The sequence below is a fragment of the Chenopodium album genome, chromosome 15 (genome assembly GCF_948465745.1).
Source record: "Chenopodium album chromosome 15, dcCheAlbu1.1, whole genome shotgun sequence".
Classification (NCBI taxonomy): Eukaryota; Viridiplantae; Streptophyta; class Magnoliopsida; order Caryophyllales; family Amaranthaceae; genus Chenopodium; species Chenopodium album.
The window spans coordinates 51,698,445-51,825,990 of record NC_137848.1 but is presented as its reverse complement, the minus strand read 5'-3'; the positions used below and the strand labels follow the sequence as shown (position 1 = coordinate 51,825,990).

General features: G+C 35.3%; 12 protein-coding genes and 1 pseudogene across 15 annotated transcripts in view; 6 read left to right on the top strand and 7 right to left on the bottom strand.

Annotated features, from left to right (window-relative positions):
- Nucleotides 1–30,577: 30,577 nt before the first annotated feature.
- Nucleotides 30,578–38,819, top strand: LOC145582546 (putative U3 small nucleolar RNA-associated protein 7). Its single transcript, XM_081639526.1, has 9 exons — nt 30,578–30,762; nt 30,855–30,938; nt 31,783–31,845; nt 32,003–32,092; nt 33,603–33,735; nt 34,227–34,345; nt 34,468–34,535; nt 35,939–35,987; nt 37,648–38,819. Exons 2-9 carry the CDS (start codon nt 30,897–30,899, stop codon nt 38,677–38,679), a joined length of 1,596 nt encoding a protein of 531 aa, XP_081495652.1. The 5' UTR covers nt 30,578–30,762; nt 30,855–30,896; the 3' UTR covers nt 38,680–38,819.
- Nucleotides 38,820–42,618: 3,799 nt separating this feature from the next.
- Nucleotides 42,619–44,433, top strand: LOC145581407 (uncharacterized). The gene has a single exon (XM_081638417.1). The coding sequence runs from the start codon at nt 42,619–42,621 to the stop codon at nt 44,431–44,433; it is 1,815 nt and encodes a 604-aa protein (XP_081494543.1).
- Nucleotides 44,434–59,787: 15,354 nt separating this feature from the next.
- On the bottom strand, nt 59,788–61,308 carry LOC145581406 (uncharacterized). Its single transcript, XM_081638416.1, has one exon. It carries the CDS (start codon nt 61,306–61,308, stop codon nt 59,788–59,790), a length of 1,521 nt encoding a protein of 506 aa, XP_081494542.1.
- Nucleotides 61,309–62,578: 1,270 nt separating this feature from the next.
- Nucleotides 62,579–65,763, top strand: LOC145582545 (uncharacterized). 2 transcript variants are annotated; one of them, XM_081639525.1, is made up of 4 exons: nt 62,579–62,747; nt 63,511–64,576; nt 64,777–64,929; nt 65,030–65,763. In XM_081639525.1, exons 2-4 carry the CDS (start codon nt 64,409–64,411, stop codon nt 65,366–65,368), a joined length of 660 nt encoding a protein of 219 aa, XP_081495651.1. In that variant the 5' UTR covers nt 62,579–62,747; nt 63,511–64,408; the 3' UTR covers nt 65,369–65,763. The 2 variants fall into 2 exon arrangements, with proteins under 2 accessions (XP_081495651.1, XP_081495650.1); XM_081639524.1 differs by having other exon boundaries at nt 62,579–64,576.
- LOC145581405 (putative F-box/FBD/LRR-repeat protein At2g05300) lies at nt 63,523–64,339 on the top strand. The gene is made up of 3 exons (XM_081638415.1): nt 63,523–63,723; nt 63,819–64,279; nt 64,324–64,339. Exons 1-3 carry the CDS (start codon nt 63,523–63,525, stop codon nt 64,337–64,339), a joined length of 678 nt encoding a protein of 225 aa, XP_081494541.1.
- Nucleotides 65,764–66,038: 275 nt separating the features above from the next.
- Nucleotides 66,039–72,563, bottom strand: LOC145583351 (uncharacterized). Of its 2 annotated transcripts, XM_081640584.1 has the most exons (5): nt 72,265–72,563; nt 69,684–70,139; nt 67,562–69,182; nt 67,195–67,401; nt 66,039–66,789 (listed from the first exon to the last, which is right to left on the bottom strand). In XM_081640584.1, exons 2-5 carry the CDS (start codon nt 70,037–70,039, stop codon nt 66,478–66,480), a joined length of 2,496 nt encoding a protein of 831 aa, XP_081496710.1. In that variant the 5' UTR covers nt 70,040–70,139; nt 72,265–72,563; the 3' UTR covers nt 66,039–66,477. The 2 variants fall into 2 exon arrangements, with proteins under 2 accessions (XP_081496710.1, XP_081496711.1); XM_081640585.1 differs by lacking the exon at nt 72,265–72,563 and having other exon boundaries at nt 69,684–70,835.
- Nucleotides 72,564–75,686: 3,123 nt separating this feature from the next.
- Nucleotides 75,687–81,799, bottom strand: LOC145582544 (14 kDa zinc-binding protein-like). Its single transcript, XM_081639523.1, has 6 exons — nt 81,668–81,799; nt 81,180–81,418; nt 80,329–80,386; nt 79,423–79,512; nt 76,044–76,161; nt 75,687–75,958 (listed from the first exon to the last, which is right to left on the bottom strand). The coding sequence occupies exons 1-6, from the start codon at nt 81,764–81,766 to the stop codon at nt 75,891–75,893; spliced, it is 672 nt and encodes a 223-aa protein (XP_081495649.1). The 5' UTR covers nt 81,767–81,799; the 3' UTR covers nt 75,687–75,890.
- Nucleotides 81,800–82,669: 870 nt separating this feature from the next.
- On the bottom strand, nt 82,670–85,604 carry LOC145582543 (14 kDa zinc-binding protein-like). The gene is made up of 5 exons (XM_081639522.1): nt 85,411–85,604; nt 84,843–84,900; nt 84,171–84,260; nt 83,107–83,224; nt 82,670–83,026 (listed from the first exon to the last, which is right to left on the bottom strand). Exons 1-5 carry the CDS (start codon nt 85,578–85,580, stop codon nt 82,959–82,961), a joined length of 504 nt encoding a protein of 167 aa, XP_081495648.1. The 5' UTR covers nt 85,581–85,604; the 3' UTR covers nt 82,670–82,958.
- A 3,811-nt stretch (nt 85,605–89,415) lies between these two features.
- Nucleotides 89,416–92,425, top strand: LOC145583350 (UBP1-associated protein 2B-like). The gene is made up of 2 exons (XM_081640583.1): nt 89,416–91,015; nt 92,088–92,425. The coding sequence occupies exon 1, from the start codon at nt 89,516–89,518 to the stop codon at nt 90,992–90,994; it is 1,479 nt and encodes a 492-aa protein (XP_081496709.1). The 5' UTR covers nt 89,416–89,515; the 3' UTR covers nt 90,995–91,015; nt 92,088–92,425.
- A 10,000-nt stretch (nt 92,426–102,425) lies between these two features.
- LOC145582542 (ABSCISIC ACID-INSENSITIVE 5-like protein 2) lies at nt 102,426–107,412 on the top strand. The gene is made up of 4 exons (XM_081639521.1): nt 102,426–103,176; nt 103,496–104,614; nt 104,766–104,837; nt 106,978–107,412. Exons 2-4 carry the CDS (start codon nt 103,751–103,753, stop codon nt 107,056–107,058), a joined length of 1,017 nt encoding a protein of 338 aa, XP_081495647.1. The 5' UTR covers nt 102,426–103,176; nt 103,496–103,750; the 3' UTR covers nt 107,059–107,412.
- A 988-nt stretch (nt 107,413–108,400) lies between these two features.
- LOC145582540 (protein argonaute 4-like) lies at nt 108,401–113,517 on the bottom strand. Its single transcript, XM_081639520.1, has 22 exons — nt 113,413–113,517; nt 113,087–113,292; nt 112,766–112,987; nt 112,539–112,672; nt 112,347–112,444; nt 112,134–112,231; nt 111,877–112,048; nt 111,678–111,794; nt 111,479–111,586; nt 111,308–111,367; nt 111,117–111,230; nt 110,807–110,972; nt 110,603–110,715; nt 110,389–110,517; nt 110,159–110,286; nt 110,001–110,069; nt 109,828–109,891; nt 109,611–109,722; nt 109,443–109,516; nt 108,887–108,981; nt 108,742–108,773; nt 108,401–108,642 (listed from the first exon to the last, which is right to left on the bottom strand). The coding sequence occupies exons 1-22, from the start codon at nt 113,515–113,517 to the stop codon at nt 108,467–108,469; spliced, it is 2,592 nt and encodes an 863-aa protein (XP_081495646.1). The 3' UTR covers nt 108,401–108,466.
- Nucleotides 113,518–119,108: 5,591 nt separating this feature from the next.
- LOC145581404 (protein argonaute 4-like) lies at nt 119,109–122,734 on the bottom strand (annotated as a pseudogene). The gene is made up of 15 exons (XR_014099626.1): nt 122,591–122,734; nt 122,280–122,488; nt 121,932–122,171; nt 121,733–121,869; nt 121,535–121,632; nt 121,335–121,432; nt 121,086–121,256; nt 120,749–120,997; nt 120,398–120,631; nt 120,093–120,272; nt 119,877–119,992; nt 119,666–119,794; nt 119,442–119,569; nt 119,292–119,360; nt 119,109–119,199 (listed from the first exon to the last, which is right to left on the bottom strand). The product of XR_014099626.1 is annotated as a protein argonaute 4-like (transcript).
- A 2,334-nt stretch (nt 122,735–125,068) lies between these two features.
- The window catches only part of LOC145582539 (vacuolar protein sorting-associated protein 45 homolog), a 9,051-nt gene continuing 6,573 nt past the window's right edge, over nt 125,069–127,546 (bottom strand). The window contains exons 10-13 of the mRNA XM_081639519.1: nt 127,521–127,546; nt 127,325–127,446; nt 126,533–126,664; nt 125,069–125,621 (exon numbers count right to left, since the gene is read on the bottom strand). The exon at nt 127,521–127,546 is cut by the window's right edge and continues 82 nt beyond it. Of these exons, the coding sequence (XP_081495645.1) occupies nt 125,561–125,621; nt 126,533–126,664; nt 127,325–127,446; nt 127,521–127,546 (341 nt within the window). The 3' untranslated portion in view covers nt 125,069–125,560. The remainder of the gene's footprint in view (nt 125,622–126,532; nt 126,665–127,324; nt 127,447–127,520) is intronic.

Below are 127,546 nucleotides of genomic sequence, written 5' to 3'. Positions count from 1 at the left end.
TGATAGATGTAATAACTTCAAAATTAAATCGCAATATATACATGCATAGGAATAACACTGATTTATTTAATGTTTATGATATATTAAATGTTAATATACGTGTTTCCCATGAAGTGATGTAATTGATATAATAATAACATTATTCTTCATTTTTAACTTGAAACTGTGACTCGAGCGCTGTTTCGGGAGTTTCTTTGAGTGACTTGTTGATATTTAATTAACTTCAGTAGTACACAGCAAATAAATTATTGTGAATTATTTTTACTCCGTACTATATACTTATGCAGATAAATAAGACATGCATGATTTGTTTGCAACTAAGATAGTAATTACAAATAGTGTTAAGCCCGTATATATGTTTTGTATTTAGTTGGTTAAATACAAACTAAGCCTAGGGCCTAAACTTAGCCCGTTAACCAACTAAATACAAAACATATATACGAGCTGTTCGGGTCCAATTTAGTCCAATTGGGCCAAGTCATTAAATGATCCAATTAAAAGCCCAAGGTCAAGGTTCAACTCTCCAAATAATGCTAAAGTCAAGATCAGTCCACAAGGCAAGTCAATTGGGCCCAAGCCCACTTCTCCCATATATGCCAAGGTATAAAAGCCATCAATATTACATTTGTAAACACACACAAAGCCTCAAGCAATTAATTTTCTTGCATAGCTTTCTCTCTCTACGCACTGTACTAACTTTAGCATCGGAGGGGCCTTCCTCGGCAACACCCCCGAGGCTAGTTTACGTGTGTTCGCTGTGCAGGAAACCCTCGGTCCATTATCACTTGGATCGAGCCCAGTCTTCACCACCTCATTGGACCTTCGGCAAGGTCCCATTGTTTTTACCCGAAACAATTTGGCGCCGTCTATGGGGAAGACTTCTAAAAAAAAATCTTTAAGCCAACTCTAATCGTTCTACCTCAATCTTAGTTCCAATGGCTAAGAATCGCAAGAACAAAAACGACGGGGCTTCTCCTCCGAGAAAGCGCCGAAAGTCACTAGGAGGGGGTCCCTCGGAACGCCCCACTCCTAGTCTAACTCCTCCTCGGGATAGGAGCCCCTCCGCGGGACCCGACTCTCATGAGGAGCCAAGGGAGAGATCCGAATCTCCTATCATCCAGTCCAGTCATCCGCCGAGCCCGCCTCGGTTAAATGAGGACGACTGGTCCAGTCAAAGGACTCAATCTCGTGCCCGGAGCCAATCTCGGAGCATTCGCACCAACTCTCGCTCTCAGCCGAGGACACCCTTGACGGGACCCAACTCGGAAGAGGTAGTGAGAGCCCTAGCGGTCCTCATGGAAGCCATGAAGGCTCAAAACGTGCCACCTCCACGCGGCCGAACCCCCCCGCAAACCAGGAACCAGCGGAGGTGCCTCGGCCAGGAGGGGGGGAAACTCTCCTCTTTAAAGGAGCTTGGCGAATGGGAAGAGGATACTTGGAGAACCGAGAGGGAGAAAAACAGGAACTCTCATTTCTTCAGGGATTCCTCCCTTCAGCTCGCCACGAGCCGAACCCATAAAAGCAGCAGTTCTGCCTCTCGGCCAGAAACTGCTCGCCGAAGCATTCACGACCGGCTCGGCGATAGGGAGCGGAGTGTGCACAGTCGCCTCTCCTACCCTGCAGCCGAGGCCCAGACCTCCCAGCCCGGGACGAAAACCACTTCTACCTCTCTGAGAGGGCGGAGCGCGGTCCCTTCGGCTGGGAATAAGGGCAAAGCCGTGATGCTGCCCTCCAGTTCTCCATTCGAGCAATGGATATTGGAGTCCCATGTGCCGACGGTCAAAATCCCGTCGCACATTACCTATGATGGAACTTCGGATCCGAAGGACCATGTCGCCTCGTACGAGGCTCATATGCATCTTTGCCCCAGGTCCGAAGCAACTTGGTGCAAATATTTCCCAACCACTCTCAAGGGGGTCGCGCAAGCGTGGATCTCCAAGGGAGTAAAAGAGGGCTCAATTACCGGGTGGGACGATCTGTCCTCCAAGTTCAAGAGCAAGTTTTCCACGGCTAATCGCCGGGAAAAGACTACTGCCGAGCTCATGGGCCTGCAGCAAGGTGAGGCCGAGAGCCTCCGAGACTACCTGACCCGCTTCAGCAATGAGTCATCTAGCATTTCTCAACTGGACCAAGGGCTGGCAGTCTTCGCCCTTCAGCACGGTCTCAGAACTGGACCATTCTCAGACTTCATGGTCATGAATTCACCTCAAACCTTGGAGGAGGCATTGAGTGCCTCGGACAAGTTCATCCGAGCTGAGGAGTGGAACAAAGCAAAAACCCAACCCCAATCTGGGGGAGGGAAACAAAAACAAGCACCCTCGTCTGAAGGCCAAGGCCAGAAGGCAAAGGGAAAGGCGAAAGCCTCGGAACAATCTTCGGCCAACGAGTCGAAGAAGGAAAAATCTGCTCCTTTCCAGGGCAGATACGAATCTTACACTCCACTCTCCCTTCCGCGCGCTAAGATCTACAGTGTAACGAAGGAGGAGCAGAGTTACAGAAAGCCGAGACCGCTCCCAGAGTGGTATCAGCGCAAAAATAAAAACCAGTGGTGCGAGTTCCACGAATCACCGGGACACAACACTGAAGAATGTATCCAGCTGAAGGACCAAATCGAGGATATGGTCCGGAAAGGGTACTTGAAAAAATATATCGCGGATCACCGCGAGAAAAAAGAGGCCGAGAAGCTTGAGAAAGACTCTCGGCAAGAAATTGACTTCCCCCGAAAGAACAGCAAAACTGCGGAAGGAAAATTCCCTCCAATCCATGTTATCTCGGGAGGAACATGCTCTCGGAGGGAGCACAAACGTCATCTCAGGGCTCTGACCCATCAGGTGAATCATGCTGATATACAGCCGCCCCAGTCACCGGTGCCGAACATGACGTTCACAGCCGCTGACTGTCGGGGGGTGACGTACCCTCACGAGGACCCGTTGGTGATAATCGCCACGGTGGCCAACCACGACGTCAGCAAAGTCTTAATTGACGGTGGTAGCGGGGCAAATATTTTGTTCCGGAAGGCCTACAATCAAATCAAGCTGAAGCCCAAGCACCTCACGCCGGTATCCTACCCGGTATCCGGATTCAATGGGGCTTCAACTTATCCTGATGGGAAGGTCCTACTTCCTGTCACCATCGGCTGCGACGAAGCAGCTAGGAATGTCATGACCGAATTTTTGGTCATTGATACTCCTTCAGTGTACAACGCGATTTTGGGGAGACCCATAATTCACGAGATCCAAGGGGTTGTCTCAACTTATCATCAGCTGATGATATACGTTTCAGACACCGGCTTCCCCGAAAGGATCCAGGGCAGCCAAAAGGAGGCCCGAAGATGCAACTACCTCAAGCCATCCACTAGTCGCCCAGAGAACGACGACGAGGATGAGGAGGAGAAAGAAAAAGAAAAAGAGCCGAACACGAAGAAGCCAAAAGGCCTAAGTGCTTCAGCGCAAGGTTCTGTACCCAAAGAAAAAGGGTCAGAGAAAGAGAAGGCAAGCTCTTCATCTGAGCCGAAAGACTCAGGGAGCCAGCCGAAGAAAAAGAAGTTTGGGACGCCTGCTGATATAGACAGCAGGCCGGATTGTGAAGAATCCAGTCCATCAGCAATGGAAACGGATCATCAGACTGAAACGGTCGAACTGACCGAAGGAGATGCTGAGAAATGTGTAACAATCGGGATGGACCTTGATCCGAACACCCGTTGTGAACTTATTCAACTCCTTCGGGACAACAGAGATGTGTTTGCTTTCTCGGCAGCTGATATGCCCGGGATAAGTCCAGACCTCATCTCCCATAGGCTTAACGTCGACCCAACGTGTCGGCCAGTTAAGCAAAAGAAGCGGAATTACTCCGCAAGTAAGAACCGGGACATCGCAGCCGAGGTCAAAAAATTGCTGGACGCAGGTTTTATCGAACCTTGTCATTATCCAGAATGGCTGGCCAATGTGGTGATGGTTCAGAAGCCCAATGGTACCTGGAGAATGTGCGTTGACTTCACGGACCTAAATAAGGCTTGTCCGAAGGATTTCTATCCCTTGCCGAGAATCGATCAGCTAGTCGACTCGACGAGCGGTCACGCCTTGCTTAGTTTCATGGACGCGTTCTCGGGGTATCATCAGATCTTCATGAACCCCGACGACCGAGCAAAGACGGCATTCGTCACGAACGCCGGGGTGTACAATTACAAAATGATGCCCTTCGGATTGAAAAATGCGGGGGCAACATATCAAAGGCTGGTGGATCAGGTTTTTGCCGATCAAAAAGGCCGAAACATGGAAGTCTACGTTGACGATTCAATCGTCAAAAGCAAGAAATCTGAGGACCATGTTAGGGACCTGGCTGAAACCTTCGCCACCTTAAGAAAACACCAAATGAAGCTGAATCCGAAGAAGTGTTTCTTCGGGGTGAAGTCAGGGAAATTCCTTGGATTCATGGTCAGCAAGAGGGGGATTGATGCCAATCCCTCCAAAGTCAAGGCAGCTCTAGATCTTCCTGAGCCGAAAACAAAAAGGGACGTTCAGCGGCTCACCGGAAGAATGGCAGCCCTCTCGAGGTTCATTTCAAGAGCTTCGGACAAGGGGTTACCCTTCTTCAAAGCCCTGAAACTTCCAAAAACAAAGGAGCTCATTTGGAAAGAAGAGCAAAAAGAGGCCCTCAAGCAGCTTCGGGAGCACCTGGCTCAGCTCCCAACTCTGGCTAGTCCAGTGGAGGGGGAAACTTTATATCTGTACGTGGCTGTTAGCCCGGCCACCATCAGTGCAGTGCTGCTGAGGGAAGAAAATAAAATTCAGCAGCCGATCTATTTCGTCAGTCACACTCTGACAGATGCCGAGACTCGTTACCCTCTACTCGAGAAAATTGCCTTTGCAGTAGTGGTAGCCGCTCGGAAGTTGAGACCCTATTTTGATTGCCATCAGATAGTGGTTTTCACTGATCAGCCGCTGGAAAAAGTTCTCGGCAAAGTGGAAAAATCAGGTAGGCTGGCCAAGTGGGCCTTTGAGCTCACTGAATTCAGCATCAGCTACCAGCCGAGAGCAGCCATCAAGGCTCAAGCTCTAGCGGACTTCCTGGCCGAATGCTCGTACCAGGAGACGTTAGACGATGAAAGGAAAACCTGGACCATGTTTACGGATGGATCCTCCACCGTAAATGGTTCGGGGGCAGGGGTAGTGATAACCTCTCCAGAAGGCAAATCCTTCGAGTATGCACTAAAATTTTCTTTCAAGGCCTCGAACAACGAATCTGAATACGAGGCGGCAATTGCAGGCCTAGAATTGTGCATCTCTCTAGAAGCCGAGCATGTCTGTCTGAAAACAGACTCTCAGCTAGTTGCATATCAGATCGGTGGCAGTTACGAGGCCAAAGAGCCCTCCATGATAAATTATCTTGCCAAAATCAAATCAGTTATTGCAAAGCTGAGAACCTTTGAAGTGCAGCTGATCCCAAGGGGTCAGAATGCTCAAGCCGATGCACTCTCCAAACTTGCCAGTTCAACTCTAACCGAGCTGAACAGATCCGTATATGTGGAGGTGCGCCGAGAAAGAAGTGTCGACGAAGCACCCGAAGTGTGCTGCGCCGACCCAGAGCTCAGCTGGATGGACCCCATCCTAGCTTTCAAACTCCGGGGAGAAATTCCCGAAGACAAAATTCTGGCTTCCAAGCTGAAGAGAACCAGCTCAAGGTTCGTCGTCTTCAGAGGAGAGCTTTTGAAAAAATCTTTCTCAGCCCCATTGCTGAAATGCGTGGGACCAACAGATGCAGATTACATCCTTCGGGAAATTCACCTCGGCATCTGTGGAAACCACATTGGGGGAAGGACCCTAGCCCATAAGGCATTGAGGGCCGGATATTACTGGCCCACCATGGTCTCTGACGCCAAGGAGCTGGTCAGGAAGTGCGAGAAATGTCAAAAATTCGCACCAGTCATCCATCAGCCAGCTAGAAACCTTCAGCCGATCCTAAATCCGCTTCCATTTGCCCAATGGGGGCTGGATATTCTGGGGCCATTTCCAGATGCACCCTACCAAAAAAGGTGGTTAATAGTCGGCATCGACTATTTCAGCAAATGGATTGAGGCTGAAGCAGCCTCGAATATCACAGAGCAAACTGTCAGGAAATTTATCTGGCAGAATATTATTACTCGCTTTGGTATTCCGAGGGTTTTTGTCTTTGATCATGGAAGGCAATTTGATAATCTACCGCTGAGGCGGTACACAGATCAGTTCGGCATCAAACTGGCATATTCAGCAGTGTGTCATCCACAAAGTAATGGCCAAGCCGAAGCTGCAAATAAACAAATCCTCAACGCCTTGAAAAAAAGGATTGAAGACCAAAAGTCCAAGTGGATAGAGGAGCTTCCAGGAACCCTCTGGTCACTTCGGACAACTGAAAAAGAGGCAACGGGCCATTCACCTTTCGAATTGGTGTACGGTGCCGAAGCCGTCCTTCCAGTGGAAATCGGTTCTGAAAGTTTAAGAGTGCACCACTTCTCGGCTGAGAACGAGCAACTTATGAAGGAATCCCTTGATTTCCTCGACGAAGTGAGAGACTCAGCCCGAGACAGAATGGCTGCTTACAAGCAGAGAATCAGCAAATTTTACAACCGAAGGGTCCATGCAAGGCCTCTCAAAATCGGAGACCTTGTCCTTCGAAATGCTGCTGCAGTTCAGAAAGGCCGAATCCATGGGAAACTCTCAGCTGCATGGGAGGGACCTTACGAAATTCATGATGAGCTTCAGCCAGGGACATACAGACTGCGTCAGTTAGATGGAACTGAGCTGAAAAATCACTGGAATGCTGATGTACTAAAAAAGTACCATGTGTAAACCCTTCGGGGCAGAACAATCTTTGTAAGTACATTTTGAATTATTAATGAAAGGCCTCAGAGCCACCATTTCTATGAAATTTTGCAACTTTTTATTCTTTCAAGTTTTCTTCATTCTATCTACTCTTTAAGGGTTTTTATTCAGCCTCGTCTAAAACCTTCGCCTTCGGGTAACTGGGTTTCAGATTGCTGACAAACCCGTCTTTTCAAAGAACTCTGGTCTTTCAGCTGAAGCTAAAACTTCAGCAAGACTTGTTCTCCAAAGACATGAGTCCATGGACAAGTCTGGGATATTGCCTTAACTGAGCCTCGTATCCCAGAGAGCCATTATTTGAAACATTGCCTTCAGTTGGCCCTGTGTTTCAGATATCCATTTCTAAAGATAGAGAGAAAACCAAGGATTACGGCAACTATTATAAAATATCTATTCAGCCTCGTCTGAAACCTTCGCCTACGGGTAACTGGGTTTCAGATTGCTGACGAATTCGCTTTTCAAAGAGCTCAGGTCTTTCAGCTGAGGTTAAATTTCAGCAAGACTTGTTCTCCAAAGGCCTAAATCTGCGGACAAGTCTGGAATATTGCCTTAACTGAGCCTCGTATCCCAGAAAACCATTATCCGAAACATTGCCTTCAGTTGGCCTTGTGTTTCAGATACCCGTTTTAAAAGTTAGACAGAAATCCAATTCAGTAATCCAAAGGCCTGAGTCTTCAGATTACTGAGGGAGGCAGGAAGCACTGTCAGCGCAAGTTTATCTTCCAGCAGTATTCTTCAAGCTGAGAGCTATGTACTTAGCAAGTTTTTGAGAAAAAAGTAAAGCATTCAAAATAAGGCAAAGTAGTTGAAGAAAAATGCATCAGATAAAAATCAAAGGCTCAGAAAATGAGCTACAGAATTCAGGATTGTTTAGGACATAACGAAATATCGGCAGCCGCCCACAAGCGGAAAAATACAGCTGCCGAAGTACAATACAAAAACAAATAAAGCAGTTTGTACATCAAGGCAAGCTGAAGCAAAAAACAAGGCAAAACAATTTTTTCAGAAGCGGCAAGTCTAAAATTGAGCGCATGATGAACCGCAAGATTCTGAAGACGACTGCCCGAGTTCCTATGCTTCAGCCCGAGGATCAGACTGATCAGCAATGCTGGCTTCAGCGCCAGCAGCAGATGAAGCAGGCTGTGCACCCTGCTGAGCTTCCTTCCTCTCTTCCTCTTCCTCAGCTTCCTCAGCTGCGAGAATCTCAGCTTCGGCTTGGGTTGGGAACTTCATATGAGGATCTTCTGGATCCTGGCCCCATTCAGCACACTTGGACCAGTCCAGATTCGGCTCAGCATGGAGACAAAGTCTTCGACATACTCTGAACCCGTTCTTAAATCCCATTTCGTACTCCTCTTGAGTATAAATACGGGTCTTGAGCAGGGCTTCAGCATCTGCTAGCTTCTTTTGTACCTCCTCCAAGTTTTTCTTGGATTGATTTAGCTCCTCAGCGAGCTTGGAAGAGGCACCCTTCTGCTTGTTCAGCTCTTGCTGAACCTCTGAAGCTTCAGCCTTCAGTTGAGTCAGCTCGTCATTTTTTACCCTTAGCTGATCCTCAGCCTCTCTCAGCTTCGCTCTCTCAGCTTCGGCAGCAGCAACAGCCTCTGAGAGTTGGACGTTTTGGGCTTGGAGCTGTTCTTCAGCAGCCATCCTACTGGCTTCTGAAGCTTCCAATTTCTGCTGCACCTCAGCCTGTGCAGTAGCTCCATCCTTGATTCGGCTTTCGATGGCAGCCTTGAATTTGGTAACGTCCACTCCCATGTGATCTCGGAGAAAGTTCTCCCCTTCTATTAGTGGGGGGAAAACCTCCCTCTCCATAGCAGTGCAGAAGGTCTGGAGGGCTTCAGTAGCCTTCTTTTCGTATTCCTCCCCTTCCCTCTGCTTTTCTTCAGCTGCTGCCTGCCTCATCTGAGCAAGCTTTAGCTCTTCAACAGCCACCTTCTGGGCATGCTCGGCCTCGTCCACCCTATCTTGTAGGGTGTCTATCAGCTCTACAGTGAGAGTCTGATTGTGCACAAACTGAAAGCAGAGGCACAACTCAGTTAAAAAAAAAAAAACATAATAACTTGGAGCTGAAGAGCTAAACAGGAAAAATAGAAACAAGAGTAAGGATTTACCTGCATCATCAGCAGTTGATTCGTCCTTACAGGGTCTGGGACAGATCTGCTGGATTCACCCATCCCAGTAGTGGCCTTCAGCAACCAGGCCCTTGCCCTGTCTACTTCGGACATACCAGCAAAACTGCCGAAGTAGGCTTCTGCACCTTCTCGGTTCTGGCCCCATATGACGTCCCAGATATGATCTGGAATTGGAATTCGGGAGGCCGAGAACCCCATCTCTCCAGAGTGTAGCGTCTGGAAGGAGGGGAAGGAAGACTCAGGAGCTTCATGAACCCTTTGGGGTTCAACTTCTTCTTCTTCAGCAGTCTTCTCTTCCTCCTCAGCAGAGCCGATGACAATGACCTCTGCTTCCTCCTCGGGGTTGAGAACGAAAGCCTCAACCTCTCTAGCAATATCGGCTGAGAAACCCTCAGCAGCGGGCTTCTCAGCACTCTCAGCATTGTGCCCTTCGGCACCATCTGCCATTCCCTCGGCTGGGACCCCTCCCTTGGGATCGGGAGTCTTTTGGTCCACCTCCATCTCAGGAGGTGGGGAAGGGGTCTTCGGTGGAGATTGTGGTGGTGGTGGGGGAACCCTCGGCAATTCGCCGCCTTCTCCAGGCTCTCTGATGCTGATGTCGGCTGGCCTCGGCCCCATTTGGAAGTCATGAGGACCGATGATGGCCATCCGTCTCCTCCTTTTCTGAAGGGGCTGTTCGTCCATATCCGATTCTTCGGAGTCTTCCTGGATCTGATCTTCAGGACGAGCAGGGGATTTTCCTTCTCTATGTCTTTTGCTCCCTTCAGACTGCAAAAAACATGGGGGGCAGGAAGAGCGTGAGTAAAAAAAAAAAAAAAAAAAAAAAAAAAAAAAAAAGAAAAGAAGAAAAGAGATTTCAAAGCAAAAAAGTTAAGTGTAACTCACCGAGGTCTCCAGCAAAGCCTCGTCCTCTTCTTCAGCCGCCCTCGCTGCCGCTTTTTCTTCAGCAGCCCTGGAGGACCCTTCTCCTCCTTCACAAGCTTCAATAGCCCGTGCAACCTCCTCGGCTGTACGGGCGGCTTCAAGCTCCTCAGCTAGCAGTTGAAGCCAAGGATCTCTCTTCTTCCACCAAGGCTTCTGCCTCTGATAGAGGGCAACAGCCTCGATTTGGAGATGATGCGGATCTAGATGGACCTCCCTATGCTTTGAATCGGTGATAGCAGGGGCCCGATCGATAATAAGTCTCTCTTGGTTGACGCCGAGACGATTGTAGTCGATGCCGACGTTTGTCTCGTTCCGCTCTGAGCATAAGAAAAGAACAAAGGTCAGTTCAACAAAAGAAAAATGCTGGATCGGCTCAGCAGGAAAGTGCAAAAACAAAATTCTTGCTAAGAATAGATAATAAAGGCCTCGGCCCCAGCCGAAGAAACTTACCATCCCTGAACTTTCGGCTGAGGCCGACAGCTGCTAACATGTGCTCTTGGAAAATATAGTGGTTATCCGGGAGCCAAGTCTCCGGGATATACTTCATTCGGCCTCCAGCACCCCCAGGGTTCAGCATTCGGCCGAAGATATTTTGCTGGTTAAGGTGCAGATCTGGGCCTCTATCTTCGGGAGGACCCAGGCTTCCCATTTCAGGGTCAGGCTCAGATAGATACCTGGGAGCGCTGAAGACGTAAGGATGGGCAGGATCTGTGGGCGCCCTAACCCAGATCCATTGACCCCTCCATTCCTTATCTGAGGAATCATTCGGCCACATGGTTAAATACTGAGGCCGAGACTCAATTCGGTACCACCCAGAACCATGATTACCGTGCCCACTTTGAATGTTTGGCATTAGCCGATGAAGCTTTTTGAAGCAGTGGAGGTTCGGTACATATCTGAAAAACTTGCAGACCCACAAGTACGTCATCACCCTTCGGATGCTGACGGGAGTTAGCTGGCACAGGGAGACCCTGTAGTGGATCAGCAAGTCTCGGACAAATGTGTCCAGAGGAAACCTCAGCCCATACTGAAGCTGTCTTGTGTACACCCCCACATACCCCGGGGGTGGACGATGGATTCTATCAGACGCAACGGGCATTCTGCACCAATACCCATCAGCTTCCATTATACCGTAGTGCAGCTCTATTTGTTCAGCAAACCGATACACCTCGGCGTGCTGTACCCACCAATGGTAGGGACGGTTCTTTATCATGGCTGAAGCTACTTCGGCGTCCTGCCACTCCTGAAATCCAGGAAGGACATCCCAAAGTTGAGCGGGAACTACCTCGTCCTGCCCAGAGATGCTCGGCTCCTCCGTTCCTTCAGGAGGCGCCGACGAAATTGGGGTCGCCCTAATCCCTTCAGCAGGGTCAGACCCCACTCCCTGTCCGTTCCAGGTCCCAATCCTATTCCTGGGATCGGGGAACTGCCTTGCTCTTCTTGGAGCACGGGCTCTACCTCTAACTCCTCTCGCCATTGTCGGTTTTTCGAAGAAAAAGTCGAAAGAAAAGGGGGAAGGAGTTCAAATTCGAAAAAAATCAAACAAAAATCAGAGGAAATTACCTTTATCTGAAGCGGAATTCGCCGATCTACAAGTTCGGAATAATGAATTTCGGCTTCTAAGCTTATTTCTCGGGGATTCAGCGAAGTTTTGATACGGATTCAGGGATTCTTTTGCGGGGTTCAATCTCGTGTGGGTGAAGAAATGAGGAAAGAGTGCGTCCCTTTTTGGTTTTATTTCCAGAAAATGGGAATTTTAGGGGTTCACGCTTAAATTTGCTCTTAAATTCCCCATTAAGTAACCGTTAAACACGTTTGCCCTTAATTAATGGTTAACTACCCATTATCCGTCCAACTTCCACAAATTATCCACCCAGCAGCCGTTATCTCACTAATGGCAGTTTAAATTTAAATCTTTTTGGATTAATTAAATCATTTACTTCCCTCCTTTTTTCTGGTTAATTAAACCCGACCCGTCATTCTTCCAAATCGGGTCTGGGGGGCAAGTTGTTCGGGTCCAATTTAGTCCAATTGGGCCAAGTCATTAAATGATCCAATTAAAAGCCCAAGGTCAAGGTTCAACTCTCCAAATAATGCTAAAGTCAAGATCAGTCCACAAGGCAAGTCAATTGGGCCCAAGCCCACTTCTCCCATATATGCCAAGGTATAAAAGCCATCAATATTACATTTATAAACACACACAAAGCCTCAAGCAATTAATTTTCTTGCATAGCTTTCTCTCTCTACGCACTGTACTAACTTTAGCATCGGAGGGGCCTTCCTCGGCAACACCCCCGAGGCTAGTTTACGTGTGTTCGCTGTGCAGGAAACCCTCGGTCCATTATCACTTGGATCGAGCCCAGTCTTCACCACCTCATTGGACCTTCGGCAAGGTCCCATTGTTTTTACCCGAAACACGAGCTTAACAAATAGACATGCAGCAATTAAAAAATAATAATAATAATAATAATAATAATAATTTACAACGATTAAACATTTTCTTTTCACGCAGTCATACTTAATATCAAATCATTGCAAATAAAAAGAAAAGAAGACAGTAATAAAAACGAAGACCATCCTCATAGAGATTATTGAGGAGGTTGTACAATCGGTATGATGTCTGTTCTGATTGGGAATCGGAAAACTGTCTAACAGTGGCAGCAATGCGAGTGCTGTTAGACTCTGAGGCAATTGCCAATCTGTTCTGATTGGGGATCGGAAAACTGTCTTACAGCGGCAGCAATGCTGGTGCTGTTAGACGCTGCAGCCGTAGCACGTAGTTGTTTCAAATCTTTAACCATTTTACCTTCTACAACCTTTAAGCACTCCCTGATCTTCCTAACCTCATCGAGCTCGTTTGGAAGGCATTTGCCTCGCCGTAATAACTCAGCATTATGCTTATCTAAGAATTGATTTGATAACGAAAATTTTTCCACTGCATCGTTTATTTCGTCTAAATTCTCCGCCTGTAATATCTCAAAAATAGAACTAGTTCCAGAAAAATAAATACTGTATAAGAATTGCCTATTTGGGCAGCTTGTACTACGCTGCGCCTGAGCTGCAACATGTACATTATTATTATGACTGCTTATTACCACAATTAGTATTACTACTAACAACCCTACCATCTTCTTGCTTTGTTTTTTTGCCCCCATTTTTTTTTTTATTTTTCTACTGATTTCTAAACTACATTACACCTTATCAATATACGAAGTATATATATAAGGATTTCTTTATTCACTTATTGACTCATTCTCTCGCCTTAATTAATTTGATTGTTTGTTTATTTTTTATTAAGTCCAACGGTTTTACGTGCTTTCCATTTAGTGTTTTTTATAGTTATTTTAACAAGATTTTTATAAATTAATTCATTCTTTCATAATTAATTTTTTACTCCGTAATTCTTTAATCCTTATTTATTAAGTTAATTATTGTGTCGCGGAACATAAAAAGCATAAACAAACCATCAATTACTTAATTTGTAAACATTAAAAAAAAAAAAAAAACCAAACTCCTTAATTCCTGACTTCCACCATATCATATATAAATTAGTGTGTAGCCCGGACGTTGCACCGGTTGCTACTTTATTTAGACCTTGTGATTATCAATTATATACATTTATTTTCATGTTTGTAACATAGCTTATGATTGGCTTAGATGGTTAAGTAACTATCTTTCTTATAAAAGATTGTGACCTTATACTACTTCCGTTACATATTATTTGCAACGATTAGACATTTTTCCTCTCTACTTTATTTCAAATCGTTGTAAATAATATGTACGGAGATGGTATTTCAAATCCACAACTTGTCAATAGATGCATTGATTTGATAGGACAACGCAATGCTTTAACCATGAGTAATACAACCCTTTTATGTATGTCTAGCAAACTTGACAATTCATGAGAAAACGTCTAACCTTAATTTTGTGTTAAATTTGGACCTATGTCAACTGATAAGCCTGATATTCATCGATCATTCATGCAATAACTTTGTAATGAAATCAATTTACATGGGAATAATACTAATTAATGTTATGAAATATATTTGTGGATGTCCATTATATCCTTGTATCATTCCAGAACTTTCTAGATTTTAGGGTTATTATTCTCCAAGCAAACTCTATCAATTATATATATATATATATATATATATATATATATATATATATATACCTCCATCATATGAAATACAAGTAGAATACTGATTAATTCTCTCTCGAGTTTCTCCTTGTTTCACAACACGTTATCAGCACCAGACTCTACCCGATTGAATTAGGTTAATCTACTATGAGAATCAGGTTCGTTTTAAATGAGTATTATACTATTATCACATGTTTAGCATCATGGATACAATTATGTGAAGTTATATATCGTTTGATTTGGTTTGCAAAATATTTCAATAGCATGAATCTTTTTACTTAGTATATGAATTTGTAATGAATTGTTAATTAATTATTGATCACCAAAGCTCTAACACAATCAATTAAGATTAGAACTAAACCACAGTCGAACGTAAATATACGGCCATGTTAACTGTCACCAAGGAGTTCTTGCAGTAGACCTTTGTTTTAATTTGACTATATTGACGAAGGAAATTAAATCTATTCTAGCTTCATATTATTTTCCGCGAAGGAAATTAAGTTGTTGCGTGCTCCATCCCTTATATTTGCCCTATTGATTAATGAAGCCGCTCAAGATATGGAAATAGTATGCAATTATCCTCTTGCAATTTATATATTTTCTGTAGAATTATCCTCTTGCATTTTATATATTTTCTGTATAATTATCCTCTTGCAATTTATATATCTTCTGTACATCATGATTAATTTTTATCCTATATTAATAAGAAAAGGTCAATTATAAAGCATTGATTTCCCACAATGGAAGGTTGATGTGGAATCTGAAATTGGAAGTGCATTCGACAGAGTTTTATAAATTGGTTGTATTATTATTATAATGGATTTTTATTGCTAACTAAGTATACAAGGTGAAGGAATTTGTTTGGTGTGGCGATCAAAAGTCATAACAAAAAATTTTAGGGATCTGGTCGAGCCGAATTATATTTGACAGAGTCAAACCATAACTCTACGCAATCAATCCAAATGTAATTAAAGGTACGCATATACTATACTATATTATTTTATTATTGATTTATATACAATTAGCATGAATATTTTGAATAATAATTACTCCCCACAATTCATATTAGACTAAACAAGTACAATACAAATACAACTACAAGTCTATTATTTTTGTGCCCTGCGGATTGTTGTAATTATATATTGTTTTTGTTCACTTTGAATCAATGCCATTGATGCTCTTACATGTCTTACGAATGAAGTATATGTTTCACATATAGTCTTAGAACTCACTTGATGGCTCTTTGATAATTACCTTACATTCATGATAAATCATACTTTGTACTATGTATTTGGTTTGTTTCATCAATTATTTACGTATGATATCACATATTGATATTATGTGAGCATTACTTTAAATTATCTAATTAAAATATAATGATAAACAAAATGTGTCATAAATTGTATTATGTCTTTAGATCTAACTTTCTTAGTAACTTGACATCTATTATACATGATGGTTGTAATTATGCATGAGTCATTATATATACAATTCTATTAATTCCTCTTATGAGTGAGATTACTAATATATGCATGATGCCATATATTTAATATAATTGACTATGTGGAAATTTTCTAGTTGACCTCAAATTAAATTATGATAATACAAGTATACAACCCCATTGGCTTCAAATGCAATGTTGAATAGTTTAAAAACAAAATTATGGAAAAATCCATTTTTTGTTAATCATATCAGAAAAGGATTTGATTGATGAATTACAGTTTGCGATTATAGTAATAAGGATGATATGATATACATATGAAATGGTAAAGGCAAGTAGTGTAATACTATTAACTTGCAAACTAATACTCTATAAATGCGTACTCCTTATCAATTTTAGGACTTGAAATCCATATTTTGGTCTTAAACACTTAGAAATATTAATTTGTGTATGATTGATTTTGTTTATATACCTATATACATGAAGTTGAATTGGATTATAAGAATAATAAATAAATTGAACATGAAATACTTACACATATATATGAACCTGAAATTCCTTAAATTTATAAAGGTTTAAAACCCTAAAAATGATATAAAGATACGTATATGACCTAGAAAATTCTATTAGTTTCTAATAAAGTATGTTGCTAAAAAGCATCCACAATACTAATGGGTCTATATATAGACACAATTCCATGAGAAAGAATATACAAAAGGTTTGAATGTATTTTAGATATTGAACTCTAAGTGAGTATTGAAGATACATAAATTACTATATTTACTCACTCCATAAGTGAATGAGAGTTCATGTGATTAAAAGGAAGCATATTTTCATTATGTTTTCGTAATTACAAATCATTGAAAAGCTCAATTAGAATTGCAAAGATGATTACATATTAACTATTGGACCAAGAAATAATGTTTTAAAGTTTATAAATTGCAATATGACATTGTGAGAAACTTTACATAATCAACGTTTTATTATGCCTATAAATATAAGGGGTTTTCGTTTTCTTTAAGATGAATGTAATTGGGCATGAGGAACATGATAAGTGTTCTATAAGTATAATTTTATATAAGCATGTTTTTGCTAAAAGGAACACGTTACTTGATACATGACATTGCCAAAAGAATTTATGGCTTAAAAGTTGCAAGGATTTTAAAGGTTGTTGGATTGATTCATTCCATACCCCCATATGCAAGGATTAGGGGGAGATTATATGTAATCCTTGCATATAAATAATAAAATATATTGATGGTCAGTTTGATACATACAATCACTTAAATATCAACGATTTATTTAATAGAAGTGGCCACATGTTAATTAAATATTTTGAAATGATACCATCCTGAAGATGGATACAAACAAATGACATTAATCATATACTAGTTGTAAATGCTCTAATTTAAAATTGATGTCCTAGAAGTACAACATCAATTGTTGATGAACCTATAGCATGCCTGAAGCATGGTAAATCAATAGGTTCTAAAGATAATTAAGTATCTTTGAAAAGGAAATGAGTCACTATTGACAATGACAAATTTGAGAAAGTGGTAAATCTCATTACATTTCTAGAAGAAATTACTTTTAGTAAAGTTCATATCTTTCATGATTATATAAAAGACTCCAGAAGAGTATGAAATATCCAAAAAGATTAACATGTATCAAGTTTATAGTTTAAACTCCAGCAAGTTTATAGTTTAAACTCCAGCAAGTTTATAGTTTAAACTCCAGCAGAGTATGAGTAATTATTGGATAAAATATTAATTGATTGTCTTGCTAATTGTATAAAGAAAGACATGTTGGTGTTATAATATCACATCATATTTCATGGCCATGCTTAAAGTAAGTTTAATAAAGTAATCACTAGTGTTAGAAAACTGACCAGAGTTCAAATTTAGAGAAGTGACTGGATGTGATAATTAAATTAGGCCATCTGGGTTCAATAATTACCCGTTATGGAAACCTGAAGTTTCGTTTGATACTATGATGACGCTCTCTCAATGTTAGATATATGAAATGAATTGAATGGCAAGACATAACATTGAGATTGAGCTATATATATTTGGATTGTGATTCATACTAATTTGTATTGATGAAAATTTCAAGAGTTAATAGGTTATAAAAAAGAGTAATGAGTGACCAGAAGTTCACCAAAATAACGTATATATTATTGTAAACTATCAGAGGACCAGAAGCTCACAAAATACATTATTTAAAGCTTTAAAGATCCAGAAGATCACTAACTAGTAGAATTACAAGCAAGTGATCTATGCTTGTATAACAATTCTTTTGATTGGGGCTATTATATGTCAGCACATAAGAAATTGGAAAAGAATGGAAAACGTACAACTGCACAACACATGTCTCCCCATTGACATTGTTTTCCAGAAGATATTATGAAAAGGGTAATATATAATAAATACACCTGCAATGTAAAATTAACGAAGAAATGATTTTTCATTGAAGTTGTTCTCCAGAAGAGATGTAACTTGTTTAATACAAATCTTATGAGAAATAATTTTTGATTGTGATCCTCCTAATGAAGTGAATTTTATTGATGCAAATTTGTCTACTAAGTTGGTATATAATAAGACGCCCCTATAAATGAGATATTTTACAAACTTAGGGGGAGAAGAACGAATTAGCAAAAGTTGAAAAAAATTAATTAAAATAAATAAATAATAAATATGATCCCTATAATGGTAGTTTGAAAAGTTATTTGCCAACTTTTGTATATATATTATCAAGATATGTTGCACATTTATGATTTGATTTGTATTCAGTTATGACTCATGTTGTATAGCGTTGAAGATACATTTTGGCCATATTAACTATGTGTATACATTGAGATAGAATCTTGCCAATTATACTTGAATCACTACACCTGAAGTGTAGGTTGTATGATCGGTTCCAAAAATAAAATAAAAAAAAATAAAAATATGTCTAATAGATATGATATTTGGCAAGATAGTGCAGTTGACACTAATAGTGTAATAGTATATAAATACCATAGTGTATGAAATACCCTAAAAGTGGTATAGATATCTGAATTATTATAATAGATGACCTATGATGTAAGAAAAGTTATGATGGTACTAATGAGAAATGTATTCAGATATCATAGTAAAATAGCATGTGGAATGTAAGTTAAAGGAATTTTATGATACCGGTACACAATGGAACCGATGAATAATATGCATATGCATAATGGAATGGACTAATGAGTAAGGGATCTGAAATATATGTATATTTTGATGTCGACATAATGATAATGATCATAAGTTTATCATGGACCCGAAGTCCAATGAAATATGGATTTTTAAATCCACACTGTACAGTGTCTTGCATCATTTTGAGTCTTATGTTCATGTGCATGTGAGTCATCATAGGTTAATGGTTTATTGCATATGTAGGAAGTTAGATGCATTACTCATTGTACATTTTGTTTAATATGTTATCATGTTTTCTATATCTCATATTGCATGGATTAATTTCTTACAATGACTGTGGTGTATGTGAATGTTCATTCAAAGCATAGTAAGACATATTTACAACTTTGATGAAAAATTAGAAAGAGATATTTATATTCCCATGGGCTTATAATTGTAATAAAATTATTGATGACACTTATTTAATTGCACGTTATGAATTATGTAAGAAGAGTTCTTGAAGAACTTATATACGACGTATTTAAATATCCAGCCCTACAAAGTTTATCTCTTGAATAATGCAATTACTATCAAACTCTTGAAAAGTCTATGTAACTACATCAGTGATATCTCAACCTGAAGTTTGAGCATATGAGAATTAATGAGATTTACTATTTGTATTTGCAAAAGACCTATCGTGTCAATTATGAAACGTCTAAAGAATATCAATGCAATACTTATGTGTGAAAATGTTTTCTTATGGTCCAGAAGAACCATGATTAGCGTATATAATTACATGTGTTATATTATAATTCATATGAGATTTAAAAATGACATTAATAATATCAAGTTTTGTCATCAAATTATTATTAATGAATTTTTGATCAAATAATGATCATCAATAACGACTTCCAGAAGAAATCATAACTGCATAAGCTTAACCTTTAAATCAACTGTTAAACAGAGATTTGAAATATTGATATTAGAGATAAACACATGTGTGGTGAAATGAAGACACTTCACATGTTAGCGTGAAGACTTGAAGATGCAATTTCAATTTAGGAGGATCGAAGATCATATCAACGAGTGATATTTTACTACATATTAGAAGAAATATGATAAGTGGTTTATTTGACCACTTATTGTGTTAATTTAAACCCGGTTTTGCATTCATTTCCCCTCTTTCTAACCCGTTTTGAATGAAAATGTTTTATCTCGGCCTAGCCCCTCCTTGATTTGTGTTTGTCCATGTTTTGCAGGTTTATTGATTCAGTTTGGCAAGCATTCGATGCATGGATTTTGTCTAAGGCAAGAAAATTAGAGAAAGGAGAGCCCGCTCCTGCTGGAGCGGGCATGCACCTCTCAGGAGCGGGCGCTCCAAACTTCCTGCAAACTTACTGCCAAGTGCACCCTGTGAGGAGCGGGCGCTCCAAACTTCCTGCAAACTTACTGCCAAGTGCACCCTGTGAGGAGCGGGCGTGCACCTGTGAGGTGCGGGCGCTCCTCCCCTAACTTTCAAAACTGCTTGTATTCTGAAGACAGCTGGAGAGGGCGTGCAGCAATCTGGAGCAGGCGCTCCTAGCCGTGGAGCGGGCGCTCCTCAGGTGGAGCGGGCGCTCCTTCGCTGGGAATCCGTTTTCTTTTGACGGATTTCCCTATGTGTTTCGGGGAGTATAAATACTTCCCCTTTAGTTCATTTGTGGGCGGAGACAGAAATAGCCTAGTTTTTAGAAACTCCTCTTAGTTTGAAACATTAATTTAGCTTAGTTTTCACCAAATTAATCATTGTAATAGTTGGTTTCAAGATTCATCCTCAAGAATTGGCACTTTGTATTCAACATTTCCAAGCTTCAATTAGTAATTTCCTTCTACTTTCCTCCATTCAATTTCTGATTTTATTTGTGCTTGCATGATATTTAAATCTTCTTAGTTTTTGATAATTAGTTATTGGATGATAGTTATTTCAATTGTTAATCACTTTTCCCCAATTATTGAAGAAGTTAGAACCCTAATACTTGTTTGCATGTTGATAAACATGAGTTGTGAGTAGTCTTCTTGCTAGGGGTTGGGTGAAGCTCAACCTTTTGGGTTAACTATGCAAATGTGGGAGAAGCATTGATGTTTGTATTGCAATTAAATAGATTATATGAGATTGCTTGTTAGTTCTTCATGATAGGATTAGCTACCCTTGACTTAGGAGCTTGATAGCATGATATGCTTAGTTTGACATGGGAATGTAAACTGAGTACGTCATTACTTATTGCAATTTGATTATGTATCATCTATTGCTAGACTAATGAGGAATCTAAGTTTAGTAGTGTGAGTTATTTTCTAATTGCGTGAGGTTGATTTTACATATTGTCCTTGCTATACCTTGTCTATTTTACTCCCCGTTTGCCTAATTGCCTTGGTTGAGTGGATCCCATTCCCTAGTGTCTTTAATCCACCGATTTAGAATCATAGTTCGTTTGTCTACTTGACGAACCCCCAATTGACCATAGACTTCGAATTAGCTTAAGTGTTAAGATCTTTAGCAACCATATCCCATTCCTTGTGGACCAAACTCTTACTTATCATTATGCTTGGTTTGTAGGGTGTTTGCTAATAAATGTGTTTGATTGAGTGTGGAATGTGCGACTGTTCTAACGCCCATCAATATACAATATATTGGATTCATTGTTGCGTCACTAGAAGATCTCAAGTTATGTATTCATCAGGGGGAGAAAATACGCGTTGCACTCTTTTTCCCTTGACCATGGTTTTGTCCCACATTGGGTCTTCCTGGTAAGGTTTTTAATGAGGCAGCATCTCGAGCGTATTACGAAGAATGTTGTACTCTTTTTCCTTCATTAGGTTTTTATCCCACAGGGTTTTTCCTAATAAGGTTTTAACGAGGCACAGTCTTCAACAATGAACATCCAAGGGGGAGTGTTATGAAATATATTTGTGGATGTCCATTATACCCTTGTATCATTCCAGAACTTTCTAGATTTTAGGGTTATTATTCTCCAAGCAAACCCTATCAATTACTGTACTATATATATGTATACCTCCATCATATGAGATACAAGTAGAATACTGATTAATTCTCTCCCAAGTTTCTCCTTGTTTCACAACAATTAATTTATTTTAAGGCCAGGGTTCGACCTTTTGGGGGTGCCGAAACCCTTAAAAGTGACATTCCCAAAACCCCCACTCCCTTGAAATCGGCACCTCCACTATTTGAAATAACCCCCACCCAGGGTTGGTGATTTGGCTAGATTAACATTTTAGTTGGGGGGATTGGGGTTGCAAAAGGGTTTTGAGGGTGGCTGGGTTACAAAAAGTTGGGTGGCTAGGGGTTGGGAGTGGAGGTGGGTGGGGGGGGGGGGGAGTGGGAAGGGGACAGTGGCCGGAGTCCGTGGAAGGAAGGAAAAGAGAAAGAATTCTTTTACTCCCTCCGTTCCACAATGATGTTTCTCTTTGGAATATTTGAGTTTTAAAAATTAAGAGAGAATATTCTAAATTTCTCTCAATCTATAAGAACAAATATAATCATGTAGAATCTAGTTTGATTCGTCTTGATGTGTACATTATTCATATATAATTTTTATAATTTTTGCTATTGTGAGATTAAAGATATTTGCGGTTAAAGATGGGTAAAAATTTACATCGATTTACGTAAACAGGAACATCATTATGGAACAGAGGTATTATTTTTTATTTTTTGTTGAATAAAAAAATTACATGATAACAAGTAACTGGCCTACTTGGCCTTATAAAATTGACAAACTTTTAAATAAATCAGATGTACAATAAATATTATACATCCGTTATAAAGTTACCCCTAAAATGAGCAAAAGTTACCCTAATACGAATAAAAATTATCCTGACATAAATAAAAGTTGCGAAGTATTTATGCTTTATTTAAGTATTTTTTTTAATTAGAGATTGAAAGACTTATTGATTTTTAATTTCCAGTAAATTATAATACATCAGTGACAACAATAAATTATTTTGGATTGTTTTTACTTTTATATTCGATACTAATATGTATTTATATATTTATGTAGATAAATAGGACATGATTTGTGTACAACTAAGATTTTAATAAGAAGCTCAAAAAGTCAAAACAGAATTACTACACGATTCCCACAATTGAAAAACGCTCTCTTCTCTCTCCTCTCCCCTCTAAAACACAACCCGTAAACCTAGGTGCTCACTGGAGATTCGGCGCTGCAGCCGTTTCTCCGGCGAGTTTTCCCCCCTTTTCACTTCTTCTTTCTTTGTGAGAGTCGTTGTTTGATCCTTCGCGCACTACTAAAATTTGGTCAAATTGCGACCGTTTTTCTACGACCGTCATTAAAACGGTCGCAATTTATGAAATTTGCGACCGTTTTCAAAGCGGTCGCAGATTTGCAACCGTTCTGCGACCGTCATTTAGCTACAAAATCGTCGCAATGGTATTTTAACTTTTTTTAAAAATAAAAAAAGCGTGTAAAATAATTCAAAATATAAATAACCCAGTTGCGACCGCTTTTAACGGTCGCAAAAGTCAATAATTGCGACCGATTATTTGCCGGTCGCAAATTTGCGACCGCTAAAAGCGGTCGAAAAAAGAACTTTTTTTTTAATTAAATAAGGGTATAAAAGGGTGGTCAGCTAACTTAACCCTAATTTTCTCTACTCACGCCGCTTCTCTCTTTTCTCTCTCCTCTTTCTATTCTCTCTGTTCTCACGCTTACTCTCTCTTCTCCTCTTTCCTTTCTCTCTCTTCTCTTTCCTTCTCTTCTGCTCCTCCTCTTTGATACTGCTAGCTCGTCTATCCTCCTCACCCTAATTTTCTTCTTTTCTTACGTTATTCACCGAGCAACAAACGAATTTTGCGATATTCATCGAGCTACAAACAATTTATGGTGTTAATGGTCAAATTCGACCATAAAAATTCCAGATCTGGAGTTTTCATGGTCAAATTTGACCATATAAACCCAAAGAGGAAGAAATATTGTAAAAGGTATGTTGTTTTTTCTTGAAATTTTGTTTGTTTTTATTTATTTTCGATTTTTGTGGGTTTAATTCGTTTTTTGTTCGATTTTTTGGTCGAATTCGGTGTAATTTATGCCCATGTAATTTTCTTTGCGATTTAATTTATATGGGTTTTATTTCATTCGATTTTATTTATGTGATTTTGATACTTGTTCAAATTTGAATGTGGGTATAATATTTGTGATATTATTTATGTGGGTTTAATTTTTTTGTTTGTTTTTGGTTTTTTTCAATTTATGTGGGTTTTAATTCTTTTTTTGTTCGATTTCTTGGCCGAATTTCTTGGATTTGATTTTTGGTCGATTTTTTGGTTGAATTGTTCTTCATTCTGGGTTTGGTGCTTTTTCATTAATTTTGGTTTTATTTTTGTTAAACGTATGTTGATTTTTTTTATTTTTTTTTGAAATACAAACGTATGTTGATATTTTAGGTTGAATTTTTCTTCATTTTTATCGGTTTGATTTTTGTTAATTTTCATTTTGAATTTGTCTATGATTTTTGGTAATTTTTTTGATTTTTTGTTTGATATTTGCGGTTTTTTGCTTGTAAAATTGATTTATTTTCTACTGGGTTTCATTTTATTAATTGATTTTTGTGGTTGCTGCTTGTAATTTGGATTTTGTGGTTTGTTTTTGCTTGAATTTGATTTATTTTTATTTTTTGTTTGCATTGATTTCTAGATTTTGGTTTCGTTTGTTTTAGATTTTTTTTTTATTTTTTTTTTCAAATTTTAGCGACCGCTTTAGGCCGTCGCAAATGATCATTTTTGCGACCGTTACTATACCAGTCGCAAATATTATACATTACGACCGTTAATGTAACGGTCGTTGAAAATAACGGAAACGGTCGCAAATAAATTGCGACCGTCAACCAGTCGCAATTTTGAGTTTTTGCGACCACGTGAATAACGACTACCACATTACGACCGTTGACGGTCGCAATCACTTTTTGCGACCGTTTTTGCTCTTTTTACGACCGTTAGAGACGGTCGCAATTTAGCCGAATTTTTGTAGTGGCGCGAGGAGAAGGCAGATCCAACCTTGGAAGGGCTTCAATTTTCAGGTATTATTCAAACAACGAGAAGTACGATTGTGTTAGTGTTACCGACGAAACAAGAAGTCAAGGCTAGCCTTAACGCCGCCGTTGAAAGGGTATCGGTAAAGATTACCCTGACGGTAAAGGTGAAGTTAGGGTTAGGATTTTCTCTTTTCCTGTGCCGAAGTTCGGTCGAGGTAGGGCGAGTTCTTGCGTTGGGCTACAAAGATCGGTTCGTTGTCTTAATTGTGTTTCAGGGTGAGGTATTTTGGTTCTGCTTTTCTTAGCTTCTTTAAGGTTTTCATAGGTTGCTTTGTGTTGGTTTGTTGTGGCTTTTGTAAGTGATGGCCTCTTTATTTATTGGTTTTCTCTTTCCGCTTTTTAATTTGGTAGATCTCCATGAGGTTGTTGTTAGGTGTTGTTTAGACTCTAACCATGAGTGGAGCTTAATTATTTGATAGTTGAGGTAGTAAAGGATAAAGGAGTGTTGTTGTAGGAGTATTGTTTTGTGTTAGTTTATGTCATAGGGGTTACAAGGTACTATAATGCCTTGTTTGGATTTGTTGTTGCCAGCAAAAAAAAAAAAAAAAAAAAAAAAAAAAACAAACAAAAAGATTTTAATAAGTGTGGTCTTTATTCAATGATTGAATGTGACAATTTTAATAAAATGAAGGAATTGAAATATGAAGCACAAATGTTGAAGTTGAATCAAGTAGAAAGTGTAGCAACATGATATATTGATATGATCATAATACATACATAACACGCCAGGGGCGGAATTATGTGTGCACACTAATGCACGTGCATCATCAGCCCAAAAAAAGTTCCTTTTTTTAAAAAAAAAAAAAGAGACCTGCTATTATAGATAACAGGTCTTTGATATTGACCACGCTCGCACACACGTATAAAAAAACCAATGAAAAAAAAAAAAAAAACCGAAGATCATCCTCATGGAGATGGAGGAGGAAGTCCAATCGGTAAAATGCAAAAGTAAATCTCTGATGTTTGGGATACGGAAAACTGTCTAACGACAGCGATGCGGTCACGGTTAGATGCTGCACCGGTAGCAGTAGCGCGAACTTGTTTCAATTCATCAACCATTTTTCGTTCGTGAACCTTGAGGCACTCCCTGATGGTCGTAACCTTATCTAGCTCGTTTGGAAGGCATAAGCCACGCTGTATTAACTTAGAATTAAACTCATCTAAGAGTTGATTTGATAATGAATGAATTTCCACTGTATCACTTACTTCGTCTAAATTCTCCGCCAGTAATAATTTATTCGAAGTAGAAGTTCCTATAACCTCAATAAAATGAAGGAATACTTCCTCTGGGCACCTTTTATTAAGCTGCTCCTGAGCTGCAACAAGTACAACTACATTATGACTGCTTATTACCACAATTAGTATCACCACTAACATCCCCACCATCTTGCTTTGTTCTTTTGCTCCCATTTTCTATTTTTCTACTGATACATTACACCTTATCAATATATATATATAGAGACTTCTTTATTCACTTATTGACTCATTCTCTCGCTTTAATTTAATTTGATCGTTTATTTATTTTTTTTATTAAGCCCAACGGTTTTACGTGCTTTCCATTTAGTACTAGTGAATATGGTTCGGGCGTTGTCTCAAGTTACTACTTTTGACCCTTTTGTAATTGTGCAACTGTTAATTTTTTATAAGGTTTTAATGGTGGAGTATGTATTTTCAATACTTTTGTAGTATAATATTAATTTACTTGTGTGCAAGATTAAAGCATAAGTGACAATTAGGCTAGATGGTTAAACAATGATCTTTCCTCTAACAGGTTAAGAGTTCAAACCTTTTTATCCATAATTTTGTAAAATTTAACATAAAAACATAAACAAATCCCATCATCATATCAACACAAATTCTTATATACGTCAGCCATTATAGAGTTACTTCATTAGTATGGATTACCACACCGTGTGGTCAGTCATCATGAAGTTAATTTTATGACTTCTTTATCCACTCATTGAATCATTCTCTCGTTTGCCTTAATTAATTGTGCGTATTGATATATTTTTTTAAGTCTAATTATTTTACGTGCTTTCCATTTACTGTTTTTTATTTTTTTTTTAAAAAAAAATTGATATATTCTTACGTTATTTAATTACTCCATAATTTTTTATTCCGATCCTTTGCATAAACAACCATTAATTGATTAATTAATATTTCTTAAAAAAAATGATTAATTAATAAATCATTTAAAAATAAAAATAATAACCAAACTGATGTTCCAGGCTTCCACCATATCATATTCCACGTCTTTCAACTCCTAAAAGCCAGCAAATCATAATCTTTTAAAGATTGAGATTTATAAAATGATTATGATCTTATATTTTTAATTTCACAACTTGTCAATGGACGCATTGATTTGATAGGACAACGCATTGCTTTAACCATTAATCATATATATAAGCCCTTTATATATGTGTAACAAACTAAACAATTTGCGAGAAAACGACTAACCGTAATTTTGGGTTAAATGTGAATGAAAAGATATTGGCAATTAAAACTTGGCCTACTTTTAAAGAGAATTGATCCTCTCAACTTTTACAAAAAGAGATTCAAGCAACTTAGGTCTAGCTCACGTTGATCTTTCGCCCTTTTTTAATTATAGGGCACATGATATAATCTATAAACCCTAAATAATTAGCTAACAAAATGCCTTAGATAAGATTCATAAGAATATGAATAAAAGAAAATTTTTCCTTATCTTTATCCTAACTAATTAACCACACGACTACTAATAAAATAAATATTAAGTTTTGTATGCGAAGGTCACACCATGTGACCACTAACGAAGTAACCCTCAAGTCGCTCATAATGGATGGCCACACCGTGTGGCCAACCGCAGTCTACATATAAGAATTTGTGCAATATAAAACACTACTAACAAAAACCAAATATAGAAAATAAATCTATGGTCTTAATTATCAAGAACTTTAAAAAAAAAGGCAAGAAATTAAGCCCCAAGAATGACTTCTTGATGCTTGACACGCATCAAGTATCGTACAATATAAACTTTAGAGTTGTTGATAACTATCAGTTAGTTCTTCGTAATAGTAAATAGTAATGCTTAGCAGTATAGATCAGCAGTATAAGAGTTTGACAAAGTAGTAATGCTCACCGTACCAATGGGGAGTCAAACAAATTTAACCATGTTAATCTTTTGTGTATGAATGAATTAAGTTTTAGTGAGGGTACATCAAATGGGTTATTGCATACGGACCCTACCTCACGTACATGATGCACGCATCATGACTAGTCATTCATTATAGAACTAATAGAAGAGTAATAGAATTCAGATTTCATGTTCCATCCATAGAAATAAGATCGAGCCTTAGAATTGACTCCTTTGATACATAGAGTAATTAGAATGAAAGTATACCTACATAACATATTAACATACAAATGTAAATAGACATACATATATACATTGATACATACATAACGTCGTTGAAGATCAGTCAAGGCTTATTATTGAAATCATAATAGCATGGAGCAACGAGTAACACGTGCACTTTGGGATATGCCAAACTCGATGATCGCGAGCTTTATTGCCTGTTTACCAAATCGAGAGTATTTACGATACACATATATCAAATGATCAAGCTTGCGTTGTTGATCCTTCATGAGACAATTAATGAAGGCCCTAAAATGATCTACCTCGTTTGGTAGGCATTGGCCATTCTTTAATGTATCAAAATAAAACTCATCAACGTAGTGATTGAATTTCAATAATTCTTTGTTTACATTAATATTGTTAATCTCGTCTAATCTCCAAGAGAGGTTTTGTATCAAAACACCATATCGTCCCACTAATAGTCGGCGTTGAGCTAATAGTTTCTCTTTGCAGCTTCTAGGCTGCGCCTCAGCAACATTACTACAACTGCTTAATACCACAATTATTAGCATCACCGCCACTAACATCCCAACCATCTGCTTCTTTCGTTTCTCTGCCCCCATTTTCTACTTTTTTTTTTTTTTTTTTTTTTTTTTTTCCAAATGACTAGATTACTATTTGCTTTATCAACAATTCAATATATATACGTCTAGATATATGTACATCAAGATCCAATGAGATCTAATATTACTACTTTATTCACTCGTTTATCTCTGATTTTGATAAAATACATACGTTGCCTTAATTAATTAATTCGTTTTTTATTTATTTTTGAGGAAATATTTTCTTTTTTATTTAATTCAACAGTTTTACGTGCTTTCCACTTTTTTTTTCTTTTTTTTTCTTTTTGGGTTTAATTTTAATGCATTCTTAAATTATTAATTTATTATTCGTATATTATGTTGTTTATTGTATACGATTCAACCCTATTCATTCCACCTTATTTTTATCAAACTTAAATTATTTTTATTAAAGTTTAATTATTTTTACTAGCTTTTCCTTAAAAAAAATATTTTTACTAGCTGAATTGAAATTATTTTTACTTGTTCTCTATAATATTGTTTTTCTTTGAAATTACTGATTTTTATTGAATTGGAATTATTTTTACTGATTATTATTTTTTAAGGTGAAGTAAATTTGCCATATTGTCTAATATTTTGTCTCTTACTAAATTAATTATTGCCTTTCTTATTAAATAAATAAATAAAAATCAATCAATAAATCAGTAAAAACTAGAGTTGGCAATCTCTGACACAACATATATAACAACACTACGAAAAAAAATTGACATAATACGAACACAACATTATTAAGAGATAATACGAAATATACACCACACACCCGTCTCGAAACCAATATAAACATGAGTCAGTTTGATAAATTGGTCAAATTATGTAATTATCCGCCAAAAATTTCCAGATATTCTTAGGTGGATTCGGAAATTTTAAGCGGATCCTAATTTTTTAGGCGGATGTTTTATTTCAAATCTTTTTTTTAAAAAAAAAGTACGACGACTTACAGATTCCTCCGACGAAGCCTTCGGTATCCGAACGTTGTCATCATCCATCGTCCTAAACCCGTCGCTAATGCTTAATAAATTTTTTTAAAAAAAACTCGGATTTTTGGTGGTAGATCGAATGTGGTGGGGTTGGGATTTTTTTTTTTACCACGTAGTAGTAAGTGGAGGGGTAGGGAATGATATTATACCATTATATACTACAACTTACACAAAGGGCAATATCATCCGTCAATGTCAAAAAGGGAGTGATGCCCTGTAAAATGGGAGCGTTGTTTAGCAGTTCACATGAGGTAACCCCTATAACACTCACCAAGTAATCCCTATAATATTGACCAAATAACTTCTATAACACAGACCGAGTAACCCTTGTAACATTGGCCAATTAACCCCTATAACACTAAATGATGAGTAACCCACGTAACACTAACGAAGTATATTATGGCTGACCACACAGTGTGGCTAGCCACATACGTAGTATATGATGAATTTGTGTTAGTCATATTATTGTAATAAAAATTGAATTTTAATTAAGTATACATTGAAATGAATCTAACAAGATCCCACATGAATCACAAAGGTTTAGTTAAAACAAAATTAATGAATAGTATTAAAAGTTAAAACGTGTCATCTAACTTGGAACGAAACGAAGTAATAAATTGAGAAAATACAAGCTTATCTTCCTAATAAACATAAAAAGTGTTTATCTAGTGGCGTGTTTTAAATAAGTCAACAATTTTTATTAAATACGAGTCCCATTAATGTTAATTTATTTATGCACATGCCATACCAACTTAGATATTTTATTAATTTTTTTTACAAAAATGCCACTGAATACATCATTTTTGTTTATCACGAAGATAAAGAGACTTCCTCTAATAAATTTACTATTTTAACATTTAAGTTTTACAAAGTTTTTTTTTTTCCTAGCCTAGGTTAAGTTGAATTTTCTCTTATATTTTTCTCTTGATTTTCTTAACCCTTTCCAAAACCCTTGAATACAACTGACAAACATACACCTTCCCCTCCAATTTTCCTGCCGCCATCTTCCCGTCGACGTCTTACTCACCGACGGCCGCAACCGCTATTTCACGGTCACAACTCTTTCTATCTCCTCCGCTTTAATTTCTGTTAGTAATTCAATCTTCAATTATCATTGAAAAAATTGCCCCTTTATTCATTGCAGTTTTCGAATTCGCCGCTAAAAGTGTGAGAAATCTGTTAAAAAATGGTGGTTAGAGCGGAGAAGATTGTTCCTGCTACTGAGCAGGTATGTTTTAGCTTGAATTTTCGAGTTAAAGTTTGATTTTTTAGGGTTTATTGCTTTATATTTATGCTTTTTTTGATATATATTTATGAGAGAAACTACTATGCTATGTTGTAATATGTTGAATATCGGAATGTGGCCTATTAAAGAGTGACGGAGAACAAATTAGGTTTGCATTGGTTTTTTTTTTTTTTTTTTTTTTTTTTTTTTTTTTTTTTTTTTGTGGGGGGTGGTGGTGTGGACTTAACAAGAAGAGAATGACTATCTGGAATTAACTTAAGCTGTGTTTGATTTAGTGAAAACCCACAATTATTAAATTGAACGTATCGGTGGAGCAAATTCGCGAGGATATTAGTTAGTGAATGGATCAATTTGTTATCCATGGCTAGGAATTTGTATGTGGAGCTAGTGGAGAGTCTAGTAGCATAATGAAGGCAAGCCATTATGTGTACGATATACTGTTGTTATAGTCATGTCAGAAGTTCGTATAAAGGATTGAGCGCAAACACGAGTTTTGTGGGTTAAAAGAAAAGATGAATGTAATCAATTTTGATTGAATGGAAAGCTATAGCTTTCGTGGACTTAGCGTGTAAATTGTATGCTGTCACCTAATTTTTCCAAGGCATTTGTATCTAGTGAGTAGTGACTCTCCTTTGCAATGTTATTGTCGGGCCTATGTTTCATGTGTTTGAGAATCATGAGTCCCTTAGTCAGGTCCATCATAAATTTCAGTTCTGGGAACTCATTCATTTTATTTCTTTCAGACAAAGTTCTGGTGGCTTTGTGTGTGTTTTTTTCCGTCAATTTTTTTGAGCAATGATAATAAAATTTGAGGGTTTCTGTGCAGGATGATGAGGAGTTGGATGTAAATATAAAGAAGTATCTTAGAGGTGAAAGTGCTAATTTGGAGGTATGTGTATCTGTTCCTTTTGTCATCCTTTTTATTCTTTCATTGGTCTGGTGTTACTGTAGCTTCCGGATGGTGAACATTTTGACTTGAGTCATGATATTTCTCTGTTTCATTCCGTGTTGATTCTATTTAATAATTATGTTTATTATTATTTCAGGCTTTGCAGGATAAAAAATTGAAGGGACAGCTTGCTGTTAAAGAAGAGTTGTATAAACGCTCTGCAAAAACAGCAGCGAATGTCGAAAAGGTCACCTTTCGAATCCTTTTATGCACTGAAACTCTTCCCCACTTATATTATTATTAGGATTTTAGTTATGTTTTATAAATGTTCTTTCTTTTTCATGGTTTTTAAAACACATTATGCAGAACAAAATCCCTTTTTAAAGATTACTAAATAATGTTAAGAACATGTAACATACAAGTAGGGGCATTTGGGTATTGATATGTATTGTAAGTTTATGATCTTGAGTATATCCCTGAAAACTATCTACAATTTGAGATTACAGAGAATACAGACTACAGAGTGCAGTAGTTGTTTATGAAGCCATTGATTGAATTCCTTTTAGATTGATTACTTAGCATACTTTGTCCTCACTAGGGAGTGAGGGACATTCCAATCATGAGCAGGTCATTTCTGCTATGTCTTATTTGATTTGCCTTGTGCCATGCAATTCATATTTGAGATTTGAGACATATCTTCCTTCTGTATCTTAATGCCACAGTCTTATTCATACTTTATTGCTGCACTCTTAATGTCTTTTCATTTTAAAAGATTGACATAATGTGTTGCTTAGAGCTCTTGCCGCTATTCTTTATAATGTACTTGTGTTTTTTTTTTGTTTTTTTTTTAATTTATTTTATAAATCATTCAATCTTGCTTCCTGTAATTGGTAGAGGCCATGAATGTTTCTATGAATGTCTTCCGAGTATAATTTCTGGAGGACTTTGAGGCATATGAATGGCCTTCATGCTTGTTGTTTTGGAATTGCACGTCTTATGGTCAACTTTGTTGTTTTATTCCTAGTATAGGCCATTGCATTGATATTCATTTATTGCTAATCAAATTAATAAATGCTCTTTTTGTCCTTCAGCTTCTTGGTCGAGATTAATAGAAAAAAGAGAAATATTATTAATTGACACCTTTTGGATTCAGTTCTCTTTAATTACCCTTTTTTGGAAAAACAAAATAGCAATCAATTTTCAGTTACACACCTATTTTCATCTTCATTCTAGTAGCAGTAACTTGTGGGTTGGCAACAATGTTCTATTCTTTCCTTCTTCTCTTGGAGAAACTGAGGGTTGTCCTGTAATAGAACATCAGCCAGGGATGGTTTTATGTGGGTGTGTGGGAAGGGTGGTGGTGGTAGAGGAGTTTGGACTGAATGGGTTATAGTAAGGAGGTTTTTGTTCTGTTTTGTAATTGGCATGAAGGAAGAGCAGAAGAGTGGGGTGGGTGGGTTGGTTGTTGGGAGGAGTTAGGGTTGGATGGGTTATAGAAAGGAGGTATTTGATCTTCTGTTTTTGTAACCTTATATATGAACAAAAGACTTGAAAAAGTGGTACTTTGTCTCTAGATAACTGAATCGGCTAGACTTTACAGACCATTATTTTCTATTTTAATTCAGAACAAAAATTTCTTTCTTTGGTAACAACATGGAAAAGTTGTCATTTTGATAAATGTGTATATTCTTTTTGGTGTGATATATTGTACAATAATATACAGTTCCCTTGGTAACATGCTTTGTCTAATCTTTCAGTGGCTTCTGCCTTCAGAAGGTGGTTTTTTGGAGCCTGATGGTATAGAAAAGACATGGAGGATAAAACAGGAGGCTATCGGCAAAGAAGTTGATATTCTAAGTTTAAAGAACCAATTCGATATGGTGTTACCAGGTTGTTATTCTATTTCTGATAACTGTTTGATGAAAATTATCTAGTTAAGGAGTCAACATATAGTTTCGTGGGTTTTAATGAAGAGCATTCATATCTGTTTTTGAAGCTTGCTGTATGAATTGGAATTAAAACTTTGAATACTCAAAAAGGACAAGAAACAACCAATGCTTTTATGTGTGTATGTGGGAGGATGTAGTTACTCAGAAGAAGAGATGTTAAATTTGTGATAGTTTTCCTTAAAAACCCGGATTTTGATAAGGCTTGAGGTGTCATGCTTTTCACTACAGATGTTTGGCTGAAGTATCTTTGCTTGTCTGAAATGGCTCTCAGACAATTACTAGTTGTATGAGTCTTGTTGCAGTTCCTGCTGGCCTTTGTTTTGAATATTTGGAAATCCTTTTGACTAATGTAGCCTTTTAACTCATAATTATTCTTGCAAATTTAAGATGTTGCCTTTTCTGATGTTCTTTGTTTCCTATCCTTGATTTCAGATCTTGGCCCATACAAGCTTGATTTTACCCCAAGTGGGCGTTATATGGCAATTGCAGGGCGCAAGGGCCATTTAGGTGTCCTTGATGTGAAAAATATGAATTTGATTAAGGAATTTCAGGTGTGTTGCAGCCTTGGGGGCAGAATTCCTATCAGAATTCTTCCCTTGTGCTAATTGTTATCGCTTGTATAATAATATGCATCCTTTAACCGTACTTGACTAAGGATTATTGATCGTCTTAGGTACAGGAAACTGTACGAGATGTCGTGTTCTTGCACAATGAGCTGTATTTTGCTGCTGCTCAAAAGAAGTGAGATTTTCCTGCTTCTTTTCATCTTAAATTCTTAATGGTGCTTTTCTCTGAATAAATATCATTTTGTGCTTGAAATTGCTCAAACTTGTGAGCTCTGTGATTTTACTGGGAGCTTTGCGAGGATCCTTTGATTCTTCTCTATCATCTCTATATTTTATTGGTTCCATGAGGTTGATGTCGGACCCCCTATGGTTGACGCATTATCCCTGCCTAACCGAGGAGATCACTGTCAGTACTGAGAAGTAGGGATCTGTACCATTGTACGCAATCTGAAATAAATCTTTATTTTCAGGATTGGTTGGTTAGAGACTTCTGTACACCAGGAATGATTAATGAAAGATTATAACTGTGAAGTTGTTTGCTAGAAATTTAGAATACTTGTGACACAGCTAAGTTTTATACATCTGCACTGTTTCTGTGGGATTACTATCATCTTTCACGTATCCATACTTTCTATTGAGATGACATGATGCACCTGTTCCTCTTGAAGGGGAGTAAAAACCCAATAGGGTATGAAGGGAAACTGAGTGTGTTGTCTTAAGTTTCTCAACCATGATCTAAACATCCAAATCTAAAGAATGAGACAGGTGACGCATACTGTAGTTGCTTTATGCCCGTTAAAGCTACATAAAAGCAGAATATGAAAGGTAGAGTAGGGAGGTTTGTGTAACAGACTAACAGTGTAGAGAGGTTGAGATACTCTTATTAATTTTTAAATTAAGGATGTCTCGATATCCATTCATCTTGTTTTAGTGGTCATAAACTACTACTCAATTCAAGGAATGTTGTTGGATGATTGAAATAGTCAACCACAGTTACACCATGCTGTTACAATAACTGAAGGCTTTCTAGAGACCTTTACTAATGATAAGCTGTTTGTAAGAACTATATAAGATTACTCTAGTAATAAGTGAACCATATATTCTGAAGTGGAGTTTTTACCATTCTGCCATTTGTAGAAGATGGTCTACTTGTGTTATGCTGGTGGAAGCTGGTCTATGTGGAATATTGGTCATTGCATGTTCTTGTTGGCAAATTTTTATCTTTCATCCCTATACTTGTGATCATAAGCGAAAAACATGTGTCCGACTATTATTTTTTTTCAACAGTCGAGCCTAATCCAGCAATGCAGTTGCAGTTTGTCTTGTAAAGTCTAGTTACATGGCACTATTCCTGTCAATTTTAGTCATTCTAACTACATTATCCAAACTTTCATTATTTTCCATAAACAGGTTTTGATTTGGGTCAGTTTGGTAGTGGACCAGTTTTTGTTGCAGCGTCCATTAAATGTATTGTGTTTGTTAGCAAATTCTGACTTTGCTGCTTCATATCTGCTATGACAACTACTTCACAACATACTTTCTGTATTTTCTGAGCTTTCACACTTGAAATTTTGGCAGGTACCCCTACATATATAACATAGACGGTGTTGAGCTTCACTGTTTGAAGGTCAGGATGCTTCATTCGTGCCTCAGTTTCTATAGTCTTTCATATTTCTTTCCTTATTAAGAAGTGTCCTATTCTCATTTTGTTTTCATATACAAATTGAATTGAACCAACTTTCTTTCACCTTGTGATGCTGTCCCTGATCCCTTCATTGGCTTCATTTATTGAAACTGCAGAAACTTTTTTGGTTTTATTTTTGGTTTCCTCATATGTTTTGGATAATACATGCTGCATGACTGCTTTGGAGTTACTGTTTGATAGACCTTGGTATTACATATTTTTTTTTGGCAGGTTTCTAAGTTTATACTGTTCTTTTGTATGGTAAGAAACCTGACTTCTCTGCTGATGTATGTCTTGATAAAGACAACTATTTGAATTCAGGGTAGATTATAATTTGCCTCCTTAATGTCGGGAAATTTCTTCACAATCCCACACTGACAACCTTGACAGTTGAAAATTATCATATTTTGCTGCTACTCTGATATTTTCTTATCCTGCACGGCTGCATTCTATGTACTACTAAAACACGTACGGTGTACTCGCACTTTCAACTGGGTCTATGGAGTATATACTATCACACTTTCAACTGCTATCATTTTTTTGAGAAGGCAAGAAAGGGTAAACCATGAACATGCCTGATTGTAGCTAACATACTAAAACACGTACGGTGTACTCGCACTGCGTAACCTTAAAAGGCATGAATGTGTGTGCTCTTGATATAAAATGTGCTATCCTTCTCTTAACTTAGTCAAAACATATAAATTTCAATCTTTCCTGGCCTTTGGTTGTCCAAGACCTCACATTCTTTTGGAGTGGCAGTTAATTTTTGGCAATTTTGAGGTGAATTAGTTTATCAGGTCATTGGTGTTTCATAAATGAATGGAGTGGCTTTTTTTTTTTTTTTTTTTTTTTTTTTTTTTTTTTTTTTAACTTTTCACAGTGGAGGTGATTAGGTGAAAAATGAGATTTGTTAAATACCTGGGATTTGGGGTGATGCCGTGATGGTATTGCCAAAACTTGGAACTTTCTGTTATTTACCCTTGAATAGGTTTTAGGCTGTTGGATTTATCTCTGTTGATGCTTTGTTTCCACAACTTCTCTCCCCTTCTATTAGTGCTTTATTGCCTTTTGTCTTTTATGGTAGGGTACTCGGGCTCCCTTGCCTCCTACTTGTTAACTAGAGCCATTGAACCATCCTAAACCATACTGTTAGAGTTGTTGCTTTCAAGTTTTGGTTTGTTGTACCATGCTCTAGCTGTCCTACTCTGCAAGTGTTATTAATCTTCTTTGGTATAATTCTTTATTTTTAGTATAATGGCTTTTTGAATTTCCAAAGACTATTGGCATTGGCCAGTGAAGTTGAAAGAATCATTATTGACAATATTTGGAAATTGGATAGTGGTTATTTAGTATTGTTGGATTGAAAATAACACTAGAACTCTCTTATTTCACTTGGCCTGTTTTTGATCAATAAGTGTACTTGCTGAAGATAATTGGATCCTCTTTTGTTTTTCTTTTATTTTCCTATTCTTTTAAATTACCGGATCATGACTGCCGGTGAGTCCTGATTTGCTTTCTTGTGTTAGGGAGTTCACCTTATTTTAATGAATTTTTTCTCCTACACTGTAAATAATCATGTATTAATTTTGCACTTCATATTTAGGAACATGGGTCTGTATCGAAGCTTCAATTCTTAAGGAACCACTTCCTTTTGGCATCTATTAATAAATTTGGACAGCTTCGTTACCAAGACGTTACAATGGGTACAATGATTGCTAATTACCGGACTGGTCTAGGTCGTACAGATGTGATGCAGGCAAATCCTTACAACGGTATCATTGCATTAGGTCATTCCAATGGCTCATCTACCATGTGGAAGCCTACGAGCCCCAATCCTATCGTCAAAATGCTCTGTCATCATGGACCATTAACAGCATTGGCTTTCCATCCAAATGGACATCTTATGGCAACTGCGGGAATGGAGAAAAAAATCAAATTATGGGATTTGAGAAAATTTGAGGTTCTTCAGACGATGCCAGGTCATGCAAAATCTTTGGAATTCAGTCAGAGAGGTTTGCTTGCTGCGTCAACTGGGTCATTTGTACAAGTTTTCAAAGATGCTTCAGGGTCTCAGAATTACAGTCGTTACATGAGCCATTCTATGGCGAAAGGCTATCAGATACAAGAGGTTTCTTTTCGACCATATGAAGATGTTCTTGGAATAGGACATTCAATGGGATGGTCATCAATTTTAATTCCTGGTTCTGGAGAACCAAACTTTGACTCATGGGTAGCTAATCCATTTGAAACATCGAAACAGAGGCGTGAAAAAGAAGTGCGTTCTCTCTTGGAGAAGCTTCCCCCAGAGTCTATCATGTTGGATCCTAAGAAAATTGGGACTGTAAAGCCACCTAAAAAGGACAAACCAACTCGGAAAGATAGAGAAGAAGAGATGGAGGCTGCAGTAGAAGCAGCCAAGGGCAAGAAGTTGAAGAACAAAACCAAAGGTAGGAACAAAGACGGTAAAAGAGCAAAGAAGAAGCAGGAGATTGTTGCGAATGCAAAGAAGCAAATTATCGAACAGAATATGAAGGAGAACGAAGAGCTGTCAAAAAAGAAAAGGAAAAGAATCAGCGAAGAAGGAGCTGAGCTACCGAAATCACTGCAGCGATTTGCCAAGAAGAAAGCCGATTAATTTCAACCAAACACTGTAAAAAATTTTGATCCCAGGTAACTGTCCTGTTTCGTTTCTTCAGTCTTCTATTTTGGATGTAACATGTCACCACTCTTTAGGCTTGTGTTTTCGAGTTCCCCTGTAAAATTTTGTTTCTGATTTTTGTTGTTTTTTTTTTTTTTTCCTCCATAGCTTAAATTATTGAATAGAACATGGAAAATCTATAGATTATTAGAGCATATTTGTATTGAGGCCAAAATTCCAGCCTACTTTCGATAATTTATCAACGTGGTCTTGTTTCATTTAGAAAATTCGCAAAAAATTGGTGACCACAAAATTTGTGCAAACATTCTCTCAATTCCGAAATAGATCGAATCATCAAAGAAAATGGACCCTCAATCTTCTCTCTTCCATATTCCCAGTTCATCTTTGCTTATCCTTTTGTTTGAGAGCTGTCCTTTCTTTACTGCTACTGCTCACTAGTATGAGTTCAGGATTTGCTTCCCTTACTACAAACATGGGCTGTCACCCAAAATATTATTCGAATAATATACACCACATGTATAACTATGCTGCGTTATTCATATTGTATTGGAATTATTATCACTCTTTCTGACGTTATTGTCCCACTTCTATTCATTAGTGAAACAAATATGATCCAAAGTAGGACCTCGGGAAGTAGTAAGGTTCATCTATTCGATTATGGATACTCCCTTCATTCCCGAATTTTCGACTACTTGCTTTCTATTTTGGGTTAGAAAGTTCGACTCACTTTTAACCTCCTCTTTTTGTACACCATTTCATATTCGCACTTCTTAATTCACCTATTTTCTTACACTCACCTACCTTTATTTTGTTACGCTGGGTGTCACTTTCATTGATTTCGAAAATAGTTTGTGATATACAGTAGTAGTTTCAAAATTAGGAGACGAAGATGAGACACGAATTGGTTAAATGGAACATAAAGTAGGATGCATAATATCAACCTTGATTTGTAGTAGGTGTCACTTATTAGGTCTAGTTGTAACTATCCCTTTGTCTTAAATATAGGTTTGAGCATTTTATTATGCGGTCCAAACTTAGCTTCTATCATTGTCGTAAAGCAACTTTGTCGTGTATGAGAGAAAACTTGCAACCTTGAATCATAATCCATTATTCTCAACTCTCAATTAGCAATTTAGCGTTGAAGAAAAAGTGAGTTAGGTTTGAAATCGAGTCATTATACGAACTTGGTTAGTACTTAAAAATTAATTAATTTGGCTTTTAAAGTTATTATCATCAACCAAAAAAAACTCAAGAAACTCTTCTAAAATTAGAATTTTGTCTGTGGTTCACATGAGAATTTCTACTTATCAAGAAGAAATTAGGTAAAAGAAATTTCTTCATTATGCGGCGAGTGTAAACTCTTAAGAAGTTTCACTTCCCCCATTTTACCATACTTTCGTCAACCAAACAAGTAACACACCTAATTTGTAAAGTCTCACTTTCCATTTTTTTATTTTTAATTTTTTTTATTGTCAATCAAACAAGCACCATATATATTAGGGCCTGTTCACATCTACTAAACTGAGTTGAACTGATTGGAGCTGAATTGAACTGAACTGATCTGAACTGAACTGAACTGAATAGAGCTAAAATGAATATTTTATGAGAGAAGGAAATTAGGAGCTGAATTGAAATAAGCAGAACTGATTGGAGCTGAACTGAACTGATTAGAGCTGAATTGAAGTGAACTGAACTGAAATTAAGCTGAAGTGAACAGACCCTTAGATAAAGCACACGAACAAGCCAACTGTGGAGATTAGAATCTAATCATAATCTTTGACAACTATCAAAAGAGCAATCAATTGAATTAGCATTGTATACCAAAGCCAAAATTGCGCTAGTCATTTCATACTTTGGATATTATAGGCAACAATGACTAATTTCATGTTGAGAAAAACTTTGATCCAACTTTTAGTACTTGGTTTTATCTTGTAATTATGATATGTAATTATAAGTTGCCCCAATTTGCATGTAAATGTCACGTTCAGCAATGTGAGGTACCATGAAGCGTTGTAATCCTTCACTAAATAGCATTATGCCTCCCAACAACTTCATTTTGCCAAAAAGTCTCTACACTGGGGAATACCCTTTTCCCAATTATTTTTAGTTTTGATTATTTACTTTTTTCTTTCTTTTCTTTTCTTTTTTATTTTTAGTTTTATTTATTTATTTGTGGGTGACCTAATCACCCAAGTACATTACATAATTTCCAACTGTAACCAAAATGTGATTAATTTAAGTGTCATTAATATTAATATCAAGTGCTATTGCTTGATTGGAAAATATTTTCGATGGCCTATAAAATTGCGCGTAATTATTGTACTACATGATTATATGTGTTATATCATACATAGTTATACACTCAAGTTACGTTGGCCTAAGTGTGTTTAATACGTCGTACATCATATGTACCAAGTTAATGATTTATGAGATTTTATGAAGTTTAGTTTGATTTAATTTTAAATGATGATGTTATTGCGCATCACCTAATTTAGTTAGTATAGTCTGATTGACCGTTGTCCTACGAATTCTATGAACCGTCAATATAATACACTAACTATATTAAGCAAACAAGATTTGGCAGATTGCTCATAATAGGTGATTTATTTCATAACCCTTTTTCCCCACAACTATAATGAATTAATTAGAGCATAAAATTTAAATTTATAATTACTCGTATTAAAGATTAAGCAATGTATAGATCACTTTAAATGTATTTAACTAATTCACCTTATTGGGTAATAAATACTCGATCTTAAAGTATAGTAAATGCTACTTTATCCATAATTATGGAGTAATTAACGCCATATGTCAACATTGTACTATATGCTACAATTACTTAGGCTTTAATGATTTATATATTTTTTGAAAGTAAAATAGGAAAATTACACACATAAGTACTTAGTACGTAACTAAGAGTCTAAGACTTCGTTTTTTGGAGGAACTAGAGTGAAAAATAAAAAAATTGAGAAGAAACTAAGGCATTCAAATCCTTTCGTTACAAAAGAAAATTATTTTCCACCATTAAATTAGAAATTACTCCGTATTATTCCGATTACAAACCACTCCGTAATCTGTATACAAACACTCCAAATAACAACAAAATTTTTTGCTTTCTTCTCTCTGCATGTTCATTGCATTAACACTTTTTTCCTTCCTTTGTCAAAAAAAAAAAAAAAAAAAAAAAAATTGTTCTCTCCTCATCAAATAATTTTGTAGTTTAACTAATCATTAGTACTTAACGATTAGTTAATATGTTTACTACTTAAACACCCAAAACCAATATAAAATTAGCCAATTAAGATTCTTCTACAAACTTCAAAGTCAATTTCATAAAAAAAATGTTTATTTTAAGCATAATTCTGTAGGTAAATATATGGGGGACCATCAACGAACTAATTTAAATAACCAAAGAATGGAATTAAAAAATCCACTTTTAAATCAACAATCTATATAATTTAAATCTCAACATCATGATACTATTTTAGTCAATAAAACCAACATTTTTTTTTCCTTTTCTTTAAGAGAAGACTAAATTCATTTTGATGCTAACTCTTATACACCCATCTTCCATTTCTTGTCCCACATCACATCAATTCAACTAAAAAAAATCAAAACATACCCCATTTCTTTCTTGTCCTAAAAAGCATACTTATCATATACACACCCAAATGATATAATCCTAATCTCATAAAAGGAAAAAAAAAAAACTTTTTTTTTCTTTTTTTTTACCCTTTTTTTTGTGTTACCAATCTTACCATATAGTCCTAAAACATCGTTGTACTATTTTGTTGCTTAGTAGATAAATTATTGATCATCCAAAATTCATATAAACACTTGATGTTGGATATAAATGCAAAGCATCCAATCAAAATTAAACACTGCCCTTTCTTATTAAACATTAGCTTAAAAAATATGGATCAATTTCATGATCTTAAGCAACAACAAATTATTCCTAAACCAAAGTTTGATATCATAGACCCTTCCATAGTTAGAGCTCAATTCATATCTAAAAAAGATGTATCTTTCTCTTCTTACCTTCATCAAACACAAAATCATCAAAACAAGTACATTCCTCCTCAAACAGGACAAGTCAGAGCAGAGGATTCTGATCAAATTAGCATTTTTGATGCAGCAAAGTACTTCAGTGGTCTACATGATGATCAAAAAGAAGACAAAAACTCGAAGGGAGGACTCGATCACCTTGCTTCGATCCCCTCTAGGTTCTCCTCAGTATCATCATCCATCGACGATAATGGGAGTAACTATGGGGGGAGAAATAGTAATAGTAATAATAATTATAGAGCGAGGTCATTCCATGCAACTCCAACTGCCTCCTCGGAGGCTAGTTGGAATAGCCAGACGGGTTTGTTAGCAAACCCGCCTGGCTCTGCTGGAGTCTGTCTCACCAAAAATTTGTCCCCAAATAGTAGTACGACTAGTACTAGTAACGCCACCCCAAGATGGCCTAGGATAAGCACGAAATGGCTTATTCCTAGACGAAAATGCCCTTGTTCGGGGAAGAAATCCGTTCAAGTCGAAGAAAGGATCGAGTCCAACACACCTAGGATGGTTGATTTAAGAAGAAGTACTTCATCAAATGGTAGTTCAACAAATTACATATCTTCCTCTTGGTACTCTCCTAGACAAAATAGTCCCAAAAAAGGCGGTACGTATAAATCAAAATCCTTAACACCCTCAAATGTTACTATTCCCCCTGCCCAAGACCTTAAGAACAACTCAAACGGAATCAACCACGCCAACCACCACCATCACCACACGAACGGTGGCTATACAAGCAATGTCTCGAACCCCAATAAGGTTGTGTCCATGGGCCCCTTGAAGTCTTTTGCTAATCATTCAGAAATGATTGGTACTACTGCTACAACTGTCATAACTAATAATGTTGCTGCTGCTAAGGCCGCGGCTGTTGTAGGTGGTACAACAGGTTGTAATACTAACGGATTTACATTCCCAATCCTTGAAAACCCGCCAGTGGGGGTGAAGAAGATGTTCAATGTGATTGCAGAACCACCAAGGGAGTCATTAGAGGTGTATCAACCAAGGAGCCACTCGAGTCCTAAGTCACGAAGAACGAGCTACGAAGATGACAATGTACTTAGTGATGGAAGCTCAGACTTGTTTGAGATTGAGAGCTTTACAACTACATCATACCCTTGTAGGGATTCAATGGATGATGTGGTTGTTCCGGTTTCGAGTTTTAATACTAGTACAATGAAGAGACTTGGGATTGTTTGTAGGAGTAACATGAATAATATCAATCATTTGGATGAAAATGAGGGTTTAGATGAGCCTATGACACCTTCAGTAGCACCAACTGAGTGTTATGCACCTAGTGAGGTGAGCATTGATTGGAGTGTCACCACCGCCGAGGGCTATGACCGTGCTAGCCTTAGCAACTTCTCGGTGTCAGCGTCGGAAATAGGGCTATACGCCGCCATGAGGCGGGAATCGGAGAGAAATAATGGTGATGGTGGTGGTGGTGGTGGGGGTGGGAGTGGGAGTGATCATCAAGATAATAATAAGAGGAGTAGTAAAGGGGGTGGTGGGTTGTTGAGCTGTCGATGTGAGAAGGCGGTTAGCGTGGGACCGGGGCCAATAAAATGCTCGGCGGAGGGGGGCCCGCCGAGCACGGCCAGGCATGTGGGTGGTAGGGCAACTCAACAGGCTCATGGAGTAGCAGCCCATGTCAATGGGAGGTGGAAATAGGGAGAGACTTGGGTTGTGTCATGTAGAAAGGTCATGATCTAAGTTTTCTTTTGCCTATGCCTTTTGCAACATGATGAGGATTTGTCTAGGAGTACTAGTAAGTTGTCCTTAGATTCATTTTTATTTTTATTCATCAATGATGGCTTAATAATTTTTCTAAACAAAATTGGATTTTTATTTTTGTGGGATTATGTTTTGATTTTGTCGTTTGATTAGTGAGTATTGTGAGTAATTTGTTTTTGTAAGTTTGTGTGATTGAGATATAGTTGTTAGCTTGTTATATGTTTCTAGTGCTTATGCAATAATAGAACATTTTTTGAGAAACTTATATTACTGGTCCAAGTTTAAGTTCAATCTATTTACGTTATGCTTGTATTGGTTAATTTATGCTTATATATAGGAAATTTTCACATTTGCTACCAGCGAAAGGGCCCTAAATCACATTTGCTACCGGTTTAATTTTTTATTTTATATTACTACCACCTAAATCACCGTTTTTTAAAAATCACTACCACTTAACATTTTCCGTTACAATTTCCGTTAGTGACATCAACCACCCTCACTGCCACCCCTCCCTCCTCGAACACCCTCACTACCTCCCCGTTAGCCACCTTCGACCACCTCCCTACCCCCTGTCGGCGTCGGTAACAGCCCCACCACCTTCCCTTATCCCTTCCTCGCTGCCCCCACCCCCACCCATAAACACCAGCCCCGACACCACCCTTCCCCCACCCAAAACAGCCAAAACAACCACCCCCAACCCTTAAACACCAACCCCGACATCACCCCAACCGGAATCGAGCCGAAAACGGCCGATTTCCCCTATTCCCCAACCTAAATCGAACCTAAAACAACCGATTTCCCCCACCCTAACCTGAATCGAGACCGAAACAAAACCCTAAATTCAATTTGGGTGGTTTTGGGGTGGTGGACGAGCGGTTTAGGGTTTGTGAAGGCCGAGAACGGTAGGGGAAGGGGAGGGGGGTCGATTCGGTGGGGGGAACGGGGCTGGCGGGGACGGATTCCGGTGGGGGGAAGGGGAAAGGGGTGGGGGTCAGGGCAACGAGAACGGGGAAAGGGAAAGGGGGGTTCGTTTGGCTGCGTAGGGGTGGGGGAAAGGGATGGGGGTGGTACGCCCCGGCGCCAGCCGAAGCTCTGGGCACCGGCCGCCGGCAGGGGGGGAGGGCAGGGTGGTGGTAGTTGCAGGGAGGGGTGGCAGGGTATTGGGGAGGGTGGTTTATATATATATTTTTTTTTTTTAATTAATTTTTTATATTTTAAAAAAAAATTTATTATTTTTTTAATAAACTTAACGGAAATCTTAACGAATTCCGTTAAGTGGTAGTGATTTTTAAAAAACGGTGATTTAGGTGGTAGTAATATAAAATAAAAAATTAAACCGGTAGCAAATGTGATTTAGGGTCCTTTCGCTGGTAGCAAATGTGAAATTTTCCTTATATATATTATATTTTGTCATGTGCTTCAAAATTTTCTCTCCTCTCTAATTAAAAGGACATTCATTCACGTGTTCTGAAACTCCTCCGCCTAAGTAGTCATAGAAAGGGACTTTTTAAAATGTTGAGAAGGTGAGGAACTAAGGTTTGCAAGTTTATTAACAATTATGGTCATCATTGATTTGCACTCGACATGATTTTAAAGAAAACATAAGTAAATTAGGCCTCGAATCAAAGTGTTTGAGCACATCTCAATAATCATCATTTACTCTATATTATGGTCATGAATGTGGTGGTTGATCATGCAAAATGGTTATTGATGAGTTGGTAGAGACTCGAGAGGGAAGTTGTTACAAGTATTTAATTTGTGGACTTAATTTTTGGTGGTTCTATATATTATGAATAGAAGCCTTAGTTCCTAATTAAACAAATAGCCTTTTCAATTAAAAAGTACTTCGCATTAATTTTATCGTAATTTCTAGTTATAAGCCATTAAATTTGATACTTCGTATTATTTTTATTTTTTAAATTGAGGTTCATTTGATTTCAACAACGTTATCTTATTTATTGAGAAAATTTATCTTTATTGGCGATTATCTTAATCTATTACAGAGTACATACTCTGAGCTCATTTTATTTAATTCAAAATATACCTTATACGTGAAATTTCACTTCACAACCTCTCCACTCTCTAGTCGAATTCGATGAATATCGAGTCGAGCTAATTATAGTCTTTAGTTCAAAATAGGTGCATTCACACTATGAGTTAAATTGATCCAAACTTATAGCCATGCACCCCCTACTTCAATTATAGCACAAGAAAATCAAAAGCTATTACTTAAGATTAATTGAGAATTTTAGCATGGTAACCAGACAAAAATAAAGGTTGCGTTGTTAAATTAAACAAAAAAGAAAAAAATGATTAGAAGATGTTAAGAAAGAAATATAAAATAGGAAAGCCAAATCTAAGACAAAGAGATTAATTAAAGTAGTGAAAAGGAATGTATGCGCGGAAAGATGTCATCATTTCAAGTTGGTTAGGCCAATAATCCCTACATAACATAATTAAAATGATTAACTAGTAAATATTATACGAAGTAATAATAGAAAGATATTCTTTGTCTGTTGTTTAGCACTTTGAAGTCAAATAATTAAGTTATCACCCATTAATTAGTAGTAATATTGCATAGTTCATCTTATATTAAACTTTTAATTATTCTTAAAGCCAATTATATTTGGATTATACTTGGTACCAAATTGTACTTTTGTTCAATGAAAATAAAGATGCATATAACATGGTTGAGCACTCTTTTAGGAGATACCCTTTCTTTATGTTTTCTCTTTAAATTTGGTCACTTTTTTTAGGAGAAACTCAAGCTTAATAATAATTATAATATTCTTCTATTTCATAAAAATTGCAACACTTCTAACAGGAATAATAATATTTTATGTGATAGGAAAGAGTAGCAAGTGTTGTCGACTGATTTCTAAGAACTAGTACAAAGTAAGACGAAGTACTTCTTTTATTTTAAGGAAGATAGAAAGAAGGAAAAAAAAAAAGACTGTTGAATGAAGTACATGGATTACGCTGTAAAAGTTACTTAAAAATATAAAGAGGATTTTTCATTAATTCGAGTGTACCTTGTAAAATACCATCAATGTTATTATTTTTCCTATCTGCTCACAAGGCACAAGCACATAGGCAAAGAAATTAAAAGGTCTTAGTATGTACTTGGTATAATCGGATGGATGTACGGAGAAAAGTCACAGTACGAAAAACGCAAGATTTTTTTTGAAACACCCATGTAATAAATTATTGCAATTAGTGAAACATAAAAACTATTACTTGTATATACATGTACCTTGGTTAAAAAAAATGTATGTTAAGATAATAGAGGGATGGCATATATGGTCTGCCCATGATAGTTTGCTAATATAAACATCCAACCTTCCATCATGATTGATGTCTTGTCCCTTCTATTAGGTACTCTATGGGACAACTTTTTTTGTTGATTTCTTTTCATGATTAGTAATCTTGCTAGAAATTGCACATGACATAACTTAACTTAGAATAATATATGATCTAAATTTTATAATAATTTTAGTGATATAATTCGTGCAAGACATACACCAATCTTATCATAGCTAATTTATTATGATATTATCACATAATTTGAAAGGGTTCAATCATGTAATTTGACAGTTTCCTATGAAGTTGCTCCATAGTTTCAAATGTTTTTTCTTATGTAGAACCAAAATGAGAGATTCTACTTGTCTCTTCGAGAATGAGATATAATTAATTATTGTACAAGTTTCATACTCGTAACTTTCATTGTTCCTAATATTAATGGCCCTTAGCTGATATTTATTTTGTTTAAAAAAAAAAAAAAAAAAAAAAAAACAAAAAAAAAAAAAAAAAAAAAACCTAATGTATAAACTGTACTTCGTATAAGGTTCTTTCACAAGAATTATTGTAGAAACCTCAATATTAACCACTTTATTAGGTTTGATATTATTTCATAGCTAGTATCCTATAAGTTTGGACAAACATGGATTTTTAGCATAAACTATTATATATGCTTCATTAATATATATCACATCGGCATGAGTAACATATACTACTTATTGCACAATTATACAAGTATGTCATTAAATTCTAAGGATCTATTAGGTTCATTTTATTTAACATTATTTTTTTTTTTTTGGTAAAATAAGTTCATATAAGTTCAGACAATAATTTCATAAAAGTTCGGATAAAATAATTTCCATTAGATTAAGTTAAGACGCAATTTTTTTTTTTTTTTTTGAGAAAAGTTAAGACGCAATTTCAAACATATTTACACTATATTGTACATCGGCTATAAATTTGATATTGTACAACCGATCAAATCTTAACACCTTTCATTTATTTATTTATTTGGGGGAAAAAAAATGATTTTTTATCTGATACCACTATACTTTTGTTTTTTTATATGGTACCCAAATTTATTCTTTCTTCCACGTGGTACCACCCAAGAGTATAGTTAATCATAACAGTAACACTCTGTTAATTAAAACGTTAATTACGTTGTTAGTAACTGGATGGAAAATCTATTAAGTATTTTCTTTCTAATTAATATCCAAAATCCCCCACATAGAAGTGGTGGGAAAGTTTGTAACAATATTTATTTTCTTAGTAACAATCCAAAAACAAATACCCCAAATCAAAATAATCAAAACTCATATTGTTTTCTTCCCTTTCCTTAGATTTGGTATATATGTCCACAATTTTAGCTTCGTCTACTTTGAGATTTCATGGTAGTGAAAAAAAGTGGCCTAAAATTGTGGGTCTACCCTAAAATTTTTAGCCCAAAAACAAAGAAATTAAAATTTTGAAGCTACTTTTGTTTGGAGGAAGTAACTTCTACAAAGTGACTATTAAAAAAGTGGGCTCATTTTTTTTTTTTTTTGGTTTATAATTGTGGACCTTGGCTTTTTTAGCAGCCTAAAAGCTAATCTGGCGAAAGCAAATTCAGCGGGCCCCCAAACCTGCAACTAGCCCTTGGTTTCAATTTTGCCACATTTTTCTTCCATTTCAAGTTTGCTAATAAGACATTTAAAAGCAATTTTCACATAATAATGGTTGGTGTATGTAAAGAGGATTTTTTATGAAGTCGGATAGTGATGTAGATGCGATTTGATTTGAAGAGATGATATTTTCAAAAACAAAAAAAATGATATTTGATGGTTAGAAAATTTAAAATATCAAGTTTAATGAAATTTTAGAGTATGTACTTTAATAATATCTCTATTTAAAAACAAAAATCTTTTTCTGAAGATAACACGTGCCACCAATCATGTATTATGTATAGATTTGTAGAACAAAGTTTGCTAGATTAATACACATTCTCACGAAATTGTAGATTTTAATCTCATGGCAATTAAAAAAAAAAAACTTTTTATATTGCTTTACTAAACTGGTTACTAGATACAGATATAGAAATAGTGAACAATTTGATATAAATGGACAATCTTCCCATTACTATGATCTCAATTCTCAAGCAGTAATATCCTCAATCATTCAAAACTAAATTTCACTTGATGTAATCCTGTTATTAATGACAATAATAAGTATTTGTTGGCACTTTAAACTCATACTTGTACATTTTAGATTAAAAAAATATAAATAAGATTATTACTAATTTCAGATTTCGAGTCTGTACAATATTTATACCTAGGGCTGTTCATCGGTCAAAGACCGGACCGGACAAGACCGACCCGGACTGGACTGAATACCGAAAATTAGAATTTTAAGAACCAAAGACCGGACCGATTAAGCTAGGACCAAACCCGGACTGGACCGAAAGAATCGGTCCAAAACCCGGACCGGACCGCTTTGGACCGATTTAAGATTTTTTTTAAAAGGAATTCTAATTTTTAATAATTTTATGGAAAACTCGAAAAAAGTAAAGGAAAATCTATACTTTAACGTCTTTTTTTTTGTATATTTAGTACAAAAAAGCTTATAAATTTAAAGTTTTCTAAGCTTATTAAGGATAATCTTAACCATTATTTAAGGTTTCACGCATATTTTTAATAAAAAAATCGGTCTGGTCCAAGACCGATTTTTATAGGGTTTTGAATCGGACCGGACCGAAGACCGGAAAAATAAATTTCTAGACTCGAAGACCGGACCGATTAATTCCAGTCCGAGGTGATCCGATCCATTTTTTCGGTCCGGACCGATTTATGAACACCTCTAAATATACCAGTATGAGATCTCAAAGTATTAGACCATCAATAAACACTTATTATTGTCATTCACAACTAGAGTAATTATTAGCGTGGACTTCCTCCAAGACACTCGCTGACACACACATACAAGGGAGACATGTCATTTCTACAACGCGCCCCTAAATAAAGCTTAGACGACCAATTAAAATAAACACTGCATATGAAAAGGAAACCCATTTACAATGCTTGGTCACACAACTCACAAGATTCACAACCCAAAAAAAAAACAAGCATCATAAAACCATACCACACAGGCACACAGACAACTGTTTTCAACCTTACAAGTTACAACCAACATAAATTAACTCAAATAAAGATGGGCAACTAGAATATGACTATTATTTGCCACCAAATTAAAACCGGCAGCAAAAATACTGGTAAAACACAACATTTATACAAGAACTGTGGGTACTTTTGACTATGGTATACAAATTAATTTCATCACCTAATATAAGTTGTATATATATATAAACCAAAATCCATTTACATTAAAACAACCATAAAAATACAGAAAAACCCAAGAAATCAAAGATCAAATATTTAATTTTGATGGCATCACTAATCTTGTTAGTATCAGAGTTACTTCACCCAGTAAATACCCAGATTGTTTACACTTACAGTTCAAGTGTTGCAGCTCCAATTTCTTCAGATTTGCAGAAAAAGATGAAGAGAGAGAAAGAGATTATTAAAGTTGAGATAAGGCAGAATCAATTTAAAGACGGTGATAATCATAATCATAATAATGATGATCTTCCTCATTTAATGATTGATTCTGAGCTTGTTTGGCCTTAATTTTTATGATTTTTTTTTTTTTAATGTTGAATTATGATTATTATTTCACAATATGCTTTGTATTGTTGTTTCTTGTAAAGTTGTAAACTTGTAATCATCAATTTTGGAGTTATTAGTTGTTTGAGGTTCTTATTATTGGCACAAAATGTGGGATTTAATTTGCTTTTTATGTTAATTTCCTCACATTTTTGCTTCAATTTATTACCCGTACAATTGTCCTTGATGAGGTAGCTGATAATTTTGTTAAAAGAATAAGAAATAATTTGGCATTGCTTGTTATCCATCTTTTTTGATTTTTTTGGTTGGTTGAACTTTTTAATTATGGAAACTCATACTACGTATTTAAAGGATTTTTACTCTATTCCGCAATCTATAATCTCATACGGTCATACCTACTCCTTCCCATAAAATTTACAAGTCATTATATTAATGAAGGATAGAATCCATTCCAACAGTGAAACTAATTAATGTAACAACTTTTGACTAATATGAGTTTTAATTAAAATTCGTACATATCTATAATGAAATTCCATACAAAATCATTCTAATTTAGTGAGCCAAACATCCCCCAAATTTGATTAATGGAGAAGTTTAGCATGGTAACTGGACAAAAAGAAGGGTGTTTCGTTTAATATGGAAAGCCAAATCCAAGACAAGGAGATCAAAGTATTGAAGGAATGTAGAAAGATGTCATTGTTTCAATTGGTCAGGCCAATAATCCCTACATATTAAGTATAATTAAAGGAAATATTAGTTTTAATCTCAAACTTTGGGTAATTTGGTCGTTTTTAATAATTTCAATTTTCGATTATTATTCAATAATACTAAGTTTATGGGGTATTCGCTTTATTTGTCCTATCAACCGGTCACCTTACCTATTACTCCCTAGTAATAATCGCAACATTAGGGTTGACACAAAGTTTAAGAAAATTATAGGGTGGGGATCAAAAGGAGAATTTTTTTTTTAATATAAAGTATAGTTAGTGAGATATATTTAATTTTTTGTAGTAAAGAGAAATAATAATAATAATAATAATAATAATAATAATAATAATAATAATAATAATAATAAAAAAGTAGTGTAAGTGGGGTTGTAGGAAAAAGTAGAATTAATAAAATAATTGTGGGTTTTCACCAAATAAAAAAGTGTTGCAATTATTATGATATGGTAAAAAAAGAAAAGTGTTGCGATTATTATGAAACAAAAGAAGTATAACATGTTACTAACTAGACATACACGTGTCATATAGGATTGTTTTAAAAAATGAAATACAAATCACCCATTTCCCCAGTCTCATTGTCGACGCCCATACCTTCCCCAACCCCACCCCTAAAATTGGCCCCCTAGCCTCCTCGACCCCATCTTGAAAAAATTTCCTTTTCTTTTCCCCACCTCAAAACTGCCCCTCTCCTTTACCCCCACGGCGGCCCCACCCACAATATTGCCCTTTTTCCCTTCTCCCACCCCGAAAATTGCCCAAGCCCTTCCCCACTGCACCCTCAAAAACCCAAGTTGGGGAGTGAACGTCGTCGACTATCGAAGGTGGTTATTTGAAGAAAGAGAAAAGGCAAGGATAAGGGAGAAAAGAAGAATGAATTCACTTAGTGTAAGGTTTTTGAAAGTCTTGCTTTTATTTAATTTTTGAGTACTCATAACAATGGGTTTTTAATAATAATAAAGTAAGAGTTCTTTCTGCTGCAAGTTTTTATTGAGTTAAAGTTTAAATAACATTGTGTAATCACGCGGTAGTAATACACACAAGTCTATCTCTGTAGTATAATTATGCATGTTGCTTTAGTATTTCTGTAGAAAGAGATTCAGGGGTGTTACACACTACTACAAAATTGGCCAAAGAGACCATCTCAAAATGGCCTAAGAGAACTGAGTGGTCTCTAGCAACTAACCGGTCTCTATCCAAAGAGACCATCTCAAAATGGCCTAAGAGACTACCTTGGTTAAGTCGAAAGCTGAAGAACACCAAAAGTTAATTTAGTTCATTCATATATTGGTCAAACTTTATAATTGCCAACTTAGTTCATATATTGGTCAAACTTTCTAAATAAACGATTAATATTGCAAAGCATGATGACATTAAACTTAGAAACTAATTTACTTTGATATATATCAGTAGAGTAGTGATAACTAGTATCCATAGAATAATTTATATGGTTTAAACACAAAAATCATATTGTCAATATTAGTCAAAAGATTGTCTTAGTAACACTATATCACAAAAAAAGACAAAAGTTGTGATGAACCATGTATTTTACTAGGTTGAGCCTAGCTCAGGGTATAGGTAGAGTTGTGTACTCTCGGGAGTCTCGGGTGTAGGCATAAAGAATTACCTAATAACAAGATATGAACTTTACTCGATTCAAACATACCCCGATCCGATAATGACATAATCCAAAATTAAATTGAATTCGTTAATGACCAAAGCCCAAAATAACTTGTTATAAATCCGAAACAAACCGAACTGGGTCGATCTAGCTAAATTGTACTCACTTTATTTAACTTGATCTGACGTGACACGACTCGAATTAAACCAAACTCAAGCCCAAATCGTAGAGTCCATTAATCAAATATGATTGGTTTTACATAGACCTTAACTGTACACCTTTTTAAAAAAAAAATGACGTAATCAAAGTAGACTTTTCAAACGAGTCATTCGAGTCAGGTGATCAGCTAACATTGAATTTTCAAGATTACCCCATTTTGTGTTAGAGGTTAGGGACTTGTTCTCTTCACCTGAAACAAGTAGATTTAGTCTGAATTTTTTAAGGTCTGATCTTGTCTGATCTGAATTTTTCTGATCTGGTCTGGTTTGATCTGCTCTAATAATTTGACTAAACTTTGACCGCATTTTATTACTAATCTATAAATAAAAACATTATCAAAATGGATCTTGTTAGATTCGTCTCATCGTGAACTTTTTAAATATGTAATTTTTATAATTTTTTTTAATACACAATTAATGATATTTAGCGATAAGTAAATGATAATCAAAAGTTCTGATCTGGTCTGATCTGATCTGAATTTATTAAGGAATAAGTAATAAGTATCTGAAATAAGTTGAAGAAAATAAGTCCTAGAGTGTTCAATCTAGATGAATACAAAACATATAAATACACTTTGGTAACGAGCAAAAATAATTTAAATCTATTGAACAGGTATTAAATTACATATAAAATAAGAAAAGAATAAATTTTATAGGTTATTTAAAAAATTACATGAAAAATTATGTATAAATTAACAAATTACATCATGTCAATTGACCTCAACATTTTGAGTTTATTTCTTAGTGTTATATTTTTACAGATTAATAGAAATCGAATAATATTTTTTTTTAATATAGTGTTATATTTAAATTTGGTTTTAATTCTGTTTTAGGATTTATGGTTTTATTAAATTAAAGCTTTATTTTCTTTAATTTTTTTTATTTGTTTATAGGGTAGCGTAACTGAAAAACAACAACTTCTACAATAAACTCGAATGTGAGTAAGAATTATGCGCATTAGGGTTTTGGAAAAAAGATTTGAATTTGATTGATGGATAATCTTTGTTGTTTTGGTTTATTTGATGGTGGTCTTATCCATTTAATTATGTTTCTCTTGACATTGTAATTTGATGTAATGTTATAATTGATAAGAACTCAAATGCGAAAATTAAGATGGTTTATAGCTTCAAGTATGATTATTAGAATTTTGGATAGAATTACTGTTTTAAATTAGAATTTTGGATAGAATTACTGTTTTAAACTAGAATTAAGATGGTTGATAAGTTCAAGTATGATTATTAAAATTTTGGATAGGATTACTGCTTTAAACTAGAAAATATATGAAAGCAGCTTTCTACATCACACTAATGGTTCAAGGCTGCTCAGGTGTTGTGAACAGAGTTTTAGATACAGGTGAATATATAGAAATGTTGTCGAACAAGAAAGGATTCAGTGGGCTGTCTACTGACGCAAACCTGAAAGATCCGAAGACACATAGTTGTAGATATAGGTAAACATAGAAAGAGACGTAGCTGTCAATAGATATAGAGATGAAATAGCATTTTTTTTAGATTGAACATAGCAATTAATCGTACAACCATAGTGTTCTCTTCTTTTTTGCAACATTCTTGACCTAATCTGGGGCTGAATCATGGAAAATTTGTTCATTGGAAATAATTGTTAAAAACAAATCAAGATGGCACTTTTGCCCTCATGTGAATGTGAATGTGAATGTCTTGTTCAAATATTCCTTGAATACAGTAAGATTATTTAGAGGAATGTCTTGAATGCAGCTAGCCACAAGGTGTGGCCACATTGGTTTATAAGAGTAATCTTCATTTATATGTATGAGTAACCTCATTTTTTCATAAGAGTAACCCCATGTTGTCCATAAAAATAACCCTAATTCATTATACGAGTGAAATCAAGTAATTTTGAAATAAGTAACCTCATTTGTTTATTTGAGTAACCCCTATTCTTTTGTTTTAAAAAATGAAAGAGTAATTCCACTTATTTAAGAAAGTAACCTCTTTTTTCTCATTTAAGTAACCTACATACGATAAGGTAACCCCTTTGCTCATCACCGTAACCCCTTATAACTTATTTAATTGCATTATATAAAACAGAATATATTTTTAAAAAATTATTTGAGTATAATTGGATTAAATATTATATTGTCAAAATGGAAATAACTACTATTATAGGTTACTAGAGTGTACCCATGCAATGCACATGGTATATATTTTACGGAATAATATTAAAAAAAAATCTAACAGCAAAAATTATATTTCAAATACGGAAAGTTAATTTTATATGGTAACTATGGCTGGGCACACCGCACATCGTGTGACTCGCTATTATGGGAGTTATTTTATCAGTTTTATAAGGGTTATCCATTCCGTACGTGTTATTGGAGTTACTTTGTTTTTTTGCAAACAGCCACGTTGGCGGCTTGTCGCACAGAAAATATATGCATAATTTTTTTGTGGATGATTATTGAAATTTCAATCAATGTGCATATCCGTGCTAACGGATTATATTATATGCAAAGGAAAAATGCACGAATTATATGATGTATATATTTTTTGTTTAACAAAGTTTTATATGGTTAGCCACACCGTGTGGCTGGCTCACTATGTCGCCAGGTTATTTGTTTAGGGGTTACTAACTCGGTCAAGGGTTGCTCGGTAAGGAGTTACTCGATCTTATGGCGGTTGTATTTTTTTTTTCCTTTAAATGAAGTACACATAATTTAGAGAGTGATTTTCAAGTGTTATGTGGAAAAGTTAGGAAAAAATGTGCAATAATAATATAGATTCCTTGTAATTTTGGGGTTTCTAAAAAGCAATTTATTAGATTATATATTAAAATAGGTAATTTTTTATTTTTATTTTTTTTGGTGTAATATTAAGTAAACTGGAAAGTATGTGTATTATTAAGAAAAATAATAAAATAGTAGAAGTGGAAGTTTTTTGGAAGTTTTTTTTTTTACTTTGAAAAGAAAAAGAGATGGAAGTTATTTGGAAGATAGTGCAATTAAAAAAAAAAACCAAAAAAAAAAAAAAAAAAAAAAAAAAAAAGAGAGTGCATGAGAATTAAGGATTGATGATTGAGGTTTTGTAGAAACCTCATTAACCGACTCTGCAATTATATTATAGATTTCCCCTAATTTCAAAATTTTCGGTCCTTTTCATTTCCCCTCCAAACTTATAAATTCAGTTCCAACCATCAAATTTAGCTGAAATTTAGGAGGAGACTTTGGTTCACCTAGACTTGCAACCGGGTTGATTGGGTTGGGTCGGATTGGATCTGGGACTCTGGGATCATTTAGGTCAGGGATCATTTAGGTCGGGTTACTTTGGGTCACGGGCTGATAAATTCTCAACTCTAACCCAAAGTTTCGATTTTGGGTTAAGTGGTCAACTCAACGAGTTTGGAATAAATTTTTATATTTAATTTATTTTTGGCTAATTTTAGAAATGTATGATTTAAGCTTTCTTTGCTATTTATTTGTAAATTTTTCAATTGAATATTATCAAATCTCAATATCTCCCCATATTATTTTTAGTCATTATGTGTCTATTACACAATTTAAATCGTCATTGAAACAACTAATCAAAATGATAATAAATTTAAAAATAAACTCAAACATTACAAAATTAAAGGAAGAACGAAATCAACATTATATGTGTACAGTATATGCACCAAAGAGTTTTTTTTTTTTTTTTTTTTGCTCATTTGCTATAAAATGAACAATAATCATCGAAATGAGTAAACAATGCATCATACACCCGATTGTATATAACAATTTCTAAGAGTACATTGTCTCTTGACATAATTCTTATATTACTTAATTATCATTCAAATCATATAATTTGAGATTTTTATTACTCCCTCCGGTTTCAATTATCTGCAACATTTGCCATATTTGGGTGCTACCTATTATGTGCAACAAATTTTTAAGTTTCTATTTTTAGTAAAATTTAATGTGTAAAAAGACATATGTACCCTTACTTTTTTGTTTTAAATTTGTTTAACATAACTTAATCAAACACAATTAAACTTAACACTCTCTAATGATTCCCACCAAAATTAAACCCCCTTATACTCTCTCTCTTCCAAACCCTTTCATCTTCCAACTACCTGCATTCATTGTTCTTCATTGAAGATGTCTTGGTTTTGGTGCCTTCATTCATCATTTCTGGAGAATTCTCCAGAAAATTTAACAAAACCCACCCACCCTATTTCATTTCCGTCGTTCTCTCTCCTCCTATCTCTCCTCTCTCTCAACTTCGAAACCCTAGATCTAAATTTTTTCTTCAATCTCTGGAACAATGAACCCAGAAAACCGTAGATCTGAGGGTTCTACGCTGTACAAGCTTCAAAAAGGCAGTGGTATTCTAAAGCCAGTTCGCCGTTGTACTGCTTTCTTCCGCCGTTACCGTGGAGGGAAGATCGGAGCCAAATTGGTTGAACACTCTTCCAGCGATGAAGGAGAGGAGAAGACTGAGAGCACAGACGACGAAGATGGTTCAGATCTGGCCGGAAAAGAGGGTGACGGTGGAGAAACGGGTCCCCCTGTTGCTTTGGAGGGTGGTCATGGCCCTTCAAACACTGTTGCTGTTGTTGAGGAGTCGTCTGCTGACTCAATTGTTGTCGAGGCTGAAGTTCTGCAACCCCCTGCTGCGGTGGTGGTCCATCTTCCCTCTCTCGTTCCTGGGGGGAGGGTTTTGCCTGAGTCCCTAAAGGCCCCAGCCTCTTCTAGCAGTTCAAGTGGCCGGAAAAGAGTCAGATCTGTTTTTACTCCTGACTACAGTGACTGGGACCCTGAGTTTTTGGCTTACCTTAGGGCAAAGTACCCTAATGACTTCCCCCCCAACAACTGATCAACGCAGCGTAACTATTTCTTAACCCTAATTTATTGTTTTGAGTTGTTGATTATGCTGGTTGAGTTGTTGATTTGTTAACCCTGTGCTCTGTCATTTGCTTTGATATTGTTGTGTTAATTTGTTATGTTGGTGTTGCTGGTTGATTGTGAAAAGGGTTTGCTTACCCTGTGCTCTGTTATGTTGTTGTTGGTATATTGGTGTTGCTGTTGTTGATTTATGCTGGTGTTGCTGTTGTTGATTTATGATGGCTATTGTTTGTTGATGACATGTGTGTGCTACTGCATATGTTGCAACTGTGACTTGCCTATGCCTCAGTAATGATTTGAGTCCCTTGTTATGGTTCATTTCTGCCTCTGTACTGGAATGAGTCTCTTGTTGGGTAAGGTAATGTCAGTTGATGTATGATGAGGCTTGTGTTGGAGCCCAAAGAGTCCCCTATTGGATGTGGTTGAGAGTTCTTGCTAGTCTATGCCTCTGGATGTCAGAATGAGTCCCTCATTCAGTGTTGTGTGCTTGAGTCCCTCATTTAATGCTGTATGTATGTGTGATTATTCCAAATGATGAAGGGACTCAGTTTGAGTGGGGTGTGTAGAGTGGTTTTGCTCCAACAACTGTCTTGTACAGGTGTTGTGGAGGTAACATCCTACAACATCTCAATGACAAAAAAAAAACCCAATCTGATGGAATTAAAGTGGAACTTTGTTTATCATTAGTATCTTGTTATGAATACAAAAGTTGTTTAGTCACAAAGTCCCCTGTAGCCTAATCATTCATTACATGACTGCCTTAGAATAAAGACATGTTATCTACCAAACGACACATAACCAAACCATAATAAGCAACAATAAAAAACAAAAGCTTACTTAGACAAAAACAATGGTTTTGGTACTTGTTTGGTTATGTGTGGAAGTCATGCCTCCCTTGAATGATTGTCCCCATCTTCTGCCCCTAGTCTGCATCAACCTCATGTTGAGTCTGATCTGGGAAATCCTGGTTGACTGGAATGAAAAGTGTGTTAAGATATGCTACTGCTTGTTGAATGAGTCCCTTGTCACATTCCAAAATGGTAGGAAGTAAGCCTAATGCTTCTAATCTTTGTTTGCCCATATGTGGTGGGTTGAAATTGTTGCCCCCTTCCTTCTCCAGAATCTTCATCATCACCCCTTGAAGAGTTATCCATGTGTACTTGTTAAGTATTGGATCAAACCACTCATATGCCTCATATACTTTGTCAATGAGTTCATCTAATGTTGTGGGAAAAGACTGATATTGTAGAGATTGTATGACCTTGAACAGACCCAAATCCAAAACATTTAGGTCTGGTGATTGTGCTGGTTGGAACACCATTTGAATGTTGAACCCATCAGAAGTGCAGGCAGCAATGAATTCCTCATCCATTGGAATTTGGTGTGGCTTAGCATTATCCCACTGGATGAATATGTCCTTAGGAAGACTAGGATGCCATTGTCTCTTGATTGCTGGAATAATTTTATGCAGGAGTATTTTTCTGATTTCTTCTTTGTTGACACTTTCCACAGCTTTAGTTTCCATGACACCTGCATCCCTGTTTTTACTTTTTTTTTTAGCTCTTTGTTGGTAAGTGAATGGAAATATGCCAAACTTGCCATCATGCAACATTTGCCCATTACAGTCATACAAGGGTTTACCTATGACCCCCATGAACATGGCTTTAACTTTGTATCTCTTTGACTGTTGGCATCTATAGGGATTTTCTTCCTTTGGTAGCAAATAAAATCTCCTTGTCTCAGGGTTCATATAGAACCATTTCTCATCTATGTGTATGTGTTGTTGCATGTCCATGAATGTTGGGTTACCAACTGCTGGAATTGGGTGAATATGCTCCAGTGCCCACTTCATCCTTGCCACTTTGTGGTTAGATGTCAGTGCTGGATGATTAGCTGCTGTGTGTGTTCTTAACCTTCCCTTTTTCTTCAGCTTATGAAGAAAGGAGTGTGAAATTTTAAGGGCTGATGCATAACTCCTTTCTGTTGTCCTTTTATAGAGTGGCACTGACTGCAAGAACTCATCAGTGATTTCCTTTGGTTTTGGACCAGTTTTTCCAAGTTTTTTGCTTCTGACATCAATAACATTGCCTTCTGCTATACTTTGCTTTACAAATTTCCATACCCTAAGTGCTGTACTTCTGTGAACCCCATATCTTCTCCCCATGTCTGACAGAAATCCCCTTTTAAGTTCCCCTGCATGCATGTTAAGTAGGATGTCATCAACCATTTTTCTTTTTGTTTGGACTGTTAACTGCTTTCTGCTTGTTGCTTGCTGTTGTGGTACTTCATCTTCTTCTTGATTGTTGTCCTGTTCTTCTTCACTGCTGTCAGCATCAGCATCAGCATCAAAGTCTATCAATTCTTCATCACTTATGTACTGAAATGGTCCCTCATTTAGGATTTGTTCAATTTCAAAAAATTGCTGATCAAAATGGTGTTCCATGTCGTTGGATACCTTTTTTTTTTGTTTTCCTGCAGATTTGAAGGAAGGTGATGACGTTTTTTGTGGTTGCTCGAACTTTTTGGTGAAGTGCTGCTGGAAGCGGATCCGTAATGCTGCCCTTTAGTTTAGGACTAATGTTAGAGTAGGCAGTAAATATTTTGGACTAATTAAACTTGTATCTAATGGGGTTTTTTTTGTGAACAAACTTACTTTGTGATGTTGGAAGCCATGGTGGCTTAATTTCTGATGTTCTAAACATTGAAATGTAATGGTTGCTGCCCTTTTATATGCAGCTGATTTAGGTGACAAATGGTGGTGTTTGAAATTTGAATGGTTTTCAATTTTGGTCAAAAATTTTAAAAAGTTCAAATTTGGGAGGAAATGTGAAAATTTTAAATTTTCACACCAAAAAAAAAGAGGGAACACCACTTTCCCTCTTCCCTTTGCTGACAGATTCCCACCCAAAAAAAAAAAGGCCCACCTTCTCTCTCCTATTTCCCACCCAATTGAATACAATAACAATATTTAGTCACATGCATGACTTTCTCTCTCCAATTTCCCTCCTTTTTCCCACCTTAATTAAACACCCTAACATCTCATTAAAATCCCTTAAAAGTTTTTCCTAGGAGTCCGTAAAAGTCCCCTTTGTTGCAGATAATTGAGACCGGAGGGAGTATTTAGTTGTGTAATGTAAAACTAATAATAAAACTATTTTTCCTAAAATACATAAATCCAATACTTTTTAAAATAGGTTTACTTCTAGTTTGAAATACTTATACGGGGCGTTTGGTTGGAGGGATAAGGAGGGATAATAAAGATAGGGAATTGATAGGTGAGACAATGATAAATAATTCTTATCCCATGTTTGGTAAGTATGAGGAATAAATTAGGGATTAGTAGTAAAATTATAAAAATACCCTTACTAACTTATACCCTTACTAACTTCTACCCTTTCCCTTATTCTTTCAATTTCATTAAGGGTAATTTGGTATTTTTAAGCTTGTTTCTTATCTTTTTCCCTTATACCACCCTCTTAGTTATAGAAATGGAGGGATAAGGGGGTGTTTTAATCCCTATCCTCAACCCCCCTTATAATCTCTATCCCTCTGAACAAACACTACTTTTCTTCTATTATCATCCCTTATCCTTATCCCTTCCTTATTATCCCCCTAAACAAACACCCCATAAGTTATAACTTTGTAAGGCTCGCTGTGACGATCATATAAAGACCCGTCCCATTTATTTATTTATTACACGAATGCAACCCGTTTATAACTTTGGCGGTTCATGTACTTTTAAAAGCGGGATAAACAAAGTCGGACGTTCCTACCCCTCTCCCTCTCTCAATTCTCCATTGAAGCGCAGTTGACGTTTTCCATTGAATCGCACTTGTCGTTCTCCGTTGAATCGCACTTCACTTGAGGCGCCTTCTAATACTGGTATCCATTGAAGCATCTTGTTTCTTTACTCTTGTAATCATCGTATCAATTTCACAATCTAGGGTTTTTCTTTCTTCTTATTTTATTAAATTGTCAGTCGAAATTCTCAACTATTCGTTCTAAATTCTAAGATTTTGAAAACAAAATTATGATTCTCATTTGATGAATTATTTTTGTGAAAAAAATTGATGGATTATTTAACTATTGCTTATAATCACTCAAGTTATGATTGATTATACTGATTGATTTTGAATTTTGCTATGTGCACTTTATGCCTATATTCTCAAGCCAGTAGAAACATACACTTTGTGATTTATGGAGCCTAAATTGATAATTGTTAATTTTGATTTCAGAACCCATTAATATTAGGAAGAAATTATCAACTTTTTTTGGAAGTTTGTTGATCTATTTGATTAATTTAGGATTATATTCTACTCGTATTAGGTTACTAGGTTGTATTTTACTTAGGATCTTTCTGTTTTGAAGAAGAACTGCTTTAGGCTAATAAATTAGAACCTGTTATGGTTTTATTTTGTAGATTAACAAGTGATTTTTATGGGATAAGCTTTATAATAAACAGTAATATTAGAGTCGGTTTGGTTATATTCATCAATATTGTATATTTGGTAAGTTTATCTTGTTAGGAGTTTTAGGCAAGTTAGGTTATGTTTTGTATTGTGTATATATATGTGATTAATATCAATACAAAGGTTAAGCCGTTTTCTCCAATCTTTCTCCACTTTAACTAGTAATTTGATTTCAGGATCCCAAGTCTATGGATTTCAAGTTGAAACCATTTTCTACCTTGCAAGATGATAGCCTGGTGCAAGATAGGCTATCTAGTTTGCCTGTTGAATTATTAATTCAAATACTTTCTTTGCTTCCTACCAAGGATGCTGATGTTGCTTGCGCGTTGTCTAGTACATTTAAACGTGCTTTTCTGTGGATTACAAGCCTGGATTTCAGTGATTCACCTGTATCGAATTGTTTGGAGTATCCATATGCAATCCCCAACGTTTCCCTGCTTTTGTCTCTTTTGTTGATACTGTCCTGCATGCACACCTGTCTCAGTATCTCACCAGCTTTAGACTTCATCTAGGCAAGGACTTCGCCAACACATACTATCTTATTGCCAAACATAAGCCTAATGGGTGTGTGAAAGGCTGTTTCCCTGACCTCAAGTCCACGCAAATAAATCCGTGGATCTCTTTTGCTATAACCTGTATTGGCCTCAAGGAGCTTGATCTCCGAATTCGTGTGAGGGAACCGGATGAGCTCCTGCCTGCTATCTTCATGTGTGAAACATTGGAGGTGCTCAAACTTGATGTCAACCTTGGTCTTGATCAAGCTTACACCATGCCATCCTTTCGTCTTCCAAACTTGAAATTACTACACCTGTATGCTGCTGTCATTAATGAGGATGGCTTTCTGCCAAAGTTAATTTCAAGCTGCCCTTTACTTGAAGACCTCACAGTGGAAGCATTTTGGAATCATGTCAACTACATACGCATTTCTTCGCCTTCTCTTCGGAGGTTGTGTTTAGTTATGGAAAAACTTGATACATATGGTAACACAGATTATGTGCTTATTGATACTCCTAATTTGGAGTACCTTTATTATAGTGATAATGTACCAGTACAACACTCTATTACATTACAGACATGAATCGTCTGGTACAAGCAGAAATAATCTTTGGAAATACCATAATGATGGATTATGTTCCGCCGCCATTAGATGAAGTTGAAGATCTTGATCTTCAAGTATTGCTTAGCCTTGTCAAAGTCTTGAATAACGTTCAGCAATTATCTTTGCGCGGCATTTGCTTAGAGGTTTGTTTTAATTTCTAGTTTTGCTCCCCGATTTCTTTGTTTATATACTCTCTCCGTTTCTTTTTTATTGTCTTATTTGGAATCTTGCACAAGATCCCTCATAAAAGTATTAAATTTCATTTGCTGTACATAATAACAAAATGTGGTATGTATTTTATATCATGTAATGTGAGATTGACTAATTGCACCTTTGATTGAAGGAGTTAAACGTTCATGGTATAGAGAATGAACTGCCAGTGTTTTATAATTTGAAATATCTAGAGCTGGGTTTAGCTGATCAAAACTGTTGGGATAAAGTACTTTTGGCATTTCTGAATCATTCGCCGGTCTTAGAAACTCTTGTGTTTCCTGAGGTTAGTCTGTGACTTCATTTCTGTATTAATTTTACATATACATAGAGTGAATTTGATTCAAATAATGACATAACGATGTTGATTTCGACCAACTTTGCAGGGATTGATTGCATTCTCTAATGGTGAAGTATGTTATCGTCTTGACGACTCTGACGAAGAGGGGACACTCGAGGAAGAACAAGAGTTTTTCAGAGAAACTCTAACAGTTATTCCTTCATGTTGTCAATATCATCTTAAAAGAATTGTGATTGATCACTACTTTAGGCAGGAGCGGGAAATTAATGTGATCCAGTTTTTGTTGAGACATGCTTTTGTGTTGGAGGAATTGATCACAAGGAAGGGATATTATCCAACAGCAGATAATATGGCGCTCGAAGCTGCGTTGCAGAGTTTAGAGCATCTTCAATGGTTCAATTATAAGGACTTGTTTGCAATTTAAATAAAGTTCCTAGCTACATGCTTACCATTGGAGAATAAAAAATTGAGCAACATGCTAGCAATTGTAGCCCAACCAAGCTACATGCTTGATTGAAAAAGAGACAAATAATCTCCATTCATATTGGAACATGTGTATAATTATCTATTATTTTTTTAAAACTTTATTTTTTTGCAAATTACAATATGTTGTGGCTTACCATTGAAACAAGTTGTTGCTTAAAAAGTGTTGTAGCTTAGAAATTTGTGTGGAAAAGCAAGCTACAAAGCATTGGAGATGCTCTTACCAAGGGCCTCAGCTACATGTTATGTTCAATTCTGTTCGATTCGGGTGCAAATTAACAAGACATTTTTTGTATTAAAATTTTGTTATATACATTCTACTTTTATTTGTATTAAGTGAATCTTCTTTATTAGTACAACAGACTACAGTACTACTGCAGTACTGCTATTATATTAGGCCACTTTACAGGATAATGTTATTAATTTGGCGTTCCTTGTTTTTATACCCTCGCTTGATGGCAAGTTTTGATTTTGCAGTAACTAAATGATTTTGAAGTAACTAAATGAAAATTGAAATATAGAAATCTCTAGAAAATTGCAAGTAGTCAGTCATAATAATTGGAGTTCCTAGGCAAATTAATGATTTTGTAAAAAAAAATACCGAGTACAAAAATTATGATAAACAAAAGGTGTTGATAATAACATTGAACAAGCCATTAGAGCATGAACACAGTAACACATTTCTCCATCAATATTAACTACCATCCTTCCGCTTTTGATTTATATAAAAAATCTTTAAAGAATGTACAAAAAAGAGTTGACACAGCTATTTAGCTGTTAATCTTGTGTAGTAAGCAGTAGTCACACAGCCACACTACAGAAGGTCAATCATGTCACTCTATGAAGTATCCACATCCGATTCTCGAACATACATATTTGATCACTTATTATTCTACGATTCGAATCATTATGAGTCACAAATTACGAAGTGCACAAGGATTGTACTAAACTGGAGGTAGTAAGACCCGAACGCCTTCCAATTAGACTACCAATCAACAAGGCTTGCGCCTGGACTATGAATCAACACCTATGTACTCAAATCAATCAAAGCTAGAACTCATTCACATGTTCAGTTTCAAAAAGAAGATTGAAAGATTTAGCATTGTTAAGGCTATCTTTCAAGATTGTGATCTGACCATCCTTAAGGAGTGTATCTTCTTCTAGGGCCTCTATCTTCTTCTTAAGTGACTCGATTTCAAGATTAAGCAACATGTTTTTCTCATTGTATCCCTTCACCTCCTGCCACATCAAATCTCTTTCTTGAGTTACTTTTGATAGAACGCCTCTAGTACTCGTCACCTCCTCATCATATGACCGTATGTCACCTTGAAGCTGATTTATGGTTCCATCCTTTTGTATCATCTGTTCAAGGAAGCAAAAAGAGTGTGTGAGAGGTTATACATCTGTGTTCATAACATGAACTATATGCCAAATTCACGCAAACCAACCCAAACCCAACCTAAACTGACTTAGAATCTTAAGACCATGAAAAGTTTTATAAAATGCACTTCAAATTCAAAAAAAAAAAAAATGAAGTTTTACTGCCCAGAGACCTTTTATTACAAGTGCATATAACTTCAGATACCCCAATTGCCCGGCCCAAACCTGGCAAAGGTTAAGTGAAGATTAAACCCGAAAATTAGACTGACCAACCCAAATCCAAATTGGTCTTTTTTTGTTGACACAGGTGATATTTTTTATTCAAAAGATTATCATCAGTAAAAATGGATCAAACAAAGTAGATATCAGTAAAAAGTGCCATGCTACCTGAAGCTCAAGATTCTTCATTTTATGATTTACACAAGAAACAGTATCGGCTGCATCTTGGATCTCTCTCTTCAGAACATCATGACTCCTTAGAGCTCTGGCTAGTTCAACCTGCATTCGCTCTACTTCCTTCTCTTTAAAATACAGTTTTTCCTTAAGAATGCTAGTCAGTAATCGTTCTGCCTTGAGCTCTGATTTCAAATCATCCTACAAAGTGATAGTACATCAGAGCAAAAAATGAAAATCGAGTAATCCTTCCATTCATTAATAATTTTTCATGGAATTTTTTTAGCAATGTTTGAGGTTTAACATTGACCATACTTTAACTGATAATCAAAGCTAGTAAAGTTTGATCATATTCGCTTACCTCAAAAACCTCTCTGTTAGATGGATCCTCAGGTAACTCAGGTTCAGAACTAGCTATGTCAGCTTTCTCCTTAAGAACAGAAGCAGTTTTTCCTAGGCTTCTTGTTAGCTGCTCTAAACCCTTTCTGAATTCTTGAACCTTCATACCATATTGAACGAGAGAATGTGATTCAATAGAACCTTCAGAAGTTGTTTTCCTATCGAGAGCCCCATGAAGATTTTCACACATTTGGATACTCTCATTCAGAAGTGATAAGCCTGTGTTTTGCAAACACTGAACATAAGATTCAAGCTCATGCTCCAGTTTCAGAGCTGAAGATCCACCCACTTTTCCTGTACTTTTTAAACGTTCAAACAAATATATGTTTTCACTCCGAAGAGAACTTGTTTCGGCAGTACAAGTCTCCAGCTGTCTCCTCAGATCTTGTTCAACTCCTGTCAACCGCAGTTGTTCCATTTGGCATTTATTTGTAAGATTCTCTGAATTTAAGCATTGCCTTAAACCATCAATTGTTCTTTCTTGTTCATTACAAGTACCTTGAAGCCTTGAAACTATTTTGGTCAACTCCATAAATTCCTCTTCCTTTTCTTTGTATTTTCTGTCTAAAGAGTACTGAACTTCTTCAGAAACTTTTAGATTATCTTGTATCTCAGACAGTTTATCCAGCAGATTGTCCTTTTCTGATCTTGCAATGTCCACTTCAGCTATAAGATTTTTGAGATGAACCTCCATGCCTGATAGTCTATCAGTGTACTCTTTTTCCTTGTTGTAGAAGCCAGATATTTTTCTTTGAAGAGACACATTCTGCTCCGCTAGCTCCCTTACTCGGTCTCTTAATCGATGCTCTTCTGACTGAAACTCTCTCAGCTTAATTTCCCACTCATCAGACCTTCTATTCAGCTCCTTCTGCAATCGAGAACTCATTTCATCTTTCTCTCTCTCTAACTTTACTATCGCTGAGTGTGTCTCATCCTTCAACAATGACACTGCTTTTTTATAAGCATTCCTTTCAGCAATTCGGCACTGCAATTGGTCACAGATTTCAAGCTCCAAGTTCCTTAATGATTCAACACTGCAATTTCGAAACAAGGTTCTTTCTGCAACCTGCACCCTCTCCTTGACTTCTTCTAGTTTTCTCTGCAATGCTAGATCAGTGAGATCCTCTTTTTCTTCAGGGAACAATTTAGAATTTTGTCCATCCAAATGCTTGTCAAGAATATCATCCTGTTCTTCATGTTTATTTGGATCACATATTTGTTCTATCCTCAGAAGCCTTTCAACCACATCCTTAGCAAGCTTCCTCGGAGACTCATGTTGATTTTCAGACCTCAAAGGGTAATTTCTAGGAGCACCATTAGAAAGGAAAAACAAGTTACTTCCTTCAGAGCTTTTAGGATAATGATCACTGATTCCATGCTTCATTTCTTGATGATGCTCACCATCTATATAGAGGTCCAAAACTTTGCCTGGCATTGAAGTTGAACCTAAGGAGCTCCGAGGTGAGCTTGAATTGGATGGGCAGGAGCAAGAACGGTCACGTAAGACTTCTGTACGAGGTATTTGAACAGTAGCTACATTAAATTTTTCAGATCTTGAATTGTCATTTTTGAATTGATGATCACTGCAAAGTTAGATTAAGAGAAAAAATCAGAGGAAAAAGTTATAAAGAGTTCTAACAATGTTGATCTGACTCAGTTTCATAGCCTATTTATGGGTCCAATGAAAAAATCACCATGCATTACGTACATCATAAGTAATTGCTTAGTTAACAAATGAGCATTTTGGAAAAATGTGCATAATCATTTGACTAAGTTTTATGAAATAGAACGAGATGCTTATTGAATGATAGTATACAGAAACTTATTTTTCATTTCCAAGAAAAAGTTACCAAAAGAGCAGGGTTATTTTGTTTGCTCAGCCCTAGATCAAAGCTACAGATTGTCATTAGCTATCTCATATAGTAGGGAAAAAAAAAAAATCACTATACAAAAAGCATCTTGGAATTCCATTGATAAGCAAGGGGAGAAATCAAAAATTGCTTACTTGATGCATAAACTACTAAGAAATCTTAGCAAAATTCTGGAATCCTATTCAATAAATTTCAGTAGACAAAGGAATTTACCAATCAGAACAATCACATCTCCTGTGGCTCAATGGAATATTTTTCCAATCTCTTAATCCCGTAAGATCTTGTTCACAAAAACTGCCGCCGTTGTCTGCTGCTGTTGGCATCTGAAAACTCCGAGTCCTCCTCAGCACTAGGCTCCTAGTCCGTGATAAGGTCTTTTTCTCAGTAACTTTTCCCTCACAAACAGGAACGTTGTGCTCAGGCTTTTGAAACTTATTCTCAACACTTCCCAAACTCTCTGTCTTCCATCGCTTTTGCGGAGACTGTTTCTTATCTCTTGTAGCTGGAGACTTTGGAAGCTGTTCACCTCCATGTGATGAGATAGATTTTGGAAAGAAATATTTTTTCATCCTTGATTTTAAAGAAGCACCATATGACAAAAAATTCAATGATTCAAAGTTTAGGCTTTCTTTCCAGCTGGGCTAATTAAACTTGTAAGATGGATATACCCTACAAAAATCGATGAAGGTGTGTGTGAAGATAGAATCACGGTATTAAGGGTATAAATTTCTCCACTGAAGTGTAAGAGTACAACAATATATGGAATAAGCTTATACACAATCCACACTACAGCGCAAACATTGTCAGGGTTTGGTTGATTCTTGAGCGCAAAAACTAAACTAGGAGCCAATAGATTATCATATACTACCAAACAATAATAACTATATGTTTGTGACAAGAGCATATTAAGCGTTAACAGAAAGCTAATACAGAAGCCTACTGTTTAAAATACAGCAATTTCAATCTGCAAAGAATCATAAGTTCTTAATCAGTAGCATAATCTATTCACTGCAAGCCCACCTGATTGATGAATAAACCATTGGATGGTATGAAGACAAACATCGACCTCCAAAAACAAGAAACTAATCAAGGAAATACAAACACCTAACATAATATGAATCACTAACAAAGACTTAATATCCGCTTTCCTCCATGCTTAGTAATCACACACCCTAAAAAACTAAAAATATTGACAAATTATACATTCATTACCAACACAAATGTATTACTGAGACTCATCATTTCAACCCAACATACACATTTGATATATGAGAACACACCAACAGGCATTAATACAGACAAACCCATGTCCTTGTAAGATGGATATACCCTACAAAAATCGATGAAGGTGTGTGTGAAGATAGAAACACGGTATTAAGGGTATAATTTCTCCACTTAAGTGTAAGAGGAGTACAACAATATGTGGAATAAGCTTATAATTTCTCCACTTAAGTGTAAGAGGAGTACAACAATATGTGGAATAAGCTTATAATTTCTCCACTTAAGTGTAAGAGGAGTACAACAATATGTGGAATAAGCTTATACACAATCCACACTACAGTGCAAACATTGTCAAGGTTTGGTTGATTCTTGAGTGCAAAAACTAAGCTAGGAGCCAATAGATTATCATATACTACCAAACAGTAATAACTATATGTTTGTGACAAGAGCATATTAAGCGTTAACAGAAAGCTAATACAGAAGCCTACTGTTTAAAATACAACAATTTCAATCTGCAAAGAATCATAAGATCTAAATCAGTAGCATAATCTATTCACTACACGCCTACCTGATTGATGAATAAACCATTGGATGGTATGAAGACAAACATCAACCTCCAAAAACAAGAAACTAATCAAGGAAATACAAACACCTAACATAATATGAATCACTAACAAAGACTTACTATCCACTTCCCTCCATGCTTAGTAATCACACACCCTAAAAACTAATAATATTGACAAATTATACATTCACCACCAACACAAATGTATTACTCAGACTCTCATTTCAACAGGCACTAATACAGACAAACCCATGTCCTTGTACAGCTGCATGTTAAGCAAAAGTAGTTGTCAAAATACAGGAGAAAATGACAATTGTTCCTTTTTTTTTTAATAGCAATTTTAGTACTAGAAATCTATCATCTCATAAACTACATTATTACTAGCAAACTGCAAGATTTATCAAGCCTCCACTTAAAAATTAACTATCAGACTCAGAACACAAATTCATTACACCACAGACTAAATTCCTGCAGTAACCCCATAAGTCAAACTTGCAAATTGCAATACATTATGTTTGGATAAAATAAGTTCGGATGAGATAAGTTCAGACAAAATAAGTCGAATAGTGTTACAATTCACAAAACCAAACTTTTACTTCATAACAGTATGAGAAAAATTCATGTAGCAAGATGATTCAAAGAAGCATTATACGAATTAGTATTACTTACCCACAAATTTATGATCAACCCTTCACTAAAAACCATTAAATTTCACCCAAAAATTTAAATATATGACCAAATAACAGTTCTGGTGGCAGAAAAAACCCTACTTTAACCAAAACTGTGATTCCTTCAATCAAAATCCAAGGATTCTATGAAAATGACAAATACCCATCTCAGAAAAGCGTAAGAAAAACCCAAAAATTTGAAAACGTAAGAAATTTCAACTGAATTTAATGCAAGAAAACCCCACATTCTCCAAACTTTTACCCAAAAAAATAAAGAACTAAAGATTACTTCCAGAAATTCTAGTATAAAGTGGTTGAAATTTACTAGAAATAAAAATACCTGAAAATTGCAGCAAATTAAGAACAAAGTAAGATGATGATTGATGATGATGACAGCCTGACTGTTGACAATATCTCTTGGGATTGAAGCAGATGAATTTCGATGAAAAAGTATGTAATCAGACTATTTTTTGTGAATTTGAAAGTGGGTTTAACATTGGTTTTTGAACCAAAAAACAGGGTAATTAGTGAAAGATTAAAGAGAAAAGATTACTACTTAATCTTAATTGTACTCAATTAAGTAGAATTGGGGATTATTTGTTGAGAGATTTCAAGAGGCGGCTTGAGTTGTTTTTCAAATTTTTTATTGATTTTTGTTTGAGAGTTGAGAGCGTCTGTTAGACTTTTACCCCTTAAATTAGGTATTTCAATTTATTTTTTTCAACTTTTGAATTTTATACAGTAATCTCATTAAGTATTTGTACTATTATATACGGAATTTTTTTTTTATTTATTTATTTGCAATGTTGGTAGTTATTGTATAGTGGAGTATTTAATATCATTAATATTGTTAAGTATTTAATTAAATTATTTCAAAAAATATATATATAAATTTTATTAAATAGTTAACTACTCCGTACTATGGAGTATAAAAAGTTAATACGGAGTAGCTTAAAAGTATGTAACCAGACGAAGCTAATAAAATTCATATACTCCCTCCGTTCCTAAATTACATTCCTGTTTGGAAATTTACACGGAAATTAAGAGGAAAGAATAAGACAAATAACAATAATTAGATAATGCAATGGGAAGTACAAAACATTAAATAATGTTTTTGAATAAAACAAAGATAGATTAGTGATTACTCATAACATGTCATCAATCCTTTGTAAAAAAAAAGGACCAATCACATGCTCCTAATTGAAAATTTTTAACCAATCATATTCATTGTAATTTGGCACAAGGATTCTGAAAAATTAAAGGCTGAAAAAGCACATTAGCCAACCAAACATTAAAAGTGGAATGTAAATACATTAATTATACATTAAAAGTACAACTGAAAAAGAAAGTGAATTTGGGATATTTAGAAAAAAAAAATATTACAAAAAATAGAAAGATGGAATGTAATTTTGGAATACCCAAAATAGAAAGGAGGAATGTAATTTAGGGACGGAGGGAGTACATCTTTTATATTTTTTGTGAAGAACGGATAAGGTATAAAATTTCAAATAATATTGTATTATATGTGGTGACCTCCATTTACAAAATTTCAAGTGGTGGAATATATTTTTTAGTCTCTCCATCCCTAAATTAAAAGCATCTCTCTCTTTATTATGTGAGTAATAATTACTAAAAAGAGGTTTTGTATTAAGGAAAAGAGGAAATATTATTTTATGGTGATCCTAAACTTTTTATTATTACATTTTCATATCTTACATTATACTCGTACATTGTTGCTTATCTCACTCATACATCAAAACTCATCTATTCTATTAACCTTTTCTCTGCAAGTTCCACCGACTGTATTAAGGTCCCGAGCTTGATCGGATTGGAGTTGCTTGCAAGGTTACAATTAGCCTAAGCTCATTAACCACAATATGGAACATAATGAAAAAACTTATTGGAAAAACCCGCTTTAAATATTATCCCTAAGAAAATTTAGTATTTTCCTCGCTTTGTTAATCAAAATAAATACTTTCTCAATTTGAAATTAATTGTCAAGTTGCTACTGAAACAATGCGACAACATATAACTGATACTCGTTTGATAATAAGATTATGACGATTCAATTTAGATAATACAACTCTTTCGATAATTACTCCGAAGAAATATAATCAACTTTCGCCAATTCCACATAGCTTTACTTATACTCACAAGAAACAACCGTTACAAGATGGAAGATGGCCTTTAGGCACATACAATGATACAAGTTAACAAGAACCTATAATCATGGATAGTTGTTTTTATGCCCTTTGCTTTTCTTCCCTTTTTTTTTTCCTATCTTTTGGAGAGAGCGTCCAAAAGTGTCTAAAGCTAAGGAAAATGATGAAACATGTAGGACATTATCCCATAAAAAGTCTTCAAAACTGTTTATTTTCCCCTGGAAAATTCTATTCAATTACTTCTTTTTTACTAAAATTAATACATTTTGTACCCCTAATTCTGGGAGCAATGATTCATGCTATAATTACTAGAATTTTTAAATAGTGTTAAGTACATAGTTTCTTTTATTAGGATAAGATGTGTCGATGTTGTACTCCCGTGGTTAAGTAATGATGGAATTGAATCTATTGATGCACCTCTGTGAAGCTATGGTAGATTAGTAACATTTTAAACCCGGAAAGGCAGGGATTAAAGTCTGGTAATCTCACCGGGGATTTCTATGAATATTAGTAGTCCTGTAAAGATTAATCCTTATGACCTTATACCATGGGCGACCTTAATTATAAGTCTTAGTAAGAGTATAAGACGCAACACAATTTATATCACTCGCACTCTTTATAATAGACTATCGATCAATATTAGGGAGCGTTATAGTATAGACAACATTTAAGTGATCAAATTCGCATCTATGTAGCAAGAAAATTTAGTGATTTTTCCGTAGATTAGTATAGAAGAGCCTGTATACTTTATTAAAGATGGAATCTCAACTTACATGTTACATCAACCTTTAAGATTTTCACATTTTGACATCTTTTTTTCTTTATCCATTGAGGTGGATGGAACTATAGTAAGCACTAGTGAAAGTAACTATTCATGCTATTGCCATAATCTCTCTTTCCCACTCAAATGACCCTCTTCTCATCACGCATAAATTTCATTAGAAGTTGTACTTCATGTACTCCATTTCATAATTGCCGTGAAATTTCACAAATGAGAACTATGTTATAAATGAGACAGCGGGAGTACATTTTATGTGTTCATTAGTAAAAAAAAAAAAAAAAAAATACAGACTAATTAAAGTTTTATCTTTAAAAACGAAATTGTACAGGGGTTTCGAGCCTCAATTTTCCTAAACGGAAAAATGAACTAGTAAAACCTGAAGTTGCAAAGACTCGGAAGAGCATATCCATTATCCCAAAAGCTCACCAACTTAAGCAAAGGGGGTCCGTCCACCCCGAAAACAGGTGGAAGATGTCTGAAAGTTAGAACAAGGCAAACCCAGAAATTAATGATGTATGAACCCACACAAAACAAGCTTACGGCTAGCAATCAGTTAAAAGGACACTAACCTTTAAAACAAAACCCCACTGACTACTATTGCACAACCTACACTTTTACTCCGCTATAGTTAACCCGAATAGCATGTAGCAAATTACACGCTCCACCAGAATTTAGTTGTCACACTAGTAGTTTATATGCAAATTCTATTCAGAAAAATACTAAACAATCCGACCTGGAATTGTTCTGATCAACAGACGGATTCAATAGGTCAGCCCCAGCTAATTCAATCACTTTCGTCACCAGGGACACCAACTCATATGCCTAAATGCCAGAACTTTTTATTTCATTGTCAAGTACATTCAACAGTATTGTATATAGTCAAGTACAATCAACAACTATGCTGTTATTCTATGTTCTAGTTTACAATAAACTTTGTACTGCCGTAACTGGGAAAATACAACATTTCACCAATTTCATCAAGAAAAATACAAGCAATGGCCCTAATAACCAACATACTTTCACTCAGCCAGCAGGCCACTCCATTTGGCGTCCCCCGAGAAGGTGTACATGAATGTGATAAACAGATTGACCTAACGAAGGGCATCAGTTTAAAAAGTTAGGGCAAAGAAAATAAGTTGCAAAAATAGCTATTCAGTTTAGATCCAAATTGCTTACATCCTTTTGGTCCATCATTAATGACAATCCTGAAGCCCTCTTCAAGGCCTTCCTGTTTAGCAATAACCTTTGCAGTGTAAAGTAGGCGGCCAAGAATATCAAAGTGCCTCTCTTCTGCCTGCAATTTGGGATGAAAGCCATTACCACATTGATCCAAGTTCAGCACTATTACTTAATTATCTAGGTATATGGCTGGTCCTTAAATCAGCAAGTAACTAAAAGGCAAAATGGTTCTGACTCTAGTCTAGCTAGGGACTTCTCAACTCTACCAACAAGGGTGAGATCTTTGACAAAAGAGCAAGGGTTTAAGTTTGAAGCATTATGAATTGATTGACAAGTCCAACAACCCCTTAATTTTGGGAAGCAATTGCGTCTCCAAGCAAAGAAACTGATATAAGAGAAAAGGGGGGCTCAAATCATTCTACTTCTTGGCCAATCCACTAACTAAACCAAACTGCAGCACCGAAATTCTTAAAACTGTTTCTAACTGCTATTTACACTCAGCAGTAACTCATGAATAAAGTATTCTTAGTTTCATTTTTGCGTACTCTTTCCTTCTTATCAAATAAATAGGAAAAGGCAGGCTTGACCCCCTCTTACGACAACAATGTCAAAGCCTAGATCCACACAAGATGGGACAGGCTGCAAGAAGCCAATATATAATCTCTGGTGATTGTCAACAAACCATCTTCCGATCCTCCATTCACTTCTATAAGGTGTTGTTGACTTGTTGCTCCTAAAAACTCAATCTCTTTTTATCATCCTTAACCTTCCTCATCCAAGCCATCTTTGGCCTCCACAGCTTCTTTGTAAATCTCCATAATCCCAATTCTCTTATTTCCTTGCCAGTGCTTCATCTAGGCGACTGCTCACATGCTCAAACCAACATTATCGAATATTGATTCTCCCTCCTCGATTAGCTCAATATCTTTAACTCAAAAACTCATCCAATTAGCTTCATTCCAAATTATATCCCTTGAGATTTTCCCACCATACATCTCATGATTTGCTATTCTATCACACTCATTTTATTTGATAGCCATCCTAGCAAACCTTTTCAAGCAAAGAAGGGATTGAGACAAGGCAATTCATGTCAACTTTTCTGTTTTCCATGAGTACGGAATTATTGTAGAGAGTACTCAAGATGTTTGAAATAACAATATTCAAATTGTAACTGCAATTTCCAACCGAAGTGTGAAAAGCTGGAAACCACACATTTGATGTTTGCAAATAATCTGAGCAGATTTACACAATGTTTGGATAGAGAGAAATGCAGAGAAAGAAAGAGAAGAGAAAAAGGAGGGATGCATCATCCTTTGTTAGGATATCCAATGCAAGGAGTAAAGGGAAAAGAATTGGAATGATCATTTTCCTTCCCTTTTTAATAAACTAAATCCCTCCATTGTTGGAGAGTTTTGGAAGGAAAATGGAAGGTCACCTTGTCCCTCCCCTCACCTCCCTTTCCCTTCCCACTTTTTCCTTCCTATCTCTTTCCCTTCACTATTGTTATCCAAACAATAAACCTTCTGTAGGCAGCTTTCTTTAAGTTTTTTACAGCTTCTTAAAACAAACTTGGGGAAAAGTAACATACAGTTTGGAGGTATATCTAATTCATAAAAACAAGCATTTTGGGAAATGTGAGCATTCCTCAACATTCTTAACCTTTCAGGTACTTGGGGGTCCCTTGTCCTCAAATCGGTTACCTACAACCAATGTAAGCCTATGGAGGAAAAGATTTTAGCCAGGGATAAAATGTGTCTGCTAGCCAGCTAGGTTCCTCACTAATGCAAGGAGACTACAAATGGTTAAAACAATTTCTTCTTGGCAAGCAAACTTTCTGCTGCCAGATCATATGATGCCAAAGAAGGTGATTAAAGAGGTGGAATCTTATTGCAGACTTTTTCTATGAATCAAGGATAAAACTAGTTACAAAAAACCTTAGGTGGCTTGGAAAAAGATGTATCTTCCAGGATCAGCAGGAGGTTATAAATCCCTCGGAACGTAAAACAACAGTGATATGGAATAGACATGGAATGAACAAACGTCTTTCGCCCTTAGCTCATTAGAAGGGCAAATTGAGGTGGGTTAATAGTTATTATACGAATGGGAAGGATATTGATGTTTGTCCTAACCCCATTAACTGTTCTTGGGCTTTGAGAAAGAATATTAATGGCAGAGTCTACATTCAGCAAATTGCAGGCTGGATGAATACTATGAATAACAGCACTTTCTCTTTTGGTAAATATATCAACAATTGCAGGGAGTATTTGAAAAAGGTGGCTAAAAAATTAAGTCAAGAGACTCAAGACTGCTAAGTATTTTGTAGCTTGGCTAGCTAATTAATAATAGTAATACAAAGCTGTCGGACGGGATAAGTGGGGTATCAATTGAAATGGTGTTTATGTATCATACAACAATCAGCCTGAAAGAATTAAGCACCTGTCCTTTGAAAGAGTTGGCGCATGGGGTTTTTTATACTGGTTTTGATGCTGAGTTGAAGACAGCAGTAATAATGAACTGGATAAAAAGCTTGCAATCAAAGCTGTATATTACCTTTTATACCGAGTCAATATAGCAATTGAGTCTTCATAATAATATCACAAATGTTATGGTAAATGCTATAACTTTTGATGTTATTGTTAATGAAATTTTGTTGAAAGTTTCTTGTAGATGCTCAAATGAGCTTAGAGAAGAGATAGTGATGTAAGGTGGTTGCTTAGCAGGTTTTGCCTGCCCGCAAGCTTTTGGTTCTGTTGTTCTGGAGGTCTATGACTGTACTGAGTGTATTCCTGCAATTTTAAGTTCTACAACATTTCTTGGTTATTAATTTTCTTATCAATTGCTGAAGATATAAAAAGAAAAAGAAAACCCATGCATCTTTAAAGATCCTTTCTAAAAGCGCATTATTCAGATTAAAGCAATTACGCTGATCTATTAGTAGTCCTATAGAACACTTAATTCTTAGTTTAAAAATCTTGAGGTGAGCTTATAACACTTGATTCAACTTTTGTGCATAATATAGGACTCGACTTCTCTTCAGAGTTTTGCAACAAAATTGACCTGACAATAACTAATGCCAAAATGATCCAGGGATGACTAAATCCGGAAAAAGAAATGCTTATAAAGTTATAATTAGCCATACACACATGGAACACAAATATGAAATCCTTTAATCAAAAGGAAGCAGCAACTCCTGAGCCCTTAAATCCCAAGCACATCACAAGCAAAATAAAATGTTAAAGCTGTTGAGAGACTTGGGACACACTAAAATCAGAGATTAACCAGCCAAGTAGAACTTTCAGTTAATTGAAATGAAGCATTCATGTAAACACCCAGAAGACAGAGGATATGAACACCACATTGTATGCGAAATCATTACCTTGGCGAGTCTGGTTAAACCATCCCTAATTTTGGGAATGATCAAAATGTGTACAGGAGCTTGTGGATTGATATCCCGAAAAGCAAGAACCTGGTTCAAACAATTACAAGTCAGATTAAACAACATAGACAAAGGCTCAGAGCCACAATACCCGATACCCCCCCCCCCCCCCGGAAAAAAAAAAAAAAAAAAAAGTAGCACAGTCCTAACACTCATTACTAACCCCAGAAAATGAACCCCTACAAAAATTTTAGTAGAAGACAAACAAGTTTTCAAGTTCACTGGATCTGAACTTCTGAAGCATCACCAGAAATGACAAAGTTCTTCACACATGTGCATGCCTTCTGAAAAACTCCAAAGAGGGCATGTAACTGACTTAAACTACAATTTAAGTACATAAAGAAATAGGAGCCAGAAGTTTCTTTAATTTAATAATAATAATAATGATGATTCAGAAACCAAATTTCTATTATGAGACAAAATCCCTCCTAAAAACAAAAAACAAGGCCATTTCTAGCTCAATGAATGAATAATTATTCAGCGTTTCAGCCTATGTCTTCCACATCCAAATTAAGGTCGAAAGAATTGTCAAGATTAGGTGAGTAAAACGGACCTCATTAAATGGTAGGAGAGGACAAACACAGGCACGAAAGCTTTTCAGAAAGTGAATAATAACTACGGGAAAGCTAATCAGATGGGTATATATGCACCTTTAACAATTAAAACAACCCATAAGCACCTGAGATAACCGTAGACTAAAACTTCAAGATGTGTATCACAATGTGACTGACTAGAAAACCAACAAGCAAACTGTCCCATAAATTCAATGAGTCTGACCTATGATTATATTGCACTGGTAGCTAAGAGAAACACATATGAAGGATAAAAGTCAGTAGCAATCAGAACCTTCTCATCCTCATAAACCACATTTGCTGGAATTTCCTTGTTAATAATCTTGTCAAATCTGCACAGGGACAAAAAGCAGTAAGCCTTACATAACCCAAACAAACAAACAAGAAGCTACAGTTTTTATCCTTCCATTCTCACATAAATGAAAATTGAAAAGCCCGTGTCATGAATTCTAGCCCTCGACATGGAGATCTGAGAAGCTCTACCTTCCAGATATTCCCACTCATCACAAGGAATTTAAGGAATCATATGCCCCCAATTTCTAAAAAATGATACAAAACATTCATTCAAGCCTTCACAGAATCATACAGGGAGGCGCAACTCCAAAATTTATCCAAACGCTCTTGAGTGAAATGATATGCTGGTTAACTAAAGCTTATCACATTCTCTGCTATCAATTCTCATTCTTCCTTCTTTACACCTTAAAAATTGGTATGTATTCAACTAAACAGCAACCAACATCAGCCATCAAATAGACAAACATGCATGTTAATCATCACCAAGGAATCTATCAGTCCCCAAGCCCCATTCGCATATCATAAGATTCATAACTACTTAAATTCGAGCACATAATTGCCTTATATATGTCCCATAAATCACAAAAGACCATACTAATTTTATGCTTGTCCATCATTACTGTCAACACATTGTCACATTACCAAGCTTGTGCCACTACAACCCCATATATCTATAGTGGATGTCAACTAGTTAGGTTAATTAAAGTTTGGGGAGAATCGAAACCAAGACCTGGGATCAAATCCCGATTACATTATCAACATTTCACATATTTTTTCCAAGCATAAATTAGCACCAACTCAAGGGAAGATAGAAAAATAGAGAGAGCTTACATAGTAGGAGAATCAGAGGGAGTTGAAGCAGCAGCCAAAGCAGCATCCTTTTCTGAACTAACTGAAGGGTTTGATGATGATGTTGATTGTGAAGCTATCCGAGTTAGACTCGGACCTTGATCACTCACTAACCGAGTCAAACTCCGGTTCAATTGGGGCCCAAAATGACCGGAAAATAACCGGGCTCTAATGGGATTTCGACATAATCGCATTGGAGATAGAATTACTGACATTGTTTTCTGCATTATCAACAACCCAATATAAAAATGTGAAAAATCAATGAAAAAATCGAATTTTTGGAGAAAATAAGAAATACCCAATTCGTGATTACTGTCTTTCGTTAAACTGAGCTAAGTTAAACATGTTTTTTTTTCCTGAACTGACAAAATCATGAATTGATTTTATAGCAATTGATTTTACACCTTAGCGTTAGCAATAACTAAGTTAAGAAACTAATTGAGGTAGTTTTGACAGGAGTAATGGTGTACCTGAAAAACGTTCTGTGAAGAACAGACGATGAGTTGAGAGAGGTCAGTGATAACAGTAGACCGTGTAGATTCAAGGGGTGTCACCGGTTCATACTTCATACACACCAAGAATTTTCTAAATTTGTTAATACTCGTTTCTAGCCTTAAGTACTACCTCCAATTTTTTTTTAAGTTGCAACTTTGAAATTTTATATGTCACAAATAATACCCTAAAGTTGTAACTAAAAAAAATCGGAGGTACTATTTCATATTAGACGAACAAATTAGGTATTAGGAACAACTCCAGTAATATAAAATGTTAAGCTTGAGATAAAATATTACTCCGTACTAATAGCAACTCCAAAGGCAAGTTAATTATCAAATTAGGTTGTCATGTCGCATAAGTTTTTAAGCTAATTGTCATTTTAGGTTCAATGGCTAGCTAATAGCTTACCATTTATATGGACCACACATCCTTAATTTACGTTGATAAATTTCATTTTATTTATTCTAATTTGTTTTATTTTAGCAAGTTTTTTTCCAAACAAATTAGCTTTAGACCAAGCTAATTGCTTCTAACTCCAATGGTTAAGCTAGTAGCTAGGGATTATTTAATATTGCAAGCATGTCCTTACTTACAACCGTTAGAGTTGCTCTAAGTAAAAATGCTACGAAATATATTGATACTTGATGTTTTGAAACGCATTAGAGAAGATCCGAATTAATAGTTTTTAGGTTTTGATAAAATATTGTGGTCAAAATCAATTTTATTGTAAATTCTTATTTGCAAAATAGAATTAGTGTCTTAAATTATCCAATTCATGCACTATTATCTTTTCAATGCCAAAGGTAGTGGGGTAGTAACCAGGTGACCCAAGTGATAGGCACTCCCACAAGTACTTCATGGCCTAGATTTGGTATTAATCCTTCATCCAAGCAAGTGGAGGTGTGTAGGGGAGAAGAAAGGTGTGCTAAGCAATGTCCACATTGCCAATATCAAAGACTTGACGTTCGATCATACAATTCAGAAGAGGGGGCAAAAGATGCTCCCTGACCATGTTCAAAATCATTGAGTATTTGTGTGTCTTTGACAAGGGAAAAACACACCATTGTCACAATTTCACAAAGCCTACTTCATGTTCATGATCATTATTCTGATAATACTACACAAGTACATAAAACACAATTACACAAGGAAATGTCAAGTCAATAACCCAAACGGCATTATTTAGTTTCTGTTGACATGTACTTTGTAGAAAAAGGACAGCCAGATAACGAGTCTCCTGCTTCTACTGATATTACAAATCTGTCATTAGCCAGGGGGCCAGTTCATTTGACGTCCTCCAAGTAGGTGCACGTGGATGTGATAAACAGATTGACCTGATGAACAAAGCATTAAAGCTTGTTAGAGCACTGAAATTAAGTTGAAATGTAGAGTTTATGTGCTAAGCTTAACTTACATCCTTTTGGACCATCATTAATCACTATCCTGAAGCCATCGTCAAGTCCTTCCTGCTTTGCTACAAGTTTTGCTGTGTAAAGAAGGCGGCCAAGAATTTCGCAGTGCCTTTCCTCAGCCTATACACAGATAAATTATCAGGACAGCCTGTGAATATTGCGGAAAAATCTAATATAAACTGTGTTTTCACTCATCCTAATGTCTACTAATCAATGCAATAATGTCCATATCAAAACATCTGCTGGACCATTTTTCATATATAAACCATTACATTTGTATTAAAAGCATATGGTCACACCACCATACAGATATATTTCGATAGTTGTGAAATAATAAGCAACATGGGTTAGCAAGATGATTAATTCCCCATTAATATGATCAAGCACACCTTAAGTTGACCTGTTCACACATCTTTCCATGTCTAACCAGGTAGGTACACAAGAAAGGTTCCACAAGATATGTGGCACTCTGGAACTCCATATTTCCCCAAAAGCCTCCTTTTCTTAATACTGCCTTCCTCTTTTATACTTGTATGTATCTTAGCAAGAGAACATAAGATAAATGGAACCAAATTGGAATTCTTTACACTGAGAAAAACTCTCAAATATTTGGAGGGACTACTATATGCATCTTTCTCTTAATAGTAACATTCTCTTTCTCAGATGTCTCCTACAAAAAACATTCCAGTCAAGTTAAGAGGTTTAGGCTAGGACTCAATGGAAAATCAAAACTCATGTGTCACCAATGTGCATTCGAAATGTGTTAAGCCCCGGCAGCTCAGCTAACTCAGCATAACTAATTGACTGTGCACATAGTTCTTATACTACCAACCTTCAATCACAATAAACAAGGAAATATCTGATCACATGGCCATACCAAAATTAGGAACTCTATAGATGCTGTTGGAAAAGAAGCATCGATACATTACAAGCACAAGACACAAGGACAATATAATAAAACCTAAAAATCTGTTCACTCCATTGGAAACAAAGCAAGTATCTAGCATACAGATAAGATAGATACATTGAACAGCAGTACAATGTGGAATAAGGAAGTAATAAATACCTTGGAGAGTCCACTTAACCCATCCTTAACCTTGGGAATGAGAACAATGTGAACCGGAGCTTGTGGGTTTATGTCCCTAAAAGCAATAACCTACATGATAGCAAATTGAAGGTTAAAAACAATTAAGTGGGTGAATTGTAGGAAACAATTATAAATATCACACTACCTAGCACATATTTTACAGCCAAAACTAAAGATACAAAATGGAAGAATAAAATATCACACTGATGAAAATGAGATCCTCACTAAGCTCAAACAAAATGAATGTTGTTAATCGCAATGAAATACGCCTTGACCCATGCAGGACTTAAAAAATCAACTTTGACAGCATAAAGATTCAATTGGGACATAAATGCATAGTATAACATAATGAGGGAAAGGCAAAATCAATTTTGGAAAAAGGATCCACATAATTAAATCAAAGAACAATATGATGATGACAGTAAATGGAACTCCAATGAAGGGGCCTAAAATACATCTTAAGTTTAATATGAGCTTTGCAGTTTATGAATTACAAGTTAAAAGCATGGTCATTTAAGAAAACCAACAAGAATAATGTCAAAATTCCAACAACCAATGCTAATAAACACAAATATAAACAATGAATAAGATAAATGCCACAACCACATTCGAGGATCCATTACAACACTTTTTAATTCGTAACATCACTACCTGTTCGTCCTCAAACACAATATTGGCAGGAATTTCCTTGCTGATAATCTTGTCAAATCTACATCATCAAACAAATATCATAGCTTTTAACCTCAACCAATACAAAGATGAAAAAATACAAATGTGAAATCATGTTAACATTCATATTTTTAAGGCTAAAATGCTACATATATATACAATTGCATTCATTTCTTCCAAATACTCCATAAAATCAACCCAACATTGAAAAGGTGTTAAATTTAACAATCATCATTGATTAAAATGACAAAATTCTTATAACAAATCAGCTAGAGTTATTTTCAATTGATTAAAATGTCAACAGGAGTTTTACACAATGATCAAAAGCAACAAAAATCAAAACTCAAAAACCCCAATTCACACAGCAAAATCCTAATCCTAAAAAACTTAACCAATCTTACAAATCACCCCAAATCAATTCATAATTCCACCAAACAATAGGGCAAAATTAGGGTATTCTGCATCAATCTTAACACAATAAAATTGATTAAAAAATGAGAAAATGAATTGAAAATTTACAAGAGTAAGAAGTAAAGGAGGAGGAAGTTACATGGTGGGAGAATCGAGGGGAGTAGAAGCAGCAGCGAGAGCAGCTTCCTTCTCGGAAGCCATTGAAGAAGAAGAGGGAAGAAGGTGTGAGGCTAACACTTGAATGCGACTTGTTTTGTGGGGTTTTGATTTTATAACGGCCTCGCTCATAGCACCATCTTTGCCAACCATCTACTTGTACAACCATTCTTCTAGGAGATGCCACGATATATTTTGGCTATGGTCTAAGATTTTTTAAATTTTAAGATGAATATTAGGTTTTACTCCATTTTAGGCGTTCTTCTGATTTACAGAGCTGAATTAAACTGAATTGAACTAAATTGATTGGAGCTGAGCTGAACTAAACTAAATTGAACTAAACCGAAATGTTTATAAGAGAAGGAAAGTAGGAACTGAACTGAAGTGATTGGAGCTGAAGTGAACTGAACTGAACTGAACTGAAATTAAGTTGAAGAAAACAGGCCCTTAAGCTCAGGCGTAACCAAATTGTTTTTACTTGGCAGTATTATATTACTCCATATAATGTTTATACATCATTATGAGAAAAAAAATTTAAAAAAAATGAATATTAAGTCATTTTAACAAGAAATTTTCGATATGTTAAGATCCGTTTATTATTAATTAAAGTATTGCAAATAACAAAATAACACAACACATATAAACATCATCAAAAGAAAATCTTATATTGTATGATTCGCAATCAATTAACTCATACAACCAACATTTGTTATCATTTGATGATTTTGCAAAATTGATAGATTAAGGGTTGAATATTGCTACAATATAACTGCTTTAGACATTTATAAAACAATTATTGTGTTTGTGATTTTGTATGTAATAACAAAGGCGAACCAATTTCTTAACCCACTTCATCACACAATAAATTCCCTCTCATCTTCTTTCCAAAAAAAAAAAAAAAATACTATCATACACTTTCTCTTACATCTCATTTTTATTCTCTACTAGTAGTCAAGTTAGTCATTTTAACATTTTAGCATTTATGTAAGTGAACTCAATTTCTAATAATTCAAGAGTATTATGATAAACTTTACATTAATATTATGACTTAAACAAAATTTCCCAAATCCTATCAAGCTAATAAATGTCATAACAACTTCAATAATTTTCAAAAACACTTCAATAACATGAAAATATTTAGTTGAGTCAATGAACAAGACTAGCGTGGTTAAAAAGAGACTTGATTCGACTGCAATTTGATAATACTCTGTAGTTGAAATTATACAAATGCATTCAATTCAGATGGATACGCTAATCTTGCACAAAACACTATTTGTGACTCAAATTGATTATGCTTGATTCGAAACTAATCATAGTCTGTACTTGACGGTGAGAACAAATCCCGAAAAACAAAGTATGCATTCAATTCACATGAATATATTAACCTTGCATAGCCATTATTTGATATGAATCGAACTGATTAGACCTACTACGTGTAATACCCCATATTTATGAAACGTATTTCTAATTATTTAATTAATCAGTATTCTCTTAAAAGGGGTATTTTAGTAATTTATTTTACTATTTGAATTTTGGAGCCAAAATAATATTTGAATTTTGGCGCCAAAAGTATTTTAAAAACTCAATTATTATTTTTGGATTTTGGATAAGATTTATTATCCATTTATTTTATTTTAAAAACCGGATTATTTATATATATTTCGGATATTTTAACTAATCAAAATTATATTTAAATTATTTAATTAGGAGGTCCGAATTTCCTAAATAATAAACTATGATTTTTGGATTTTCTAAGTGTAGAATATCTGATTTACTTAGTGAATTTATTTAGTGAATAATTGGTATTTTCTTAATTAGTTATTTTATACAAAGATTTGATCATCTTATTTTCCTACCTTTTATTTCTCTTGATTCCCCAAGTAATCTTCCTTGTCATATTATTTTTCATGACAACATACCTTTCATATTTTTGTTATACACAATCACCTTAATATCAAAACTTTCCACATTTCTTTCATTCTCTTCTTCAAGTAATTCCTTAATTCTTTTTACCATAATTTTTCCCACATTCTCTTGACATAATTCTTGCATGAACTAGCCTATAAATACCCCTTCATACCTCTCATATTCTTCACACCAAAAACTCAATTATCTTCTTCTCTCTTATTCTTCTTTTCCCTAAACCTTTTCATACTTTTTTTCTCCTATTTTCATACAAATATTATCCCGTATACCTTTGAAGCCAGTTTTCGGGCACTTCTGTTCAGTTTTGGAGTTTTGCTATTTCACGGAAAATTGTTTCTCTCGAAATATTGAAGCAGTTATGACCTCTGCAAGTTCTGCCTATTCTTTCCAACGAAAATTCAATTGTCTTTAATCCTATTTCTTTATCTTCTTCATGGTTAGTTTTCTAAAATACAAATACCTATTTCAAAGCTATAATTTTATATTAAAGTATTATTTTAAAAGAGTTTTATAGTCCATGCACATTAGATTTGAGTTCATGCTGTGATAACCTTATGGTTATGTTATTTGCAAGGTGTATTCATGATTGAACTTTGAAAGTGCGAATTGTTGATTGATATTCGGAATCAAGGTTTTTGAGGTTTTTTTTGTGTGGTTTGTCAAGCAAGGATCAAGGTACATTTAGGTGGCTAAATACCTTTGAAAGTAATTGGTTTGAATAACATGTTTTATATGATTTTATTGGTGATTAAATTAAATTGATTTGAATTATGTTTGGAGGTCTTGATTTTAATATTTAATTTGTTTTAATAAAAGTATTTTGAATGATTGATTTTTAAATCATGTTTTGAATGGTTTGAATTACTCATCGTGTTTAAATAAAGGAATTGATTTTAAAAGGTTTGTTGAATTAAATAAAAGGTTTTTCAAGGAAGAGTTATTGATTTTGAAAAGTTATTAATATGAGATTTTATTCGCAAGTATTTATTAAAAGGTTGATTTTGAAATCATGATTTAATTGGATAAAAAGGAGTTTTGAATTAACCTATTATAAAGGTTTATTTTATTTAAGGAGGAATTATTGAATTATTATTGAATTAAAGCTTTACAAGCATGTTAGAAATCCCACTATGCGGATTTGGTTTGATAAGGCCTTGGACTTTGTATGACCGGGTCTTTCCTCAAGAATAACCTTGTAATATAAGGAGACTAGCTTGGGGGGTGTGCACACTTGGGTGAGGAATTGGATTAAAAGAAATTGGTTCTTAATAAAGGAATTGGTTTTATTAACTATTAATTTGAATATTGAATCATTGGAATTGGTTTTGGAATAATGAGTTTTGAATTTATTGGATTAATTATTGGAATTGATTTTAAAAGCATGTTTGCAAATAAATTGAGCTTACATTATCTTGCACTTATTGTACTTAACATAATTTGCTAATCCGTATTTCTTATTTGTTTTGGTTCGCCCTGTTTACCGTAATGGTAAGCAGTGTTTGACTATTTTCAGGTGGAGTCATGAATGAGCATATGGGAGTCCCGGGATTTGCTTCACCTAGTTTAGGAATGTTGGTCTCGTCTTTATTTTGAGTACTCATGACAATGTTACTATTTTTATAAGTATTAATAAAAGAAAGTTGAGTTTCCGCTGCAAGTTTTGTTATTGAGTTAAGTATTTTAAGTAGCCTGGCGTAATCACGCGGTGGTAATACGCCCAAGTCTATCTCTACAGTATAATTATACGTATTATGCTAGTATTTTTGTAGAGGGAGATTTGGGAGTGTTACACTACGAACCCGACCAAAGTCTTTTTGAGGTTTCTGTATGAATGAATACATTAACCCCATATAATTGCATAATAATCTGAAGCAATTTAACCCGACCTGCATAATAATCTAAACTGATTTGACCCAACCTGATTTAGTCTTGATTTGATTTCTGGAACAAAGCCCACTAAATACGAAACAAACAATAGAAAAGCCCAACATGGTCTCCCCAAAAAGAATCCAGACATCGCAGATTTATTAATCTGAAATCTGGCTCCATCCTTTACCTACAAAAAGGGGATCCTTTGCTTTTGTCATCTCCTTTGAAAACCCTAATTAAATCCCCAATCTCTCTCTTCCACCCACTCTAAACCCTAATTCTATCCATCATCAATGGCGAAGAAGCGAAAGCTCGCAGCTAAATCAGCCGAAGCTGCAACTTCTACGCCGCAGAAGAAGCAGCAGAAGAAGGAGCAAATCGAAGAAGAAGAACCAGCGAAAGAAGAAACACCCAAGGTAGAAGAACAACCGCAGCAAGTAGAAGAACAATCGAAGCCTGTTGAAGAGGAAGAGGAGGAGGAAGAAGAAGTAGAAGAAGCGGAATTCGAGGAAGAAGAGGTGGAAGAAGAGGAAGAAGAAGAGGAGGAAGAAGAAGAGGGTGAAGAAGAAGAGGAAGATGAACAATCGAAGGCGATTCAAGGTGATACGACGAATTCAGCTGATGATGAGCCGATTCCGATGCTTCTAGAACCTTTTACGAAGGAACAGTTGATGATGATACTCCGGGAAGCTGCGGAAGCTCACCCCGATGTTGCGTCTCGTATTCGGAAGGTTGCGGATGAGGATACCGTTCATCGGAAGATCTTTGTTCATGGATTGGGGTGGGATACGACGGCGGATACGTTGAGGAGTGCGTTTTCGCAGTACGGCGATATCGAGGATTGTAAGGCGGTTACCGATAAGATCTCCGGGAAGTCGAAAGGGTACGGGTTTATATTGTTTAAGTCGAGGAGCGGGGCACGAAAGGCGCTTGAGATGCCGCAGAAGAGGATTGGCGGGAGGATGACGGCGTGTCAGCTGGCGGCGGTGGGGCCGGTGCCTACTACTACGGCTGCTGCAGTGGTGCAGCCGCAGCAGCCGATGTCGGAGTATACACAGAGGAAGATTTATGTGAGTAATGTGTCTGCTGATATTGATCCGCAGAAGCTGACTGCGTATTTTGCCAAGTTTGGGGAGATTGAGGAAGGGCCTTTGGGGTTAGATAAACAGACGGGGAAACCGAAAGGGTTTTGTTTGTTCGTGTATAGGAGTGTTGAGAGTGCTAAGAAGGCTTTGGAGGAGCCTCACAAGCATTTTGAGGGGCATGTGTTGCATTGTCAGCAGGCGATTGATGGGCCGAAGCCGGGGAAGCAGCAGATGGGACATCATCAGCCTAGAGGGAAGCATTTTGGAGGAAGGGTGGATAACCCGAATTTGGCAGGGGCAATTGGTGGACCTCCGGCTACTGGGGCTGGGTTGATGGGACAATCGGTTGGTGGTGTTGGGTATAACCAGGGGCCTGCTGCTGCTGCACCCGGGTTGAATCCAGCATTAGGACAAGCTTTGACAGCTCTTTTGGCTTCGCAGGGGGCGGGGTTAGGGTTGAATAACTTGCTTGGGACACTTGGTGGTGGGATGGGGGGTGCTCCTGGTGCGGTTCATGGTGGGTATGGAGCTCAGAATGTTGGAGTAAATCCTAGTGTTTTGGGTGGTTATGGGAATCAAGGGGGATTGCAGAGCGCGTATCCAAATCAGCAGCTGGGGCAAGGTGGAGCTGGTGGGAGGTCGCAGCATGGCCATATGGGTGGTGTTGCACCGTATGGCGGCCATTGAGTTACGCTTGAATAGTTACAGGTATACCATCTCCTTTAAACTTTAAACTTCTAGTTTCTATGAGGTCTTGAAATCTTGGATTATTGTTGGGTTTTGCATTCAATAACGTGATGTCAAGATTTGTTTTGAATAGTTTTAGCACTCTAGGTAGCCAATTGCGTGTGATTCTAACTCAGAGTAGTATGTATCAGTTTCATTGGTATTTGATACATTTCAATTCATCCTCAAGTTTTTGCATTACATTTTGCTGTGATCATGATTAACATTGAGTTATCCTTGTTAGGCATACCTCTGTTCCTCAAATTTTATGGAGTGTAGTTTGTGTACTCTCATGCAGCATTGTTTGTCTACATCTTTTTGAACAATCATTGTTGTTGTTTGCTTCTATTTGAAGGTGTTATGGCATATCTGTGTAGTGTCTGTATTCTTTAGTTTGAAGTAGTTGGTTTAATAGCAAATTCAGCAAACAACACAAATGATCACAATTCTTTATATAACATATAAACTTGATATTTGGGCTGTAATCATGCCATCTTATTGGTCTGGGGCAAGAGATTGTTTGATTCTGATTGCATATACCTGTGTTTGGGGTTTGGCAGCTGTTACGCGGAGACCTGATTTGGTGTCTTTGAAACATTCATTTGAGTTATTATGCTATAATTTGCCTTGGGGTTCTATTTGTGACTGTTTTAAGCTGTTAAATTAAATGCTTTGTGAAGCACATCTGAAGTCGTCACTTCAAGGGCTATGAATTTGTGCAGTGCTTTATATAGTTCTTTGTACTTTCATTGATCTAAAAAATGTTTTCTAATAACCCATACTAGTTGAGCTTGATATATCAAATAAAAAATTTCCATATTTTAGTATTTGTTAAAATTTCAAACTACTGTCCCCCTAACAAATTTTCTTGTTCAAGTAAATGCCTTTTTTCAGGCAACTGTCTTCTAAAATTTGGTTTTAATGTAAATAACTGATGTTTGTACATGAATTTAGAGGCGATTTTAAGCAACGGACCTGGTCTGTTAATGATTCTACCCCACAAAATTTTGAATTTCCAGAAGTTGTTTTTATGTTTTACTTATTCATTGTGCAGATCTCTATTAGGTGCATCAGTCTTTTAATACTCGCGTGGTGATTCTTCCCAAGTTTGAAGAGGCAAACAAGATCTTTATATGATTTCTTATCAACTTTCTGTTTCTATTCTAGAAAGGCTGTTGTCTTTGAACGAACAAATAGTGTTGCTGGTTTTCATTTCTTCTTTTTCTTTTTACCTGTGTTCCTTTTTAAACACTGTAATATTTTAAGGTATATTTTGTCTTAAAAGCTCCAGGGATGACATTGAGTACTTTTTTTTACAAAGTTTATGTAACTTTGAAAATTATTATGGATGTTTTACTGAGGCTGATGTTGAATCTCTATTGTCCTGTTTTACTACATTTTCTACTTTTGAATCAATTCTCTTTTTAATCTATTTTATTATTATTATTATTTTTAATTTGCATTCATTGACTTCTGCTTTTATTTCACCTCTTTGCTTATTTCTGCCATTCATCAATACTTAACTAGCTTGTTTCATGTGACGAGTGTATTACAGGACATTGTCATGTTTTAATTCATGTGCAGGTAGTTTTAGGTAGTTGTTGACGCAGGAGGGCGACTCTTAGCCATTATATGTCAAAAAGGTTTAGAAGTTGTATTTTTGAGATTAAGTGCTTTAGATGTGAAATTAAGTTTTTATTTATTTTCTTTTTTTTTTTGGTAAACTTTTTCTTAATTTACTTGTTTCATTGATTGAGGAGGGGGGTGTGCAGTTGTGAATTCTTGAGAGTTAAAACCAATAGGGGTTTTAGTCATAGAAGTTGTTGATTGTTAGTTTATAATGAACGTCTTCTGCAATGTATTTGCCCAACAAGAGATAATCCGCGGACTGTATCTCTCAAATTAGCAGTGCATGTGCATCCCATAAAGGCAAGTCCGTACTCCGTAGGTATCTCTAAGTCTTTCATGTTTAGTGCTAAGTTTAAGCTGTCAATTTTCTTTTCTGATATTTTTCTGGGAAGTTGTTAGTAATTGGCTCTGTGATTTGAAGCTTTAAGAGTGAAGCTATCTGTCATTGAGACTCACGTTAAAAAAATAAAAAATATAGCTATCTGTCATTGAGATAATCCTCTGGCTTGCTTTCTGTGCATTAGCCCTTCCCCCTCCTCTCAACCCACAGTTTCAGCTTTTAATAGTGGTTTTGTGGCAAAACTTTCTCTGAGTATCCTCTAGCTAAAGCTGATAATAGGTTTGGGTTATTTGATAAAATGCCTTTTACTGCTCTGCCTGATACTTTATTGGGCTCTTGTGTTGAGCTTATCCCAAAGTGCATTTACATTTTGCGCTTCTTCCATATTTGATTCCATTCATTATTTCTTTCCACAAAGTGATCAAAGATGTCTCCAGGTTGTTGAACTCTAGGTGTAAATCTGACTGGGTTTGGCCAATACTTGTGGGCTAATAGTAACTACAGAACTATTTATTACTCTGTCTAGGGTAAACCATGCCATTTGTGCCGCTGCAGATTTACCGTCTTTTTCGTGCTCTGCTTTGTTATTCTACACTTTGTGCTACACCATATACATTCGACTTCTGTAAATAGAAAAATTTGTCTTCCGAAGACCAAATCAACCTTATGCCATATAAGCCATGATTTATTATTAGCCAGAGAACCTTGTAATCATGTGTGGATGTATTATTTGTTGTACAGAGTATCTAAATTCTGTATTCTTTAAACAGTGAGGAATGTGTAGTGCACTAGTGCATCTGCTAGGGTACCTTTCCCCCTTTTCTTGTTACTCTTCCTAACGGGGTTGATTTTTTTTTTTTTTTTTTTTTTTTTTTTTGACAATGAAATAGCGTCATTTGAGTAGTTTGATCAGAACATCACTCCTGAAACCCCTGTATGGAGGAGTTCTCTGTTAGTTTTATATGTTAGCTATGGGGCTTGATGAACTGCAGGTACACTGTTGACCAGTGTAAATGAGACCTCACTACTATTATTATAGTTTTTTTTTTAATGTGTGGGCATTGGTATTTGCATGACTAGAACTAGGGTTTGAAATGTTGTGGGAAACTTACATTTATCAGACAAATCTCACATTTTGTTCCCGTTGTATTTTAGGATGCATTTTAACTCGATGAGTAAATGACTATTTGTGTGCTAAAACGTTGTCAGTTGTTGCTTCTCTTTTGTCCAAGTTTAAGAGTGTTTGAAAGAGGTTTCTGTTCCTGTTCATCGCTGAAGTGTTCTGGTGGACAGGACTATTGTTAAAGTAAATTTGGTGCATATTGTTTGTGTAGCTATTGTTTCATGTCCAAGTATTGTGAAGGTATAGGTTTATGTTAATATGAAGTAAGGCAGGGTGTTGTTGCTCGGCTTAATGCCCTTCTGAAGACTGAGGATACCCTCACTAGCAGTTGATACAATGTTCTCCTGAAGAGTTGTAAAGATCAGGTCATAGATTTTGGCAAGAAATGTCGAATCACACATATTTGTATTGGTGGCTGTTGTAAATGTTCTAGTGCTGGTGTCTATGTAATGTTGTTTTCAAGGCTACTAGTCAAATGTAATGTGCAGTCATTTTGTTACTGATTTTTCTATTGCATCTTTGATCTATTGTCATGTTTAATTGTTTATCTACTCCCCTCTACTCTTCTTTCTGTGATGAATTTAGGGGTCAATAGGATATATGCAAGACTCAATTTTTTAGTTAATTAGAAGTACATCAAATGAACCACTTATAGGACGGATTAGGAACTCTTTTGTTTTATTACCCTTAAAATTCTCAATATTACCATCACCTAGATGCTAAATCATTAGTTGTTTGAAAAGTTTGGTTAATTGGCCCAGTAAATATGATGGCCAGTAAAATAACAGAAGAAAACTCTCAGCGTGTTCTACAATGTTCAGAAATTAGCTTCCTATTCCAAAAAAGTTTCTCAAACAAATTATGACCGAGGACAACCATGAAGACAGACAAAATTGAAGAAACAAAGCCGATTGCAGAAGATACGGGAAGCAGATGATGAGCTGTTGTCTAATGTAATAGAACTTGCTGCTTTAAGCAGCGGAATTTTAACCCAAATGTAGCCTCTCGTGTACATAAGGTTGCTGATGAGGATGCTATCGGGGTTCATGGTGAGATAATTGTGGCAGGGTTAGGGTTTGATGTGAAGACCAGTTGGCTTCAAAGTGTAGTTTCAGAGTACCGTGAGATGGAAGAAGGCGGTGTTGAGGTAGTCTACTCTGTTGTAAGGGCTATGAATATGTCCTTTTTGAGAAAGAAGGGGATATTTCAAGGCACTTGAGGTGCCACAAAAGATGATAAAGAGATGGAGGACGGTGTGGCTTCCTTCGTACCATTGCAGGAATACTTATATTTGAGCTTGTTAAGCAGAAGGTTCATTTCAGGTAGGTAGATGGCAAGGACTTTGGCATTGATTGAGGGAGGTTGAGGTTGGACAATTTTGGTGTGAGCTATCAAGTCTTGCTATGTTGTGTTTCTTTGTCTACAGGGATGGTGAGACTTGAGAATGCCATCAAGGCTAGACGTTTCAAGGACCTTGTTTTGAGTGACTCAGATTAATCTTAGAAGAGGGATGCTAATAAAGCTCCCTCCCTACCAAGTAGGATTGTTAAGAAGCCTTAGAGAATGTCAAACTCCCTTTATTCGAAACCCCTATTGCGGTCAAGGGAAATAGCAGGAGAGTGGCACATGGTGGCTTGACTTCGAAGGTAGAAGGCTTAGCATTACAACCAATGTGGCTAAGTTGGAGGTCGGAGGGAGGGCATAGCAGGAGGGTGCCCTTGGCTGCGTTTATATTTGTTCTTCCGTATTATCTTTTATCTTCACTTCAATATGAAATGGATACTTCTTGGAAAGTAATACAAATCGAACTTAACTCAAACCTCTTTCTTGTCATTTTTTGTTGATTCTTTCCAACTTCATCTCTAAAATCTCATTAGTTGAATTAATTGCCTTGTCATTGATCATCACACTATTATGTCCATCAACCACTTTAACACAACATTAAAGACCTCTTGTGATAACAACTAACACCAGTACACCACTACATTTATAATTATAACTTTATAAGTTTATATCAACCAAAATCATTACTTTTGTCAACAAACATAACTTAATGGATAGTTTTTTCTATTAACAATTTTACTATCATAATCAACTCTTTTGGTTTTTTTCACTGTTCCTAACAAATTTTCTCTCTTACTTTTGACTGTTACTTTCCCTTTTCCCCCTCTTCCTCTCGAGATATATATACAGACTATCGTCTTTTTCTTTCAACAAATAAAATTGTAATTAGCAAATAATAAAAAAGACATAATGGTAGTCAGTGAGAAGGGAGGACCGAGAATGGGGAGAAAACCGATAGAAAGAGAAATAAAATAATTTAAAATTATTTTTAAAGTGGTAGTTCATTGTTTAAGTTCATCCCAAAAAAGGCAACTAGAGCATTTTACTACTTTTAGTAGTGGTAATACAATTTTGGCAGATTCCTAAGATAAGTTATAAGCAGGTAGTACATATTTTCCTAATTTTAATGACTTTGGTAAAACAAAATAAAGCCTAAAAATAGTAAAGTACAGTACTGTTTAAGTATTAAATTCAATTAATTTAGTGGACCACCAACGTTTATATTCACGCCCATGAATAGCCAACTCAGAAAAGCTGAACTCAGATCTTTGTGTTCCCATCAGAAATATTTATTCCTTACACCATATATTTTATTATCGAGATGTATTATTATTTTTGCTAATTTTCTAATTTATAAAAAAGATAGTGGGCAGACATTTTGGGGCATAATAAAATTTATTCTCATTTTTTGCCGATTGGTCAAATAGACTAAGGGTCTGTTCACATTTACTTAATTTCAGTTCAGTTCAGTTTAATTCAGCTCCAATCAGTTCAGTTCAGTTCAGTTCCAATCAGTTCAGTTCAGCTCTTAATTTCCCTCTCACATAAAATATTCATTTCAGTTCAGTTCAGTTCAGTTCAATTCAGCTCCAATCAGTTCAGTTCAGTTCAACTCAATTTAGTAAATATGAACAGGCCCTAACACATTATCTAATCCAATTGGTACACATTAACAGATACAAGTAGTTTGAGGAATTAAAGAGATATTAACTTAGTGATAAAAATCGTGGGTTGTATATGATATTCGACTAGTCACAAGTTCAAATCCTTCGACCTTTACCAAAGAAATAAAGTAGAAACAATGGTAGAATGATGCTTAGAATGTCTTAATTTAAGAATCATCCCACAATTCCCAATTTTAAAGGGAAAATTTGAATCAACTCAACTTAACTAGCTTGAAGCACGCCTTTATTAGCTAGTCACTCTACAATCTTGTTCCCTTCCTAGGTTGATCATATAATTATGAGATTTTTAGAGCTAGAATAATTACTAGATTTTCCAATAAATATTATTAATCATCTTATTTTATTGAACTTTATATAATTAGGTCATGTTCTTTTGAATTTCTCAATTCAACTCAAAAGAATGGGGGCATTACTACCTTACTTCTTTTAAAAATTATTAATCATTATTATATACGAACGGGGCGTTTGAAATGTGAGAATGAGAGTTTGGGAATTAAAAGGTAAGAATGAGATTGAGAATTAATGGTTTGGAATATATAAAAATATGTCAATACGTTGTCGGGGCATTTACAACAAGGATATGGATAATGAGGATAAGAATAGAAAATTAGGAGGTGGAATAAAGATAAAAATTATGTTATCCATTATTTGGTATGATTTGGGAATTAAATTGAGATAAGTAGTAAAATTACTTAACTATCCTTACTAGAATTTCTCCCCTCTCCTCTTCCTTCCCTTTTATTATGGTTAAAATTGTCTTTCGCTTTTCAATTTAATTAATCTTCTAACCTTATACTTGTCCGGCTATCTCCCTTGTTATAAGCATAGAGGAATAACTCTTTTTTTAAAATTTCTATCCTTTTTATATGGGATATAACAATTCCCATTAAACAGACAAGGGATTATATGATACATGAAAATAGTAATCCCTATCCTACCATTTATTCCTACAAACAAACAACTTGTGTTTGGATAGTGAGTGGGAATATTGAATATATAAGGAATAAATAATAATTTGACAAAAATGCCCTTACAAACATTACTTTTTCAATCTTTTTATTATTGGCAAAAATGTTATTTTGTATTTATTCCCATTCCCATCCATTTATTACCTACCCTTCCTATTGTAATAAAATGATAGGAACTCACCCCCAAATATCCAATTCCTAAACCTCTTTTTATTCCCATTCCCGCCAAACAAACTAGACTTTTTTTTTTTTTTCTTTTTTCAATTGGGATTATCTCACCCCCAAATCCCACATACCAAACACCCTCGAATTATTTTCAAAACTTATCAACTCTTGTATTATCGAATATTTTTATTTTTATTTTTATTTTTTTTAACGGGCAGTTTAGGTATTTACACTTTTAAACTACACATAGGTTATTATTATTATTATTATTATTTCTTGTATTAATTATTTTATGGTTAAATGTCACCTTTAGTTTACCTTTATCTAGTGGCTCCTAAAAAATTACTACTTGGGAATATTCTGTGAGCCCATGAGTAAATGAGTAAGGGTAGCCACAAACACAGGCACGTGCAATTCTTGATTCCTAGTATTTATAAATAAAAAATATGCTACATCGTATGGACATATATATAGAGTTTGGAGTAATTTGTTCCCTTGCTTATTAATGGCTAAATAAGGAAACAAATTAGCTTTTTTGGCAATAATTTTGTACAATGATCAATCTTATGTTAAGTTTATGCAATGTCTTCGATCGACAAGATTTAATTACGTACCTATGAAATGATTTTATAATTTGGATATGTCACAAGAATAATTAAAGCACCAATAATTAGGATCAAATTAAATTGGTATTTGGAAAAAGATTTATATGTGAGATTTGGATGCTAATTTCAAAGTATAATAAACTAATTGATTAATTTATTCAAGATAAACATTTGCTTCTCGATCTTAATAAAGTTAATGTTAGGTGATGAATTATGGTGAGTGTAGAACATCTTATTCTTAGTGAGCTTTGCTTTATATATTGTCTTGTTGTATTTTTTTGGTAATAATTCAATCAAATATTTAAGATAATAACCTAATATAGTACTCTTGTTATATAAAAGGTTAAAACTTAGTATACATAAACTTTTTTTTTTTGAAAGCTAGTATACATAAACTTTAATGTTATTGAATAACTAATTAAATGAGATTAATATATTTCTCTCGATCTAAGAGTGACTCTACACGTTTTTTATTCGACTTTAATTGAGTCAAAGATATGTGACTACTTGTCTGTTTTAATATATTAAATTAATTTGTAAAAAGCTTAGAGTTGTTGTGTATCTTTTTCAGTGTGTTTAATATTTAAACTTATAAGGTCTTAAGAATTTTAGTATGCTCTATTGGCTTGGTGTATAGTTACTTTCATTTGAATTCTGACATGACCTTTTTTCTTTTTCTTTTTTAAATTTTAATTGGATGATGCATAAAAATCCAAAACACAAATGTCTAATAATTATATGAAATTTTCAAAAACGTCTGTAAAATATCCAAAAACTTAGAACTAAATTTCACAAGTCAAGATGTTCAAAAAATTTTATGAAATGTCCATAACTTATATCGTCTTTTTAACGTATTACTTCTTATCCTTTTGTCCTATAGATCAGGAAACGAGACAATAACCTCTAGTGAATTGATCTTTGCTATCCCCTTAATCCCAAAAAAAAAAAAAAAAAAAAAACCTCTTATATTCGACTCATCATGATTTCGGACTCAGACTATACACTATTTTATTAATTATACTTTCTTCAATTTTTTTCTTGTTGCAACACTTTCACTTTTGTAATATTTGAAGCTTTTCTTTTAAAAATTTCTCCATGTCCCTTAAAGATTACTCTGTAGAGCGTCAAACTTTAAAACTTTGACCATGAATATAATCATATCACATTTGATTAGATTTCTTTCTTTACTCTTAGGGCCTGCTCTTTTCAGCTTAATTTCAGTTCAGCTCCAATTAGTTCAGTTCAGTTTAGTTCCTAATTTCCTTCTCTCATAAATAATTTATTTCAGTTCAGTTCACTTCAGTTTAATTCAGTTCATTTTAGTAAATCAGAACAGACTGTTAAAATATCAAATTTATGTAACTTTAAATGTATACTTTAAGATATATTTTTGACTTTTAGATATCATCAAAAATAAAATATGATAATTTTTAAGGGACGAAGAGAATAACATTAATGTGTAAATAAAATTGGAATAACAAGGAAGCAAAGTAGAATTAGTGAATTACAGTGTATTAATGGGCTTTGTATGCAAAACAATGGGCTGGCCCATATATTGAGGTAATAAATTCAGAAGACATAAATTGCAGCCCAACATGGTGGGGGTGGGGTCCAGTGTCCACTTTTGAAGAGTTGGAATGTTACATGCTCAACATTTGTCAGCACCTCAGAGTGTTACACGCATTTAGAGGGAGAGTTATGATGTGACTTTAATAAAAATACAAAATATGTGAATTATTTCTTGTTTAAACTAACTTTGTTTTAAAATATCAGAATAAATACGTTGTACCCCACATTTGATTTTATATATACGTAGACTCAACATTTATTTATTTATTTTTTCCCTAATGTATCATACTCCCTTTGTTTTTAAATATTTACTCTATTTCTTCATGATAGAATTTTAGGAGAAATTGGAAAAGGTAATAAAATATGAAAATAGTGGGGTGGGTGAAGGAATAAAAAATTGTATAAAACAAAATTAGTGGAGAGAATTGAAGGAGAGAATATGAAATTAATAAAATAGGATTTATGTTGGGTCCACTAGGTGAAGAGAAATTAATTAAATATTGTAAAAACTTTTCAAATAAGAAAATAGAGCAAGTGTCTAAAGGTCAGAAATGAAAAGTGGAGTAAGTATTTAAAAACGGAGAGAGTTTTAGAATTATTAGAGAATAAATTAGAGTATGAGTATGCTACACAAGTACCAAGTTAAAGATAGCAAAAGAGAATCAAGGTTGGCTTAGTGGTTGAAGCCTGAACGCCCTCCTTTCACCCCTGTACTAGAGAGAGGGGTTTGATTCTCACCCAAGCAAGTGAGATCCCTAATTTCCCCCTTTATTTGTAAGAGATTTCTCCTTACCTTAAAAAAAAAAAAAAAAAAAAGTACTAAGTTAAGATTGGTTAGTGGCAACATTTGTATCTTACAACCAAGCAATTGTGAAATTAACCTGGGTCGAGAGGAGGTATGAGAGGTTTCAGCTTGATAGGGTTCTTCTCCCCTGGGACCAGAAAAAAAATAAAAAATTATGTTGGTTTCAATTATAATAAATTTAGATAAAAAATCTAACAAAATATTATTAGCGATCTTTGTTTTGTATTTTTAGTCATAATATATCACTACCTTATTTTTTTAAAAAAAAAAAAATTAGAGTTGTGGCTTGTTCTGTTCAGCTTAATTTTAATTCAGTTCAGTTCTAATCAGTTCAGTTCAGTTCACTTCCTAATTTCCTTCTCTCATAAACAATTTAGTTCAGTTCAATAAATCAGAACAGGCCCTAATAGCAAATTTCATTTTAGTTCGCTTGTTGAATTTTTTACTAAAGCTTGAGAAGTAAATAAAGTATGTCTAGTTTGATTTAGGGATGTTTGTTTGTTTATATACCAATTTATGCATTGAAAAGCATGATGTGAATCATACTAGTATGCTAATCGGTATAAAGCTAGCATACAATTCATAGATGTAGATTATACAAAAAATAAAAATCAAATAATGTGTTTTTTCTTCTCCTTCATAACGAAGCAGATAATACCAAAAACTTATACATAATTCAATTTGAAGAACACAAAAATTTAATAAAAGTACATATAAGTATAATAAAATGAACAATTGAACATTAACCTAAAACATGCGCCAAAATCCTGACAAGTCAAGAACACAAAGTAACAATCGAAAAACTTAATTGGAAAACATATATATTTTTTTTCTACTGTAAAATTACTCGTAAAACCTATTATTCTCATTCTACTCTTGAATATTCTTTATGATTATTACTCCGTATAACATGAAAACAACATACTACTTCCGATTTTTTTTAGTTGCAACTTTAGGGTATTATTTAAGAGATATAAAATATTCCAAAGTTACAACTAAAAAAAATCGGAGATAGTACAAATATTTTACAATGTTGTAAAAAAATTACATACTTACATTATAAACTATAAACATTAATATTTTTTGTTTTGAAAACTATAAAAAAAAAAAAAAAAACTATAAACATTAATTTATAAACATAATTTATGGACTTATGGTGGAATGTATAATATATGGGTCCAATTCTGCTCAGAAAATACGGAGTAAAAAATAAAAATTGGTCCCCAGTCTCCCTTTAAAGTTCTGTGCAGCAGCAAAACATAACACTGCTCAATTTTTTTTTTTCTTTTCCAATTCCTTTGTATTTTATGATTTTAATTATATGATTACAATTAATTATCGGATTAATTTTTTCTTTGAAAATTAATTGTAAAAAAAAAAAAAAATTATTAACCAGATCTGATCTTGCGGCGTTTTGCTCTGTCGAAGCCTCTGTTTCTCTCTCTTCCCTACCATCCCAACAACACTTTCACTTGACACACTAAAATCTCCTTTTGTTTTCTTCTGTTTTTTTTTTGATCTTCTTTTTATTTTTGGTATTTATTTTATTACTACTACCTATTTAGGTTATAATTCTTGTTTCCACTTCCAATTTCTTAATCCCCAAATTTTTTAAAAAAAAAAAAAAAAAAAAAAAATCTTTTCCTCTCTCCAAATTCTTCTTGTTTTAGATGAAGAAACTGTAGTGTCTTTTTCACAAATTAATGGGATTTTTCCATATTTACTTGGGTAATTTTTCTGGGTAATTTCTAATTTTGTCTGGGTAACTTTTTTCTATTTAAATATAAAAAAAATTTCGTTTTTTTGCTCATTATAATGATGATCTTGTGCACTGTATAAATAAATTAGCTTCAAATGGCAGAATGTGATTCTGGTGGGATTTTCTAACGACTAATTTAATAATTTATCTGGTGGGTATCTCTCTATCTTTCTCTCTCTTAAATTATCTAAGCTCTTGTTGTTGACTGTGTATTAAATGTTGATTATTTTTGTTAATTATTAAAATTAGTAGTAATAATATTAATAATTTTATACAGTACTATGATTCTATATTTGTGTTAATTTATTGATCTGGGGTTCTTCTTTTTGTGTATGGTTTTTGGGGTTTTTGGGTTCCTCTTTTTTCCCCCAAAAACTCTCCTTTTTGTTGTCTTTCATTCCCCCCTTAAACCCTAATTTCTTAGCTTTTTTAGACAATGTTTCAATGTTTAATGTGTGATTCCTTTACAGGGAAGCAGCTAATTTGGGTTGCATGTGTTGTTCACAAGACCTTTCTTGTTGATTCCTCAATTGTATGTTGTAGTACTTGTCATTTTTGATTGAAAGGGTTTATCTTGCATTGCCAAATACATAGGGTTTATGTTTGTGTCTGTGATTGAGATTGAGATTGCGAAGGCGAAACCGGGTTTCGGGTTTTTGTAAAGAGATATATAGATAGGTGTTGTAGATGGATATATATAAGTATCTATGAAGTGTGTGATTTGAATGGGTACTCAAACAATGGGATCTCAAGGTGGTATAGGTGATAGTTCAGTACCAAAGCCTCCAAGTTTATCTAGACAAGGTTCATTGTATAGCCTTACACTTGATGAGGTACAAAATCAGTTGGGAAATTTGGGGAAACCCTTAAGTAGTATGAATCTAGATGAGCTTCTTAGGAATGTGTGGACAGTGGAGTCTAACCAGACTGTTGGAGGAAGTAGTAGTAATGATGTTGATAATGGTGCTCAAAATCTTAACCAGGGAGTTGGGGAGGCGTCTCTTAATCGACAATCGAGTTTTAATCTGTCTCGGGATCTAAGTAAGAAGACGGTTGATGAAGTTTGGAGGGAGATTCAGCAGGTGAAGGAGAGGAATCCTGAGAGGCAAAATACACTAGGTGAGATGACATTGGAAGATTTCTTGGTTCAAGCTGGGATTGTTCTTGATGCAGCTGGTGGTAATGGTGGTGGTGGAAATGAGAATGATACTAGCAGTGCTGTTCAATGTAACTTGGGGGGTATTGATCCAAACTCTGGACGACATTCGAATGTTCCGCAACATGCTCAGTGGATGCCTTACCAGCTACTTCCACAGCAGCAACAGCATAGTATGATGACAATGTTTATGCCAGGACATCATGTCCCTCAACCTATTGCTGTCAGTGGCGGAGCTCTCTCAGATACAGCTTACCCCGATGCTCAATTGGCTGTTACAACTACTCCTTTGATGGGAACGTTGTCCGATACTCAGGCAATTGGTCGGAAGAGGCTTGCTACGGGAGATGTGGTTGAAAAGACCGTAGAGAGGAGGCAGAAGAGAATGATTAAGAATAGAGAATCTGCTGCACGTTCGCGAGCCAGGAAACAGGTTAAATACAGATTATTGTCTCTAATTTTGCTTTGCATGTGTATAAATTTTGGTTCCTGTCTTACATTTTGTTATCCAATTGCTAGAATTTTGTTTCTACTTTGTCTCTGATCCTCCATTCTCATGATAAAGTTGTGATTATGGTGGACAGGCTTATACCAACGAGTTGGAAAACAAAGTTCAACGGCTAGAAGAGGAAAACGAAAGGCTACGGAGAATGAGGGTATGTTCTGCTACCATATTATAGTATTCATGGTTGTGAAATTTGCATTTTAAAAGGTCCTATTTTATACTAGTGCTGCAGTTGTACTATCTCAATCCCTTTCTCTTAAGGTAAAGTTTTGGGTGAGACGGACTCACGTGAGTCCACTATCATGTTTTTGGTGTTGCGGGCCTCGCGATCGGGTTTAGTTAGCCCGCGCCTTTTTATTGGACTTTTGTTATTGAGCCCGGTCTCACGTGAGTCCGGTCTCACACAAAACCTTTTGTTCTCTTAAAGTGAGGGAAATTCGGTCTTCTATTGGATAATCTTGTGGTAGAGTCTCCACTTTTAAAATTTGTTGTAATAGTGTATCTTTGATGTAGTACTTGATAGCTCACATTAACAGTTGGTGTGTAGTCAGAAAATAATAAACATTCATTTTGTATGGCTAGATTTTGATATCTTACTAGATGATACTTTGAGCAGTTTGCAGTTTGCAGTTTGATTGGCAAATCACAAGCTAGTTGCATTCTTTAGGCAGTAGATGGATGAAAGCAATTATCTGGATCTAATTAGAGTGTCTAAACAATTTCAAAGGTTAGGATTCAACTATTTGAAATAACATTTTCTGACTCAGTGTTTCATATAAAGGCAGATGAGATGACTTGCCAAAAAAATATATTCAGTCTTGGCAAATTAAACCAATATTACTCCATACTTGTTCATTGGCTGATATGGCTTGAAAACAGTGGCTTGTTGATTTAGAAATTTTATGATTTCTTGGTTGGGGAGTTTTGGTCTGAAATATATACTTAGTGTCTCTAACTCACTATCATTGAGATTAGCCTTTTAGGCTTTTCACCTGCATACTCTTTGGCTTCTGTGCATGGCCAATTCATAATGAAATTGTATCTGAAGCAGTTTATCAGATTTCCTTATAAGAGATGCATTTCTAGCCTCACCCTAGCCCTAATTTTTCTGTAACTCCCATATCATTTTTTTTTCTTTTCTGTTGTTTGTTTGGTTTTGGTTGGATGGACGGGAATTTACTAGACAATCATATATGGTGTAAGCCGTGTGACTGAGCAGTTGAGCACAAGAGTAGTATGTTTGCAAAAATTCTGAAGAGTGCTCCTTTTATATATAATAATGGATATAGACATCTTTATAGTTTTTTCAGTTTGCTACTTACATCAGTAAGGGTGATTAATTCACTCTGCATTTAGCTGGGCATGCAATGTCCTGGAGAAAGTCAGTCTCATAGCAACAAAGTTGCCCTTTGCTTGCATGTTTTTCTTTGATAAACATGGTATTGCCAATCATCAAGCTACCTTTTCCCCTTATAGCCTCTAGGCTGATTGTAGGTTCTGGAGTAGCTTTTTTTTTTTTTTTTTTTTCTAGTAACTCTTGGGTGAAAGTACATCCCATGATAATATTTTTCTTCTTCTTCTCTGTATCAGTTATGGCTGACTGGCTGTGCTTTCAAAGCGCCGACTAATATGTTTAATAATTGTTAACAGGGGTTGAGTGAATGCTGACTAGTATCTATAGTTCAATACCGTCTCATGTTAAATGATACTTAGTCGTTATTTCATATACTGTATTCATCTTGCATTTTGTGATTTTTGATGACATTGTAAGGTCATGATAGAGGTGGCTAATGGGCTGGGTTTTCCCTTGCCCAAACTCCCAGACCAGGTGAAGGTCCACCTTGGATCATCAGTACATGGGTTTTGGGTCATGCCTTCTAAATCTGACCTAGCTAGCCCGGTCTATAAAGCAAATTGATGAATCTAGGCCCTCTTGAATCAGCCTGGCCAAGGCTTGTAACCTGTCTGTGAACCACATCAGTCCAAGCCTGGGTTCCATCCCTGCAGCCCAGCTGGCTATAAACTAGATCAGGGCTGTTAGCCACCACGAGTCTTGAATTCAACTACCTTCTAGCTCAACATATCTTACTAGATGATTGTTTAATAAATGGCTTGTAACAAGTCTGTGAACCACATCAGTCCATATCTTGCTAGATGTGTAGTTTTAAGTTATCATCTTTATTCACTATATTTGATTCATGTGAGCATGATTAATTTCAAAAACTTGTACTAAGTTGTGTTTTTCTAGACTGATCCTTCCTTTGCCCTTTATGATGATTATCTGTTGACAGGAGGTGGAGAAGGCCCTGCCAAGTGTTCCCCCTCCTCAACCCAAATACCAGCTCCGACGAACAAGCTCAGCACCTCTCTAGCGATTTGTTCATGAGCAGTTGTACGATGCAAAGCCGTGGAAAAAAAAGTGTACGACCTTATAGCGTTTAACGAGCAAAGCTAACTGTTGTCCTGGACTGTCTGCATCTTTGATGTCAGATTGTTCATCTTTGTAACTTTTCTACTTCTCCCCCCTTTCTCATAAATCCGGCAGTTCTCCTAGTCTGCAACTGCTGCCGATTTTCCTTGGTTTTTTTTTCCTCTCTTTTTTAATTCCTTTTTATTTATTTATTTTTTACCAGTTTCTTCTATTCCTTTGTGAGTAGCCTGTGTATGTACATTTTAAGTATCAAACGAATCTTAAGAGAGTTGCAAGAAAAGGAAAAAAGAAAATTTTAGAATGCAGCTAATGTTCACTCATAGTTGTCTTGTTTTATTGTTTGGTCGAAATGTTGATTATTGCTTGAATTGCTAATTTCTGGTTCATGATTTGTATTTTCTTGTATGTGAGACGCGCCTTCCATCATTTAGATAGTTACTGGTAAATTGGCTGTAAAATATGTGTAATCAGTTTGTATAAATGAAATCACATCTAAGCTGTACTTTGGAAGTTCCATTTGTTGTTTCTCCTGCACTCCCATCTTTATCCATGTATTCATTTTTTCTTCAATTGAGATAGCAGAGCAGTTTATTAGGCAGTGGTGAACTGGTAATGATTTGTTTATTTTAATTATACGACATACATTTATTAATTGTTGACTAATTGTACTTAAGATTACATGACTTGAATTGAAATTGACCCAACCCAACACAAAATTTACATTAGATGATTGAAAGACCATAATAAGCCAATTTACAATGATTTTACAAATTAATTTAATATTTGTCTCCTTTTACTCTTCCACAGTGATCTTAAGATGTCATATCAAATTTTAAAAACATGTTTCTTTAAAAAATTATAGTTTACACAACTATTAATTCCACGAGGGAGTAAATATGTCATAAGCAATGAAGCATATTTGAAATAAGAAACTTGTATTTGGCAAATTATTTTGCTCACATTTAATAAGCACTTTACTATAGCTGGGACCCAAGACTATTTAATCCTCATTATGTATGACTTTGTTCTAAGCAACAGATAGTCATGTTGAATCTATTGTATGAAGAAGCATTGTAAAAAGTCTAGCAGACTAAAAGCATCAATTACAATCAAGTCTTTTGATATTCAAAAGATTACAAACTGCATGAACATAGTCAACCGATAATTTAGTCCAAAAGTTGTGATCAACGACGACCTGTAGACCTGTGTTACCAGCCAAATCCATATGCATAATTTAGCAAAAAGCATAGAGATGGTTGTGCATTGGTTATTTAATTATCCTAATATCCTACATACTTCATGGTAAACTGAGGGGCTAATGTTTCAGATCATTGTTTTTAAAGGTATAATTAACAGAAGAACATGGAGGTGCACACTCTGTCATGCAGCTTGGGAATCTCAGGCACAGAAGGATTTCCAACAGAAGTCATGCTTCCATTACCTGATGATGTTTCTGACAGGTCTTCATACTTCAGGAACTGGGATACTTGGGTGGCTGCCAGATGAGCATATCGAATTGGTGCAGCTGCAGGAAAATGAGATAAACATGTTGTGAATATGAGGTATATTTATTTTATTTTAATGTTTTTAACGACTGTATACGAGAGTTAGCAATAAGATTTACCAATAGATATAGCAGTAGTGCTCCTCTGGTACCTGCAAGTGTTAAAGTATACTCTCTAATTTAGATTCCTTGTGCATATTTAACTCTTAAGACACAATTTTGCTTTTTTTTTTTTGAAACCTTTTTAAGTTCAAGAGCTTCTTACACATAGGATAGAGAGTGAATAAACTCTTGTAGCTGATCTGCTGAAAAGCCAATCTCATCAAGCAGAACATGGTAGTGAGTTGGCCTGCTCGTGCCCTACATTTTAACCCGCTAAATATGAGCATATATATGAAAATATTCCAGTAGCAAGGTTTATGCTGTGATTATGTCTGTTACTACTTGCTAATATTCACAGAAGCGACGAACTCATAAGAATATAGAATTAATAGTCTAACACTATCTTACACAAACTCCTCAATTTTACCTCAATACCTCAAGTGTTACATTGTCATTTTTCAATACTCATAGGTGGTTATGGACACTTCATTTAGGAACAAGAACTTGAACATGCACCAATTTCTGCACCAATGTTCGAGTTTAACATAACTCTAACATGATCATATGATTCATATCAAAGCATCGAATTGTAAATCAAGTCCAAGTAAGAAATTCATGATAATGCAAATGAAAGAATCAAGACTAGACGAGCTAATGAAAACCTAAAACTTGAAAGAAAAGTAAAAACTTTGAAAAAAATTAATTTTTTTTTTACTCACAATCATTCCTGCCTGTGCACACATGTAGAAATCGTAGTATAGAGGATGGCAGACTTTGCTGTCAACCACGGTACCTGCAAGAGGCAACAATTAAGGCCAACATCGACTTTCTGAATTGTTTGAGAAATCTGATTCTTATTTTATTGCAAGTGTGCTAGATTTGCTAACCAGGTGGTACATTGTCAGGTCTTTCTCCTTGGAAAAACTTGGTATGATGATTTTTCTGAGCAATGATTATGGTGAACTTAGGAGCCCAACTTTCATCAAGCGCTTTGCATGCCTGCAAAATGAAGTGAATTTGCAATAATGCATTTAATGTGAATGATTCTCAAATAACATTCAAAACATATATGTCTGCTCAGTTTAGGGAACTTTTGCAACAAACCTGAAGAATCTGTTCAAACTCTATGTTGAGGACCTGCTTGAATTGTGATTCACTCACTCCATCCCTGATCGTGTATGTGCGAAGAAAACTATTAGTCTCTGCAGTGGGATCTAAAGATTGCATAAACACACCGTATGTAAACTGGGTGTTTTGAATCTAGTCTGGTATCATACCTAAATATTATGACTTGTGATGGCTTAACTGGGTGTTTTGAACTTTTGTAGTATTCCTCCAGAAGTTCTCTATTAATAAAGCAAATAAATATCAAGCATATCTAATGTTTAGTTAGTAAAGTAAAATGATGTTTGATGGATAAAGACTGGAAAATAACCTGATAATGCCTCTGTCTTCTCCTCCAGGCAAAGGCTTGTACAATGAATCGATCATTTCAACCTTTGGGGACTGAGAACGGACAGATGCTCTGTACTTATATATTGATGTGGGTCTAGAACTCACAACCTGCAAGTATTTGAAACATAAATCCATTTTAGCAGCAAGTAGTTGAACAAGCAGTGAAAGGAGAGAGTCGAGGAGGCTAAGGAGTTTTAGTGTGCTACTAACAGCAGCAATAGATGGAACTCCAGACTGGCCAGGAGAGCCATGAGAGACATCCATTCCGAAGATTATAGGCTTATCAATGAGCACAGGAATGTTACGTTCAACTGCAAGCCGATGATTCAATCCGCCAAGCTGCAAGGAAGTCAGAGATAATTAGATATAAACCAAAAGTAGTATGAAATCCAAAAGTAAAAGCAATGAAAGAAGCATGTATTACTTTGGCATTAATCTTAAGCAGAAGATTGGTGAGGTACTGCTCATTAACTCGTTGAGGTGCCAAGCATTGACTAACAACTCCAAGTTCAACAAGGGCTTTCTTTTTCCAAGGGCCTGTAGAGAAGCTGTGATCAATCAACTTCGAACATAAAATACAGAAATGATGTGCATACATTATCAAATGTAATGATGATGAGTTTCTGACCATATATTTCAGAATTTTTCCTGTCAGCAAAGACACACAGAATAATGCTAGGAGGACCAGGTAGTCGTGACTTCACTTGATTAACCATTTTGTCCACTCGAACAGGAGGGGGTGCTCGTCTATACTGTGGATCTTCCTCAAAAGTACACATTGGGGAATCAGTGAACTCCTGAATAGAAAGAAAACAAAAAAAAAAAAAAAAAAAAGAAAAGAAAAGAAGTTACAGACATTATTAGCTGAATATACTACTATTCTGAAAGATGTGCTGGACAATAGGCACACACAAAGTATATGATTCTGTTCGACTTACAATGTCCTTCATTCTCCCAAACTTCACCAGGTCTCTGCAAAGGTTGCGTATGTCACAGCGTGCAGAGAAGTTCACCACCACCCAGTCTTTTATTGTAACGGGATCTGAAAATCTCTGTAAAAAAAATAGAACAAACATTAAAAAGATGGGAAGAAAGAGGCCTGAACTGAGGGACAGAAAATGTGAGCTACCTTGCGGTTTACATTCCAACGTCCATTTCTTGGAAAATCTTCCCCATCACCGAATTTCAGCTGCAACAATAACGAAAATGGCAAAATGCAAGAGATTATTGTAGAGAGGTTAATAAAAACTACACATGTCCCTTTGTTTTTTCCCAGGAGGAGAGGATTCGGCAATGATACCTTGGGAGCTGCCAAAACACGGCCTTCTACTTGCATAAACTCGTTGTTGATTGTGATGCCACAGGTACGTAGGAGTGGCTCAGCAGCATAATTACTCCTCCTCATTGCCTAGCAAGAAGCCAAGACGCAAACATAAGCAAAATGTGGCAAAGATATGAGAATGTGGTAATGAATTAAAGACAAAGATTGCAAGGCATACATCTGTGAGAGTCCTTATTTTATCTTGTGGCTTCTGCCTTGATTTTTCTACCAATGAAGATCGCTGTTGGACAGTAAGTGCTTTAGTGTACCTTTGTAGCGGAAGCAATGAACACAGCTGCACAAAAATGTACAAAACAGTTCAAGTAAGATAGAGTTATATGGATAAGACAACAAAAAATATGGTACAAGTTTATCACCTCGACTGGTATGTAAGTCGGCCTTTTTGGTTTACCCACATTAACACAAGGAAAGTCTCCTGAGTACCGAAGCTTTATGTTTCGTTGTTGTGCAAAATATTCATAGACTGTCAGTTCAATTTCCTCAAAATTTTCTCCTCCTCTTTCAGCTGATCCCCTCCTTAGTGTGAACCTTCAGACAACGTTCCACAGAACACTGATTAAATTTGAAAGAACATCATACAGCAAAGAATAGAGCTAGCATGGATAACTCTTACCTCTGTCTTTTGCAAATTTCTTCACTCAATCCACAGATTTTCCACTCAATATTGGCAGGTTCTGCTCTTATCCTCAGATTTTTCAGAGTGCACTTAGCCTATACAAGGCGCCATGACAAGTAGCACTTATCAGAAATTCAGAACCCCTCAAATGAAAACATAGTCCCTATACAGTATGGACTAGTGTAGAAGCACTCGTAGTTCCATTCTTACCTTAACCCAATCAAGCTGGTATGGATCTTGTACATTCTGGTTGGCTAGGAGAAAATCTATCAGTGGTCCAGGCTGAACAATTGTAGTAAGCGTCCCATCTGTTCTCAAGGTCACAACAAAGGAAGAACTAAGGATGAGTGTTGTTCCAAACACCAATATGCGTTATAAAACCATATATATGAAAACACTTACCCATGTTCAAAGACAGTCCACTTTGAGTAGCTCGAAAACTTGAATGATGTCCCCTGCAACCAAGGACACCCCCTCCAAGGACATCAGAGTTCCTATCATCACGAAAGAATGATTGTCTCACCAATAGGCACCCCCTATAAAATATAAAGAGAACATCAGTAAATTAGTACATACAAGATTAGACAAAAATATGAAAAAAGAACAAGGCATAAGAAATTTGAATTTACTGATTTGCAGCATGTTGCCTCAGTACTATGTCCAGGACCCGGACAGCATCAAGGAAGTCCTCAGATTCTATACGACGGAGAGCATCACTTATTGCCTTAATTGGAATTCTGGTTGCATAACTGATCTCCACCTTAAAAGTCTTGCTTTGAGACACGCGCTTTCTTCTCTTTTTATCACTCTCATTAGGACTTCCATTGCCTCCCGGGCTGCTCTTACCATCCCTACAATATAATGATGTTTTATAGTACTAATGTAAGCACTGTATCAAAGTAATAAGCTCTCAAGCAGTTTGATTACTTTAGAAAGGCATCAATAATTACCTTTCAGATGAGACCTTGTCGAGCAGGACAGTAAACTCCAACTTCTTTCTTGGGAGGGAACCGACAGTAAACAAGGTCTTCTCACCATCATAGGCGAATTCCTTGCCACCCATCTCAGAGCTATATGTTTCTTTGATCTTGTCCATTACTTTTCTTCCTACACCCTTCATTTCGACTGGTTTTCCATCTTCATAGTAGAGGGCAACCTAGAGGAAAGGGTAGAGATAACATAATACACTAGAAGTTTCAAATGTTGCAATTTTCGCAACAACATTATTATACAACATGGTCACTATATGTTAAGAAATTATGTAGATGAAACATACAGAGTAATGGAAGAAGAAGCCTTCAGTATTGGCAATCTTGATATTGAAGTGATTGGTTAATAGTCGAATTTTTTGTCCTTTTGATCCACAGCCAGGCCTCGCCATAGGAACTCGTATCTGCTTTTGTTCAGGAGCATCCATTTCCTACCACAGACAATCTAACAAACACCATAAATGTTCTATACTACACAAGTTCACATGCTTATACTATTAGGGAAGACAATATCGAGAAAACAATTTATATAACTATTACATTAACACGAACAGCAAGCATAGAATTGCACATACATACACACACCAAAGATGGCCTAGCAGTAATTCTACTTGCCAATCAATGTGTGCTTTGGAAGTCCTAAGAGCCATTTTGATTCGTGTTAAAACGTTCAAAACGACATTTGAGATAGGTAAGTTCTAAAACTTTTGCTAGAGGTAGTTCCATCACACAATAAACATGTATCATTTCCAAGAGGTAAAATAACATAATCATCCTAAGATACAATCCCTTAGGATCAAATTAAGGTATATATGAAAAGATCGAACTTTATTTATGTACTGTATTTATTTTCTTCATGTAAAATAAAGTGAAATACACGAGCATCAAACAAAAACACAGCAATCCTTAACCAATAACCATTATCACTTTCATTTATCTGTCACGATTAGAGGTGGTTATTGGACAGGGTAGCCCAATGATAATAGGGTCAGGGCCAAGCTTATAGGGCTTTTAATGGACAGGGTTATTAATGGACAGGGCCTTATTGGGTAGGGTCAATATAGGGCCAACATATTTTTCAAATTTAGTTGATAAAGAAAATATATAATGTAAAAATAATTATATAGATTAATTTGTATTCATATGTATTTAATAATGGCTTTGTCCAATATTTATTTTAATTGATATTTTGTAGGCCCGCCCATTATTGGCCCGCGACCCGCATTGGCCCGACCCTATATTGACCCTATAAAATGTGACCCTCTTTGATCCTGACCCGCAACCGACCCGCACCGACCCTGACCCGACCCACCCAATAACCAGGTCTAGTCACGATGAAGGTAAGTCATACAAAAAATTCTCTTCATACTAACTCACTAGTCACTAATAAAACTTTTTTAAAATTTTTTACTACAAAAGGACTGTTCTTTCCTTAAAAAAACCTCTTTGGAAGCTTTCAACACATTTATATACTCTTATAATATCTCAAACTACCTCAAAAAAATTTCCTTTTACAATCTAGTGTTATTATCAGTATCTTGTACATTTGCAAATGTACACTTAAGTTACCGCGAAAAAGAAGATAAAACCTAAATCTAAATAAGGCAGATTAGGATTTTGACAGATAAAAACTTTTTTTTTTTTTTTTGGATTAATACCCCCCCCCCCCCTCCTTTTTTTTTGTTAGAGAAACCTCAATATAAGTTAGAGCATTAAGAAATAATTACTCTTGTCATGTGAAAGAATGCCTAAAAATAGAAAGAAAAATATAAAGTTTTGTTCAAATTACTATTAAAAAAAATTAAAGTTACCATCTTTATCAAAATATAGAGAAAATTTAACCATCTTAAAAAACAAAATGAAAGATTACCCATAATAATTTATCCATCTAAAAAACAAAATGAAAGATTACCCATAAAAATTTATCAAAATGAAAGATTCTTTCATAAAAAAAAAAAAATAAATAAATAAAATAAAAAAACAAATAAACAAACAAAATGATAGATTACCCATAATAATTTATTAAAAATACTTAAACATACCCTATTCTTTTTTTATTCCTTAACTGTGGAACTTTTCCATCACAACATAATAAAAATAAAAAAAATAAAAACTTTGTACCTTTTTTTTTTTTTGAAACACTTTGTACCCATTTTATGCGTGATCAACAAACGACATAAACAAAAAAAAAAAAAACAAAAAAAAAAAAACATTTTTTTATGAAACAAAAACAACTTTTTTTTCCCCTTTTTATTACAAAGTCATTGCTCAAAATGACAGAGAAAATAACTACATACAGTATATGAAATAATCCATAAAGGAAAAATAATGAAAGAACCCATGCATAAATTTGCACAAGAACACAATGAACACAAAAAACCCACCAAAAAAAGAAAAAGATATAAAACTCTAAGTAAAATAGAGCAAAATTGTACCTTTCCAGCGAAATTCTTCACAAAAAAACATAAACCCAGTAGACAATGATGAAGATGTTTTTTCTGCAAGAAATATATATATGATTTTTTAAGAAATGTACAAAATTTGTAGTAAGAAAAAGAAGAGGATAATGAAGATAAAAAGAGTGTTGAGAATAAATGAGAAAGTAAAGAAAGGATTACAGAGAGAAACCTTTGCTATTCAAAGTAGTGAAGCTTTAGCTAAATTTGGCTCTCATTTGTTTCTCTTTTAAGCTTGGTTAGAGTCTAGGATGTCTTGGAACGACTCACTTTGACTACTTGACTTGATTACTATGGCCGTGACTACATGAGGTTATGTACGTTACTGGTATGTAATAAAGTACGTATGACATCAGTTCGGATACGTGAAGTTTCAATTGTTGCGATAATTTAATTTAGAACGGAGGAGGAATTATTTGATGTTACGGGTGTATGGGGTAGGTTGTGTTACGGGAGTATGGGGTAGGTTTTTAAGTCGTGTATGTGATTATACATACTCTCTCCGTCTAATCACAAACACTTAGGTGATTGCTATTGAATCATGAGGTAAATTCAAATTTACTTTCTTTCTTTTTTTTAAATGTTATATTTTGACCGGCATATTGTTATAACATTTTAATTTACTCCCTCCTCTTATTGATCTATCCTTATTGTCATTTTTTGTGGACATAAATGATGTACCCATTTCAATTTTTTTATTTTTTTAATTTTTTTAATTTTTAATTTTTTATTACCATTTATAGATTGCATTAAATTACTCTTTTATCATCTACTCCCTTTGTCCCTTTGATAGTTTTTTTTGGTGAAATTTCATGGAAATTAAGAAATTTAAATAAGTAGTAAAATTACATTAAAAAGGTAAATTTACATGGACAAATATTATTGCAAATTGAAGGGAATTTTGGTAAATTTAATATTGACGGGTGTTGGAAAAAACAAATAACATTTTGGGACTAGAATTTGGCCAAATGTGACTATCATTAAAGGACAGAAAGAGTATTTTTCTCGTCTTTATTAAGTGACCTTTTAAACTACCCTCTTATGCAAAAATATTTGTGCAAAGTTAGTTTTTACCATGTGAATTTATCTTTTCCATATACTTTTACTACTTTCTCTCTCTACTTTTTTGCAAATATCATGTGAATTTAACTTTTCAATGTACTTTTACTACTCCCTCCGTCCCTTTTTTACATTCATGCTTTTCTTTTTGGGTATTTCAAAATTACATTCCTACTTTCTTTTTTTAGTAAGTAAATTTTTATCAAATATCCCAAATTATCCCTATTTTTCTGTTTTGTAATTAATGCTTTCTTTATTTTCTCACTCTTATTTTCTCAATCTTATTTTCAAAATCCATGTGTATCAATTTAGATGAATATGATTGGTCCTTTTTTTTCCACAAAAAAATGTTATTAGTCCTTTTTCTTTTCAAAGGATTGATGACATGTGCAGCATTAAATATTATTCTATCTTTGTTTTAATCAAAGACATCAATTAATGTCTCATTGTACTTTGTTTTATTGTTCTTTGTTTTATTCCAAGTTCCTTAATTCCCGTGTAATTTTACAAATAGGAATGTAAAAAAGGGACGGAGGGAGTAATTCCTCCTTCCCCTTCTTAATTCGCACGCGTGAAAATTGGTCATATAAGGCTAAATAAAAAGGGACGGAGGGAGTATTTATCTATCTACTTTATTGTCAATTTATTTACATGTTCCCTTTCTTGATTTCTGTGTCTTCACAAATGGAAAAATCACTTGAGAACAGATGGAGTAATAAAAAAGTAATAGTGGGTCTGGGTCAGACCATAAGAGGTAGATAAATATAATATTTAAATGAAGTTTTTTGTCAAAGGAGGAAGTGTAACACTTAAAAAACACGAAGGGAGTATGAGAAATTTAACACAGAGTATTCCTTCTGTTTCACAATGATTTTTCCCATTTTGATTGTACATACTTTGTGTCTTTTATTTGCAACACTATAATTTACGTTTGTCAATGCATTACTCTTTATTAAATTACAAATATTATCATAAATATAATACTCACTTCGTAATACAACCTTTGAGCGATAGAATTTAAATAAGACAACCTTTTGATTGTTTCTTAACTAGGTTAGAACCCGTGCAATGCACGATTTGTATAAAACCTATTTTTAATTTGTACATTTTAAAAATAAATTGTTATTATACATGAATATAAATAAGAATTACGAACATTTTATAATTTAAAATATTTTATTTTCATCAAAATTATGATATAGTATCTATTCAACGTCGCCTAATTCATAGTTCAATGTAGAAGGTCATTTATTAGTGTGTTATTTAAATTGTTTTAATTTCCTACGATAAATTGATAGGTTTTAGTTTTAAGGTAGAAGGAGTAATATTTAAATTTCAAAAATGTTAAATATGATAGCTCTACCAAAAAAAAAAAGATGACATCATCATTGCATTTAGGCGGAATTTTTTTTATTAAGAGACGTGGACAATGATGACATCAGCATCTTCTGTTTTAGTAATAGTTAATAGATATTACAACCTTTGGTATTATCAATTTTAAAGAGATCAAAACCAATTGTAATATGTTTAACTGGTTAATAATGCCACGTGTTACTCTAGCATTGGCTTAAAGGAATATTTTAATCATACTCCCTTTGTATTTTAATTTATTACTTACTCCACTTTTCTTTTGCACCCGTATTTTAATACTTGCTTCATTTCCTTTTTGTGAAACATTTTACAATACTTTACTAATTTTTCTCTTCCCCCGACCATCATACTATATTTTCATATTGTCTTTCGTTCCAACTATCATATCTTATTCTTCCACCAACCCCACTTTCGGACTTCCTTCCTATTTTATTACTTTTTACTATTTTTTTCCTAAAACTCTGCACATGGAGAAATGAAGCAAGTAATAAAATATGGAGGGAAAAATATAAACAATGTATCTACTTTATATTTTCGAGAATATTTTTTTAGGACATCATAGTATATAGTACTCGTACTCCAAATAACAAACTCGTATTTGGGAAACTATTTTGCCCACAAGTAATTGTCATAGGAAAATCACAAGCAAACTTGGGGTTAATGTATGAGGTAATTAAAATAAATGCCTCAAATCCAAAGATTAGGGCATTGCCATAATCTTTTCTGATAAGCACTTGACTAAACAACAGATACGACCACAAGCATAGTATCGAGGATCGAAAACTTTGCTGTCAACCACAGTACCTGCATACAACAAAGGCAACAATTAAGGCCAAACTTTCTGAATTCTTTTGGAAATCTGATTCTTAATTTTTTGCAAGTGTGCTAGATGCTAACCAGGTGGTACATTGTCATATTTGTTAGGTCTTTCTTGTTGGAAAAACTTGGTATGATGATTTTTCTGAGCAATGATTATGGTGAACTTAGGAGACCACTTTTCATCAAGCGCTGTGCATTCCTGAAAAATGATGTGAATTTGAAATGCACATGCTTAATGGGACTGATTCTCAAATAACATTTAAAACATATATAAAAATTCAGTCTAGGGAACATTTGGAACAAACCTGAAGAATCTGTTCAAACTCTATGTTGAGGACCTGCTTGAATTGCGACTCACTCACTCCATCCCTGATCGCGTGTGAAGAAAGATATTAGTCTCTGCAATGGGATCTAAAGATTGCATAGACACCAAATATAAAGCATCTCATCTGGTATCATACCTAAATACTATGACTTGTGATGGCTTAACTGGGGGGCTTGAACTTCTGTAGAAATCCTCCAGAAGCTCTCTATTAAAAAAGCAAATATCATGAACATCTAATATTCAGTTAGTGTACAAGGTTATTTGATGGATAGAGTTCAAAAAAAACCTGATAATGCCTCCGTCTTCTCCTCTAGGCAAAGGCTTGTACAATGATTCTATCATTTCAACCTTTGGGGACTGAGAACGGACTGATGCTCTGTACTGATATATTGATGAGGACCTAGAACTCACAACCTGTATTTATTTGAAAAATAAATCCAGTTTAGCTAGTAGTTAATTAAGCAGTGGGAGGGAGCTGAGGAGACAAAGGAATGTTAGTGTGTTACTAACAGCAGCAATAGATGGAACTCCCGACTGGCCAGGAGAGCCATGATAGACATCCATTCCGAAGATTATAGGCTTATCAATGAGCACAGGAATGTTACGCTCAACTGCAAGCCGATGATTCACTCCGCCAAGCTGTAAGGAAGTAAGAGATAATTAGATATAAACCAAAAGTAGTATGAAATCTAAAATTAAAAGCAATGAAAGCATGTATTACTTTGGCATTGATCTTAAGCAGAAGATTGGTGAGGTACTGATCATCAACTCGTCGTTGAGGTGCCAAGCATTGACTAACAACTCCAAGTTCAACAAGGGCTTTCTTTTTCCAAGGGCCTGTAGAGGAGGTGTGATCAATCAACTTCGAAGATGGAATACAGATATGAATCATATGATGTGCAGACATTATCAAATGTAATGGTGATGAGTTTCTGACCATATATTTCAGAGTTTTCCTATCAGCCAAGACACACAGAATAATAGTAGAGGTTTTATCACGTAGTCGTGACATGACTGAAATCACTTGATCAGCCATTTTGTCCACTCGAACAGAAGGTGGTGCTCGCCTATACTGTGGATCCTCCTCAAAAGTACGCAATGGTAACTTAGGGATCTCCTGAATAGAAAGAAAAAAAACAAAAAGAAAAGAAGTTTCGGACATTATTAGCTGAATATACTACAACTCTGAAAGATGTACAGGACAATAGGCACACACAAAGTATATGATATTGTTCGACTTACAATGCCCTTCATTTCCCCACACTTCACCAGTTCTTCGCAAAGGTCGCATATGTTACAGCGTGCAGAGAAGTTCACTACCACCCAGTCTTTAATTGTAACGGGATTTGAAAATTTCTGTAAAAGAAAAAGAACAAACATAAAAAAGATGGGAAGAAAGAGGTCTCAACTGAGGGACCGAAAATGTGAACTACCTTGTCCATTTCTTGGAAAATCTTCCACATCACCAAATTCCAGCTGCAAGAATAAAAAAAATGCAGGAAATTATTGCAGAGAGGTTAATCAAATTTAACAAACAAGTCCCTTTGTTTTCTCCCAAGAGGGATGGAAATGAAGACGGTTGGGCAGTGATACCTGGGGAGCTGCCAAAACACGGCCTTCAACTTGCATAAACTCTTTGTTGATTGTGATGCCACAGGTAAGTAGGAGTGGCTCAGCAGCATAATTACTTTCCGTCATTGCCTAGCAAGAAGCCAAGATGCGAGCATAAGCAAAATGTGGCAAAAGATATGAGAATGTGGTAATGAATTAATCACAAAGATTGCTAGGACATACATCTGTTAATGCTTTAGTGTACCTCTGTAGCGGAAGCAACGAACACAGCTGAACAAAAACAAAGAGGTTCAGGTAAGATAAGAGTTCTATGGATAAGACCACACATACAAAAAAAAAATTGCTACAAGTTTATCACCTCGATTGGTATGTAAATTGGCCTCTTTGGTTTACCCACATTAACACAGGGTGTGTCTCCTGAGTACTCTAGATTTATATCTCGATATTAAGCAAAATATTCAGAAACTGTCAATTCAGTTTCCACAAAATTATCTCCATTCTTTCAGTTGATCTCCTCCTTAGCGTGAACCTTATAGGACAGAACATTTCATAAATTATCAAAGATCATTATATAGCAAAGACGAGAGCTAACATGGATAACTCTCACCTCTGTTTTCTGCAAATATCTTCACTCAATCCACAGATTCTCCACTCAGTATTGCCGGGTTTTACACTTACCCTCAGATTTTTCAGAGTGTGCTTAGCCTATACAAGGTATTATGACAAGTATCACTTATCAGAACTCCTAAATTGAAAACACTGTCCCTAGTATGCACTAGTGTCGTAGTATTAGAAGTTCTGTTTTACCTTTAACCAATCAAGCTCGCGTGGTTTTTTTACATCCTGGTTGTCTGGGAGAAAATGTAGCAATGGTCCAGGCTTAACAATAGTTGTAAGCGTCCCATCTGCTCTCACAGTCACAACAAAGAAAGCACTAAGGGTCGGGTGTTGTTCCAAACACCAATATGCATGCCTTGTAAAAACGTATGGAAACTAAACACTTACCCATGTTCAAAGACAGTCCACTTTGAGTGGCTCGAAAACTTGAATGGTATCCCCTGCAACCAATAATACCCCGTCCAAGGTCATCGAAGTTCCTTTTTTTGTCGTGAAAGAATGATTGCCTCACCAAAAGGCACCCCCTTATGTATAAAAAGAGAACATCAGTATGTACAAAGAGGAAACAAAATGTGGCAAAACGAACAAGGAGTAAGAAATTTGAACTTTCTGATTTGCAGCATGTTGCCTCAGTACTATGTTCAGAACCCGGACAGCATCATGGAAGTCCTCAGATGCTATACCACGGAGAGCATCTTTTATTGCCTTAATTGGGATTTCTGTTGCGTAACTGATCTCCACCTTAAAAGTCTTGCTTTGAGATACGCACTTTCTTCTCTTTTTATCACTCTCATTGCCTCCCGGGCTGCTCTTACTACCATCTGTCCTACAATTAAAATGATGTTTTATGAATTTATAGTACTAATGTAAGCAATGTATCAAAGTAACAAGCACTCAAGCAGTTTGATTACTTTGTTAAGGCATTGTTAATTACCTTTCAGATGAGACCTTGTCGAGCAGGACAGTAAACTCCAACTTCTTTTCTGGGAGGGAACCGACAGTAAACAAGGTCTTCTCACCATCATAAGCAAATTCCTTGCCATCCAACTCAGAGCTATATGTTTCTTTGATCTTGTCCATAACTTTTCTTCCTACACCCTTCATTACTTCAACTGGTTTTCCATCTTCATAGTAAAGGGCAACCTGAGGGGTAGGATAAGGGAGCATAGTACTTCAGATTTCGCAACAACATTATTATACAACATGATTGCTATTTGATTAGAGATTAGGTAGATGAAAACATACAGAGAATTGGAAGAAGTGGTCATTATCAGTATTGTCAATCTTGACATTGAAGTGATTGGTTAATAGTTGAATTTTCTGCCCTTTTGATCCACAGCCAGGCCTCAACATAGGAACTCGTTTCTGCTTTTGTTCAGCAGCATCCATTTTCTAGTACAGACAATCTACACCAAAATGAAATCAAAATCACCTAGTCAATAACCATAAATCCACAACTGTTCTATGCTTCACAAGTTCATACAACTATTACATTACCACAAACATCAAACATAGAATTGCAATAACATATACACCACCAATCATTTTGTGCCTCGGATTAATCTTTCAAGAGGCAACTTCTACGAATAAAGGCCTCTTCTTACTAATTAACTCACTAGTCACTAATACAACTTTTTTTTATACAAAAGTACCACTAAATAATTTCTTTGCAAGCTTTCAATACATTTATATAATCTTTATCTATAACACATTTTGACATTTATATTCTATTCAAAAACTTCTTTTAAATTTTAATGTAATCAATATCTTATGCATTTGCAAAAGTACATTTAAGTGAAAATGTAAAACTAAAATATGAAGACTAGTCGATTAGATGATAAAGTTTGACAGAGAAATTAAAAACTAAAGGCAGAAGATTACCAAAATAAAATTGAAATCAATTGTTGTTCTTATTTGGATAATTATTTATTTTTCTTTTTCTTTTTTTTTTTTTTTTTTTTTTTTTTTTTTTTTTTTTGAGAAAAACCCAAAAAAAAAAAAAAAAATTAGAACAACAAGAAATAATCATAAAATACCTATAATATTACCCTTTTATCAAAATAGAAAGAAAAACATGTTTTGTTCCTTGAATGAAGCTGCCATTATCAAAAACATGAAGAAAATTCTATCAATCTTTTACAAAAATATGATGAAAATTAAAGTGCCTATAACTTAATTACAAACGATTAAATTGTAGTCGTCTTCTTTTTATCATTCCTTAATTGTAGGTAACTTTTCCAACTTACAAAGTGAAAAATCTAAGTACCCAATTTACGTAAGATCATCATTATTCATCAAACAACATAAAAAAATTGACAAAATTACTAAGAATATGAAATAATTAGTAAAGAAAAAACGAAAACAATGAAATGAAAGAACCCATGCATAAATTTGCACAAGAACAAAAACCCACCAAAAAAAAAAAAAAACCAACTAATCAAACTCTAAGAACTGAAAGTAAAATAGAGCAGAACTATACCTTTCCAGCGAGAAATTCTCCAGATAAAGCTAAAACCCAGTAGAATATGATGAAGAAGAGCAAGTTTGTTCTGCAAGAAAATTATGAATATTCAAGAAAATATGAAGAAATTGTAGTAAGAGAAGTAAGAATAAGAGGGAAATGAAGATAAAAAAGAGTAAATATAAATGATAAATTTAATAAAGAGTTAAGGAGATAAACCTTTGCTAATTGCTATTATTAAAAGGTAATGAAGCATTAGCTAAATTTGATTCTCTTTTATAAGCTTGACTTGAAATGGGTGGAGTTTGGAACGAACAAATTTGACGACTATGAGACTATGCGACTATGTGAGTTTATGAACGTACAATTAGGCCCGTGCTTGAATACGTGAAATTTCAATTGTTGTAATAACTAGTAGAAACGGAAAAAGAATTTTAACTGATGTTACGAGCCGTAGAGGTGTAAATTCGGATACTCTAATCATTTCGGTCAAGTGGGGTTGGATTAGGCTTATTTTAAAGTTAAGTATGTTAAATTATTGTGTCTAACATTTGTTTTTATATATTACTCTGTAGTAAAAATAACCGAGTCAAAACCACTATGTGAATATAATGAAAAAAGTCAAAGAGTAACACTTTTTTTTTTCTTTTTTTTTTTTAGGAAACAAGTAGTATGTTAAATTCGTTCTTCTACTTATCTAATTTAATTTGAACTTGTTTTTTCTAATCTAATTAGATCTTTTTCTTGTAAAAAAATAAATAAATAAATTTGTTAGCATTTTCAATTTCTGACAATTGTGTAGATTGCAAAGCAAACATACTCTCTCCGTTCTTTAATGTTCTGCACTATCAATTCTAGAACTTTATTTCTAGGTGGAAATTGCGATTTGATAACTACTCCTTCCGTTTTTAAATACTTGCTCCACTTTTTTTTCCGGCCGTTTTTAAATACTTACTCCATTTCCTTATTTGAAAAGTATTTACAATATTTAATTAATTTCTCTAACCAAGTGGAACCAACAATATTAAATCCATATTCTCTCTCCTTCAATTCTCCCCACTACTTTTGTTTTTTTACAAATTTTTATTTTTCCACCAATCCCACTATCTCCATATTTTATTACTTTCACCAATTTCTCCTAAAACTCCGCACACGGAGAAATGGTGCAAGTATTTAAAAACAGAGGGAGTATTTTAATTTGATTAAATGATACTCTCAATAGAAGGCAAAAGTGAGGAGACATAAGGACATCTTAAGTCAAGTTAGATAAAACCTGAATTCATACATTAAATCTACAAATGACAATAATAAGATTTCCTTTTTCCAGATATAAAGCTCTCAAACATTGATGTACAAGGCCAGGAAACAAAAAGGCAGCCTGTCTAATTTCTACATTTGACGGTTTGGCCTCTCCTCTCCTTTTATAGATACAGCTCCTCTTTCGTATCAAAGAAGTATACAAAATTTCAATCAACAAACACCCTCTACATTGTCCACCAAAGAGACTAGTGTTAGCTAGCACCATCGAGATTTGATAGTCCAACAGTTTGTAACCTTGCACGATAATTGATGGGCTCTTGCTCAGCCTCATACACACACTTCATCAAGAGTTCGGAAATTACAGCAGACATGGCTGAAGAAATGGGTTACACCGAACTAAGCTTCCATAAAAAATTGGCCTAAAAGCATTTTTTACCCAACATGGCTTCATGCTGTCATGAACTAGTAGAGCTCCAAAGTGAGTGATTTATTTTTCAAACTACAGTACTGCTGGACCGGATCATTCTCTGGGCATCTTCAAGGTCCTTCAAGAACCTATATTCAACCATGTGAATGAGCATTCTGCTTTTACTATGCACAGTATAATGGCAGCAATGTAAAGCAAGGAAATCATTCTCAAACACATATGACATCATGTTTGCATTAAGGGTAAAAAAATGTTTGTTAAATGTTCCACATCCCAACCCTAATGATTGACTAATGATCCCTCTGTTCAAGTTAAGGCCACATTTCTATTTTAGGACTACCCAAAATTATAGGCCACGTTGAAACTTGGATCATCCCAAACTAAACAACTAAAAAAGACCACTTTTGGTTAAATTTTGAACTTCCCATATTGCCCTTAACTAAAAATTCTTTTTTTTTCTTAAAAAAGACTACATTTTCACGGTGGATGTAGAAACTGTAGAATGGAAGTGGTAAAATTTTTAACACATGCCAATGACTCCAAGGAGTTCAATAGCGATAGCTATTTAAACTTCAAGATGGAACAAAAATTCCATGTTCCTTCTCTCTTAGTCTCTTACCCCTTCAATTTTATACATAGTTAAAAGACTTTCAGGCAAAGTGATTTATATTGAGAGGGAAAAAGAAAGGTACGAAGACAAACGGAAATGGTTGCAAAAAAAAAAAGACAAATTAATTGGAAAAAAAGGGACCTAAGAGCGGAAATTATTAAAGAAGATGAACCCCTCTAACATTTAAAATTACTTGAAAAGACTGAAGTCACATTGAGAACCTTTCACAAAATAATCTCCCTTCCCACACTGATGACCAGATAAAAAAACTTCCTCTCCACTTTCCAGCATCCTCTCCATATCCCCCCTTAGTTATAACAATATGTAGAGTAAGAGGATCAAAATTCCTAACATCTATATGAACTTGTACAGAGCTCCCCAATCAAATTCTCAATTTTCAAGTTGAGCATATAATGACAAGCAAAATACCTTTTAGAGTTGAGAATTGTTGTGCCTCCGAGTATAAAGCGAATCCCAGAATTAGTGGAATTAAACAGTGCAACAGAGCGTGATTCCTCATACGTAGTCCCTCCAACAATAAAAATGACTACGTCTTGTGGTCTGCACAAAGCAAATAAATTTCCATTCAGTTGGAGGCAAAGTCAGTTAAGAATTATGATGTGTCCAACAAGCATGTCAGTCAAAATATGTCTTGTTCACAATAGATGAATCACATTATCACAACAAAACATTTGTGCATACTATATCTATCATCATTGCCCTTTGGACACTAGACTGGCAAATTCAGATGTGGCATAAGTATATGGTATATTGGTATGGCACCAGCTAAGCATGTTAAATCTCATCTCTGAGATCCTAAAACAACAAAATAGAAAAAAGTTTCATTTACTTAATCATCCATCTAAACACGTCTAAGGACATGCATCAAATGACATAGTATCCTGTAGTTCTAATTCCCCTGATATTGATACAATAAGAAATCATTTGAGATCATGTCAAACATAGTGCTTGGACAGATTGGTAGAAAATCTAGTTACACCACCCGCCCTGCAAACACACACCCCCCCCCCCCCCCCCCCCCGGCGGCCCCTCTCTCATGAATCAGCCTAAAAAGTACAACACATTTCTAACACTAAATTTTAAGCAATTTAATGCACAGTTCCACAAGAATGCTGAGCATTAGTCAGCAACTACAAATTTGATTGAAAGTTCATTATGTAATTAACCTTAAATACAACATTTTATTTCCATATCTTTTACCTTCCTGGCTGGAAGTGATTTCCAACATATGGATAGTCAATATCCCTCAATCGCCCCTTAGAAATGCTTTCCATTGTCTGGGTCAGAAGAGGTTGATGTTGGGTATATACGTTCTCAACACCCTAGAAGATTAAAATTCATAGGTTAATCTCAAAGCTATTGGAAACTAACATTGTTTCTAACAAATGTCACAAACCTTCAGTCCACGGGCCATGTTACGAG

Bases quoted from the DNA above. Each gene is read 5' to 3' on its own strand.
- LOC145582546 (XM_081639526.1), top strand. From the start codon at position 30,897: ATGGTGGTTAGAGCGGAGAAGATTGTTCCTGCTACTGAGCAG. The intron at 31,846-32,002 runs GTATGTGTATCT...TTATTATTTCAG, and splicing joins GTGAAAGTGCTAATTTGGAG to GCTTTGCAGGATAAAAAATT. The intron at 33,736-34,226 runs GTTGTTATTCTA...CCTTGATTTCAG, and splicing joins ATTCGATATGGTGTTACCAG to ATCTTGGCCCATACAAGCTT.
- LOC145581407 (XM_081638417.1), top strand. From the start codon at position 42,619: ATGGATCAATTTCATGATCTTAAGCAACAACAAATTATTCCTAAACCA.
- LOC145581406 (XM_081638416.1), bottom strand. From the start codon at position 61,308: ATGGAACACCATTTTGATCAGCAATTTTTTGAAATTGAACAAATCCTA.
- LOC145581405 (XM_081638415.1), top strand. From the start codon at position 63,523: ATGGATTTCAAGTTGAAACCATTTTCTACCTTGCAAGATGATAGCCTG. The intron at 63,724-63,818 runs GTATCGAATTGT...CACCTGTCTCAG, and splicing joins TGGATTTCAGTGATTCACCT to TATCTCACCAGCTTTAGACT.
- LOC145582545 (XM_081639525.1), top strand. From the start codon at position 64,409: ATGAATCGTCTGGTACAAGCAGAAATAATCTTTGGAAATACCATAATG. The intron at 64,577-64,776 runs GTTTGTTTTAAT...CTTTGATTGAAG, and splicing joins TGCGCGGCATTTGCTTAGAG to GAGTTAAACGTTCATGGTAT. The intron at 64,930-65,029 runs GTTAGTCTGTGA...CCAACTTTGCAG, and splicing joins AAACTCTTGTGTTTCCTGAG to GGATTGATTGCATTCTCTAA.
- LOC145583351 (XM_081640584.1), bottom strand. From the start codon at position 70,039: ATGAAAAAATATTTCTTTCCAAAATCTATCTCATCACATGGAGGTGAA. The intron at 67,402-67,561 runs GTAAGCGAATAT...ATCACTTTGTAG, and splicing joins CTAACAGAGAGGTTTTTGAG to GATGATTTGAAATCAGAGCT. The intron at 66,790-67,194 runs GTAGCATGGCAC...TTCCTTGAACAG, and splicing joins TGAAGAATCTTGAGCTTCAG to ATGATACAAAAGGATGGAAC.
- LOC145582544 (XM_081639523.1), bottom strand. From the start codon at position 81,766: ATGAAGTATGAACCGGTGACACCCCTTGAATCTACACGGTCTACTGTT. The intron at 76,162-79,422 runs GTAATGATTTCG...CCCAAATTGCAG, and splicing joins GTTTAACCAGACTCGCCAAG to GCAGAAGAGAGGCACTTTGA. The intron at 75,959-76,043 runs GTAAGCAATTTG...GCCCTTCGTTAG, and splicing joins TAATGATGGACCAAAAGGAT to GTCAATCTGTTTATCACATT.
- LOC145582543 (XM_081639522.1), bottom strand. From the start codon at position 85,580: ATGGTTGGCAAAGATGGTGCTATGAGCGAGGCCGTTATAAAATCAAAA. The intron at 83,225-84,170 runs GTATTTATTACT...ATCTGTGTATAG, and splicing joins GGTTAAGTGGACTCTCCAAG to GCTGAGGAAAGGCACTGCGA. The intron at 83,027-83,106 runs GTAAGTTAAGCT...TTTGTTCATCAG, and splicing joins TAATGATGGTCCAAAAGGAT to GTCAATCTGTTTATCACATC.
- LOC145583350 (XM_081640583.1), top strand. From the start codon at position 89,516: ATGGCGAAGAAGCGAAAGCTCGCAGCTAAATCAGCCGAAGCTGCAACT.
- LOC145582542 (XM_081639521.1), top strand. From the start codon at position 103,751: ATGGGTACTCAAACAATGGGATCTCAAGGTGGTATAGGTGATAGTTCA. The intron at 104,615-104,765 runs GTTAAATACAGA...TATGGTGGACAG, and splicing joins GTTCGCGAGCCAGGAAACAG to GCTTATACCAACGAGTTGGA. The intron at 104,838-106,977 runs GTATGTTCTGCT...ATCTGTTGACAG, and splicing joins AAAGGCTACGGAGAATGAGG to GAGGTGGAGAAGGCCCTGCC.
- LOC145582540 (XM_081639520.1), bottom strand. From the start codon at position 113,517: ATGGCGAGGCCTGGCTGTGGATCAAAAGGACAAAAAATTCGACTATTA. The intron at 112,673-112,765 runs GTAAATTCAAAT...TATATTTTATAG, and splicing joins AGGCAACATGCTGCAAATCA to GGGGTGCCTATTGGTGAGAC. The intron at 112,232-112,346 runs GTAAGAATGGAA...CGCCTTGTATAG, and splicing joins ACCAGCTTGATTGGGTTAAG to GCTAAGTGCACTCTGAAAAA.